This window comes from Paralichthys olivaceus, chromosome 16 (assembly GCF_024713975.1).
Source record: "Paralichthys olivaceus isolate ysfri-2021 chromosome 16, ASM2471397v2, whole genome shotgun sequence".
In the NCBI taxonomy this organism is placed as follows: domain Eukaryota; kingdom Metazoa; phylum Chordata; class Actinopteri; order Pleuronectiformes; family Paralichthyidae; genus Paralichthys; species Paralichthys olivaceus.
In genome coordinates this window covers 2821227-2943798 of record NC_091108.1, presented here as the reverse complement: position 1 = coordinate 2943798, position 122572 = coordinate 2821227, and the positions used below count along the sequence as shown (strand labels likewise).

The window sequence follows — 122572 nt, the reverse complement described above, 5'->3', positions numbered from 1 at the left end:
CAAGCACTACATTACTTTTACTCAAGTATAAGTTGATGTGGTGCTTTGTCTATATATTTGTACTTTTGAAGTTAAGTAAAACTTCTTAGTACTTCCCTCACCACTGTATATTTGTTTTTTAATACTGATACAATAGTTTAATACAACAGTGAAAGTCTTCTAGTCTAAAAAGTCGACTGGTCTGTGACGTCTGAACTAAAAGTCTGGTCGACTGAGACTTTCCTATTTGTGTCACCAGCTTTTCGACACCAACATTAGCTACTTTGAGCGGCTGCACTGACTGCAGCTCGGCAGCCCGCGTAGCTAGCCCGTTAGCTTCGTCACCAGCATGCTATCAATCCTGGAATAGACTGGTCCGAGAGGGATTTACCGGTTGCATCCTTTGCTGCTCGGGAATGGAAGGACGGATTTAAAAGAGTCTTCGAGCCTGGTCACGGGGCACCGACACCATCGGTCTTCAGATGCAGCCTCTAAAAGAAGCGGCCACTGATTTAGGATTCTGTTTGTGTCCAGCCAGACTTTTAAAACTAAAATGTGACCAACAGCCTTTCCAAAAGTCTAAAACCTGATTTCTGAATGAAAATAGCAAAAGTGGGGTTTCAGCTAACTCACCTTAGTGCGGGCACAGATTTGAGTCCTGAAGTGGGCTCAGTTCTGACCCGGTACTTTGCTGTGTTTCTTCCGTAATTCTCCGTCCCCACTTCTCACTTATCTTTAACACATATCTTTAAAAAAAGAGAAAATCTCATAATTGATTCATTCTGAAAATGGCCCACATCAATCAGGACGTAGCCACATGGAGGCTAGTTTCAGTGATGAGGTCAGCTCACACACAGACTCACGAACAGATCGTCAGACGGGTGCAGACGCTACGTAGATGTAACATGAACTCTGTGAATCAGCTGCACAAAGAAATTCAACAAACGATCTAATGACCGACTGGAGAAAATGAGTAAACTGTAAATACAGGGGAGCAGATGAAGGAAACAGGAGCAGGTGTGGATGAGGGTGTGGAAGTTCCAGTAAAAGTAAAAAGAAACCAGGTGAGCAGACGGATCAGCGGGTATAAGCTCCGGGGACATCTGTTGGACAGGTGGAGTATGACATAAACGAGACAGAAATCATGACGGACGGCCTTGTTTGTACTTAAGATAAGATTTACTGGTGTTAAAATCCAACATGTGACACCTTTAAAAGAAAAACCATCAGTTGTCAAAATGTCAAGACCTTTTGAGCAGCGAGTTCCGAGAAAGGTGAGTCCAGAAATACACGCTCGTACAAACACAGAGCGCTGTTGTGTCCTCAGCGGGGACCGAAGTTCAATGACAGTTCACTGCAGGTCAGGGGAGCGGCCTCCGCGATCCCGTCGAGCTATTCTTGTACCTGCCGACGATCAGGTTTCCAGCTCAGACGCACCAGGTGCAACAACAACCAACCAACGAGCCTCCTCTGCATATTCTGACACTGGAAGAGAGCTGGTGATGTTGAAATTAGACGGCAGAGGATTACCAGGGGGACAGAAAGCTTGAGATTATATGCATTGTTCAGAGGTGTTTCATTGTCGCCGTGCTGCGTTCACATGCCTGACACAACAGCGAGAACATAAATGAGCATGGATTGGATTATGTAGGTATTTGTGCAGGAGGGAGACACGGAGAGAAATGTTTCATTGTTGATCGCACGCTGTTAATCTGGTCGCTCCTCGGATGTTTGTGATCAGCAGAATGTTTGTATGCAGCCAAATATTTAAAACCGGGGGGGGGGTTTCTGAAGAATCGCAGGTAATCTCAAAATATAAAGTATTTTCCTGCAATTCAGATGGAAATATTTGAAAATGTCACATTTTTACCGGAGCCTTTAGCTAAATTATATCCTGCATCTGTTAGAATGACCATCAGGGATTTTTGGGGTCAGATGCAAATATAAGAGAGTCAAAAATTGCAGATCTTGTTTTCAGATGATGCGTACAAATTATTCCAAAGACGTTGTTATCAAACCGTTAAGAAGAAGAAATGTAATTGTAGCTTGATATTTTACAGATTAAACAAATAAATAAGTTAAAATAAGATAAACTAAGATAAGAGAAACTAAGATAATCCTTTCTTAGTCCCACTTTGGAGGCAATTTGCAAACACAAATACAACCAATTGAATTCAGAAACAGTCACAGGTAAGCACACATATGTTCTGCTATGTCTGTTCGCTTTAAGTAAATTATATATTATAATGTCTCTTCCATCGCTGCTGCTAGTTCAATAAAACCTATGGAATAAAATGTGCTTCTTCATTTTCCAGTCACCCACAGAATACACAAAGATTTTGTAGTTAAACTTTTGTAGATACTTTGAGGATGACGTCACAAATATTAAAACAATTTCCCACTTTTTTTTCTTTTGTTTTGCAGATTGTAAATAAATCACAGTGTTTTTTTGGTTGTTGTTGACGTTCATTCATCTTTGTGTAAAATGTGCAGCTGTCGAAATGAAAGTTGTGACTGATTGTGACAATGCCTGACCCCCTGCGACACAACAGTAATGCTTTAATTGAATCTCCTACTGACAGGATATGAAGGGCCACAGGGTCCTCTCCTCTCTGGGGCTTTAGTGCTCTGCTACATGACAACGTCTCTACAGGTGATCGTCAGTGAAAGAGGAAATGGATGCCATTATTCGATGCTAATTTGTTATTGACATGAATATTGCGGCTCAGAGGGCTTCTGGGCTTTTATTCCTCTTTTCATTTGTATTTCTGCTGGAAATCTTTCTGATGAGACTCAGCCAATGGACTGTGAGTATTGTTCTTTGAAGAGCAGCTTCACCCTCGGGCTAAATTCCTGTTTTATTCCTTCATCAGCAGTTTCCTTTGTCATGTGTGAAACAGGGGTTCTACCTTTGAGAGTGAAGCTGGATCTGACAACAGGGAATTTAACCCCTGAGCCTGTTCGACTATGAATGACACACCTACATTTAAAGTTAAACCTTGTTAACATTTGTTGATTTTCTGTTTTATATTAAACAAGATTTTTATTTCCACTACAGCGGTGTCAGGCGTACAGGTCTGCTGATACGTCTCATTTTGTGATGGTATTACAAGAAGTCTTAGCGGAGAAGATGTCGATCAAAGCTTCAGCCATGAAAAGCCAAAGCTCATTATTTATGTTCTCACACTGGACGTACCGATCAGCTCCTCCAGAACCGGTGTGGCAGCTGACAAAGAAGAAGAAGCTGTGGAAGGTTCTTTGCTTTCACAAACCGAACAAGGCAGAAACGTGGACGGACCAAAACAAGGAACATCGATATTTGAGGGCGGTGCATGTTTTTTGGCTTTCCTTTTATCCTCAGTGATTTATGAAAACGTGTTGTTTGTGTAATTTCACAATAAATCATAAATATTAGATCACAAAGAGAAAAACTGCGAGAGTCCGAAGAGGGCTGCCCAAAACGTCTCATATGTCCAACGGTCAAATAAACAGCATTTTATCAGCAGTTTGACAGTAAAGTTGTTGGGGGCAGTTTGGGATAACAGGCTCCTGTTATCACTGCGAAGTCTCCAACATTGTAGAGAAGATGTCTATTTCAATTAATTACCATTTTAACGATGTTTAAATATTTTTGTTCCTAAATATCACGGTTGTTAAATGTTGAAAACAAACCAAACCTGTGATCAGTGTGTCTTGAGACCTTCTCTTCTCTGATGTGATAATTATTTTCATTCTAATGTTCCTGTATTGGCTCTAATAGATTTGGACTTTGGAGCAGAGCCGTCCCCTCGGGCTGAACGTCTGTTGTCTCGGTTTTTTCACGCTGGTGAGCTGAAGCGTTTGAGTGAAAAGTGAGAACAAAGAATCGGAGCGACACTCTGAAATGTTGAATCATCCCAAACATGTAAGATTTCAGCCGAACAAATCAATTAACTCATAAAGGGGCTCCGTGGCCGAGAGGTGAATACTGTAATTTTGTGTCAGGATGAGTAATGAGAGTACAAATCACTTGTCTGGATGAGCGGCTGGGGAACTGGCAGTGGCAAGTCCTCAGGTTGGCTTTATAAGGCCGGAGGAGAGAGGGAGCGAATCCATCCTCTCCCTCCGTCTCCTTCTCTCCGTTAATGAAATACAGTGAAGTCTGTGAAGCTGCGTGACATTATGAACGAAGAGAAGGGCATGAACCTGGAATGAAGGAAACTCTCTGCTGGGAAATGTTTACTTCATGACAAGGTGAATTAAAGGGGTTGGTTTTGATGCCTCAGCTCAGTTTTCACCTTTAACACGTCTTTACACGAAGAGAAGATCATTCCCTGAAGTGACTCACTCATCTGTCTGCTCCTCATGTTTTTCTAAAACCTGATTATTGGGTTTCTAATCAGGTAACGCACTTTTTTTATTGATCGCACATCGATTGAGACAGTTTCAGTTGCATCCTGTCACCTGAGATAAGAGCTCGTGTGTTTGACAGGACAAAGTCTGGAGCCATGTTTTTGGCTTTAACAGGTAAAGCAAGGGTCAGTTGGCTTCTCTCGCAGGTGTGTGTGTGTGCACGTGTGTGTGTGTGTGTGTCTGTGCTCGTCTGTGTGATAACAGTCTGAACACAACAGGAAAGCAGGTAATAGGTGAAGTGATGAGGTGGACTCCAGCGTCTGATGAACAAACAAGTGGACACAAATGGTTTCTTAAATAATGATAAATAAATAAAGTTTATGATAGATTCTGAAAGATGTATTCTAGGTTACTTAAACCTGCATTAAACAATATTCTTGCATTAACATTTTTTATTTAACTGTAATATCACACACACAACCACACACACACACACACACACACAACCACCTTTACGCGTTTACACAAATGGAATTATCAAATCTAGCCTCTATGAACCCACTTTAAAAATAGTAGTAGTCATTTCATTTAGTTTAAAAATTCACATCTATGATTGACTGTAGATGCATTACATAAACCCATAAACCCTGCGTCCTCCATGTTAGCAGATGGGACAAACAAAAAAGTGCATGCCGCTAAATATTTTTGGATTTGTTCGGTTATTTGACGCTAAAAAAAAGCAAGGTGGAGCCTCATGATTGACAGCTCTGACCTGTGATATGATCCTGATGACTTCGAAAGGTCAAGATGGCAGCAGCCAGTTGGAAGAACACGTCTTTCATTTTTAGTGTCAGTGGTTGCATCTTATTTTAGTTGCTAAAAAAACATTAGGAGAGACGTGCAGACCGACGAACGTAGCCCCCCCTAGTGGCCAAAATATATGAAAGCAGCTTTAAAGACACAGAATCCCATGAACTCCCCGACACGGCTGCAGCCGCACGTCCAGTGTTCACCCTCAAAATGAATCCACACCTCACTGCGGATGAAAGCCTCACCCCCTCTTCTCTTCTCTTCACAGGACGTTCATTTCCTGCTCGGTGGTTATCATCGTCTGCCCATCACAATGGTGAGATCCAGTTCAGGTGATGTGTGCAGTGATAACCAGGCCTGCTCGCTCAGCAGCGATAATGGTCAGCGCTGTAGTGGCCGACGTAATGAGTCACATGCAGGAACAGGAGCGACTGATGTCATTTTGCATCACTTCATCTCCACTGGGACCAGACACAGTGTGTGTGTGTGTGTGTGTGTGTGTGTGTGTGTGTGTGTGTGTGTGTGTGTGTGTGTGTGTGTGTGCAGTACCACGGTGAAAGGCTTTCACATAGTGTGTGTTTTTATTGCGTGCCTGTGTGTGTGTAACGCAGCGCTCCCCCCGAGGCGCTGCCTGCTGTTCAAGACCATACCTGAGGGCTGACCTCATTTGTTGCAGCTCTGCAGCTCCGGACACATGGAAGTCACATGACGGAGCCGTCCTCACTCCATATGGAACAAAAGCCTCCTGCCACACACCCGCTGACCTTATTCCCACAGCAGCCATTTTGAGCTGCATGCTCAGGAACCCCTAACCCTAACCCTCCGAACTTCCTCTGACCCTTTTTCAAATTCAGCCTCGTACCTGTGACGTCCCAAGAGGGGGAGAATCAAATATTTAAATCAGATGTAAAATATTTAATCTGCTTTTCCACGAGAGAAAAAAAAGCAAAGATCAGGAACATTTTGGAAAACAAAGTGTGTGTTTTCTGTTACTTCAACACAGAAGTGAGAACATCAGGGAGACGTTCATGCTCCAGCTGGAATCCAGCGTCGAGCCTTTGCTTCACGTTCGTCCATTTTTCCTCTCGTCTCTTTATTGTGTGCAGTCGCATAGAGATTCAAAAAAATCTTCAAATAAGTCTTAAATCATTTCAATTCAAAAGACAGTACACCTGTTTTTCAGGATTGATGACTTCTTATTTGCCAAAACAACCTTCACTCATGTCTACAGGGTTTTCAGGTTGATCATTCGAGTGTGCGTTGTCAGCGCTGCAGATTGTAGATGTTGCAGATATTAGATGGAGGTTTAACAATCCTGTTTTCTTTTGTTTGTCAGCTGGATTAAACCAAAAAACAGATTTCCTGATAACTTGTTGGACGGATGTGACATGGACCGAAAAAAAGAATGCGTTCATTTCTGGTGCAAACTCAGAGATCCAGGATTTTTTTTTTTCCACTCTCTTCAACATTATGAGACATTTTCATTGATTTTCCATAATTCATGGACCAAGAAGAAAAACAAAACAGGCGTATTTACTGTGCTGCAGCTTCAGGAGGAGCCGGTGGTACGAGCCCCATTCCAGTTTGTGTATTTGTTTGTAAGCCACTGATCTTAAATCCCACTCCTCTTTTAATCACAGGATTGAGCTGCATAATCTGATATTGTGTTTAACTGTAGTCTCACATCCCATCAGAGATGAAGTCACCCTTGCCTCAGCCCCAGTGTATGATGGGATAGCGCTCCGTGTCTGAGTCGAGGGTAAAGTCACTGTGTTGTCGTCCCTGTGACTCATCCCGTTGACATTATTCAAGATGAAAGTCGGTCTCAGTCTTTTTACGATAACAACTGGAGAAAAAAAAGGAAATGAGTTCAAAGAAAAAACCTCGTGCTGTTTTATTAATGCTCGGAGCAGTTGATGGAATTACAGAGGATGAGAGAATGTCACATGTTTTATTCTGCACGATCACATATGTAAAAATGATGAGAGATGGTGACGACAGAAGAAATCAAGAGTGTCCTCTTCAAAACAAGAGGAGGAACCAGTTTGTCAACTTAAAGAATAAAAGGAACCCGACAAACAAGAAAAACGTCCTGATGGAACATTTATCGTTTCAAGCAAATCTTATTACTATGCTGGATTTAAGAGATTTATAATTGTTATCATGTCCAGTATCAAAACATTTATTTTTGTCCAGAGAAAAATTCAGGATTCAAGAACTTTATTGTCGTCCTCAAATCAAAATGTCTTTTGTAAACATTCAAGGAAATATACAAAAGACATTTGTCCAGAAGCAAAGTATTCAACAAGACAAGTTGAAAGTTGTGTCTTGTAGTAAAACATTTGAGTTTAAATGCAATAAAATCTGTGCTCAGACAAAGTTGTAAACATTTAAAAGACGTCTCCTTAGCATTCGCATGAATTCATAAGAATCCAGAGTTTCTGCAAAAGGTGCTTCTCATGAATCCAAGCAGTGAGGCTGATGCTTCATGATATATGCTTTTCTCTGACAAGCTTCATAAAAAAACCACAGTCTGGAAAAAGTATTCCCTGGAGTTTGCATGTTTTCTGCATCTCTACATGTCGGATCTGTGCAGGTTGGATCCCACCTGCTCGAATCAAACACACAAACGATGAAGAGCTTTGACATCAGGAGATCACACCACGGCCCTCGTCCTCCACCCGTTAGCTCTCGATACCTGTACACAAATTAACCTGCTCGTCTCCTGAGCACCATTCATCATCATCCAGGTAACATTCCCCCCCCCCCCCCCCCCAGCCTCAGCCTGTCACCGTCCTCACATCAGCAGAATCCATCCTCCCTCCGCTCCTCACTGTTTTGACACTAATTGCACTTAGTCAAGATCAAACAGCCTCGCAGTGTTTTTCTCAGCTCGCCCCAAAAATTCCCTCTGACACTCGACAGTCACTGAAGCTTCACATCTCACACACGAGACAGGTATCGAGCGTGATGATACGATAAAAGCCGGATTTAATATTCAAAAGCTCTCTTCTCCACCCCCCCTCCCTTCAACCTGCCATCTTCATCCCGGCTCTGCTCCTCTGAAACTTCAGTGACACTTTAATCTGCCGGTTTGGAAAGTTATTGTCTGTAATAGACTCTGTTGTGTGTGATAACCGATGGAGGAGAAGAGGAACCAGTTTGTCAATTAGAAAAAAGAGGGGGGAAATTTAAACAAGCAGAAAAATGCACAAGCTGCATCCTATTTGAAGAAAATCTTATAACGAGGTTGGTTTTAGGACATGTTGTGTTAAATTACATCTTTTCTGCAGATTGATTATCAATGATTGACACATTAACAAACATCTATAATATTTAGAGTTAAAAATGTTGCAGTAAAACAAACGAAACAATTGTGTTAAAGCGTTTGAATGTAAAATGTGTGTTATAATGTTGTGATCATTTCACCTGCAGATTGTGGGTTTTTTGCATCAACTTACAAAAAATGCTCTGATGACGTTTCTCAGTGGAGAGTGATGTGTTTCCCGTCAGGAGCTCCTCTGTGTTTCTGTGTTTCCAATCAAGTGTTGTTCTGCCAAACGAGCTCATTGTGTTTCATAATGCATGTAGATCCTGCAGGTAGAGCTGCTCACATCTCCTGCTCTCTCTGATCTGCTTGAGAAAAACAAGAGTGTGGAGGGAAGGACGGAGGGAGGGAGGACATGGGTTTTCTTCAGGTACTCCAGCTTCCTCCTGGTTGCTTGTCTGCAGCTGTAGCTGCTTTTCAGACATGCACTGCGTCCCAGAGAATCTGCAGAGGGAAGAGAGGCCCCGGAGTTTTTCCCGCTAACCGATGAAATAAAAACTAAGAGAATACAAATGTCTCAGGAAGGAAAAAGCGGAGCCATGTATGTGGAAGACGCAGGTGAAGGTGTGGAGGGAAGACACAAACACGTGATCTCCGCAGCAGAACCAAAAGGTTCCATCCTGTCTCTGCTGGGTTGTTGTGAACACGTCTGAGAATCTCCTACTATATTCATGTAAGAAAGCTGGACAACCTCCGGAGTTCACGTCTGAGAACGTCTTCTGTCTGTCCTCTGGTGACCTGTCCTGTCCTCCATGATGTCAGCAGCTCCCCCCCCCTGACACCTTTAAAGAGAGAGAGATAACACATGGATGAATGTTACGTCTAAATGTTTTCCTCTGTTTGACTCTGATGATAAAGCCAATGCACTTAAAGTGATGATGCAACTCACTCACTTGAAACTTCCCCACTGTAACACACTGAAACATGATGAATCAACCATAGCACTCAGACGTGTTCAGAAAACTCCCTCTTCCCTCTTCCCTCCTCTCGCTCTCTCAGTTTCGTCTCCTCCGCCCTCAGTCTTGACCCTCGTGTAAACAGCACTAAAGACGAACCACCACTTTAACTGATTATTGACCCACAGCCAGGCCAGCTGCTCGTCTCTCCGCCTGCAGGACGCCTCCTGCCTGCCTCCCTCCTCCTGCCCACCTTCACCAGGAGCGCCGGCAACACCTCCAACACGGGAAGTGCATAAAAAAAATTGAATTATAAATGGAGATCCAGCGGGGCAGAAGGAAATGGTTGTGATAATAGCATGACAGCATATTTAATTTGCAGATAATTGCACTTCGGGGGCTTTTAAGGGGCTCGTCTCACACTGGCATTTTTAATGAAATGGACACATCGTGGCTGTTGTCACCTTCACGACACTAAAGAAACTCGAGGTGGATTTTTAAAAAGGAGAAAAAGCTGAAAGAAAGGAAAGTGACTGAATTGAGTGTGTCAGCCATTTTAATGATTCAGAAGAAACCAGGTCGCACGAGAGCTTCAGCATCAGGAGAGAGATATGTCTTTATTTAAATTTCTCACACAATGGAACTTGCCAGTGACAACAACTATCACAAGAAAAATGATGTCATTTGAAATGCCTTAAAAAAACTTAATTATAGTTTTGGTAGAAATTGTTGTAAAAAGATGTTTTCACTTTGTTATTTTTAACTTTTTGAGTGAGTGTAAAAATCTGCAAAAATATTAAAAAACAAATCTACAAATCCACTCAGACAGGTTGCTGATGTGTGTGTCTCTCAACTGATTGCTGGTGTGTTCAGAGAGCCGTCCACCCTTTGAATACCTGGTGCACCTTGTTCACGTTGGAATCACTGACGGTGGGTTGGTCAGTCGTTGTGAACGTCTCTGCAGAGGAAACCGTTTCACCAGCGGTTGACATGTCCTCACTATCTCGGTCCCTGGAAATCTCTGCTCATCCCTGAGTTTGATTTTAAAAGACATCAGAGTTACTTTCTTAGATTCTGTATAAAAACATCATCTACACTTTGCGATGGTTCACAGATAAACAGCACAGTGAGTCCTGAAAATAGACGTAACACAATATTCCTGTAAGACCTCACTCAGGGATGAAACCCAACACTCAGACATTTGTGATGTCCTCCCTGACGGCTGGTCAGCTGAGCACAGACGTCTCAGGAACAAACGCACACACTCGACGCCTCACAGGCGTTTAAATGAACTGATGAGATTCTTCTTCTGCAGATTAATGAGGTAATTGGTTTGGTTTCTCATTAGCATATTGTAATGAATGGAGAGGCCTCTTTTTTTCTGCCTCAGCACCGGTGAGCAACACTGACATTTACAGGCGTGTTAATACAAAGAGACAGCCGTGACCTCCTGAAGTGTGTGTGTGTGAGTGTGTGTGAGAGTGTGTGTGTGTGTGTGTGTGTGTGTGTGTGTGTGTGTGTCGGTTCTTTCTCGGCAGAGGGAAACAAAGTTAATGACCATAGAACACAACCAATAAAAACATAGAATCATCGTTCACTCTCGTGAAGACGGACACATGTGAGCAGGAGACAATCAACCATTCACACTCACATTCACACCTTCATCAGTTCAGAGGCTCCACTTCACCTACAGCTCTTTGGCCCATACATCCAGGGGTGGATCTCCCGTAGGGGACAGGGGGGTCAGAACCCCCCATCCTGGGAGTTGTCCCCCTCATTAGCAATGCAAAGACGACAATACAGTTTTACATAGTGAAATAACTGGAAGCATGTGTGCTAATCATAAGAACATAAAGTGGTTTTAAGTTTTGAAAGATCAAACCCCCCTCTCATCTGCCTCATGGTGGTTTGGTCCACACAATGCATGCTGGTTAGAATGTTGTCCTGCTTCATCCAGCGCTGCAAAGACCCTGCTCTGATTGGCCGATTTATAACCACGAACGTGAGGTGTTAAACGCCTAACGCTATTTCTGTATCTAAAAATGTCCCAGGTCTCCCTCAGACATGGCACTTGAGAAATGTCTTTGTTATTGTCCACCCCCCCCCCCACACACACACACACACGAACAATGAGAGGAAACATTGGTCCCTGCAGACAAACCATCAACAAATAAATAAACACAGGTGAAAACTATGAACAGAGATAAAATGTAAAGTCTTAAACTCTGGCTCAGCGTCAGGATGTTAAGCTGAGTGAGAGATAAGGAGAAGATTCCTCCCTCCGGTCTGTCTGTGACTCCTCACTCGTCCAACTCATGTCCCGAACCCTCGACCAAACTCGGCCACAGCAGCTTCAGCGCCTGGACGAGGGAACATTATGTTTTACTGACATTTGAGGATGTGGATGAACGTGAAGCCGGATGATTGTCAGCAAACTGCCAGAACAAATACAGGTGAAAAAAAAACAAGAGAAGAAAAAAATAAATAAATGTGTGTTGCGTCTCAGTTGGACTCGTCTCATGTTGTCAAACGAGTCCATGAACCGAGCTGTTTCCCTTCAGCTGATCAGAACCAACGCCAGGATGCTGTGAAGAATTACAGAGCTGATGTCTGAACAGAGGAGCCGAGCACAGAGCCGGTGAGATCCTTCCATGTACCTGTCAGCCTGAAATGATGGCTGACTTCCTGTGGGCTGGAGAAACACTAATAGTCTCCAGCTGGACGGAGAGAGATCTTCACCGTGTGTGTGTGTGTGTGTGTGTGCGCACGCTTCTCACAGCAAGAAACTTTACACCTACGTGAGGTCAGAGGATGACTTAAACACATGTGAATTTCTGTGTTCACCTGATGTGGTACTTTCCCAGCAAACGGAAGATTTGACTGTTTGAGTCCGAGGATCAAACCGAGGATGATTTCGTTGAGCGCTGCTCTCTCACACGAGCTGAGAGTTCCCCTCCTCCACTCAGGTGGACGATGCTGTGGAGCGTCACTCCTTCATTTCATGTATCTTTTATAGGTCGCCTGAAAACACATGAGAGAAAAATCTTCATTTCAACCACAGACTGTAAATAAAGATGGACGACACGTCACCACTTCCTGGTTATGGACAATTCTGTCTTATGGAGCCAGAGCCAGCTGTCAATCATGACGTTTCACCCCCATGTGGCGTCAAATCGTTAATTAAAACTTATCAGCGAATCTCTCTAACAAACATGATTTGTCTTTTATCCGTCGTCTGTTCTCACTCGTGTTGTTTTACGTGACATTTACACTCGAAAACTTCAAACCTGAAATACTTTTACTGCCATAAATGTACTGCGGCAGTGAAAGCTGCTGCTGGTACTGAAGTCGCTTCACGGTTTAGTTTGTATATAATAAAAAAATATGGATTTTAATTTCAGCCGATTGAAGGAAAATGTTTTTTAAAGACATTTAGTTTTTTTTTTGTAAATATTCTGCAGCGAGAGGAGAAAAGAAGGAATCGTTGGATTGAGAGGAGGCCGTAAAATGTGACTGTCGGTTGTTAGTTTTATACGAGGGCAGTTTAATCCACGCTCAGCTGAGGTCACAGAAACAGAACAGCTTCTTAAACTGCTCAGACTGAGACATTTCACTGTGGATGAGAAAAAAGACTTTATCTGCTAATTGTTTCCTACATTATCAATTCCTTTGCTTATTTTACCGTCCAGTCTTTAAAATATATTTCTTCTCAAGCAGGAACTTCCTGTTGTTCCTGTCGTGCATGTTTCATCATCTCCGCTCTGTCGTATCTGGAATCGCAGCTTTGATCAGACAAGAAAAACAAAGATAAACGACAAACCCATCAAATATCAGATGGAAAGAAACTGCACTGTCTGAAATGTAATAAAAATAATAATACACTTTATTTGTATCGCACCTTTCATACAAGGAATGCAGCTCAGTGCTTTTACACACAACATAGACGACATTTAAAGAAAAGGACATAAAAACGAATAACAAATCAAATTTTAAAAATGCATAAAAATAGAAAAGAAAGAAAGCGATAAAAAAATATAAGAGTGTAAGATCTAGTTACAAAACACGATTTAATCCAGGTTTAAAATACTCAGAGAGAGAGAATGAAAGCGTATTGAAATCATTACCAGACCTACATGCTTTCTTCTTTACTGCTCAGCGTCTGTCAGGTGAGAACTGAAGTCGAACCGCAGCACATACTTGAGATATCTGGCTGCAGGAATGTGTGTGTGCCGAGCTGCTTCTCATCCCGAGGTGTGTTTTCACGGTCTCCAGGCTGCACGGAGGTCCCTGCTCCAGGCCCGATCCACATTAAAGCCACATGTGTCTGTTTTTCTTTCCTACAGGCCGGTCGTACCTGCAGCTCTCCGGCCGACACACGAGCGCGCCGCCGTCGCGAAGGTGAAAAACCTCCCGGCTCCAAACCCGCTGGAGAGATTTTACTCAAAATGAAAGATTAATTGGTTCATAGAGGTTTTTGGAAAATTCATGGACACACGAGACCTTTTTCTGAAACATGACTCAGAGGAGGGTTGAGGGAACCAGGAGCTGAAGGTCGGAAAAACTGAATGTACGTTTTTCATTTTCTTTCATTTCATTTTTTAGAGGAACTCAACATGAAACGCTCGCTGACAAAAATCATCACTGGTGCCGATGAAATCATTTCAAAAGCCTCTGACTGAAAACGTAAAACTCCTTCAGAGCTGAAAATACATTTAAGATATATTTCTTCTACAGTCAAGCTGTGTTAACTGATGTTTGGCCACTTGGGGGCAGCAGAAACACACACGTTAGCGAAACATGTTCGCACATTCAGCAGATACAGAGCAGCTTCTTCATTCGAGTCGTCGGATGAACATGAGTCCAGTATTCACTTTCTCTGAGCTCTGGTTTCAGTCTCCGCCATCTTGTGTTGGAAGTTTCTGTCCAAACACAAACAACGAGTTAGAAGAAGCTAAAACACGCAGCTTTTCATTTTCAGCAGGTTTATCGCAACGTTTACATTTACATGGACTCATGATAGCTCTATCAATTGCCCCCTAGTGGCTGGCTGCAGCATAGCTCATAGACCTCGCCTCCTCCATGTTATCGAACCAAACTAGTCAAAGTTCACGTCAAATAATACGTAGAGAGAGATATACAGTAATAAAAACAAATAGGTTAACATGCACTTAATGCTCGCACACGTTTATTTTTCACTGTTTCATCAAGGTACGTTTTGAACAGTCTTTATCTGCCGCACCCTGCTTTACTGCACACACACACACACACACACACACACACACTCAGCGTTGGACAGGAAGGGGTTGGGTTTCATATTTCCTGCGCTCTATTCCCCAGGCTGTTGGCTGATGTCTTGATGTGAAACGTTCCCAGTTTCCTGCAGCTCCCAGGTGAGTGTGTTGTGTTGTTACTGGGAAATCAGAAATCTCCGACTTTCACAATCTCCTTCAGTTTTTCTGCTCACAGCTTTTCTCTGACACACTCGTGGAAACAGGTTGTGAATGTTACACCGGTTCATTACAGTGAGCTATACAGGAGTTCAAACACCCGGCTCACTGTTTTCTACAGTTTGCTTTCAGTCTTTAATTTGGTTTGACTTATTCATGACGATGGGACGATAACAAAGATGAACGAATTAACAAATGTGCAGGTGAGATTACAGAAACCAATAGAGGCTCATGGAGGAATCTCACCTCAGGAAGCGTATAAATAAAGAAATCATTTTTAAATCAAGAAGCATTGTTTCGGGCTCATCACCCTGTGACCCCTCAGATGTTCTTTTGTACGACCCCGTCCCCTCGTTGCTGCTGCAGATGATCCCTCAACTCGTCTTTATCTACCAGTTAACATACACTATCTTTGAAGAGCACAGTAACACCACCGTCCTACAGATAAACCTGCACGCTGAGTTCTTGTGTATTGATTTTCTTACTGAAATGGAAACTATCATCTGCTTGAAAGGTTGAAAAACCCTCGTAAACCCTCAGACTAAATGTTTTCTGTGTCTATGGATTCAGGCCTGAAGCTACAGGAACTTTTACTGAAGAAACTTTCTGCCTCGTGAGCTGTATTCCTTCTCTCTTCTCTCCTTTCCCTCCATCTCCTCCTCTTTCTGTAACTCAGTCCTCTCCCTGGGTTTGATGCTGCTGAGGTGGAGCTGTCTGTCTTTACGACGTGCCGCTCTCGATGCCTCGGGGCCGCGGCGTCTCCGTGTTGATCCGCTCCTCCAAACAGACGCAGACCTGCTTTGATGAGCTCGAGCTTCGACGGACGAGCTGCGTTACAGTGAATGCAATTTGGTTCAAATCACACCTGTGTGCAGAATCATGCTGCAAATAAAGAGTGCTGCGGTACAGAGGGACGCTCACGTACGTGTTCGATGCCTGCAGCAGAAATACTCTGAAGATGTGAGCTGGATATTCAGCTGCTAAACTTTTTTAAAAGCTCAGTTGTAAGAAAAGACTGGTGCAGTTTAATATGATGGGTTTTTTAAAAGATTTAAAAGATTATTACGCCCTAAATTATGATTTATCATTCTCAACACAAGTATTAAACAAACAGCCTGACGTACACCAGTGTACTCTGTTTATACTCTATACTGCATTATTAATGATACTAATATTAGCAACCATAAACTGTGTATGAAGATGGAGCCGCTTCCCGAAAGGGAAGCCAAACCATCTCAATCGCCCCCTTGTGGCCGGCTGCTGTATAGGTCGTATAAAATATTTCAGCTTCATTTTTGCACATCGAGATGAAGTGGACACGTGTCGACTTTATTTACAGTCCATGGTAGAAAGTCTATCGTCAGTACTACAGTTTTCTGCTGTTACTACTTCCATTGTGATCAATACCGATATTCCAAGTAGTATAATATCATCTAGTGCTGCGTCACCAGTACAAATACATCTGACGACAACACGAATGCAGTCCAGAGCTGAATCTTTGAGCGTCTTCTCCGTTCATGTTGTCACAATCTGTTTTCAGGAGAAAGAAAGAGTCTCAGGTTAAAACACACAGAAGAAGAAGAAGAAGAAGAAGAAAAACACAACCCGCTCCGCCTGACCTGCCTGTGAATACCTCACTCAGCTAAATATAGCCAGGAGATGCATGTCCATCAGCCTCCCCTCCCCCACTCACCTCCCCTCAAGCCCTTATCTTAATTATTTCCAGACGTCACACAAACACACACACTCACACACAAACACACACTCACACACACACACACACACACTCGCCTGACTTCACCATCAGCAGGAATGCCTGTAAACACAACAATGGTATTTTTTTTTAATCAGCTGTGTGTGTGTGTGTGTGTGTGTGTGTGTGTGTGTGTGTGTGTGTGTGTGTGTGTGTGTGTGACCTCATGCACTTGGACATTGTGTTTGTTTACAACACTTTCTCTTACATAACTTCCTCTGACAATGTGGCTCAAGGTAAAAGTCATATTAGTTTATCGATTCTCGATCTGCTCTTTATTAATCACGTGAGGTGATCACACTGTCTGAGTGCTCTGGCTTCGCTGCATCATCAAAATCATTTGTGGGAATTCATTGGACGTCGCACTGGATCCCACCGGAGCCAAAGAGCTCTTACTTTACCTTTTGTTCAAATGCAGCTGTCTCAAGCAAAAAACTTTGATATGATCTAGTTCCATTTTGAAACTCCGTCTGTGCAGCCAAACATCACTGAAGCCAACACAGTTTTATTTTAGACCCGAGTGGAAATCCCAGAGTTTCCAAAGACACCGAATACAGAACGTCTGCATGGATTTCTTTGGGAAATGAGTTCAAGTGTGGCAATAATATATGTGGAGACTTTCTCTGCAACAGTTTGAAATATGTAGTTTCAGTGAAGAGAGTGTGAGTGTGTGTGTGTGTGTGTGTGTTGGTAAAGATTAGATTATGTGCATCCCTAGGCCTCTCCCCCCCCTCAGAGAGCAGTGACATGTGAGATCCACTCCACCAACCCCACTCTCCTCCAGCACCCGGGGAAACGCTCCATCGCGACCAAACCCAATGTTTCTGCACAGACGCTGAGCCTCTGACGGCCGCAGGCTCCAAAACCTCACGTCCGCAAGTAACCAGAATATCAGCAGCAGGCGTCCTCACTCAGGAGCACAATATCCTCTGATTGTCTGCTCGTACCTGTTGATTTTTGAAATTATAAAATGCACCTGAACAGCTGCCATCAGCCGCTCTCACTCTGTGGGTCTTTAATGCGGAGCAATAACACGAGATGAAAGTTTAATGATGTCACTATGGGGAAATTGGCTTTTAGCTGCAGCAGCAAATAATAAAACAACACAAAGAAAACACACAAAAAGGAGGTTTGATAAAAAAAAACAAAAAAACAAAAATGAGAAAATAAAGAGATTAAACTGAACAACACTGCAGGATTATTATATTTCCTGCTTACATGTGTCAAATCCACACAAATTCCCTCATGGCAAAGAACGTCCATCAATAATTCATCTCTTGGTTCAGTTAATTAGCTGCTCTCTCAGAAAACCCTGTAAATGTCAAACACGTTCAATTAATTGGTTTGTTTCCGTCGCAGTAATCGAACATGCGAGTGATCCTGAACCCAGAGAAGTAAAGAGATGTGGCAGGACCTCAGAGGAGATTCACCTGAACTCACTTCCTCTTGAACCAACATCCTGCTCTCTCCTGCTCCAGTGGAGCCGGGCAGTTCATGCCTTGCTCAAGGGCACAACAGCTGCAATAGGAGGTGGAAAAGAAATTTCCCTCTCAAGTGCTTTTCCCGTGCTCGGTTACTGTAAATCCTTCACCGCGTTTGTTCCCAGAATTCCACAGGTGGCGCTCAGATAACTTCTTCAAGGTGTCAGAGCGACTTTTCAAAGTCTCGCCGTCGTCCTCGTGATCCTTTTATATAATCGAGTGTTTTCCCTCTTTTCCTTTATTCTTATAGGATTCATGATATAACTGCTGTGCTCCCTCCGCCGTCTCCGAGCTATCGCAAGACCTCAGAACGAGGCCAGAGGTTCATGTGAGGTTCCAACACACACACAAACACCTTCCACCTCTATTTCAATGCACAGCTGTCACTGGCACAGAGCTCATGCTGTGCACGAGATGGAGCTGCACTTTGCTTCCATCTTTTCCTTTAAAAGTCACATTTGTGGAACTTGAGATCAAGAAGAAAAGAGGATAATAAAGGTCAATCCGAATGTCTGCTCTAACATCTACACTTCGTTCTACTGTGACTCTTTATCTGGGAACAGCCTCTTCCTCATGTTTGTATCTATGCAGCTGTGAAATCAGAACAACCAGAATTATTCCTATGATTCAAAGGTAAAGTGGACGTGGGAGCATGTCGTTGCAGCTTTGGTAACAAAATAACGTCTTTACTAAAGTTACACAGCGATCCATCATCCCTGGCACCATGTCACAAAATATCCACAACACTAAGTCTCCACTCGACTCAGCTTGTTCCGATGATTAAACCTCTTCTGCCATGTTCCTCAAAGACTCTAAAGTTTCACAGGGTGAATAATGAGTTCAGGAACTCAACCTCGATTTCAAAAGACAGAATTATGGATCATCTAAATATCGAAGATCTTAAAACTACACAACTAATGATCGTGGAACTTGATGGAAAGATGTGGTTTGTGTCTTTCTTCACTTTCTTAAACATTGTGACGTTGGACATGTTGGTCGGTTTTCTCAGAGAATAAACATCGGACGGATATTTGTGAGTAATTTGGTGCAGATCCCAATAAAAGTCCAGATCTAGTGCCATCCTAGTTTTTTTGTTTCCACTATGAAGTTCATTGGGAAAACTTATTTTGATTGACTGAGTTCTGGTCGTAAAACTTTCTTCTTCGGGCACAGAGGAGATTTTTTCTTGGACCAGAGACCAACGAGACATGGGTAGTTATGATTTCAGGAAATCTTTATCGAGATTATCTTGAGTCTTACACATTTAGTTATTGTTATTATTATTCTTAGTTACTCAGGAATCTTTTTTCGAGTCCATGTCAACCTGGACCAGTGTTTCCTGTGACGTGTTAAGGCTTTAAATGTTTAGCTGTAGTTCCACCATGAGGCCGAGCGAGGCACTGCGTGAAGAAGAGAAAGACTTTTACAATCACATGAAATAATGTTTGTGACAGAGTGACTTTACACTTGGTGAAAGACAGAAGCTTTCATGTAAAGCTGATCAAATCTACACGAACGGACCAATCGGAGGCAGAGAAATCTCACCAGTGTGTAATCTTGAATATTCTCATTATGTATTTCTGCATAAATCCATAAATCTACACGGTATTAGCAGACATGAGTCACACGACTATAAATATGCACAGTGGCATGCAGCTCTCACACATGGAAATGTGTGCAGGAGGACGCCCGTGCTGCCTCAGTGAACCTCTGCAGGTCTCTCTGGGATTGACTGAAACGACCGAACCTGTGGGACGAACGAGCAAATCCGATGCTTTTACCAGAGGCTTGTCTTTGATGGTGTGTTTTCTCGAGGCCTGGCTCCTCGTCTGTGTCTTGGCGGAGGCCTGAGCAGAGCTGCCAAACACACGGGGCCGCTGAACCGCTGGAAGACATGTTTCTTCTTGTCTCCTTGTCCAACGAATGAAAAGGCAGAGAAAAGGTTTGTTTTGGATGAATGACGCAGGGAGAGAAAAGTTTTACAATCGCTCCAGATTCTGTAAATAAAATGTTGCTGGATGGAAACAAAGAACTTTCTCCACTCGTGCACATTAATTTAGAAAATAAGAGGAGAGAACAAAAGTTGGAAAAACACAAGAGTAAAGAATTAAAGTGACAGTGAAGGTAGAAATGACTGTTCTCCAAAAGTGAAGCCAAGGCTGCAGTATAGCTCATAAACCCCACCTCCTCCATGTTAGCAGATGGGCCGAACTGAAAAGTCAAAGTACACAGATTTACATTCGTTCTTTTCACACTGATCCATGTGTTCACATTTCTGATAAGTTTGATTTTAATTCATTACTCGATGCCATGATAACGATGCTTCGGGTGTTTGACTGGAAGTTTTTTGAAGCAGGGAAAGTTTCACGACCCACATGCAAAACACAATAAACCCTGTTAAATATTCCCGACACGCACTGAAAATGAAATGATGGTTTTATCTGTGGGATCCGTCCTCAGTTAATCTTCAAGGAAACAGATGCTGGAAACCTTCTTTTTCAAAAGCAGCTGCAGAGACGCTGGAGAAAAGGAGGCTGACGTGTGTGATGCATTATTGAGCAAAGTGAGAGAGCTCCGTCTCAAGTTTCAAATATAAAAGAGCTGAAGCTTTCAAGAGTTAAAGCCTGAAGTTAAAGCACTGCAGGTTCTTCATATGTCACTAATGTGTCCCGTCTTTAGATGCTGTAACAGTCAGGGTGTGCTGGCTCACAGCAGAATCACAGCTACAAGCACAGAACTGATTCCATATCGAACACAATCATCCAAATAAATACATATATAAGAACCAGAGGTTGGACGACATGTATGGAGCCTAACTATACGATGGCCTGGTGATTTTAACCAGTTTAAATAAACAGGCCAGACCTGACTCACTGTTTTCTGCTCTGACTGAACACAGGAGAAAACTGCAGGATGAAAATGAAGAAGAAATATAAATATATCCAGCCCTTACAGTTGAATGCACCTGGGCAGAATCATGCAGCTTCCTCAGCAGAGTTTCTGCAGCTTTTAACAAGTTACATTTAAAACCTTTTCAGACCCTGATGAACGAAATTTAAAATCTAAGTACGACAGATACGGGGTTTTCAAGACAACATCCGACAGGGAGAAGAATGACAGGAGGACGGTTTGCTTGTTAAATTTTATTTTAAAAGAGAACGAGTGAGTTTTCGTTCTTAGTGGCGGCTGTTGATTAATCAGCAAACAGATTATTTCAAAAATCAAAATCTTCACAAAGAAACAGACGAGAAGAGAGAAAAACCAGACGTGTTAGAAAACTGTCACTTTAAAAACCGTGTTTCAGTGTCAGGAAGTTTGTTCTATTTGTTTCCACTTTCACCACCACTTCCTGCGCGCTGCTTCCTTTTCCTCATTAAAAATACAGCAGTTTAAACGCCGTGTACGCGAGGAGCCTGCGGCCGCAATCCCAGTTTAACACGGCGTCGTGATGGATTTCCTGTCAGACGTGGACCGCTGCGTGGTGAGACGATGTTCATTTCTGCTGCTGCGGCCGGAGTCATGATGCAGGTGCATCATTTCAAGGCACAGCCGGAACACTGGGTCGCTCTAAGTCTCCTTTAATCTTCTCCTTTGGTAAAAGATGCGATTAAACAAAGCGAGGAGATGAAAGACGTGACGCAGAGGTTCAACAGTTCACGTGTGGGCGCAAACGGAGGAAGATCATCAGAAGAAAAACGATTGAAGTCACACGGGAGTTGTGGCTGTCGGAGCGTCGTGTTAACGATCACCGCTCATCTTCGCTAACAGACGAGGAGTTGCATCAAACGAGTACAGATGGTTGTTACACAAACCATCAGCACGATCAGGCACCGGATGTTTGTTTGACGTCTTCGCATCTATAACTTGGCTTTATTCTGTGTGACACCGTCACAGCTCAGGTGGGATCTGAAGAACTCCTGGATCTTCTTCCACAGGTGAACCTCAGCGGCCGCGTGGGACCTGGACTCGCCCCCCCACGCCACCGGCTTACCCATAACCCCGTGAAAGCTGGAGGGGCAGTAAGGCCCATAAGGAGGCTCCAAGTAGTGCCCTGCCTCGGGGTAACTAACACTTTCAAAGTTGTCCTTCCCGTGACGCTTCAGTCTCTCCACCATCACGTCCAGGTAAGCCTTGCTGTCCCAGTTGAGGTCGGCCTCCGCAGCTACGAACAGGAAACGTCCCTTCGCCCGTTCGATGGGGATCAAGGTGGCCTTGTTCTCCTCTGCCCAGGGGCTGTGCATGGCGTCCTTGGTGATGCAGGCCCCCGACTCGGTGACAATGACCTTCTCGGCGTCAAACAGTAACGGAGGGTGGATCTTTTCTTTCTTGTAGTAGAGGGGTAACACTGTGTTGGCGCAGCAGCCGTTGATCCACACTGTGGCATCAACATGTGGCAGGTAAGAGGCGATGGAAAGAGCAAGATCTCCACTTTTCGAAAGGGATATTAAACCAACTCCTTTACTGCCCACCTGTGGAAAAACATTAAAAATGTAAAGCTATAAAATGAAACTGCTTTTAGCTGCAGGGCTTTCAGAGCAGCAGCAGCTGCTGAACACATAAAAGTACACAAAAGTATCAGGATCCACAGAACTCACCTTATCTTGCTTTTTTAAAAACTCAATCGCTCCTTCAAAATAATCCAGGTGAACCTCTTTGATGTTCCTCGGCTGGTCGTCGTGTCCGTACAGCGCCACGGTCAGAACCACGAATCCTCGGCTGGCCAGCAGAGACGATCTTTTCTCGGATAAACCTCCGCCGAACGTGTACAGGTCCAACACAGCGGGGAACGGACCTTCACCTGGAGAAAACACGACGTCACCTCAGTGTTTTCTCAACATGAGTAGATCAGATTACAGCTTAATAACTTTATCATATCAGAAAATAGCGGTTTATTCCGTTGATTTGCTAATAAAATAAATTCCCTGATGTAAAATATGTTTGCATTTTAAAAATATGCGGCTTCATATGAATCGAGAGAACGAGTATCTATCTATCTAGTGATTTAAAAATAAAGTATCTGAGCTTTCCTCAGTGATTGATTTGAAGTATGACAGATGCATGGACCAACCAGGTGGAGTGAACAGGTATCCACGAATGTTCCCCTCTTTGACAGGACGCCTGCCGACGCCGTCCGCCATCAGAATCCTTTCATTGGTCACTTCTACCAGCATCCTGCCCTCCCCCTCCACCTCATGCACAGAGAACTTCACCACATGGGGGTTCAGTGAATTCGTTTTCTGAAACCTTTTGTGCGCGGTGTCCGCCGCCATCGACCGCAGCAGACCCATGGGCTCGACCCCGACGTAGCTGCCGCTGAGCGAGGGGTCTCTGCCCAGGTCGATCTCCCCGCTCCCGTCGGCCCTGTAGGTGGCCGAGGAGCTGAACACCGCCCCCTTCTCGTCCGTCGACCTGGCTCTCAGGGCGACCACCTGCCGAGACCTCAGGCCGGCCACCGTCACCTGGAGGGGCTCGTCGAACAAGCACCTGGTGCCGGGCAGCAGCCTCAGTCTGACCTGCGAGGCCATCGTGCTCTGGAACGAAGATGTTTGACAGTTTAAATGAGTTACACTTAGGGTGGCAAGGGAGCGGAAACTTTCCATGGGAACTTAAGGTGGGGAATTTTGGAAATATTCCAAATTGGAAACTTTCCATGAGAATTATGGGAATTAACTGTAAATTGGGGGTAATTTAAACAAACTGGATCATATCCAAATATAAATGTAAATATCGTTGTTTTGTCATAAGCAGACATCCATGCAGAATAATACAATTTAAAAAACATTTCAACAGGTTGATTTAAGTAGAAGTTTAGTTTTATTTCTTGTGTGAACGAAAATGTTGAGTAGCCTCTTAAATGGTCAACGAATTGAAAAATAGTTTACATTTAGCTGCTATTCTTATTTAAAGTTACACATCAATACTATGATAGATCAAATATATTCACCCCATAATATTATCAGAACTGACTTGACTTTAGTCCTCGGGCTCAAATGTGTGGCTTCAATGGTCTTGAAATCAGATGTGCATGTGATGGAGGAGTGCACGTGAAGTGAATCTGGTTGTTTTAGCAAAGATTGTGCTGCAATATATTTTCCCAACTATATCTAAGTTCCCTGTCGAGGGCCAACCTCCAATTTTGTAAATTTTCAGATTTATTCCCGTTAATTCCCATAGAAAGTTTCCAACTTTGAAAATTCCCGGAATTTTGCAGCCCTAGTTACACTGAACTCACTCAGAGGTTTTAGAGTGAAAAGTTTCTTGCTGTGACCGGATGGCGAAGAGTTGACTCACTCACGTGTTGTTAAGATAAAACTTTATTGAGCCACACACACCAGTGACACTCAGAACACAAAGTACACAGTTCGTAGGATTTACTGCAAATATATTCCTGTTTCTACAACTGTCTGATACTTCCTCTCTTCACCGTGTACACTGTGCACATGTGGTTTTCAACATTTAGCCTGAGGGAGCTGACGTTGACCCAGCGAACATCCGCACTCCTCTCGTTCGAGTTTAGTTTAATAAGTTAAATAAGTTAAATAAGTTCAACTTCACCGTGCTGATCATCAGAACCCGCAGCACACGGAGGGGAACGTGGACTTAGCATTAGCACACAGACTGAAACCAAACGCTTCTCGTGTCTGTTGTTTCCTTCGGTTCAACACAGACACGTCTGTTCTCTTACCTGCTCGTGAACACAGCTGATACTGACCGCTGATCACTTCCGGGGCGAAGCAGGCTACATGCTAACAGCTACATGCTAACAGCTTCACCAGTCGATGGACAGAGAATATTCACGTGTTGACAAGAAATGAAGTATTTTACTAACAGATGTGTTATTCACATTATATATTAAGTACAAATATATCATATATATATATTTGTCATGTAGTTAATAAGTAGTTAATACATAAAAAAGTAAATAAACAAAAATTATGAGCAATTTTTTTCCATGAGAACTTAAATAACAATAACATGAAGTATAATTCATCTGTTCGTGTTGTATAAATGTCTTTCTTATTTTATATATATATATATATATATATATATATAGATAGATATAGATATATCTATTATATAATATATACAGATGTTATATTACTTCTAACATCTGCAGCATGTTTCTGGTTTGTGGGTCACTCCTTCAAAATCAAAGTGATACTTCCTCCAGCTTCCGTTTTAAACTAACGATCAACGAGTTTGTTAAAAATCTTTTGCAATAGTTTGAGTAGAATTATTCTGCTCACAGAATAAAAGCCTGTGTCTCCATCAAGTGGCCTTGGTGAATAATGCCATCCTCCTGAGTGAGGGGGCCTGACCTGTGGTGCAGGATTCAAACCCACAACCTTCATCACTGAGCCAATGGACCAATGGAGTTTCGGTGTTAATGCAGGGAAAGAGCACGTATGTGGGAAGAGACACAGAAGAGCCAGAGTTCTTGATTTGAGCCGTATTGTGATTTATTTCACTATGTCTTATATCACAAAGAAAGTCTTTAAAAATGCAGACTAGAATTTCTGTATATAAACTGTACACAAAAAGCAAGGCACTATACATTCTGATTCACCGAGCTGCTGCGTCTCCTCTCGTCAAAGTCAAACCGTTCAGTTACAACTCTGCTCTTGCTGAGTCAGAGTCACGTCACGGTCGAGAGACACAAGTTTCCTACACGGCCTGACAGCATCCGGACACTGTGGACAAAATAAAACACCTGACATGACACAATTGTTGTTTTTTTTTGTGTTTTTTTTTTTTACATAAATACAAACGCATCTAAACACACATTTACACAAATAAACAGTACGCACACTTACAAACATTATATACAGTCGCACACACACATACGTACACAATCATAGCATGGCACTCTGACACCGAGCGTCCACGAGTGGTGACTTAAGTGTTTGGAGGAGACTCCAAAGACACACCACGTATGAACCAGAGCAAGGCGTCTGCTTGTTTGTACCTTTGGTTAAACCACTTGAGTTTAGTTTTGTTACTTAACAAAGTCGAGAAGTAAAACGTGACTATAAGCAAGGCGAGTGCGTCTCCGGGCTTGTGTAGGTTTTTCCTCAGATTCAGTTTCTCTCTTCAGGACTCGGTGACGTTTTCTGTCACCAGAGTCCTCGCGGGTTCACGCTACAACTTTAAAGGTTAATGTGACACTTCCGGTTTCTCCATCTGTGCTGTCCACTCTTCCTCCGCTTCACACGCCGTCTTCAGTTAAATCTTAAAACAGTCCTTTGGCCTTCTTTAGGTTCACTTGCTTCCACCCTGGCAGACCTTCATATTCCTCTCTTCTCATTTCCAAAGCTTTCTGTGACGGAAGAGAAAAAAACAAAAGATGACGCAGTTTAAACATGTCGTGATGAAGGTATTGGTGTTTGAGTGTTTGACTGTATACTGTGGTAAAAACTCCCGACAGTGAGTTGTACCATTGTAATCAGTGTTTTCCAGCTAATCGGACCGGGACACTTTCTGGAGGCATTTGATTTTATTTGAGTAATATTTTAAAACCTTTACATCACAAAAATATTATTCTTATCAGGATAATTTAAAACATTGAGATTAAACTAAGAGGACAATTTGGAAAAGATGCTTTGAATGAAAACCTTGGGGGTTTATTTTTGCATATTTCTGTCTGTGTACTAATACACAGAAGCGTGTAATGTCAGAGCGTACAATCATCAAAACCCGAGTAAACCTCTGTGTGAGGACAGTGTAACAGTCTCATGCCTCCATTTTGTGCTGCACAGGCAGAGTGAGTCAGTCTGAGGTGACGGTGAATCACAAGTGGTGTGTGAGTGAGGTGAGAGAGGGTGAGAGAGAGAGAGAGAAAGAGAGGGAGAGAGAGAGAGCAGCAGAGAGGTGCAGGTACAGGAAGGTGCTGGAGTTGAAGGTGCTGAGTGAAGACACCTTGAGGAGAACAGAGGAACTACAGCTGCACAATCAAACATTTTAATCATCGTAACTGTGTCTTTAAACATCTAATTGAAAACCTTCGTTGTTCCTGTAAGAAACAGCTGATCGCTGAGATTATTCAATAACAATATCTGTTCAAAAAAAGATTCTAATCTTTTCATTATTCCCATAAATAGTCACTTATTTGTTTTGGCCATTAAATGAAGTAGTAAAAAAAATCCTCAGTACAACTTCCCAGAGCCCAAAGTTACTGAAGAGATACTCTGGAATAAAAAAGCTGTTCAGATAAACCCTGTGCAACAACTGAGAGGTATTTAAAATATTGCAGTTTTCTTTGTTTTAACATATTTAACAACTTAATTTGTCACTACAGAGCTTCACAATGTGACAATAAGCATCTTTGTTTGACTTTTTATTCCAGCTCTGAAAAAAATGTAGAGAATTTAAAATAACTTTTTGGTTTGTTATGTGTGACTACAATCTAATTTAACATTTTATTTATGTGTAATCTAAGTGTCAGCCCTTTTCTTTATCATGTGTTATCTGCTGTGTGAAGAAGTTGGTAACTTCTGTGACAGCAGCTGATTTAAAGGACCTGACCGACCGTCACGTCCGTCAGACTGATCGCGATGATGTTTTTAGACGTAACTGTGCAGTCGAGCGCAAAATGTTCCTCCACAACCAGCACCGCGCTTCAGAGACAGGAGAGTGACAGAGTGAATCAGAGTTTTTAAATCACGTGAGGGAGAGAGACACAGTGCGGACATGCTGGAAAGAAGAACAGGTCGCGATGTTGATAAAATCACACCGGTGGCTCCTCTTACCTGAATCCACCTACAACTTGGTCTGAAAAGTGAGAGTTAAATGGAGTTAGCATGGATGATATGAATGAGATGAGTAGATTTAGAAGAAAAAAACACCTCAGAATACTTTTAGCTTAAAATAACTTATTCTGTTTACTTGATGTTTGAAATGTTTGCTTTGCATCAGACAAACTGTGTCTCTGCTTCAACCGATCGATTATTTTTTACAGCAGCATATTGTTTGTAAGAGCTGATGACTTCTCTCAGACATGCACTGAAGTCCACACATTAAACTGTCTGGAGAACGTCCAGGGGGAGCCCATGTAACAATAACGGATCATTCGAGCGGTCTGTCAGGGTTACAGCACTGACCTCAAAGTCCTGGTCGGACAGGTAGAGCTCCAGACGGAGGGGGTCGACTCCCTCAGGGAGCGGCCGGCCCTGCAGCTGAGCCAGAGGGAAGGTGTTCTGACTGAGCCGAGCCAACACGTCCTCCACCAGGATGATCTGGTGACACACCTCTGCTTCCTGCAGCCGCAAGACGACAACATAAGAAGTATGAAGCAGATGTGAAGACAAGTGAGACTCCATGTGTTCATGTGAAATCTGTGTGTGTGTGTGTGTGTTGCTGACCCTCTCTGTGATCTCAGCCACGTCCTCTCGGTGCTCCCAGCTGGGAAACATGTTGGTGAAGGTGAGTGGCTCCAGACCGGCGTGTATCAGATACGACTTCTGAGGTTTCTTCTCGTTTCTCTCTGAGAGAAAAAAAACATCACAATATTTCTGACCTCAAACTTAAACTGTGTTGGACTTTGCCTTTGAATGTGAATGTTTATCCGTCTGTCACAAGAAATATAAATTAAATGTGATTATCTTGTGGTGTACAGTATATTACAAACAATCATGCAGCTAATTTCCGTTTCCAAACCTTTGCAGTACTGCAGCACGGTCTCCATCGCACACTTCCTGTCCGAGTCCCAGCGGATACGAGCCGAGCCGGTGTTCTCACTGTCCTGAGGCCACCAACCCTGCCACAGGTAAACTTCATGGAAGTTATCCACCAGGAACAAAGCTGCGATCGGAGGGAGGAATGAATTTTACTCTTTCCTTGTAAATTACAGAAATGTACAGAACATTCATCGGTTTCATCGACCCCACGTGATCCACAAAGTAAGAGTAAGGTTTACAGCTCATGCTGGGCATTTTTGCGTCTCACCAGGTTGTGGTGCGTTGTACAGGTCTTCCTGCAGGAAAGGCAGCGAGCTGACCAGGTCCGGAGCTCTGGACAGGTGGAAGAACTCGGTCGCCACAAACTCTCCAGATGTGCTGCTCAGCTGGAAGAGTCGCGGGGTGAAGTTGAATTTACCGGGATCTGAAAAGAAAATCAGAAAAGCAGCATGTAACGAGATACTTCATTCCTCCGACTGCTGGTCTGAAGCTGTTCATTGTTCGTCACTCAATTGAAAACTGATAGAAATGATCAGTGGATGTTTTTTGACAGGACTCTTCAGTCTGTGTCGGCAACATGGAACAAGGATGAATCAGAGGTGGCTCAAACTCAGCAGATGACACATTTTGTTTGACATGACATGTAAATAAAAGAGAGTTGACTTGTGTCTATCAGTGACACACTGAAACGGTTTCGTGCACCTTGCAGCATACAGTCGTACGCCTTCCTGTCCTTTCTGCCCAGAGCCTCCCAGAAGCCTGGAGGCTCCACCCCCTCATCACACTCATGGATGGTCACCTTACTGCTGCTATGGAGACCTGCTTCCAGAGGACACCTGAGAGCAACAGGAGGGAAAACATGAGGCGTCATGAAACCCAGCCGTCATGATCAGAGGCCAAACGTCCCTGCTTATGAAACTCACTGTTCTTTGATTTTGAGTGCAGCCGTGTTTCCCACGCCGCGAGTGTGAAGCTGCGTCTTGCAGCCGTGCCAAAGGTAGATGATGGCCTTGTTGATGTTCAGCAAGATCATGGAGGCTCTGGAGCGCAGGCTGCTGCAGTGGCACGCCACCTCCAGCAGGTGGCCTTCCACCGGAGCCTCGCCCCGGACACAGTACAGACGCCAGTCACCTAAACACAGATCAGTGAATATGAGTCACTCGGTATCACAACATAAAAACCTGTCGTCTGACTCTGCTGTGCTGAATTTCTACTTTGTTTTATTTAATTTAAACTGCTGCAGAATTGTCGGACTTCTCTTAAACACATCTAATTACAACAGATGATCCATAATAGACATTTCATTAAAATTATAATGAACTTAATCCATTAAGACATCATTTTTTTAGATTCTATTCTGTTAAAACTGGCGTCTTAAAAAATAACTAAACTGGTTCAAAATAATGAATCTGTGTATTTTACGGACTGAATCATCCTCCGCCCTGTCCCCTCTCTTGCAGATCAAAAAATTGGAGTTGAAATAATTACTCTGAGTGTTCTCCTCCTCCTCCTCCCTTTTGCCAGCATGGATGATCATCCCTCCGTTGAAGCACTGAAGGAAACACGGAGGCTCCTTCCCCTGCTGCACCTGAACCTGTAACACACGCGACATGGATTATGAAAGTTTAGATGTTCAACATCAGGTTACACTCACTCTGGTGAGAAGCCTCATCATCTTACCTGTGCTCCCCTCTCCTCATCCAGCTCCACCGTCATCAGGGCTGAGGTCCCTTTCTCGCTGACGGTGGAGTGTCGGCCCTGCCAGAAGAAATAGCAGCATTTCTCTTTCCCCGGTCCGGTGCTCCTCGCCTCGGGGTTCTGTCTGCGGCCAACTGGAACACACATGCACAACAGATATAAGATATGTGCTCGACCGAGCGCTATTCTAGTTTGCCAAAAAATAAACATTATGATCAATGACAAAATCAAAACTCAGCACTTGTTACATTTCTCTAACGTGGTAAGAATGACTTTGTTTTGATTTGAATGCAGGATCACATTATGAATCAGAGGTGGAGCGTAAATACTTTGTCACGAACCTGAGGTGCTGACCATGTGCTTCCACTTGACCACGTAGGCGTCTCCCTCGTGGAACTGACCAATGCTCTGGCGTGGGAGGCGGCTGTAGTCGAACTCCAGGATGTGCCAGACGTCCACCGACACCGTGCTGAGCTCCTGGATTCTCATGTGGTCCTCAGTCTCCACCGGACCATAACCACGGCCCACGTTTACTCCGTCCAAGATGGTGGAAATGGACGACTGGAGGACGGGTAGCATCAGGGTGGCGTCGTAGGGCCGGCACTCTCGCCCCGGGGCCTCCTGGGAATGACAACCAGGGTTAGGGTTAGTGTAGATAGGATTTATTATATTATGAATATTTATAAGTAAAAGATCTGCTGCAACAGGCAGAATGAGGGATTTTCATGTTTCTCTATGAAGCTTTGTCCAGAATTTACACAGACATGTCCTGTCTTCTTCTTTTTCCAGTTCCCGTATGAAACAAACTGTTCCTGGCCGCATGAGCTGACACTGACTGTGAGCCACAGTTTAATAAATAGTTAAGCAGATGGGTCTCTGATGTGTGTGACTTGTGTAATTAAACTGATTATTCTTGTGACACAAGCGCTGGATTTGCACCTTCTGCTCAGGTACCAGCTCGCCGCCTTCCTTTGGAGTCACCGCCTTCGTTTCCGTCCAGTCCATGAACTTCTCCTTGAACAAGATTGTCTCGTTGTGCTCTGTCAGCCTGCCAAATATCGCCCAATCAGGACGGCCCTGGCCCTTTCTGTGGTGGGTTAAACAAAAACAGACGCAAAGAAGAAGAGAAAGCATGATTTGACTTGAGTTAGTTAGGGAAGGGAATTTTAATTTTATATAACATCAACCTCAAACATGATAAAAGCCCGTGTGTGTAATCTCACCTGGGTATGAGTGTGTTGCAGCCGCCGGGGTCGAGTGGGTTGACGTCACAGCAGGTGTAATCAAACGTACCGTTCCAGAGGTGTTTGGCGAGCTGGAAGGCCACTTTCCTCTGGGCGAGAGTCACCTCCTTACCGTGCCACACGTACACCTCACTGCCAAAGTCAAACACCAACACCTGCAGCGGCAACAACAGGAAACAATTAACAAACACTGTGCGGCTGTTGCAGTTTTAAGAACGGTCACATGAGCTACATGTTAATTAAAACACAGATTTCTTCTCATTTGTAAGCAAGACTCATCTACACTACATGTTAGTACATGATTCAAATGAGCAGGATTCTAAATAAGAAAATATAGAAACAAATCACAGACAGCCTGTGATGATCCATCATTCATATGCAGAGTAGACACTGTGACATCCCTGGTCTCAGCCCCCTTACAGTTGCACAGATGGATGTAGGAGGCACTCGACAAAAAATTAAAACCTGCTCGAAGCTCAGAGCTCCTTGGAAAAAACCCACGAAAATACTCTCATGATCAGAGTCTGTTACCTTAGATACAGTCCATCACCACGTAGTCTAATTAGACAGTTTGAGGGGATACAACTGTATGAATCATGTTCAATGTTATTACATTGCAAAGTACTGAATTGCATTTGGCTCTAGTGTTGATAGAAATAATTAAAATACAGAGGACCGACTTCCTCTCAGACCAATCAAGGTGCGAGTAAAAGCAAAGCTGAAACGTGCCCCGTTATAAAAAGGTATTTTCTGTTGACATTTTTGACCTCGAGACAAACACAGTCCCACAGACCTCTTTGGACGCCAGCAGAGAGTTGTGAGGGACCTTCCCCCACTCTTCATCATCAGGAACCAGTTTGTCGTCCAGCAGCCTGAAGATACAGTTGGTTTCCACGATGGCGTTTTCAAACTGCTCATCCTCCTCTGGTGGACCCGCAGCTGCGGCACGATTAGAATATAAAAAGCCATGAAGCGACAATCAGAAAAACAGGAGGACCATAAAAATGACTATGGAGCAAAGGCTTCAAACTTACGTTGATAAGCCGACTGTCCTCCTAAGATCGTCCAGAAGTGCTGGTGGTCTGGACCCTGTGGGTTGACTCCTTCCTCGACAGTCTGCACCTGGTTTGCCCTGCAGCCCATGTCCTTCTTTGTTTGGAGAAAAGTGGCCAAATCTATCGCCTGCAGGCAAGAAATAAAGACGCAGGGAGAGGAAGCTGAAATTCGATGTTTCTTGATTGATAAAGGAACAGTGGACTGACATGTATCCTGTTTAATATTAATGCATGAATACAGAGAGAAAAATAATATTTGTTATGTATTATAGAGTGAGTGTAAGGACTTCCTTCTTAATGGAAGAACTGTGGAGGAGGAAGTTTTGATGGGCGATCACTCCTGGGCATATGTGTGTGTGTGTGTGTGTGCTTGTGTGTGTGTGTGTGCAGGGAATCATGAATGAATCATCTTTTTTTTTCAAATGCAAATATTGCGGCAGTGTGCTTCACAGACACAAATCAAAAATTCGTATTTTATCCGTCACAGTTTGTCTATGATACCAGCACAGCGCTCACCTTCGCCCTCTCGATCACATTTGAGAACTCTCCTATCCAGACGAAGCAGTGATCTGGAGTCACCAACAGGAAACAGTCTCCGCTGTTGAGCGAAGACGCTCTCGGTTCGACTAATCTGGTCTGAACGTGACGACGACCTGGAAAAGCAAATTCATCATAAATAATGTTAAGTTGTTTTTTCCATGAATAGTTTCTTTCTATGTTTAAAAACATAACATGGACGACATCTTCTTATCAGCGATTAGTCGTATCCCACGTGTAAATGTATTCGCAGTGAAAGGAGCCTCAAACGATGACAATCACAACAATTAACTGCAGCTAACGATCAACAGAGTTTGTGTGTTTACCTTTAACCTGCATCAGCATAAGGTTCTTATACGGCACAGCGCTGTTGTTAGACATCTGCTCCGAGATGTTGACGCTGCGGAGACTCACGCTGCTGAAGTTTTCTTTACTGGCCAGACCTGCCAGAGCAGCTTCAGAGTACTCTGAGGTTTTAGTCACTGCAAAGAGACAGGACAGAGTTTTACAAAATATAGTTCTGCAGCTGGAACAAAACAATTTAGAAAAATAAAATAAAAGCAATAAGATTCCTACTGTAAACACTGCTACAGTGTGAGTCAATGTATATATCAATCAAATAGATGGTTAATATCTTGTAAGATGTAAAAACATTTTTTACCACTGAGAGTTTTTATTAAAAACAAAAGATTCTAGCAGAGTTTTCAACACCGACTGTTTCTGGCTCTCTCCCCTAGACACGGACATAAACACACAGTGTCGTCCTCACACTCACTCTTCTCAGCCTTCATCCTCTTGCTCTCCAGCTGAGCCACGTTGAGTCTCTGCTCAGTGTACTCGTGTCTGATGTCCTCCCTGGCCGCCAGCATCTTCAGAGGGTTTCTGGACGACTGGACGTTCCTGGATGGACGCACAGACCGCTTGTGCTGCACCATGGCTGAAGTCAACCTGGTGAGGGTGCGGAGCAGATGGATGAGGATAATGCAAAGTGGACAAAAATGTTGCTTGCTGAGCTCATCTAAACTGATTGTTGGTTTAAAACTGGAATACGACAGATTTTTTATCAATTTGCAGATAAAATTGGCCGATAGGAGCATTTCACAGCTTTAATAATATTATCTTTTTAATTCAAGTTCTATATATTCGGTTATATTTGTACTTTAGCCTCATTAGATGATTTTCCATTTTCTTACTTGGGTCCCTGAGAGCCGAAGATGCTATCAAAGTCCTCGCTGATCTCGATCCTGGTGGGCATGCGTGGAAATTCAGCAACGCGTCTGTAGAACTTGGAGAAGATTTCGTCGTCCAGCTTCATCACTTCCTTCACCGCCTTCTCAGTCACTGTTATTGTTGTTTCCTGCAGACCTGCCACTGATCAACAGAGAATCACAAGAGAGAAACAAGATTAGACACTAATGCAATGAGAAATTCAATAAGCACAAATGAAACAGACCAGAGAATGAAAATTAATGTTAAGCTAAAACCTAATTGAATAAATAAATTAAAACTTTACAGACTCTACGCAGTTGAGGATGACATGAAAATTGTGTTTAACAGAAATATGAGCTCAAAGTAATGATCGAAGTACAAACCTTTGCTATTCAGACGTCCCAAGAAGCTCTCCAACTTGTCAAGCTTCTTATCCGATTCCATTTCAGGCCGAGCCTCAATTTCTGCAGTTAAAATAAAATTTGGTGACGTTTTAAGTTATTTTTGAAATGTTTTTTTTGGCTTTAACTAAATCTGGATAAGTACTGTGCAAGTGAAAAGCTTGAATGACAGGGGTTTTTTTTCACAGGACAAGCTAATCACTCTCACCCTCTTGTGGTTTGCTGACAGCCGGCATGTTGCTCTTGAGTTTGGTGGATACTGGTGACAGGATGGGACTGATAACCGAGGAGGAGGCTGCAAGGCCTGCAGGCGCAAAGGACAGAAATTCACAAGAGAAACAACATTCGACAAAAATATCTGAGAGATATTTACACAAAATATATATTAATAAAGTGTGTTTAAGTGAGTGTTGAAATAGAATAGAATCATTAACGTACTTTTTTTTGTGGGGGGGAGCTGTCATATTGTTCAAATTTATAAACAGTGTAGGATTTCTACAGATCATCATACCCAGTGACATTTTGAAACCCTGCTCTCTTCAGTGAGCGTCGGTAACAGCAGCTTCGTGCACTGACCTTTCTTCACCATACGTGCAGCCACCGTGTACTGGGTGGAGTCGTTGGCTGCTCCTCTGCCCTTCATCTTCCAGGCATCCTCACGAGTGGAAATCATCTGTTTCCTCTCCTCAATGGTCATCTGAGCCTCAATATCCTCTCCCATCTTCTGCAGGGACGAGAGGAAATCAGACAAATGATCAGACGATTCAGCGATTATTAACTTAAAGTGCCACGTCTTGCATGCAAAAACTCTCGGTTGGAGTTATTTGATAGGTTTAAAAACCTAAAAAGGAAAACATGGAGCTAAATCAGAAGCTTCCAAACAGCACAGCATCTACTATACAACACTAAATGAAGTACATCCCTTCTGACACAGTCACTATAACTTCATGTGACTCCTCCGTTCACTCTGAAGCAATTATTCATGTGGTAATAGCATCAAACCGAGCAGATATAAAATGAGTTGATGCATTGAAGCGTGCTGGGTACACGTCCTTCCATAATCTTCACTACTCCACAGTAAAAGTGATGGATGCACGCTGAACTCTACTCATGCTGTCGAAATCGAATCAATCTCAACAACTCAGATAGTGCCCTTCATCAGGGCAGCCGCAAACCAAGCAGGGAAAATAAAACGCCAGCACATGCAGCCCATTGGAGCGTGTCAGGCGCATGTCCTTACCTGACTGTGATGCTCAATATACTGACACTTGTGGCCAAGTGAGATAGGAGGAGAATAGGTGGAGGAGAAGACGGGTTCCTGGAGGATGCAGAGTTGGGCGAATAAGTGGAAGAGAGGAAATGGAAGAAAAAAAATATGAACATGCAGATGATGGAAGAAAGGGGATGGATGCAAAGGTGAAAAGTCTGAAGCTAGAAACTGGGAACTCGCTGTACTACTAAAGGTTTATCATTCATTTAAATAAGTTCATAGATGTGTTACTGTATCTTTAAGAAGTTACAAAAGCTTTTCAAAATAAAGAAATGCCAGCTCAAATCAAAGAAGCATAAAATTAAAGGAACCTGAAATTGTTAATAGCCACCAAGGTGCAAACTGTTAGTAATTATTTCATGCCACCTCAGATCTACACTATGTTAGGAAATAAAGTGCTGACTCTGTCTTTCAGAAATGTTCTTTGTGGTCTGTGCATCTGGAAACTGCTCTTTTAAATTTGGAGACTTTTGTGAGAAAGTAAGAAATGTGGAAAATTAGGATTAATATTCACTTTTCTTATGATTAATCTCTTATGAAACTGTATTTCTTTCTTTAACTGATGTGGAAATGTGTGGCTACAACAGGATAATGATATAGAAAGTTTGTCTCAATCATTCAGGTACAAATATCTGGAGTAAAATGATACCATATAATAGGAGAAGGGTTTCAACTGAAGATTAAGAGGCTTTACAAACCCTAACCCTTTGAGATAGAATCAGCAAAACAACTCCAATCCTGCAGCTTCAGAGAGCAGCGTCTCAGACTGGAGGCAGAGATTCACAAGAAGCAAACAGCCTCACACAGCATCCAAACAGAAGTGTGGCTGGACAACACCTGTGAAGCAGATTGGTTTAGGGTCGGTGCTCGGCTGCTAACGTTTCTTACCCAGAGCTGTTCGGACACGGACACAGCAGAGTAGTCTTGAACGACCACCTCTTCCTTCTGAGGGGTTAAAAACAGGGGAAGTACTCAGTGAGAGGGAGAAGGGGGGGAGGTAGCCATTGTTGCTTTAATGTGTTTAGGAGTGAGAGTGCCTGGAGGATTACCATCCAGGCTTTAAACAGGCAGTGTCGCCCTGCAGAATACTAATGTGAGGTAAATGAGCTGCGGGAAACAAAGACACCAAAATCCTCAAATCAAACGTTCTCTAAGTTTATAGATTTCACTCAAAACTAAGACTGATGGAAATAAACACAGGAAAGAGTTCCTGGAATAATTTATCTCAGTGAAATGTGCTTTCAAAGTTATCACTTCCTGATGTTCATGTAAAAGATAATTTATCTATTTATTCCTAAACAACTTAGAATTCTACAAGTCAACTGTCCCTTATGTTTTAGTGTTTACAGTCTAAAGGTGCTGCACTGGGCTCAAACAACACAGGGACTAAAAGGGGAATGAAAGGAGCACTTTGCTAAAAGAGCATAAGACTGGAGCTGGCCTGGCAAACGTGGAGGATGGGGGTTGAAATGTGGCGCTGGTGTTCAGGGCACTTTTATTCAGGGATGTACAACACAAGCCCCACAAAAACATGCGTGTGTGTGTGTGTGACTATATAAACTTGTGGGAGCACATGAATTTGATTAAAAGGTGTCCTTTATTGACAATGCAGTTTGTGGAGACTGACCGTCTTATCGCAGGTCTGCTCCGTCTCCCACACCTGAGCCGGCTGCTCATCAGATGCCACTTTCACCGTTTCCTGCTTCTTATTGATCCTGTTCTTCCAGTCCTCCTCACCGCTCTTCTTCAGCAGAGCCACTCTGACAGAAGACAGAAAGAAGAATACAAGCCTATTACAATCCCTGTTGACCTACACTTGATTTGATTATTTTAATGTCTGCACCCTGATCATGCTTTTGTTTACAAGGTGGAGATTTATTCTTCTGCATAAACACTTAGCTCAGCTGATATCATAGCCATGTAAATCTAGAGAATACCCAAAGTATGAAGAACACACTGATCAAGAAATATCTGTACGTAAAAGGATTCCTTTTTTTAATTTTATTTATTTAAATCTATTTAATATAAAATTTCACAATGTTTGCAAGTTATGATATTTAAAACCAGTAAGGAAAAATAAATTGTTTATTGTGCCACAAAAGTGTTTTTATGTAATTGGTTTGAAAACCACTGACAGGCTCAGTGATATTTGTTTGAATGTGATTGTTATTTCAAATTTCATATAAAAATGGCTGAATCTGACTTCGGTCGTTACTCCATTAACATTTCCATTAAGGGAAAAAAAAAAACCTTCATGGCTGAAAAACCAGGTCAGATTTTTGCTCTGCAGTGAACATGACTGTTAAAAAAGGCGTCCAGACAGCATGAAGAGAACTGATGGCTGAGGGGTAAAAGAAAGTATGTCATCATCTCTGCTGCTTCAGTGTGGAGACTGTGGACAGGGCAGAAATGAGGACATTAAGACGCAGCCACTAAATCACAGAGGATTTCTCCGGTCTGTGCAGGTCTGTTCCGGCAGTGATGCTAAAAATGAATCTCTCTCACCTCCAGAAAGAAATTGGTGGATCCAGGATTTCCATATATTTTTCAGGGAATAATGTACATATCTTTATTTTCCATGGTTTAGCACTATAATGACAAATTAAACATTTAAGATATTAAACCACTTCCTTTCTTTTTTTCTCACTTTTATAATTCACCCAGAACTCAACAATCATATGCAGGATTTTCTGGCCTTGGCGGAGGTATGAGCTCTACTGAGCGCTGCACTAGTTACTCATTTGTTTTTTTAAACCGGATCGATGCACCAGATTTTACTTGAGAATCGTACAGTACAATACAGCTTCCATCACCACTCACCTCTCCTTGATGGACATCTGTTTGGAGGACATGCCGTCAGACAGTTGATCTCCGGAGTCTGTGGGGGACAGTAAATCTCCAGAATGGACACTGTGTCTGTCGTCGCTGTGGTCTAGGGGCAGGGACTGGGACTTAACCAGGGCCTTGGGGAAGGACTGGGGCTTGGGTGGTGTCTGTGGAGGAACCTGAGGTTTGGGCAGAGGCTGGGGGACTGTCTGTGGGTATGGCTTAGGAAGAGGCTGGACGAATCCTTGAGGTTTGGGCTGAGTTTGAGGGGACTGGGTGAAAGGTTTCGGATATGTTGGTGGGGGCTGGGAGTGCTGGGAGTACGGTTGGGGCTGGATGATCGACGCTGGTTTGGGCTGGGTTGCAAGAGGCTGCTGTGTGAAGGGTTTCGGGAGAGTCTGAGGAGGCTGGTTTATGGTTTGCTGCTGCTGCTGGCTGCTTGACACGTGAGACACTGTCCTGGATGATACTTTAGCTACCACTGGCCTCAGTGGTGCAGAATGATCTGAAAGAAAATGATGCACTATTCTCAAAATTTAAACATAACATTGATTTTGATTGTTCCATCGCATCCATTTTAAACTTTTGACAGAAATTCTCCAAAGTTGCAGCATCTTTAATGTTTTTTATGTATTGTATAAATAAAAAATATGCAAAATCTTTGATATCATTTTGGATCCAAACATGCGGACAAAGGCATCTCAGACATGTCCATGATTATATAGTATGGATGTCTGGAGACATTAACTTACATGTGCACATTTACCAATGTACACAGATCGATATCAGATTACTGAAATCCCCTGTGCAACCAGTATACCTTAAACACATGCATACACATGCCTAGTAGGAAAACTGTAATTAAAGCCGTACAGTGCCAGCTGCTAAGGTGTCTGTGTATGTGTCTGTATTACAGTGTGCATGTGGACATAAATCTGACCAAATCAAGGGACTCTTCTATTATGAAAAAAGTAAAACCTTCTCATCGTCATCTAAGTTGTTAGTCTTTTGCTAACGTCAGGGTAAGGGTTGGTGTTAGGCCTGCAGTGATGAGTGACAGGGAATCTGTGTAAATCAGTGCAAGTCCTCCCAACCTCATGATGCCATAGTGTAATGGACCAAACTTTGGTTAAAATCTACCCATGCAGGAGTAAATAGAGAACAGCCTGCAGACAAGGCTTCCATTGTGTCCTTTCTGTCCTCTACCTGCTTCATATAAGTGCCAGCCAATTGTTCTGGACTCTCTCACTGAGTGCTTTCATCTCTGTGTACTATTTGTGTGCATGCATGGGAAAAGACCACCCCTGGACACATTCTGCATTAGCACATAAAAACAGGTCAGGCCTATTATACTGTACTATGAGCACGAGCGTGATCTGGTGCAAGTGGACCGCAGCCCCTTTTGCCATGACAGTCACAGTTCAGTGGAGAGATCTTTGCTGTGTGTCCACTGACCATCAGCACGTCAGGAAACAGCTTCCTGGAGCTTCCTCCAGACAAAGGGAGCCACGAGGCAAATGCATGGAAAAATATGCTAATTAGATGCAGACTGAGACGTCTCTCTCTCTCTCCTTCATACACACACACCCTCTCTGTCTGTGTGAGCCAAATCAAATACCCCCAGCTGGGAAAAGTCTGTGTGTGTGTATGAGTGTGTATGTGTGTGTGCAGAAAGCAATCATGCGTGGGAGCATGCTGCATAAGACAATGAGGATAATGAAAGCTGCCCCTTCCCTAGACATTGCCTTTCTCTATTTTGACACTCCCTCTCTGTCTCTTCTTTTTTGTCCTCTCTGTTTTAACCATCACACACCTCTCTGTGGCCTCAGCTGTAGCTTTCATTCCATTATCTGTTCTCCTTTTCTCCATCTCTTGTCTGTCTAAGTTATCAGAGCATCCTCTTACCTGAGACGGCTGCCTGGCTCCTCTCCTGCTCCCGTGTGGAGGAGCTGTGAACGGCTGCAGCCTCTCTCAGGTAGCTTCCTCTTCCTCCTCCCTCTGGATCTCTGTCTGCAGCTCTCCAGCTGGACAGAGGCTCTGACTCGCCCCTCCACAAAGAGGGCTCGGCAGGGTGCTGATGCTGGGGATGCTGCTGCTGCCTGCCGTCCCAGTCCTTGTCGGGGGAGTGCAGCCTCTCCTTAATGTTGCCGCCTTGGCTGTCTTCTGAAGCTCCTCCCTGCCGTCTCCCCCTAACCTCCTCCTCTTGCTGCTGCCTCCAGCCCTCCTCCACAGTCTCCCTCTGCTGCCTGTGACCAGCAGTGGAGATGGGAGCAGGAGGAGCCCCCACTCTCTCGTGGCTCTCAGGGAGGAGAGGGGAGGAGGTGAGCTCAGGCTCAGGGTGGCCAGGGTCCCCGCTCTGGGTCATGGAGAAATACCTTAGCGCTCTCTCCTGGTGGCTGCTGGTGTTGCTGGAAGCCTGTTGTTGGGCAGGGATATAGGGGATGGCGGTGGACTTCCCTGGACGGAGGCCGTCATCGTCACCAACACTGCTGCTGCCTGGCTTAATGGTTACCGTGGAGACAGCCGCTTGGGAGGTGACTGCTGCCACAGATCGAACCAGGGACGCTGACAAAGGCTCCACTTTGATCTCGCCTCCGTTCTTCAGCTGTAGGAACAGCAGGAGACGTGTCAGAAAAGTCAGGATGGATAGAATCACAACAGAGGCGCAAAAGGGATGAAGTCGCATTTCTTTAGCAACTCTGTCATCCACAAAATGGCAGCAAGAAGCACAGACACTTGTAAATATGTAAGATGTATCACTCATAAACCATTTTAATCACAAAAGCAGGGATTCCTGAATAAGTTATTAACATGAATAAATAAGTAACATTCACTTTAACATATACTGTTGCTGTATCCCTGTGCAAGGAACAGTAGCTACATTTAAAATTGGAACTGTATGTTATCACACAATACTAATGCACTTATAATGTGATATATTGTCAATATTCAATAAGTATGAATAATAATGAGATCTCTAAGACAAAGGCAGACAACACTATTGTCTTTATATAAGCTTTCATATTATTTTACTGTATAATGATATGTGAATCTTCTCCAATAGTTACTGTATGCAGCAGAGTTGTAGTTTTCTTCAATGTTCAGTGCAACAACGCAGCCATTTGTAAGATGCTCAAACTCCACACCAGACTATCAACTGATTTTGGTTGCAATTCTAGGCCAGGTCCACCCACACTCATTCCCTGGATAAGCATTTTTTTGCTAGTTTATTCAGGTTGAGAGGAGGCCTGAATAAAGTAGCCTGCACCATTTCCCTTTAAATATCCCATGCTTGTTATGCAACAAACAAGCATGTCACAGAAAAGTATGCAACAGAAAATAAGCAAAGAAACTTGAACTTCATATCAATGCCAAATAACATCTACTTCAAAAACTTAATTTCAGCCTTAATGCACACACTTGATTGTATTCATGAACATTATCAAACAATCGATGAAACCAATCAGAAGCTGTGCGGGCAGCAGAGGTCTTACATGGTCTCCCTGATTGGCCTTTAAGTCGTCGTTGGCCGCTGCAGAGGTTACAGGTGGCTCAGCTTCCTGCGTGGACACCAGTGATTGACTATGGCTCTGACTATAATTATGCTGAGATTATGGTGGAGGTGAGATCCACCCACTCTGCAGTATCTGATATTGTGTCTGAGGACAATGCGAGGACAATGTGCTGGAGTGGCGACATATCGGGGGAACTTTTAACCATGTAGATGGAAACATAAAATCAGCAGGAAACAAATTGAGGGCAAAGACCATCTTGCAGGTTGAAAGAGGGATGATTAATCGTGATTCAACAAACACCACTCTACACTGTATTTGTGACAATCCTCTGTTCATCTCATCATATCTAGAGCAAAGAGACTAGTATCATCCACAAAGCATCAAAGGGAAACTGAAACACTGCAAAACACTGATCTTCAGCATTGTCTTCATTTCTTTTAAATGAAATGTTCTTACCTGCATCACTTCTCCTTGAGTGATAGGTTGGGTCTGAAAGCGAGCATTGGCCCTGCGCTGGCGGGTGTCCCCATGGGCACCTTCACTGGGCTTGTCTGTAGCCCTAGCAAGGCGGTTGAAGAGGGCCATCTTCTCAGCCAAGGTGAGGCTGGACAGGTCGGGCTCATCTGAGACAAGTTCCTGGCCATCGCCTTCTGCCCCAACACTTGGAGCTTTGGCTGGTTTCTGGTGCTCCTCCACATCCTTCTCCTGTACCGCTGAGTCCGGCTGGGAGGAGGCCTGAACGCTGAGGAGGTCACAGGGTTAAAATATTATTTTTGCAAGTGATAAAATATCTTACCTATCCATTCAAATGAAGATAGACTAAATAGGATATAGACTAAAACCAGGATTCATCTTCAGAGTCTTTATGGATTATTTAATCAAATGTTTTATTTAGAAAACTATAACCTGTGTCTCTTCAAACACAAACATGAATTATTACATTAAGTTTGTACTAAAGGTCTTGTCTTAAGGTTTTAAACGCTAATATATTTCTCCCCTAACTATTAAACAGTTGAACATGCAGATACCAGGTAAATAACTGAGAGGTGTGTTAGATTATAATCACAGCAACAAAGACAGTAGATCAGTGCACATATGCCAGATAATCATATAATGCACTCATATGTTTGCAGGGGGTTATGATGATCTCCCTGCAGTGTGCTGAGTTAAACCTGGGTTGGTAAACAAACTGCAAGATATTTGAACCCCTGACATGCAGAGGGCTTTAAAGGCTCAACCACTGACCTTTCCATAAGACGTGGAACCTATATCTCTTCACTGACATTTGTGACGTGCATGTGGGAATCACTGCAAGAGGAATGCATGGAAACCGTGCATGGAAAATATTGAATGAGTTATTGTGTAAACACCGGCTTCCTTCCCATATAAGGTGCACCCAGCTCAGGAGCACCACATTAAAAGGGGGCAGAAATAACAAGGTGGAGGGAACTGGATGAAGAGATCTCCACTGCAACCAGGAGAGGGAGATGGAGAGTAATGTGTATCTGTAGCACATTGTTCAGAATCAGTACAATTCATCATGGAGACTTGGTTCAGAGATGGTTTTCATGCATTAGACCCATTCTGTAGTTTAAATTATAACAGAACCACACGTTATTTAAGTAAGTAGATAACACTGGCAACACATACACAGATACAAAGCAGCTCAGTTCAACTGTACCTGATGTTTGTCACACTTGTGTTGACAACAGTGGAGCTGGGAATGCGAGCTACAGCTGTGTGAGTGTCCAAAGTTTGTGGCAATGTGGCAGCATCACTTTAAAATGAAGAAAGGGTGAAAGAAATGGAAAAAGTTAAATATAGATAATTTCTGTGTAAAATCTGTGAAAACTGTGAAAGATGATGACAGGGTTCTGTGAAGAGTCAACAAAAAGGCATTTGATTGAAAAGATGAGGCAGGGAATATAAGGCAAGGAATAAAAAATAAGATGAAGAAAAGAAAACATACATTTTCAATTATATGATACAAACTACAGCTATATGAACAATATATAGGACCTACCTTGAAGCATTGACCACCTCCTTGTTGGTGACAGGTTGTGTGTGTGATCGGTCTTGAACTCTTCTTAGACGTCGTTCTACAGCAGCATTTCGAGAACGTGGTTTGGGAACACTCCCATCTGATGTCCTCTCCAAGTCCTGAAGGAACATGTTGAGAAAACATGAGGACTGTTTGGTACAGCTGAGATCGAGGAGATACTGAATAAATTCATTACAAAGGAGATGTACCCTGAAGAGAGACCTCTTGGCAGCCACGCTCATTTTGGCTCTGTCGTCAAGCTTCTCTTCATCTACTGAAAGAAATTAAGTTAGGTGGCATGTACTTTACTTAAATATCTCACAGAAAATCACATCCATACACAAACACACAAACTGTTATATATGCAATACACTGAACGTACCGTCAGGATCCTGTAGCTTTGATGGGCTTAGACGTGACCTGCAGAAAACAAATGTATTGCATCAGTATTTTGACTTGATTTTGTTATTTCAGGAACCACTGGATATGATCATGATCTGCATGCCAAACTAGAACCATGCCCTGCCACTCGATGTAGTGTTTTGTTCATTGTAAATAAAATTATCTGCAGATCAGAGAGCTTCTCCTGTACCTATCAGACTCCAAACGCTCTGCAGATGTGATGGGCTGGGTCCTAAACCTCTCCGACAAGCGACTGTCTCCTGGAGTGATGTAGCGACGAGGCCTCCGAGCACCCCTGTCTTGATCACTGCCACTAGCTGGATCTACCTCCATTGCTGACAGATCTACTTTAATGGTCTCACTTTTGGAGTTGTAGGTCAATGAAGATGGACGGACAAAGACAACCAAAAAGGGACAAAAAAAATGTTACAGATGGTTGGTTTTGTTTTAGAAGACTAACAGTGTACCAGAAACTCCACACAAATTAGAAGAACAGGGCCTCACACATTTATATAGCTGCACACACATAACTGCAACTCAACTGTGACCAATGACCCAATGTTAACATGCAGAAAAGTCAACTGCCAAAGGATAACTTGCAAGACCTGATGCAAACTTGCACAAGTAAGTTAAGCTAAATTGAGCATAAGATTTCATGCCTCATATCCTATCTGCTTTATTTCCCTGAATCACCATTGGATTATTTGTCTGCAACAGCTCAATAATGCAGAGTTAGACAGTTATTTAGCAATGCCACACAGTGCCCATGCTGTTGGACGTACAACTCAGGTTTCCGGTTGGCATTCTCCAGATAGGAGTGTCGCAGCTGTGCTACTGACACCCTTGTGTCCAGGGCGCCCATCTCCCCGTTAGCCACCCCTGAAGGTGGAATGGCTCTGGATGCGTCCCGGCTGGCTGCTGCCCTCTCCATACGATACATAGCAGAATGCTCGCTTATACCTATATCAGACATGGAGCGTGTTCGAATCTTGGGTTTGGGCCCCCCACTAAGCTCCATATTTCTACTTTTGACCTGAGGCAAAGAAGATCCCTTCTGGAGGTGGACGGCTGAGTCAAACCTCCGTTTCTCTGATGGATTCTGCTGCTGCTCAAACTCTTTGATTAGTTGTGGATCTGTTTTTTTCTCAAGGTCTCGTTGCTGAATTGGAGGTTCTTGTTTTTGGAGTTTGTACTCCTGCTTTATTTGAAAGGGTTGCTGTCTTTGAGGCTCTAGTGGCTGTGTCAAGTGGTCATGCTGGCGCTGCCTTTGTGGGTCTGGCTGCTGAATTTGAGAACCATGTTGCCTCTTCCTGGGTTCATACTGTTGCATTGGGGGCTCTTGATATGGAATTTGGGGCTCTTGATGGAACATAGTCTCTGATGATTGGTGCTGCCTGGGCTGCTGCTGTACAGATGAGTGGGAAGGCTGCATTGATTTAAATATTCTCTCTTCTTGGCTGTCAAGATTGTGTCTCCCCCTTTCCCTCATCCTCTCGACATTTCTTTCTCTCCCCCTCTCCCTCATTTTGTCCCAATCCCAGTCTTCCTCGCCTTGACTCATCCTCCTCTGTTCTGGGCTGTAGTTCTGCCAGTCCATATCTTCATGCCAGCCTCTTTGAGGGTCATCGACACTTTTTTCTCTCCGGCGGATCTCTGAAGGCAACACAGCTTTCCTGCTCTTAAGCAGGCCCTCTGTGTGGGCCTCTTCCTTCAGGGCCTGCCTGGCCTCCAATCTTGCCTCCTTGTGAGCTGCATGGATTTGGTCAGCACTCACTCTCCGTCGTGGTTGTACCTCAGGAGGTCCAGGAAGTTTGGCAGTAGCCACTGGGGTAGGCATACCCAAATAGGGCTGTGAATCCACTGCAGAACCATAATGTTGGTACTCCAGAGGAGTGGAAGGGTAGGCTGTTTGCCCATGAGAAGGGTGGTGGCCAGGGCTGGGCTGAGGCTGGTGAACAGTCCTTTGCTGGGTGGATTCTGCGTGCTGTGGCATATACTGAGCAGTGTTCCTTTGAGTACGGTGTCTGTTAACCTGATTCATGTCTGGACTCCAGTCAGGGGGCCTCTGGGCAGTTTCATCCCTGGACAGTCGTTCCCTTACTCGGATTCTTGGGGAAAGGAATGAATAAGGGACACTGAGATTCCAGCTCAAGTAAAAAGCTATGAAACTCTCCAAACTCAAACAAGAGGTGATCTAAAAGACATATGCCAAATGTTATTTTCCTCCATGGGACACAAAGACAAGTAACTGATAAAATGGCCACAATTTTACTATCTAATGAGATATTTTAGAAGATTGATGTACCAAATTAATAACTGAGTAGATGCCTTAAATTCTGGTAGGACAGACAAACAAAAAAGGTTAACATTTTTTAAATATTTGACTGATTTTAATTTTAACTCAATTCAATTCATGCAGTTCTGGCATTACACAAATCTCATCTGTGATTTGTTCTTGTGAAAAAAAGTTTATGACCTGAGACTATCATGGGACCAACTTGAGTTTCTAAATCCTACAATAGCATTGCAACAAGGTCAAGAAGCAGCATGCTCTGGGTTTAGATTTTAGACTTAAAACCAACTCCCTCTCTCTCTCTCCCTCTCTCTCTCTCTCTCATGTCTCTGTGCCAAAAAGTAAGCCAAACTATTTTCATCTACAACCTTTTGACCTCTGGTAGCCAAAGGTTGCTCTAATCTCATTGTAGACCACTAAGCCAGACATAATTGATGGGCCTCTGGTTTATCTGACATGGCATGAAGGACTTAAACTGTGCTTGTGGTACACGAGTACACACTAATACTAGCTAGCATAAGCAGCTGATAAGGTCACAAAGGCAGCCAGTGGAATACAATAGACATGAAAATAATAAAAACTGATCTGAATATCCTCATTTGAGATACAATAGCTGTTAAAAACAAATAGAATACATAAAGAGTGTTGGATTTGATTTCTTTGGAATAAACTTAAGTTTTCAAAGAAAAACTAATCCTTATGTGCACCAATGAAACCACTCAAGCTTTACTAACACCCTAGACTAAGAAATCCTTGCCTTTATGAATTCCACCTGTCCATATAGCTCAAAGGCCATGGACCTTCATCCTTTCTACAAGCCCATTGTCCTGTAACCAAGGACCTAAAATTGTGACTGCAGATCTTCCAGGAATACACAGATAATTCAATCAAAGATTATTAGTAATCTATTTCTCTCTACGATCTACAAACCTGCACAAAGCTATGAGTAAAATGCATGTAAAATCCATACATGCAGTGAGCTCCCCTGCAGTTCTCAAGGGGAGAAGCATGTTGTAGGCCATGACATTATCAAAATCACTAACAGGGTTCAAGACTCAGATGTAATTTCAATAGGCCAGAGTTTGCGGAGACGTGAATACAGCCTCTCCTCACAAGTGCTGATGTCTGCGACTGACTGAGTCAGGGTCTGAAGCTGACAAATGTTGTCACCCCATCAACTCTGGTTCACTAACACCACTCATGTGCTGATGAAACCCAGGCCACACACAGTCACACTAATTTAACAAGAATATAGCTGCTAGGGATGATGGGCAAAGGTTCAGTTTTACAGAGTTCTGGGTATGGTCACATGTCATGAAGTTGTTCATCTGTTTCCTCAAACTGTGCTCTTGTGAGCTTGTGAGCCAAGGTTATGTTTTCACCCCTATACATTTGTTTGTTGGTTTGTTTGTGAGCAAGATTACACACTTGAACAGATTTCCATGAAACTTGATGGAAGTATGTGGTATGGATCACTGTTTTCCCAGTGAATAATAAAAACATCTATGAGTGTGTAAATTTGGTGTAGCTTGATTGAACTTAAAGTGACTGTTGGGCCTTCTTGTAGCTGACTGCAATTCAAATAGTTTTACATGTGACAAATACTTATTGTCACATTTCTACATCTTTTAATTGTAGATGGATATGATTACCCTGTCAAAAACAGATGAGTGTAAGAAAAAAAGTACATAAAATACCATATGAGCCTCTCACTTCCGTGCTTCACTGAGTGTCTGAGTGCTGCCAGCTTAAAACACATGTATCCAGCGGATGTTGTTGAGTGGACAGTTCCTCGAAGACAAGCTAAAGACTGTCAGAGTGTCATTTTTATTTGTCGCAGCTCGATGTGGGTGATGTCACTTCAACGTTCAGAAATATGAACAACATTATTTATCGTCTTAAGCTCATCGTCTAATTCATCACTTGTCTCTGCCTTAATGCCATAAAGTCTAATTCATTTACTTCATTTACTGTTACTTAAGAACCATTACTATTCTCATTCCTTTTCTGGTAGCATATTCAAGTTTATAATAGAAAGTGAGATGTAGCACTAAGTTAATTAACCTAGCTGCTGTTAGATCAGCGTTACCTCTTGGGACAAGTTGTGAAATCATATCCCCTCCAAAAACATATCCTGCCATTTTCCTCCTCACCTTTCCCTGATGAGCTCCCCAGAGCCTCTATCTATGTGAAACTGGAGCAGGACAAGCATGACACAGCTAGAAAGATACGGTCTGCTGGTAAAAGTAGTAAGCTAGCTAGCTCAGCAGCCAGTCTACTTCTCAAGCTGCATGAAGTTTGCGCTTTGTTCTATTCTATTCTCGACTATAGTCTGACATTTAAGATGTGTTCTATTAAACTAACCTGTATTGTTCTAGATGTCCTATGGTATCTAAAGTTGTATCCTCTGAAACATAAGCATAAATTCAATGACACTATTTAGATGTAATGAGGTTTGCTAAGTAGAAGTTCTTTATTTTATATTTTTTTGGATTGAAATACTTTGTCAGATACCTGCACTCTATTACGTATAAAAGACTTGATGACCATACAACCATGATGTGTTTTGTGAACGTGGATGTTTTGATAAACTCACCCCTGTCTGTTTAGGATGCTCTGGGCCTGCTGCTCTATGAATAAATCCCCAGGTGATATGCCGTAGCGAGTGGAGGGCAGGGATGCCCGGCGGGCGGTGCGAGGAGAATTGGGCACTGCTGCAATGCTGTAATCCCTTGTGGAGGCGGGGCTTGGCTCTTGGTGGGCAGCGTCTTGGTGGTGTGGGGGGTTTTGCTGTTGTTGGGGCTGGGCCGGATGCAGTTCCTGGGTTCTGGATCTTGATGTGGTTCTTCGCTCTTGGGTTCGTCCACGCCGGCAGTTCTCCATGTTCATCGCTCTTTCCCGCTCAGAATATCTGCTCTGTCTTTCCTGTGTGGGGGGAGGAGCTGGGGTTGTGTGGGCGGGGTTTGATGTGTTAACAGGTGCAGGATCTGGATGAGTCCTCATGTAAACCCTGCCCACTCCAGAGCGGTATGGCACCTTGGGGTCCCCTCCCAGTTCTTCTGATTCCTGTCTGTCTTGGTCTCGCCTGGCAGTTGTCCGTCTACTAGAGGTCTCAGGCTCTCGGCGGGACCTGTAGCATGGTGTGTAGTCGATGTCCGCCTCCTGATCTAAGAGGATGCCGTAACGCTCCGACAGCTGGCGACGGCGCTCTGCTTTGTAGCGGGCTATGCGTTCAGCCTTGGAACTGAGGCTGGAGGGGTCTGTGGGGCCAGATGTGGGTGTAGAGGAGGTGGATAATGTTACTGGGTCAACATACACCAACATTGGCTCTGGACGTCCACTGCCAACTCCACCTTTGAGCTGAGGTGATCTGTCTGAAGATGCCATCTTCTTCTGGGGTGCATCAACATCCTCTCGACTGTAGCGCCTCACTGTGGTAAAAATGGAAAATATTCAATATTTGTCAACATTTTTTTTGGCAATCAAGAATTGTGTCACATGGGAGTTACTGTAATAACCACTTTCTTATATCATTCACACCAACCTCCATTAGAAGGTAAGCAGACAAATATGGCATTAATCTAACAAAATGCATCACAGACATTAATGTCAATGAGTTAGTCCATCTTACAACAACATGCTAAAACTGTCAGATTTGTTTGTGCTTTATTTTCACTGTCACAAATATGTTACAACAGTGAAAGGAGTTTGGCAAACAATTCAATCTATGGGTTATAAAAACCAACTAACAAACAATTTACTGGTTCTTTTTAAAATATGATGAGATGTATTTAAGGAAAGTCCATCCAATTCCACAAAATGCATCATCATATTTTTTTGCAGTGCGGCGTGCCATGCTTACCCATCACACAAGGCTCACAGGGGTCTGAGGCGCGGGTGTACCGCGGAGGATCTTCCTCCAACATTCTGTTGGCTACCAAACCACCGGGTACCAGAGCAGGAGGAGCATCACTTTCCATCCCCTCCAGACGCCGAGCTATTCTCTCCTTCCTGTCAGAGACAAAAAGTAGAGGGAAAAGGTTACCAGCTGTGAAGTTATAGAAATAGAAGTGTGAAAATTCAGTGTAATGAACCCTGAGTATACCTGTTCATCTCCAAATCCTTTGTGACAGGTGTCTCAAAGTGTTTCTTCAACTCTGAAACTGATTGTTTGATCAGAAAATAGAAAGTTATTACAAAAATGTCAAAAGTAAGTATTTTTGATGTAATTATGGTAAAAACAATGCACACCCTTGGGAAGGACGACCAGAAGTTTGGCATCTGTATCTGAAACACTCTTGACCAAGGCGGTCTTGTCACCCAAGGAGAAGTCACTCTGAAAACTGAAAGAGACGTCACAAACATGTAACTTGTTTCATTCTGGATTCCGTATGAAAGCAAAATAAATATCTGCGATTGAGGTAGCAATAATTCATCAATAGGTACATCATTTAAATTTAAAAAAAGGCCTGACGCCTCACTGACGTCTGTGGGAGAGGCAACCACAAGAAATTCCCCACTATCTTGAGAAAAAGTGAGTGAAAGTAGTAGCAGTAAGATGCTTTCTGAAACCTTTAACTGTAACATATACTTTCTTTTAAAGTGGAAAAGCCAGCAAATTCTTCCTCTTATTTATTGGTGGTTGACAGACAATGCTTTAGTGCATTACCACCAACTAGTGTGGACGACGTAATATTTGGTTCTAAAACTCCTAACAAGGCAGACGTCATTTGTTGGACTCTTATCTGAGTCTTGACTGCAACTCTAAGTGACTTGACTTTAAGAGGTGAAGGCAGGTAAAGGTGAAGCTCAGCCGCTGTTACTTCCATCAGGATCCAGATTACCAACCAGGTCATCAAGTCCTGACACTCCTCCAAGTGGAAAGAGACAATCATGGCTTTACGTCTCAGCAACAGCAGGTCACACAAATGCGCGCACATGCACACACACCCACACACACATACACACACACACACACACACAAACTACATTCACCCGATATTATAAAAATCTGATACTGAACTACCAGAGGAACTTATTAAAGCAAAAAGAGGCTCGGTGTAAAGGGTTCCCGAAAGAGGTATTATGGCTCTAATACCATGTGAAGAAAAAAGGGTCTTAGGATAAGCTGTTCCAGGCATCTTCAGCTTTTAATGCCTATTGTGCATGATAAGCTAAAGCACTAGTAAACTTACATCCTTACATATCCCTATCTTGATGACCAAGCAAATGAGAGGAATGGCAAATGCTCTTAGAAAAGGGTGCTTGTCATCTCTGTCGTTCCACTCTGTCATTTCACCCATGTCTATGTGTGAGAATTTTAGAAAATAGACTATTTTCCTCCTCACCTTAAGGCTTCTGATGGAAACGAGGCAGAGCTGCAGAGTTTGGCAGGAGCTTTGGACCCAAATCCTACAGAGAAAAAACGAGACTCAGTCAAGAACTTGAATGAAAGAAATCCGCTCTTTAGGTTCTGCACCTGTGTGCAAGTTGTGAAAGCAAAATTTACATTTCAGGGGAAACTGTGGCATTTGGAAGTACAACAGACCTACAGTACAGTAGATCATGTTATTAGAACCACGAGTTGCTACATTAAGTCCTGATGGGCTTTAGCAGACAAAAAGAAAAAGCAGGGATATTGCAAGTTTTGCCGCAACCCAGCATAACAACTAATATGGCGCTAAGTTGGTAAGCCTAATATCACATATATACAGAGTATTATAAAAAGTATAGAATAAAAAGTTGAAGATGGTGCCTCACTAATGGCAGCTTGTTGCTCTCACTCACTTTTGAGCTTTTTCTTTTCTACCTATTTTTACATTTCTCTTGTGTTCCCATCGAGGCCACCACTACAAAAATAACGTACAAGCTATTGATGCTGCATATCCACAAAACAACAGGTGTGACAGGCGAGACTAAACGTAAGCCCATTCACAACTCTAATGAGACGCTACACGTGGGGTAGCAAGTATAGCTCATAAAAATGTGATTATCAAAATAATTTTAATGACTAATGCTATTTTTGTCATTAGCTCTACACATAATGACTATCATCAATCTGCCGCAACCACAGTATGTAGATTTGTACTGTAATAAAATCCAAGTAAGTAAGATGCGAGTACAAAACAGCACTGTGCCGTCTCAGCTCACTGTGAGTCAGTTGACAAAAAAAGGTTACTCAGAAAGTTCACTTCCAGTTTCTTGCTGATCTTTGACCCTCTTACTCTCAGGTCACAGCAGCGTGCTGTAAAGTTGGATTCAAGTATAGGAGACAGATCATGTTGCTTCTCCAGACGCCTCCAGAACACCTCTGACTTATTTTGGCCACTAAAGACGATGTGGCAACAGTGCAGAACTACCCACATGAAGTGTGGATGAGCGAAGTGATGTCAAGTCCCAGTGATAACCAAGACATCAAGGTCAAGGGCTGCAGTGACTGACCCAATGAAACTGAAGGACATGTTTTGACCTAGGTCAAGTCAGAATTAGACATCGGAGAGGCCAGAAATCTGAGTTAGAATTCTCTGCAGCATGGGTGCAGTTCCCCATCACATGTTTGTCTTAAGTTTGTAAAGATCATATCCTAGAAGAAGACATGGCAAGGATAATTTTAGCACTCTCTTTTCATACTCAAAATCAATAAATGCCATAACCTTTAAAGCAGCATCTCTTTTCAAATCCACAAAGAAGGTTTTTAAAGTCAATGTGACTGTGGAGGTGTGTGTTTATGTATCTGTCTGTTTATGACTTCACAAGTCTGATTCCTCCGATGGAAAGCCCCTTGTGTAGAAGTCAACCCGGCTTTCCTAGGAAACGCCTGCAGGTTGTCAACAAAACAAGCAGCACCAGGCTCACGGTGGGCAGTGCCAGAGGTCCCAAGTGAGCGAAGGGAGGAGAAGGATTTTCTATAAATATTCAAGAGGTGCAAAATAGATGCCCTGAGTCAACAGGGCCTTCTCTTGCACACAATCTGTGCAGAAAGGTTGTTGGGGGAACGTGACCAGCCATCTTCCACCTAAAGACACACCAAAGATAAACCTCGTGGTGTTTGTAAAGGAGAATTTCACGCACACAAAACATTGTCAAGGTAAAACAGCTCAGAGGAGGCAACAGGAAGAAGCACACAGTAGCATCCACCTGTTAGAAATACAGTACCAGATGACTGTATCTATCACTACTAACACGGAGACTACATTCATTCCAAGCAGCCTCTATGTTAACATTCAAATCAAATAAACAAAAATACAATCAAACCTTCTCTGCCAACTCATTTAAATGCAAAATCCTTATCTGAATTAGAAATGTTTCTTACAATTAAAAAATGAATCAACCAAGAAACTTCACAGCCTCTTGAAGTTGGTTAGTCTCCCTTTGCTATATGACGGACATCCACCAAAATCTGTCTTTTAACTCAGTAATGAGCTAAACAGCATTCAACCAGGGAGTCTATAGATTTAAGGGCATCCAAGTGAGATAAGAAAGCCATCCTGTAACAGAGCCTTCCCCTTCTAGAGGCCTTACCTTGGCCACAGGGCTGCACATGGTTCACATGGTAACTAGAGATCCATGGGTTTCGAAACATGTTTAAGGAGGTGAACAGCAGACAGCCTCTCTGCTAGACTCCCCTCCGATGTCACAGTGGTCGTGACGATGTTGCAGCAGGAGTTGCAGCAGCAGAGGCGAGGGCTGCTACCGGCAAGCAGACAGGCTGGAGGAAAGTGGTGACACGACCACACACACACACATCAAACACACACAAGTACACAGCCACAGCCCAGTGACTGTCCTGGCTACACAGCAAGCTACAGCCTGCACAGACTGGCTGTCAGACAGTGTGTGTGTGTGTGTGTGTGTGTGTGTCAGTGGAGGGGAGAGGGAGAGAGACAGCACAGCAGGGTGCTAAAGCAGCTCAGAGCCCTAATCAGATTACAGGCAGAAATTAGCCTTGATGATAAAAACTCTGGAACAGGATTGGAGGAGGGTGCCAGCAGGGCAGCAGGGCTGGTATGGGGTCCGGGGATACTGGGAGTCAGATGGTATCCTTAAAGCACACAATACATCAGGTGTGCTTCAGTCAAGAAGACTGGGTGCAATATAATGTCCAAAAACTGTATTAAATATAAAATTACAATAGTTTGGCTGCAAAATCTTCCTTCTTCTGTTTGTAAATGTGTCCATCCATCAGTCCATTATCTTTACTGCCTATCATTTGAGGGTTGTGGTGGGCTGGAGCCAAACCTAGCTGACATTGAGCAAGAGGCCAGGTACATCCTGGACAGGCAACCAGCGCATCACAAGGCCAAACAGCCAATCACTTTTATACCTAAAGTCAATCTATATTCTCCAATCAACCTAATCCCTATATGTTTTTGGACTGTGGGGGGAAGCCTGAGTAACCAGAGAAAACCTATGCAGACACGGGGAGAAGATCGGAAGTATGAAGAAGATTGTAAAATTCAGTTTTCCACTGGGAACATGATTCTTTATGGTTGTAAGAATTTTACTGACATCCTTGTCTTGATCATGAAATACAGCGGGACACCATTCATAATGTCTTCTCATATTCTGTTCAACTGTTAAATCAGTTTATGCTCCACATCTTACACTCTGAGCAGATAAAAATGATAAAATCATCAATTCTGGCAAATAATATTTCTTTTTATACATTTTTGACTCAAAATGCAAAAGGAAAAAAAGTCGTCTTCAACTATAAAATGGAGATACAACCCAAAATTTTAAATTACCTTAAATCACAAAGACACTGCAGGTCAAGATATTTACAGTAACATAACCTACTCTTCTGTTCATGACAGCCTCAATGAAACTGAGTGCACACACACACACACACACAGAGAGACTGACAACAAAATGAGTCCAGAATGTAAGAGAACAGGTTATATTTCTAAATATAATATGATAATATGCATGGAGATGCAACGTGTGTGGGCATTTTGTTGCACTACATCAGGATAAAGTATTTTATGAACTGAATTGCAGAGGTAACTTGGTAATAAAACCCCGGCTCTTGACTCTTGTTACACACTTTTGGAGTGTCTTGCTTGCTAACTCACCTCCTCAGTGTGATGCTTTTTCTCCCTTTCTCCCCCACCTTCCCCGGTCTGCCCACGCTGCCTGTAGACGCCCCTAATAAGGCAACATGTGTTGTGAGTGGCTGCCTCAGGGAGAGAGGTCACCCTGTCAGCCCGCCGGCCCGTGTTTACCAGGGGACCGTCTCCACGTCTGCACGCTGCTCTGCCTTGTTTTCTTTCTCACTCCCTCTCCCTTTGCTTCACCAGATTTGTCACGCTTACCATCCATCTTGTTCTTTCTCCTCTGACCCTTCCTGCTCTTTACGATCACTCCTCCTCAGTCCTCAACTCCTTCTTACTTTCTCTTTTTGCTTGTTTTTATTGATCTCCATGTTTCCTCTTCTCTTATTGACAAATCAACAACAACAACTGATGATACATCCTCACTCACTTGCTCTCCATCTGATCGGTCACATGCAAATTTGAATTGTCAAAACAAGTCATGTCGCCATAGAGCTTTTCTTAGTTGTAAACTTTACTGGCATCACATATAACACTTCCAAGTAACTGAGGTGGACTCTTAACACAGAGTTGTTAGCAACATGAGTTGTTTTACTATATACTTTATATGATATCTTTGAAGATACAGAAACATATCTTGATAAAACTAAAGACATGTATAGAATGTATAGGATAAATATTTTTCAATCAAATAAATAATAGTTTTCTTATCCAATCTAGAAGTGCTGCCAATAGCTTATCTGTTCATAAACCATGCCTGCAGCCTTGTTTCATCTCCTAAACCGATTCAATGTCACTGGGAAAGGATGAACTGGTTTTCTGATTTGAGGTGAGAGAGAGGTGATTTATAGAAATGTGAAACTCAACTCAACAATATTATCTTGCAACACAGTCAGTGTACAAACCAGTCTACAGAACTCAACACCGAGGAAAACATGTAAACACCACGAGATGAGGCCTCAATAAATCGCTGGGTGACTCAGCATCAATGCATCTCTCAGCAAATTTTTAAGATATGACGGTCAGCACCACACTTTTCTGGGCACGACATGTTTCAGTCTGTCGTTTATACATACTGAGATTTATTGGGTTTGGTACAAATGACTGAAGTTGAGCCGCAAATGTCTGTTTAAATCTCACGGCGACACAGCCATGATTTTAACTCACAAAAACTCCAGCAACCATTCTTGGTGCTGAAAATGTTTACAATATGCCAAACAACAGATTTGTCTTAGTGATCGAAGAGCCACAGACACACATGCACTGATGTCAACACATGCAAAAGAAGTGCATGATTCAAACTGTGTCTCTCTCTCACACACACAAACACAAACACAGATGCATGGGTCAAGTGAGCGCATGAGGCCTAAGACCAGGAACCTCACTTAAACATTTACTCTGGCATTCCATCTTTAAATCCAGATCTGCATTCCTCTCTGTTGCCTTGCATCAACTCTGCCGGACACTCAGCACAGAAATCTGCCTGCTCTGCTCTTATATGGATATCGATGAGCACAGAGCCGGGTGCCGAGGGAAGACACTGAAGGAGTTCTGCAACTCTTCGGCAGAGACAGGGAGGAAAAGGGGATGAGGATTTGGCTGCACTTTCTTAAAAGGTACATCTTCCAGGAACATCTTCACAATATGTAACTGGACGAGGTAACTTATGGTCACTCAAGACCAGACAAAAGTATAAGTATGATGTGTCACAGTGCAGCAGAGGTCATTTCTAAACTTTCTCTGCTATGGCAGAGAACAGTTTTTCCAAATAATTTTACCACACCATGCATTTTCTTTACATTTCTTATCATGTGTGTGCTTGTGATATTATCACCATTATATCTCAGCTCCTGCAACCACATCACTTCATCGTGTGCTATACATGTACAATGTTTACAGTTGTTTGGGATGCAACTTAGCTATTTTTAATTTCTACTGAAATATCAAAACAACACCCAGAAACAGTGCCAATGACTATATACTACCAACATGCTATGAAGCAAATGTTGATTGCAAAAGTAATGGCTACTTGAAAATGCCCCCATCTGCTTTAAGATTGGTTCCCTACAAGCATCGTTTCCACAATAGAATTCTATCTGACAACGGGCATTAAACTAAGCATTTGTTGAAAAAAAAAGAAGGCTCCATTTAGTCCCCAAAGGAAATGCGTCTGCCACTGTGCAACCAAAAGAGAAAAGATCCATGGATCCACTGGCCCACTGATGCGGAGGCCTATTAAGACTGTCCCAATGGTCCTGTTGTCCAGTGAGAGTGAGATTTCAAAACAAGCCTTCCTTGGCTTTATTACCTCGTCCAAGAAGGTTATGTTTGTAGGTTAGTTCAAAGGATTGCGCAAAATATGACTCAACCAATTTTTCTTTCACTCTCTTTAACACGGCAAACTAGGGTGTTCATCTTTGCTGAGTTATATAGATTTATGATATACTTAGTAACTGTGAACATTCTAGACCTCAGGGCCAATCTGTGAGTATATAGATAGTGACTATCATCAGTGATTCATGCCACATATAATCCAAGCAGCAATCATATATTGAAAAAGAAGGCAGCATGTTTGCAGGCCAGTGGGAGCCTGAGCCAGCTCTCTGCCTTCTGACGTACAAGGTGCTGACTGAAACAGATGGTGGAGACAATAAAAGATGGTGCTTGAGGAAACATGCTACAGGAATAACAAGTGCATGAAACATCCACAAGTCACTTTGCTGTTCCGAGAACTAAATCTTGGCCCCTCCATCTCAAGAGTAGTACTCTGTGTTTCAGTGTTGGCTACAGTTAAAAATGCACTGGTTTTCTACAAGGGAATCAAATTTAAAACTGCTTTGTATGTTGTCAGACCCAAACCCCAACAATGAGGCCGGTAAACCTGTCTGTTCATATTGATGAGTGCAGCAGGTGCCGGACACCAAGCAACTGCCGCACATGTTCACACACAGACCCTGTCTCTCCCTCACACACAGACACACACACACACGCACACACACACACACACACTCTGTGAAAACAAAACTATGGAGAAACGACGCCTGTCCCGAGTTGAAACAACACACCAGATCAGCTGCACACACATACCAACATACAGCCATAATCTGGAGCTTGGAATGCTAATACCCATGTGGTTACTTGAGACAGCACAGAACATAAAGAGGGGGGCTCAGCTGGGACGTTACTTTCAGTGAAGTAGTGCTGAGTTTTAACATTTGCCTCCTCTACCAGGAAGTTTGCCAAAGATGATAACAATGAGTGACTTCCTCAAATTTAAAGACACCTCAGAGGGTGCGATGTTTAAACTGCCAGACTGTAAAATCCAGCAGGAGAAAATACCTGTCTGAGATTCTGCAGCAAGGGTCATGGCAATTGTGTTTCAAGAACAGACTATGCAATGGTTTTAATTGGCATCTGTCAGATTTTTAACTTTAACATGACATTTTTTGAGCTTTTTAATGTTTAACAGCAAAAGCAAACCAGTTTGTAAGGGAACTTCTGGGCTATTAAATCCCTGATTATATTTGCATTGTGGCAGATAGCAAATTATATCATATTGTGTGTGTAAGGTCTATGGAAGTTGCCATTATGGCCAAACATCTCTTAGTTTACCATATACCTGATCATTTATACTTTGCCACTCACGATAAAACTCCATCATAAATGATTCTCAATTAAGTAAGAATCAACTTGTTGCTGAGATAATATATATATCATAGCATGAATGAGATTACTCTAGGAAAAATAATACTTACAATTCTTTAACTCCAATAACACAGGACTGAGAGAGGTGCTTTGCAGGTGAAGTCCATGTTTCCTTTTGTGAGAGCTCAGGTAAATGAAACCAAACAAAAGGTTTCACCGGTACCTCGTTCAGAGCAAAAGTGCTGAGGAGGCAGGAGGAGCAGGGGTTATTAGGTAAAACCCAACAAATGATCCAAAGTCTACCACCATGAACCAGGTCCAACCTCAGCCGCCGACAAATATAGCCTGGTGCTTTCCCACTAGCTCTACTGCAGCAGGCCAAATAAATTAGTCCAAGAACAGCCAAGTAAAGAAGAAAGAGAAGCAGAGAGAGGGAGAGAGAGAGAGAGAGAGAGAGAGAGAGAGGGAGAGAGAGAGAGAGAGAGAGACTGAGGTGAAACTGGGGTGAAAGAAAGAAAAAAGAGGTGTGCTCTAATACCCCTACAGCAAATGCTTCTTCAAACTATTCCATGAGTCAAGACTGTGGTTCCCAAAATGTCCATTCTTGTGAAAGAGGTTTGGGACCCTTGTCTGATAGAGTTTAGACTGACGGTGAGAGGCGACACAACACTGCTTCCAAATGGTTTGGGGAGTGTGGGCCAAAACCGGCGTGGTAACCTCATCCCACAACAACCATGTATGGGCTGAAGAGAGCAGCCTCAATAGAGGGGCATCAGCCATAAATAGACAGGAAGCGTCAGGCTCCCAGCGCAGAGGGATCGAATCAGCTGTTAAAACTACAATCCACCAGCGTGGTGTGATCCAGGTGCTGCAGGTGCTCCTACAACAATGGGTCTGACAGCTCAGAGCGGGACCAAATTTAATCTAGAAGTTTTAGTAATGAAGCATGCTTCCTTAAAACAGCAATGTCATATATGTTTCATTTGCATCTACATAAATCCATACATTTAAAGTTGAGCATCATCAGAGTATCACGCTGCATGGTTCTAAAGGCCACAAGTAACAGGTGCGTCATTGAATCTAAAATTAAAGACAAAGCGTGGATCCTCCATCTAACATATCACCACTCGTGATTTAATGCCACATGACCATGATTGTCGCCAAAGTACTTTTGACAGGACATCTGTGAGTTGCACACAACATGGTCTCTTCTGCACTGCACTCAGGGATTTGTACACCTTCACAAATACACATGCAAGGCAAAGTGTTAATATTTATCAAACGTGATGCAGCTGTTGTCTTCATCAAATAAGGTAAGAGAGAGCAGCATGCAAACTACTTGTTTGTTAATTTGTCACCAGGATTACACAAAAACCACTGAATTGATTTCCAAAGTTCCTTTAACGTAGTACGACGACTACGACAACAACGGCATTGCAGTCGGTGTAAAATCAGTTTTGCACTTTCATGGGAGCATATCCATAACAAGCACATATCAGGTTACTGGATATTTGCTTTATTTGTTATAATAAACAGGTCAAAGGTTTCACTCTCCTCAGGTCCTCCACTGAAAGAGAAGGAACAGGGTATCGGTTCCTATTTCTGTTTATCTGTTGTTTGTCTCCATCTTGTGGACTTGGATAGCTACAGCGGGACACGACGTGCCAAATTCTACTCGAGTTCAATGTGCTGAGTAAAGACGACAGAGAGAGGAAAAGGGAAAGAGAGAGAGAGAGAGAGAAGGAGTTGGGTAAACAGGAAAGAGACTGGGGTGAAACTGGGGTAAAAGAAAGAAAAAATTTGACAAGAGGGGTGCTACTGTAGGCTGAGATTCAGTGGGGACAGGGGCGTTAGCTGCTGTAATGTGGCTAAAATCCTCGTAATAAAAGAAATAAATTATCTAATCAAGCATCTCATTCTGGTAGTTCTTCTGACCACATTCATGCACAACTATCACCTGCTGTTTGAACAAATCCCAGTGTTTCCATTCTTGTGCTGAACCTACCTGTTTGCTGCAGGAGCACATTCGCAGTTGGACCATCTCCATCCCGTCTGGGGTGTGGTACAGTGGAGAATGTGTGAGGACTGGAGGAGAAGGAGGACAACTGTCACTGTGACATTAATGGACTCACTTCTTTCCCCCGAGCAGCAGCTTGCCTGACAGGCGCACAGTAATGACAGACATGTATTTTACTCCCTCCGACACTGAGGCAGCTGCGGTGGAGGGACAGCTGGAGGGATGGATGCCAGTGAGGTCCCACAGAACAGTGGCATACTGTTTCCTTTGCATGTGCACGATGAAGGTGATATATGATGTGATATTTAGAAAACAAAGACATACACGTCTCCTCATATGTGATAAGACCACATGAAAAAGGTCCGTGCAGGTGTAACTGTGGTACATAAGTACTTATACCACAATGTAATAAAACTACAATACAAGTATGGCTATGTGTTCAAAATATTACAGAAGTCAAAGTTTGTAAGATTCAAGACAATAAGCTTGAAGTATCTTGATGTAACTTGAAGTATAAGTACGTGTTGAAAATATTACAAAAGTAAAAGTTTGGAATATTCAAGAAAATTTGCTTAAAAGTACCTTGATGTATAATAAAATATTTACTTGTTGTATTATATATTGTATGGAAATTATTATTAACTGCGATAAGAAGATTATTTCACTTGTTTGTTAAAAAGTAAAAATTAAACACGTCTACACGTGAGGAAGTTGGTTACCAAGGTTACCAGCAGACATGTCGGAAGTTAAAACTTTAACCGGTAGCATGAGCTGACGTGTAGCTCCCATTTAGGTTTAGCAGCAAAGCTGGAACTTGAAGTACAAACTTCCAGGTTAAGGAAACAGAATGCTGTGGATAGTGTTGAGGTCAGACAACAACAGACCAGAGCGAAACATTCAGGAGAAGTCCACAAATCAGTGTCCCAGCGTTAGCATGACTAGCTTAACTAGCTAGTTAAGATGGCGGCGGCGGCGGCGGCAGAACTGTGGTAAGCGTGTGACGTAAAACTCACCTTGTAATGTTTTTAAAACACGTGGTTCACTGGGGCTGCAGGTCTGACGGGCCTACAACTGACGGAGTGTTAAAAATAAGTGAATGCTAGAGGCTATCAGGTAGCTAACACCTGCGGGCTAGCTAACACCTGTAAGCTAGCTAACACCTGCGGGCTAGCTAACACCTGCAGGCTAGCTAACAGGTGCTGAGGAATCAAAACACCTGAGTGGAAATTCTGAGTAAATGCACGTTTTGTATTTGATATTAGTTCAGTTAAATAGTAATAATCATGAGTAAATCATCAGTTAGACTTAATCTACTGAGAAATAACCTGTGATTGTCTTAAAGCAGCATTATTAAAAGTTACACAGACAAGATGAACATCTTTATTTATTCTCTCAATGTATGTGTGTGTTTTGTGGTCTTTACTTCTCCAACACTAAATTAATTACTATTATCCTGTGCATAAATCTAAATCGACAGAAGAATGATGTTGCCTTTTTGTGAATTCATCATACATTTATCTGCTATGTACATCTGTTATGTACATAATATCTGCAGGGTCTTGAAAAGTCTTAAAAAGCACAATTCAGTTCAAAGGCTGTTACGGTCAAATGATTATTCATTTGGATGTAAGTTTTGGCTTTGGAGGATCTTTTAATAACATTATCTTGAGGGAATACATTTTTGTTTTCATTCACTACTATTCTGCTTGCATCTTGAAAAGTCATCACCTCATTATGAGCAGGTCTCAAAAAAAGGTACATTATTTAGTTAAATTAAATGAATCTTCATTTAATATATTGATGCTGGATTAAATAATTGTAATGTACTTAGTAATAATAATTCTTTTTTGCATTGTCCGACCAGTATTTCCAGGAAACAGGTTTCAAATTAAATCCTTGTGGTATTAAAAATCATAATAATGTATTATTTGATGAACACTGCAGAAACACTGATCTAAATTTTTAAAATACTGCTTGAATATGTTCACCAGCACTGACAAATGTTTTGTGAACATAATTTCTAGTTCTAGATTGTTATCCCACTTTTCTTTGTCGGCGCACAAAACAATGGGATGAAAGTGAAATCAGGGCATACTGTAATAAATAAAGTATCACATAAAAGGAAGCACTAATCAGACTTTTCACTTTCCTTTTAGAAAGCGCAGTGTCTGAGGATGGATGCCCTCCAAGTCCCAGAGAGCGTGCTGAGAGGTTTTTACAAGGTCCAGTTTAAGTATAGTCTTTGCCAAAGCTTTAATCCAGCAAGTGGAGCTCAGTGTGACAGTCTGGCAGGGTAATTGGGCTGAAAATGCTAGTATACAAATCTACATGTGTGGAAAGACACACGCGCTTTTGGACATACACTTCCCTTCTTTTTCTATTGCCTTAATTTTAGTTTAAGAAAAGAAGTCAGCTTTTTCAGAAATTAAATATCGGTGATTTGAATAAATATGAGACCTGTTATGACAGCTCTCTTTTGACTACCATTTATGTTTGTATTTCTTCCTTGTGCTGTTCCCGTATAATAATATACAATTTAGATAAAAAGGAAGTTATATGTCTAGGTATTACTTTCTCCAGTGGATATGTGATGTTTGTAGGACGTGAAACAATTCCTGTAGATATCGATTCATGTAGATGTCCCTTTAAAGCAATTGATCACAAACAACGTTCATGCAAAGAGTTTATTTATGAATCAGACTGCAGTATCATACAACAGTAGCACAATCATATGACTATGGATTATGCTCATATTTATAGATACAAAGATAAAGGCATGTGTTAAAGGAAAGAAAATGAATGAGTTCTTTTTTGATTTACTCTAAAAATAGCTTCTAAATACTTGGCATAGTTTTGTAAATTAAATTATGAAACGTAATGTTTTGCCCACTGGTTTTTACTGTTGGAGTACCAAATGTAAATATACTTTATGAAAAACTTTTTTTTCCTCCTCTCTCTTGCATTTCATGCAAGGAAGAAAAAAAGATGTCAGTGAGTACAAAAAGCACTTAAATCTCATATGAAAATATAAAATATTACAAGTGTGCATAATTACTTCATGTTGCACATAACCTGCCGTACAAAGAGTCTAATGACACTATGTTCAAGTGTACCTGACATGCCAATTATTGGGGAGGGGGGGCATATGTACTGAAATAGCTATTTAAATGTTGTAAGGGGCAGTTTACACACAAGACAGAGGCAAGGCCTTTCAGTCTTCAAAATGAATTAAAAATGAGATGTTAGTAATTATGGGCATGTCAGCTTGTCCTCCCTGTGATGCTGACAATGGGCTTGTCTTGAAACACTGAATCTCATCCTGTACTTTTTATGATTATGCTTTTTTGTCTTATTTGAAGTTCACAGCTTTGATTCAATGTTCCTACAGATAAACAGCATGAAGAGCAGAAACTATCCACAATGCTACTGTACCTCTCCAGCTAGAGGGATGGCAGAACAGCAAGTTGTTTGTAAAAACCTAAGGTATGAAACAGTGCTTCGCACATTAATATTTGGCATTGCCTGGAGTATAATGTAATGCACACATAATAAGGCGACATGATCCAGATTTACAAGAAATGTTTGAAATACTAGGACAAAGTTCTGAGTTGATAAAATGCTACAACTGTAAAATGCTACATAACAATTAAGTGATACTTGATGAATGATTAAACAGTGATGGTTTCCTACAGATCTGTTGTTGATACATTACACCAATGCAACACTGCTGGCGTGGAAAAACCATGTGAGAGCAAAATTGTTTATATCAATTTTTTTTTCCATTATTTAGATTTTCAGGTTTGATTTAAAATGTATCAAAAACTCCTGTATTCAAAAAACAATTGTCGTACTTTTTGCAAATACATGGTTTTAAGCCAAGCAGAGCAGACCACATTGTATCCTTTAGTGCAATAAATGTTAGTGACAGCAGAACAATTTACACAAAATGAACACGCTGTTGAATGAGAGAAACAGATTAAGAAAAGAGGGAATTAGGTGGAGGAGAGAAAGACAGAAGGAAGGAAAAGAAAAAACATCCCACTTTTATTTCTAAACATATTTCGAACAACCAATAACAGAACAATACATAATCTGAACTGGAAGACATACAAAGAAAAAAACAAGACACAGTTCAACATCGGAAACAAAATGGAGATGGGTATATGTATCAAACATCACAAGGAGCGTCCAACATTGACTCTGTTAGCGTATGAAAAAGCACTATCAAATAGGAAATCATGGCACAATCAAAAAGTTTCCCTCATGTCAGATGAACCCTGTCGCTCACTGAAACCGAATCGTGTGATCAAGGCACACCACAGGGTCATCCCTTCCTATATCACTCTGGTTTAAAGCACTAGAAAATTATGTGTACTCTAAATATGATACTATACAGACATATGATACTTTCAACTTGATATAAGCGTGGAGAAATAACATTTTCATGGTTGAATACAAAATATCTCTTAAAATATTTAAAATATACTTTATTTTGTACATTATGCAAACTCATTAACAATTTGATGATAAAAAAAATAAATATTCCGTGAAATGTCGTCTTGCTTTCCAGATGTATGAACATAGATATACTATATATCATGAAGTAACACCCACCCCCTGTTAATCGCCCATATACCCTGACACAATTCCATATCCCTGTAGTATAATTTGAATGACACGTTCACATTAAAACTCCTGACCATGGTTCCTACACATAGCTCCACTGCACCACTGAGCCGTTAGTACAACAGTATTGCTCCATGGACCTTGTTTTTGTTCTTTTTCCCTATATCCCTATATCTTTAATGCTTTTCAATGTTGCTGACCACCATTTTATCTCAATCTGTGCCTTTATTGCTTCCTGAAATTACCTGGAAATGGGAGTTATACATCAGGTCAGGCCAGATTGACCAGGCAAATAACCAGAGACTTCACCTGATCCAACAAGGAAATACTCATCTGGTAAAAGAAGGCAACTCTCCCTCTCCAGTGTAGAACCAGTGTATCATATAATAGGTCACTGATCTATCATGTCATGTGGTATAGACTCACTCTTCATTGAAGAGCTCTTTGTGTTATGGTTATGGTTGTAGTGTGTACAAAAGCAATGAAAAAGGGTTCAATGGCAATGAAATTCTAAAAACCGAAGGCTGATTTATCTCATCTGAAAATCAAAACAGTTCTTGAGCCAGAGACAGTGATGTCCAGTTCTAAAACAGCTGTTTTCATCAGCACAACAATCAGATGAGCAGTTTATTTTGGTGTAAATGCAACAGAACAGGTTTGTGACAGTAACCCTTCTATGTCTACATTAGGTTAAACATAAATGCTTACATTCATATCCTTAACGACTCGCCTGTAAACAAACAGAATTGTTCAGAATGCGAAAAATGTCTCAACTGTATTCACTATGGACATTTTAGAAGTTGTAGTATGTGCGACAGAATTGCATAATGTCTGCCAATGAGAAAAGCGTAGGGAGGATAGAATAGAAAGGACAAGCCGCTACAAGAAGACTAACTAGTAGAAACCCTATAAGAGGATGGGCTTGGGGATGGAGGATAGATGGGGTAGTGGGAAGTTAATTTGGGAAGGCTGGGGAGGGATACTGGGGTAGAAGTTGCCCCTAATGTTAAGGGGGCACCTCCCTTTGGCAGTGGAACAGCACTCAGAAGTCAACGCAGCGCCGAGGGTGAGGGTGTACACAATGCTCTTGTCGGACAAGAAGGCCATTTCAGTGTCAAAATGAGATGAAGGCATTCTAGTAGGCAGCCAGGTCACAGTGTTGGAGCTAATAACCTCAGATGGACATGATGGTCGTAGTCTCTCTACAATGTCTCCACTCGGCTGGGATCATGGGGTTCTAAGATATAAAGAAGAGAAATATGAATTTAGAAAATGTGTATTTTTATTTTTTTATCAATTTTATCTATATTGTATGATTTTTCTACTAAATTATCTAAAGTAAGGTCCACTGACAGTTTCTTCAACTTTGATAACTTGAGATAAATCAAATAATCAATATGATTTATCTTCAGTCCTCCAAACTTGACAAACACAAAGACCCTTATTTCTCTCTCACTGTTTTTATCTTACCTGAGAGAGATGACTCCTCCTGGTTTTGTAACACTGTCTCGTCAGAGACCTGCTGTAAATGGGTGACCTCTTGGTCATTCTCCTTATTTCTCTGAGGCAAAGGGGGGGCTTCCTCAACTTGTTCCTCCTTTGCCTCCCCCTCCCCCTCTGCCTCCCCTTCCCCAGAGTCAGTGCTCCTGATGCTCAGGCGCCTCATACGATACATAACGTCCACATCCCTCATCCGGGCCAGACGCTCAACTGCCACCCGTCCTGGAGAAATAGCCAGCTTGTTCTGCAAGGCTTCCATTCTGTGAGATGGTCCCTTGCTCCTCCTCTCCCCCTCCAAGCTAAGAGACAGCCTGCGGTCTAGATTAGGGGGAACTGAAAGGGGCAGTCTATCTGGTGGAAACTCAGGTAACCCTGGATGATCTCGACCCAAATGAGTCCGTAGAACTACTCTATGCTCTGGGACAGCAAAAGGATTCTTCTCTTGCTCCTGCTTGTCGTCAGGCATCGTACTGTCTTGTACCTCATTCTCAAATTTCACTTCAGCTGACTGTTTGTCTGCACTGCCTTCAGCTATTTCTCCTATTCTGGCTACCTTCTCTTCCACTTCCTTAGCTATTGTTTCACAAGCTCTCTGTTCCTCTGTGACTTGGGGGTCTGCAGGCACATCATTTGCTAATATTATGGATGCGCCCTCTTTTGTAGCTTCATTCATTGGTATGCTCTCAGCAGGATTAACTGCACCCATATCGTCCAAGTTTTCTGCTTGAGCATTGTCTGTTGTTTCATCCCCTCCCACATTCCCCTGTGTCAAAGAATGCTGTTCCCTTGCTCCACCACACGGATCAGACCCGGACTGTTTCAAACTTGAGTCATTTGTCTCCTCCGTTAAAGCATCTTCTGCTGGACTATCTAAGGCAGCACATTGTGGTGGACTGCCATTTTGATTGGCTGAGCTGTCCGAGCTGTTCTCCTCATGAAGTGGAGGCAATGGACCCTGTCTCATCTGATTCTCAAGCTCTCTTTTACAAATAGGGCAGTCTTCCTCTGATTCACCACTGAGACCTTGAAGAGTCTCAGTGTCATTAGGGTTTGAATTGCCTGTAGATGCTTTATTGGCATCCGATGGGTCTTTAGACTGACGCAAAGTCTGGCATATGTCCTCATAATCAGGAGGACTAGTGAGTGTAGAGGCATCCTGCATGGGCTGTCTATCTGCCCAGGGTACTTCAGCTGATGTGGTGTGCGTTGTTGGACTGAAGTCACAAAGTGGTGTCTCAATGGGCTCATCTGGCAGATCTAGTTTTACTGTCCTGCCGTCATTGCTCCGTCTGCGCGAAAGGTGCGAAACAACCCTGTATTCTCTGAAGCCTGTCTCCCTAGGGGGGACGGGCAGTTCCTCCCGAAGCTGCTTGCTGAAAGTCACTGATTTTGTTGCAGGCCTGGAGAAGGCGCTCTTGACTTCCCTGTATTCTGGGTCAACAGACCAGCTTACTGCACTACGCCTAAGGCTGCTGGGCTTGTTGAGAGGTTCTGATGTCAATCGGATTTTGATACGCTCAGGGATTTGTACAGAACCATTTGGGACTTTATTGCTGGCAGTGCCTAGCTCCAAGATGTCTTTGTAAGCCTCGTTGAGGTCCTCTATGCACTTGTCAACGCTGGGCTGTTTGCTGTTCTGCTGCTGCTGTTGATCCTGGACCTCTTTTTTGATGGTCTCCAGCTCTTTGACAGCGTCCCATGGCCGCTGGCTAGTCGGTTTCAGTATCAACTGTTGCAATGCCTCTGGCCCAGTGTTTGCTGCTGGTTGGTTCTCCTCCACATTTCCTGAGGGTGGTACTGCTGGCTGCTGAGCTGTGCTCTTGTTCAGCTGGTTGGAGAAAGTGGCTGTCAGGGAGAAGGCGCTGTTGCTTGACAGTTTCAGGCTCTTCACTCCCTTTATAGGAAAAGTGAAGGCAGTGCCCGCTACACCACTGCTGTCAGGAGGGTCATCAGTGTCTGGAGGGACAGGTTCTTGTTGTGCTTCCTTGTTTTCAGGGGCAGGTTTTTGAGCCTCTGGACTAGTTTGTGTCTCCTGGTCTCGATACTGGTTTGAAGGCCAGGATCCAGACAGTTTCAGCTCCTTGTAATGGTTTATTTTAGGGGGTCTACAGGGTACTCTTTTAAACATTTTGCTGCTTGCTCTACTGCTTGTTTTGCTGCTTGCTATGCTACCAGTTAGTGCTTGCAGCTCAGCTTCAGCTGAAGATGTGCTTTGGAGACTTTGGTTTGTTAAGTGGCCAGTTTTATTATCACTTGGACTGTCTGCTGGGTCTGGTGACTTCTCATTGTTGTTATTCTGATCACGGATTGTCCCACTGAGTTGTGGAGTAACAGGGACGGACACCAAACAAAAAATTGTCTCACTAAGTCTCTTTTTTAGATTCTTGTTTTTGTCTTTTTCTGGCGGATCAGCTACTTCCACCTTTTTTACCTCTGCCACAGTTTCAGAGACACCCTGATCAACCGGCTTGCATGGGGGAGGAGGTGGTTTACCCAGAATAGATGAAGGAAAAAACTGACTACGGTTTTGTTCAGGAGCTACACTGTCAGTTTTTTTGTTTATTCCCCTGTTAGACCACCGATTACTGCTGTCATTTTCTATGAGAGCTGTTTTGCGGCCGTCAGTATTAAGAGCTGGCCCCTGTTGGGGAGGAAAGGCACTATCATGTGTAGATTGTCCTAAAATCTTGGGTGGAATCGCAGGTGGAATCTCTTTGTTGATGTTACGGATCTTGTCTGAGTCAGTGAGGGAATTTCCCCCAGGCCCTCCTAAGATTTGCTTCACTCTTGGGTCTTCAGTCGGTAATTGACGGGCAGGACCTAGTTGTTCTTCATGTCCAGAATGCACCTGTTTTCGATAGGATGCACCACGATCTCCATAATACTCCAGCCATGAACTACCTGCCTGTCTGGAAAACCATCTTCCAGGATCTGAACTATGCATCTGCAGAGCTTCCGCCCTCCATCTTAGGTTTGCCATTTCATTGCGGTTGATTGAAACTGCTCTTGGGAGTGGGGGTCTTTTATAAGATGGGGGTGGGATGTAGCCAGGGGGCTCCATTCCAGTGATGGCAGAGTGTTGTGCGAAATAGTCTTGCCTGAGCTCCCCACCCCTTGGAAAATAGAGAGACCTATCTTTTTGTTTGGCACCCTGGTCTATAGCAAGCATTTCTGCGCTACCCCTAGTCTGCTGGTGAATCTCATATGATGGCGGCTTTAAAGGCCTGCTGAACCTGGGCTTTGGTAAAAGTGCAACATGGCTGCTTGGCCCAGCATTCCTACCCCAACGCTCCCTGCCGAGAGCACCACTATAGATGTACCTACTATAGGGCCCAGAGAAGACAGTGCTGTTTATCCTCTGTCTATCAGGTAGGCTAGGTCTGGATGGAATTAGCTCTCTGCCATCAATTCTTTCAGGTGACAAAACTCTTGGGAGAGATTGAGACTTTGCTTTAGTTCTAGGGTGAAAAAACCCCTCAGGTGTCCTCAAACGATAGTGGTCCTGAGCCCATCTGTCCCCATCACCATCTGACAGCTGCCTTCCCAGGCCCACAGCAGGCCTCCACTCTTCTGTACCGAGGCTCTGGCATTTCCTTTCCCCAGTCACCCTTAGCTGACAAGGGGCTGCATCTGGATCCCTTAGCCAGGAAATATCCTCCCATAGCTGCTGCGCTCGCCTCTCTGCCCTGTGCTCCTCAGCTGCGAGCAGGGCCTGTGGCCTCCATGCTCCAGCAGAGGCCCTCAGCTCCCTGCCATCAGCATAGTCCAAGAGGATGCTGAAGTCCTGGCCTCGCCTCCGCCAGTAGGAAACATCCCTTTCGTCATGACTCAGTGGCTCTGAATAAGTCAAACTAGGAACATCGTAGAACCTACAAAAACAAAAAAGGTTCAGTGTTACTCAGTCAGCCACAGTGTTACAGACAGGTAGTGAGGTGACTTTGAATTTAGGTTGACAGTTGCAAACATTAAATTTGAGATTTAATGATTACTAAATATTAGAAGTCAGATGTCCATTCATGTGTTTGGCTTTGTCAGTACTTTCAAGTGCAACTCAATCAAGGAGAGCCAGCACCTACACTAGACAAAAATGCTTGAGTCAGCGACTCTCTAGTCCCTAGAAGACACCATGAAATGGTGATGCTTTTGCAATATGATCTGTATATTAAATTGTGCTGACCTTTTCTAAGAAGCTTGTCACGTTGGAGAGTAACTGTGGCCCATTACCTGATCTGACAGAAAAGTACCTTTTCTCCTCCGTGCAATTGATGACATAACTCAATAAGTGATATCAAACTACCTTTTTAGGAAATACACCATACAACTTTCATGGCAGGCCAATCAACAACAAACATAGGGGAAAAGAAGAAGTGGGTCTTTTTTATTGTTCATATACATCACAAGCATTATTCATTATGAACCATAGAATGGCGACTGTGTGACAAGTGACGGTTGGCAGGTTCACTGCTGTGGTTCCGCTGTGCTGCCTGGATACAATTTTAGTCACAGATCCATATTTACCTAAGTGCAGGCTATAGCTGTACTGCATGCTGCACTGCTGAAACAATTATCTCTGAAATAGCATACTATATCATAACAGATTAGGTCAAAAAATCTGAGCTTCACTTCTTTGTGTTAAATAAGGTCATTTGTTAAAATACACTGTAATTTCTAATTTCCTCAAGCAGTTGTTGTGATTTTCTTGCTGTCATAGAGCAGAACTGCTGAACGAAGCAAAGGAAACACTGAGATCCATTCATATATCCAGGTCATCAGTCACATCTGTGCATGTTTGCCATTTATAAGGAACGAGAGAGTTTAGATTTGAAATTCTTGTTGAAATTCAAATATAACCATCCAATGTTTCAAATGAAATAAATCAATAATTGTATAATTCCTCAGGGTAGTTTATTAAATAGCTACATACAACCATGATTTGCAGTTAGCAGTTCCTTAAAAAAATGAAAGAAATATAACCATAAATCTATATAATATATACGTATTACAGTGTATGTTTGAAAAATATCAAGTCTAATGAATAAAAACAATAAGTCAAAAAATGGATGAATAACAATTTGCCTTTTAAGAGCTCCATCTCATATCTGCACTGCACTAAATCAAAGTGCTCACTGTACTCATACATTTAAGCAGCAGAGTCAATGGATAGTCCTCAGCAGCATATGCTACTGTATGGCTGAGGGGAGCCACGCTGTGCACACTTGCCCAGCAACATGCTTACATCACAAAGCACGTGCTGGGCGTGATTCAGTGTGCCAGTGTTTACAGTGGAGTGATTACGCGCCTGTCTTGAGGCATGTTCAGTCCTTCTCAGTTTGTTCGCTGTCTGGTGCTGCTATTTACATCTGCCTGCCTTGTCGAGGCTGTGTAGAAGATACCAGTGCAGGATTGGGCTCCACAGAGACACAAGTCACCTCTCTGCGCAGGCATGTAAACAACTCAGAGCGCAAAGGCACCTTTCATAATTCCTTATATCTATATGTCAGTGGTGCTGCTGCAGCCACACTGTTCTGCAGATCTGGAAGGAGGGGAAAGGGAAGAGGAGAAAAAAAAAAAACCCTGCGCAGTGCAGACTCAGTTTTGCATGCAATACCGAAGGGCCCCAGTAAGAGGGGGGAGAGGGAAAAAGGGTGTGGGGGATTGCAAAAGAGAGGGGAAAAAAACACTCACCCGCTATCCGTGGCGAGAGAATCACCCAAGGGCTGAGCGTCACCTAGGATACCGATGCCGGCTTCTTTTCTCCTTTGGATCCGCTCCCCGCTCTCGTTGTCTGTGGCGGGGTAGCACTTCACCAGTGCCTGCCTACTGGCGTAGATGCCTGTGATAGATGCCCCCCGGTCCGCCTCATACCCGTTCAGTGTCCCCCGGCCAGCCCTGTTGTCCACAAGTTCACGCTGGCAATCAGCAGGACGCTTGTCATAAGGCGTGGCAGAAGGAGGGCCGCTCTTGGGCAATTTATATCCGTGCGAAATGAGAAGGTCCTCCACACTGTACATGGTGGTGTCTCACTTCTGGGTAGGAGGGCAAAGGTGGGTGTGTTGCCTTATGCGCAGTGCTGCTGGTGGAAGCTGGAGCACGTTTGCTCAGCAGAGGCCATCACTGAGGAGAGGACAGGATAGTGAAGAAGTGTCATGTGAACAGATTATTTCTGTGTGCACCTGAAACGAGGATGTGTCATTTTCTTTTCTTTTTCACCACGCGCTGTGTGTGTGCTAACAATCAGCGAGTGCTGTCCCAAATTAAATACACATGTGCTAAACCTAACTCAGCTTTTTGTGCACACATTAATGTCTCCAAAGGCAACTTTGAAATGTATAAATAAGGACTTAATGGTGCACACAGACACATTTAACATCATGTTTTTTTTATTCTTGCTCTGCAAGGTTCACTTCAACAGTTTCTAAGTCTCTCCCAAAAAGAAAAACAGAACATGTAACCATACCCTTCGTTCCTCCTACAGACATAAGTGTCTTAAACATATATATAACATAAGAAATTATATTGCTGCCTAAATACTGAGTTCTCTACACATTGTTTGGGATCAATACAGTGACGAATGTGATTTCTTCTTCAAGTTCTATAGGAACATTTGTCATCAGTCAATACAATCACCTTTGTTGTTCTCCAGAACCTCAGAGCAGCATCTGGACAGCGCCCCTATTCTATGTATGCAGATATTAAATGCTGTACTTTCAATACACAAAAATAACTGCGCATGCTAAAAGACACTGCAAGGAAACATTACATCAACATTACTACATTAAGTAAAAAGATAAGAGATTAAATACCTCCCCATACTATCAATCTGTGTCAGACTCCCCTATGCCCATATACAGGGAATTGAATATGTAATATAAATCACTAACTATAATGTATACTGCCCTTTGTCTCTGTGCTGTGTCAGCATGTGTGGTGAAAGTTGGTAAGTTGCCAATATTTTTTGTGTCTTAACAGCATCAAGAAAAATATGGTTCATTTATTACATGTAATTAAAGTGACTGAGCGCCTGATTCATATAAACCAGTTCACAGTTCAAACAAAAACCTAAAATTTCAAACAAAATGAATGTGTAAGTTAATATAGCTACAACAAATTGTTCATTTGACATAAAGCTTATTTCTTTTCATGAAAAACATGTTTTTGAACCTCTGTAAAAGCACAGAATGATGGGTGCGTCATATTATATGAACTGTATTTCCTCATTTACTCTATGACAAAAACTTTTTCAACCAAACCAAAACTTTGTAGACCACCACAAAAATTGCTTCCACAACAAAACACCAACAAAGGTGTACAGCTAAAACTCAACAGATTCATTCACAGATCACATTTACTGTCTGTGTTTGGCAAAAACTGCCAACATTGGATTTGTTAAATATAATTGACTATTCCTATTGGCAATTAATTTGCAGATTACTGTCTCCAGCAATTGATTGCTTTGCTTTGCTTAAGTCAGACAGTGATTAAAAAAGAGAACAATTTCTAAAACCCAAGCAGATGTCATTAAAATTACTTGTTTTGTTCAACCAACTGTCAAAAAGGTTACTCTGGTGTTCCTGACATGTGACAAAGGAAATCATCACATATAAAGATCGAAGGAATGTTGAAATGCTAACGATATCAAAATAGTAACTGATTAATTTTCTGATCTTTCAATCAACTGTTAATTTCAGGTGTAAACAAAAGGCAACAAATATATTGTGTAAAAAAGAATAAATCATTAACATTTCAGCTAATCGTACTTCGGCTAAACGTGGCTCTCTATTTTACTATCCGCTACGAAAGTGTCACCTTAAGGACAAGTCCAGAACATGAGCGTTGGAGTTGACTTAGATACCACTCCTCACTTGAAATTTGGGAACATACTTTGCTAAAATACAACAACAATACTCCACCTCTGTTTTAAATGGACATTATGTGTCACGTGATCATCCAAACATATGGAAACCCATCCTGTAAGACAACAGAGTGAGCACATCCACTTCTCCAGAAGTTTCCAGGAAGTTTCCAACATTTGCTGTTGTCGCAGTGTGTGTACAAAATACACAGGTTTTATATTGAACAACAATCTGTGTATACATATAAATACATTTAATAATGTTCATGATGGGCTATGGCTCTTTTTTTTCAGTGTAGTACATTATCAATTCCTTATGATAGGTCAATACAATCTATTAAAATTATAACTACTTTCCAAAGATTTTAAATTTAAATGATTTTCATTATACATAATACTTAAAACAGAAAGCCTTAAATCATTCTGAAACCTGTTAATACAAAAAGTTTTACAATTACCTTAATAGGACATGCTATCAGTTAATCTGTTTTTTATCGATTTATGAATTAATCATTTAGTAAGTAAAATGTCTTGTGTGTGTGTTTTGTTCAAGCAATAATCACATAATCATATGACAAAAACCAGTAGAAAAAAACACTGTATATGAAAAGATGGAACCAGGAAATATTTGGCTTAAACAATATTATCAAATTAGTTAATTATTCATTCTTCTTTCAGTTGACTAATCAATTCATTGAAAAATCACTGCAGCTTTACAACGGGCAGCAAGAAAATTGTTGTGAAAAACTTACCTAAACTGATATTTATTCTGTTTTACAAATAACTTAATTTTCTTATTGTTTAATAAATTAAAAATATTTGTTTTATAAAATATAATTTCATTTAAATGGTTTTAAAAAATCCCATTCCCTGCTCTTGACCTTAAGGTGACCTTAACATTTCTCACTTCACAACTTTGTGCCCTTTGCAGCGTGGGGTCGTCTCTGTCCCGGGAGCTCATTTCAAACCGTGTGATTGGCTGTAACACCTCGGATCAGTCTATAGCCTGGAGATAATTAATACTATCCAGATGTATGAGGGCTCAGCTGAACATCTCCACCTCAGGACCACACATACTTTCAAGGACAACACACGTGAAAATGGATCAGCCAACACATGACTGTCATTGTAACTTTACTGACAAGAGACGCTGCAGAAGAGCCTAAAATAACATGAAACAAATCAGAGCGTCTGATGTGAGTCCTCCAAGTATCCCTGTGCTCCTCAGTTGGGGTGAATGAATATCGTGGTAAATGCAGCAAACAAATCAATTCTGGGGCTTCCTGAATGAGCCAGATCCAGGAGTATAGTAATGACCGGTGGCGATGGACTTGTATAGAAAAAGTAGCTTCCTTTAAAAGAGTGAGAAAGAGAACCAGAGTGACCCCGACACTCAGTGGCCTTTTTTGACAAGGTCACAGCTTCAAGTGATTGCAGTGGAAATGTGGCACATGAGCCCTTTTTTGCATAGCAACAACAAATCTACCGTCCATTATTGCAACACACACATATTTTACATGCACATTATTGATATGTAATGGGATGTGATAATGTGTGCTGTTGAAAAGTTGCAGTTGGTGTTATTCATTAACAATGACGGCTTTTATTTTGACATATCGGTTATTGTACAAGGAGCTGTGGCTGACGTGTTTCCCGTGCAGCCCTAAGAAACCCAACTTTATTTTGAAGGTTGAGTCTAAATTTACTTCAGATTGAGTTTTGCTGACCACCACCCAACCAGGAGCTGAGGGAGGGAGACCCTCAATGTACAGCCAGGCCTCTATAGCAGACTTCATGCACAGGTAGTGGCCACTGTAACACATCAGCAGTGGCAGGCAGCACCACCCTAACTGCTGAGGGAGTGTACCTACATCTTACCTAGTGATAGGGAAAACAAGAGCAGCAGAGATCAGGCTAATCATGACAAAAACTGCGTATATGCAAACTCATTTCCAGCACAAGTTCAGCACGTTGATCATCAAGAACACTTTGTTTTAACTCAGATTCTGTTCAATCCCCATCATTTCCCCCTGAATGATAACTCTCTGTATGAATGAATAATGATGTGAAATAGATCCCTTGTATCATAACACACATCCATCAATAATAAATCACAGTTGAAGGAATATCTGTGCATGCATGGATACAGTATGACCTACTATAGCCTGCTGCAGTGTTATATGGCTCAGCCTACATGGAATTCACTGCTATGAAATGATTTTTCAAAATCAGCTCCCAGTACCTGCTTCGCCCTGTGCCGCAAGTACCAGGAGAGAGAGAAAAAACCCTCCCTACCTGCACGCACCCTAAGTTGAAGATGTAGTCAGCGGTTGTGTTTTGACGAAAAGACGCTTCACCAAAATCAGGATCTCTGCAAATTTTTCCCCGAGAAATGCACGCAGCCCGGCGGCAGGCGCACCGTCCCCGCCTCGCTCCCAGCGGCGGCGGCAGCAGCAGCGGCGGCCGCTCGTCGAAGGGCGAACATTTTGAGGTGTGTGCAAGTTGACGCGCGGTTAACGAGCAGGTTTTTGCAGATGCGTCTTCGCTGACTGAGTGTTTACCAAGATCCGCTGCCCCTGCGCTACCGTGCAGGCTACGTGAGCCGTACCCAAGAAAAAAAAAACACACACACAGCAACCCCTCCCTGGAAATAAGCCAGAGTCTACAACCAGCATGCAGCATTAAGGATGCCATAGCATTGCAAAGAAAATCAGGGCGTATGGCGACATGGAGACTCATACCTGGGAAGATGCTTGGCGCGGCCGTCGCAGTTCCCCTGCGCCCAGCTTCAGCTGCTGAGACTGAGCACTGCTGCACAGAGCCGAGTCTGCCCATTGGTAGGCAGAGACGCGCTGGTTGCTGCCTGGACTGGGCTCTCCTCACTACAGCTGAGGTGGGGTGGGCTCCTCACATGCAGGCAGCTACAGAGAGGGATGTCAAAATGGTTTCTTCCAAACTGTTTCTCCTAACTTTGCTTTTTTTTCATAGCAACAGCCCCCCCCCCCCTTCAATCTGACATATTGACTTGAATGATAAATACGGTTGTGAGGAGCAGTGAGGTCTCTGTATCTCTTAGTGTTTTAATCTCTGTCACATGTTTGGTAGATAAGAACCAGACAGGAGCAGAGAGCGTATGCATTTCCACAGCAAAGGTCAGACACTGTTTGTGCTCCTGCTTCACTGCTGCCTCAAAATACAAAAAGCTTTCATGTCCCAGATACAAATTTCCCATCCTCCTAAGTTTTTGATGTGCATTGTGTGTATGGTTGTGAGCAGAGCCGCACCCTTGGTGATGTTGATGAATCGTCACTGTGTGTGTCCCCCCCTCCCATCCAATGCCAAGACAGCTTGGCTAATTAAATGTGCCGGGCTCAGGCCTTCCTGTGCCAACTGTGACATGCTGCACTCTGAGGGATGCCTCGTTCAGAGGAGTGACTGGTAACATGCACTTCACAGAGATCCACTTATTGAGGAGGAAGCGTTGTGTCGGCTGAACTCCTCGGAGGGGGGCCACCATACAATCGTCTCACTGTTTTCACTAACGCAGAAAAGGAGGATTCATTGACCTGCAGCCATGTCTGAAAGCTGCCCAGTACAACCAGCGCCATGTGGTCTGTGGGTCAACAAGTTTAAGATGGTGTCCATCATGGATTTATGAATAGTTGCTCGAACCATGGGATTTATTAACATCAAATAACACATACAATGTTAGAGTCCCAGGCTGAGGCAGAACCAGCAGTCCCCACATGAGAAGCCACCTCAGTTCACTGGCCAGGTGCTCCTCATTGATGAATGATTGGTTAATCAGGGTGGAGCTGGAGGAGAGATGAGACAAACAGGACACAGGACATAGAACACATACAGCTGTAACATTAACTCTTTCACGCTTGTACTTTCTGATCAATAAAGGTAAAAATGACCCAAAAATATTTCAAGAAAAGAAAAGCCCTGACTGAATTGTGATTCAAACTAACAACCATCTTGCTGTGAGGCGAGAGTGCTAACCCTTGCTCTATCATACCACCTAATCATAGGCCTTATTCTAGGACACCTTGTCACACTGATGATAAATGATGCACCTGGTTGACACATGGCCTGAAGCTATAACCCGACTGCAGCCAACTGCACCTGATTTGTCCAAGTCCACGTCTTCAGTGCGAAGCTAAATGAGCAAACCAATACTCGAGACAAATCTGCTGACCACGCCGAAGACACTGCACATCATTAACATGCATCAAACTCAGCAGTGTACATTATGTTCAGCTCACTATACGGTGTCTTCTCCGTAGTTTGATGATCCCCAACTATAAACTGCAGCTGATATTGACCTCACTCTGACAGTGGAGTTGTCTGTCCTCCTGTCATGCGATAAGTAATGATTGTGTTTTATTTCATGAGCTGGGGATATTGGTTGGTAACCGCCTTTTTGTCATTTCTGCAAATAGACCGTGCTTGTGTGATACATGAGGTTCATTTACAAGCTTTTTCAGGCTATTTTTAGCAAAACAAATTGATGATGATGAACATGAGTTGTGAGTGGAAGCTCAGAAAATTGTGTAATGATGGATCTTGAGCTGAGGTAATTCCAAGAATTGTCAAGAAGTAATGCTCAATCTACATTTTTAGAGTCAAGGAATTCTTCCAAAATCAAGATCTGATGTGGACAGTGTTACTCACTCAGCAGCACTTATATATTTTAAAATGTTCTAAACTTGATTTAAGTGAAGGTATTTTAAATACCTTTGCAGTCTGAGAGCCTGTAACACACAAAGTGCTGAGATGTCTTCACGCGTCAGCTGTTTTCATGGATTTGTGGTTTTTCTCATAGACGCTAAGACTCTTTCAGTTCCTCAAGTAGAAGATCACAGGTTCACACCCTGAAAACACCAATTTCTTTCCTGAGCAGAGCCACGGTGCTTTTACAGTTATTAGTTCTGTTTCAGCGGCAGGTTCTCACCTTTCATTAGATTCCTACTGTCTGTTTTCCCTTAAACTCATACTGTGCAATGCCCATTTTATTTTTAAAGGACAATACATTTATATAAGGTTTGGATATGGAAGAAAAGTGTTTCTACCTGTATCAGCTCTTCTCCTGCTGCCTGTCATCCTGTCGAGACGTCACCATAACCATCTCAACATGGTAACTCATGCTATTTGGTGAAAGCTCATAAGTCTCAGTACTTGAGCACATGCTGACTTTAGAGAAAAGCTGCACAAAGGGAGGTGGAGGCCAGACTGAGTCACTACAGGTATGTTTTACCTGAGACCTTTTAAACTTTGACGACTAATAGGCGATGGACTCCAGGCGGGTTGGGTTGTGATTGGATGAAAACAGAGCTGCTGTAGGGATTGTGCACGTGACTTGAGAGGCAAATTTCTGGTGGCATGTAACTTCTTGTACTTTTTGCTGTTATAAAGAACTCTATGACATCTTAAGGCTCATTTATGCTGCTTTTACACATGAAAAGAGATTCGTCCGATATCTAACATTGAGCATGAATGAGCTTTTTAACTGTTCTGTCTAGTTTTCTAAGCAGTATGAGAATTGAAAGATTGAAAACTGCTGAACTAAATTAAGTTTAAAGTGAGATTGTTTTGCCAAGATCTGTGTCTTTAAAACTTGCTCTAGAGTAGAACTATAACTTGCTCACCTCCAGTCAGGACTTGATCTCGATCACCTCAGACAGGATGTGGTCTTGAGATTTACTTAGTAATCACCTGTGGTTTATATCTGCCCGCTGTGGCAGCGTGATAAAGGATCATGCCATTTGGCAGATGGAAAATTACTTGGCCATTTCTGTAGCCCTTCTCAAAGCCTGCTGCGTGTTACAGTGGGTGGTGTAACACCTTTATCAGCTCTGCTCGACTTCACATGGCAGGCTGACTTTCACTTTTAAATTAGAGGCCTCAGCTTCTAATTTACTGCTTTTAAAGATCGACTAAGGAGCTTGTGACAGGACGACAGCAGTGGATGTGAGACTTCTCCTAGTACCAAATGGAAACGTTGATTAAATACTGTCCTGCTTACACCTATTCATAAAAATAAGGTTTTAAGATTTTGTCAACCAAGGACTTCACGATGAACCATCTATACATTGACTGAATGTTGTGCATCAATTGTGCTTATTCTCGGAGCAGCTGTTACCCAGAGGTGACTATCTCACATTAGATTGAACCCATTACACGTACAAGAGGTGTTGCTGCATGTTTTTCACATCAGCAGTACAGCAGGAGGAAAGATCTGACGTTACCTTGTTTGAGGCTGGATGAAGGTCAGTGGCTTTTGAGCTGGAGCATTGTGGAAAGGGTCATGAACATGGAGCAGGAGGGAAACTAATCTGTCAAGCACTGCTGTGGGACAACAGACATCACCGTTGCATTAAGTAGTTTCTATAAATTCTATAAAACATTTCTCAAAGTTAATTTTAACCTGGCAGTTCCAGATGTGGGTTTCACTGCATCAGGGGATATTTGCCAGTCAGAGACATGCACAGATCTGCTGTATTGTTTAAGAAAAATCAATGTCTGTGGTTGACTATAAGCTTTCTCGCCATTTTCTTTGTTTCCATATCAGGCTGTTCTGCTCATATTCTTAACAGAATGCTAAACAGTATTCCACAACCACAGGAGTCTTTGAGACGCACTGAACATAGATAAATATTGTGTGTCTGCAGTTGTTTGTTTGGCGGTTAGTACTGGACATATTACCATAAAACTTGATGGGTGGACTTTTTTATTTTTCACTTTCTTTAACATTAAGAACAGAGGACATTTTTCAACATTTTGGTAGATTTCTCAGAGAATAAATGATAAATTTGACAGTTTAGAGGACTGATATTAATTTTATCCTTTTCTTATAATAATAATAATGTTGATTAATGCAACTGTAACTAACAATGTTTTGCACCAACAACTGTAAAGCACATGACCGTAAAGGCTCTCGATTAGTTTAACACTTGATCTACTCAAGTGAAGTAACATTGACTCTAGCATCACTACAACGATCACTATTGATCCAATATTTTTCTAAACTGCCAGTGCCATCAGTTTTGCTTTTTGCTGTATATGGTGCACTTTCTTCTTTATTTCTTCCATTAGGGTTCAATCATTCTCTCCTTTTGCCACCTGCCTCCTAGACTGAAACTAAACTGTCATGACTTCCTTCCATCAAGAGAAGCATTGATTTCGACTCAGCGGGGATCATGCAAAAACAGCCTCTCATTAAAATCATAATTAGAACTTGGAAATGGCACATGGGGTTCAACTCTGTGGCAAACTGAAAAATCGCCGGAAACTCCCAAACAAAACGTGACATCTCATACATCGTGAGTCTGCTCTAGTTAACTCTAGAAATACACTTCTATTCTTCTGGCCTTGTCTCATTTCATCCTTTTTATTAACTGAAACATAATTTATTATATAGTAGATCTCTGTGATATTTGGGGCAGTTTTATTGTGACGGGTAAAAACAAAACGAAAATGTCAGTATCCTGTGCGACTTGTGTTTCAGTGTCAAGGGCATTCGTCCTTCTCCAGCTGCACCGCTGTGCATCACCAGCGTCATCTGCTCTCACACAAATATCAACCTCAAATGTCTCTCTCTGACAATCCTCATAAACTCCCCCATCAGTCGTGAAAGTCCAGTTCAAACACACATTAACACACATGCATGCACACACATCAACACACACTCTGCCCTCTCCCTGTCCCCAGTCCTGGTTGCCTAGGAGACAGATGAGCCGGGGACCCCATCTCATTACACACCAATAGGGCCGTGTGACTGGCTGGAGGGAGTGTGGGATCTTTATCGCCATCTAGCAGCCAAAACAGAGAAAGACGTTTAGTTTTTTCGAAAGCCAAGATTCTGCCTAGTAACCCAATATGCTGACTTCTGCTGGTGCCGAGATCCGGCCATGAATTTATAATGAGACGCATGGTGCTGTGAGGCTTTACATCAGACCTAGTGTACATTAAAAGTTTTATATGGGCTGTAAGTCAAACAGTGAGCTTACATGTATAGTTAGTGATTGATTACAGTACATGTAAAGGGAAAGTGTGTGTTTTCAAATGCAGTAAAGCCAATTAAGATAGTGCCCGGGCAAATTATAACAGGTAAAAGAGAGAAAGAGATTGATGGAGTTCACACATTGCCACTGGTGCACAGTCAGTAAGAACGTTTGCTCCAGAACAGTCAATAATGAGATAGTTCTAGATGATACTTTAAACTAAAACTTTTCAGGAAAAAATCAACTTCTTACTTGATATAAAGTTACTTTTCATTTTTAGATTTTGTATGTAAATGATATGATCATTATAAAGCTACATAAAAGCTGGACGCTATATACAATAGTTAAAGGTATTCCAACAACATTAAAATTTGACTTATATGTAAGTACAGCTATAATCCAATCGTGTAATTACATAAAACTGACATGGCCATTCTTCATTAGTACTTATATACATTTCTTACTTTTATTTACATTGCATTCCTTATTTTTACATGTTTACTTATTTATGACTTTTTAACTGATGTTTTTGCTGCTGTAACACGGCAAAGTTCCCCATTGTGGGACTATAATGTTCACACAGTCTGTTGTCAGTACCTCTGTAGTTCTGTTTCAAGAGTATTTATACTTGGGTACATGATCTGAATATTTAATTGGTGTCGGTTGTCCCATAAAAAGGAAAACCCCAGGGTTCCCTATCTGCTCAACTACAGGCTATAAAACTTTTATATCATACCCATCACATGGCGTCAGAGGTATGAGAGGTATGAGACACTGAACAACAGAGACGGGTTTGGTGATATTTGGAACAGATTCGAGATGAGTACTTTCATTTCCACAAGTTGTTCTTATAAATTGTAGCGGTGAGTACCCCACTGTACATATAACATGTATAAACATGGTTTTCTTCATGCAGCCCTCCCTCAGAACACCACAGAATCTGAGACAGTTGCTCTGGAATATATTATAGTTTATTAATTCTAATCAATGTATTATATTTAATATTAAAAACATCAAGTAAAAATGGCCACATGTATATATACACAGCAGCAGAAGCAGGCGTTTGAGCAGGACACTGTTGTGCTTTTAATTTCTACTTGGCTGGGGACAAAAGATAGATAATCCTTGTGCTACACACATCTTACGTGAGACAAAGCCACAGACACACTCGAATGTTACAACCTGTCTCTATGTTAAAGGTTTTAGATCCTACTCACCATAATGTGCTGAGTGCAGTGAGGAGTGTCAGCAAATCTATATTAGTGTTATTAACAAACATAATACTCTGTGTCTCCTGATGATCACACGTGTTTATACTCCGGGCAGGGAACCGGCTTTGTTGTCCACAGGCCGCAATTCACTGGATTCTCTTTCCAAATATTTCTATTCAACGTTTTAAATGGTTTGTGGCTCAATTAAGATTCTCGCAGAGTTGACAGTTTTGGCTAGTGTTCGTTCCCCACCCTGTTAACGTCGGATTAATGTAGAATAAATCATACACTGTATATAAACATGGACAACATGACAGCTCAGCGAAAGTGAAGCCAAGTGTTCTTGATTGCCCCCTGGTGGCTGGCTGCAGTATAGGTCATAAACCCAGCCTCTTCCATGTTAGTGGATGGGACATGGACCAAACTTATACGTCATTTTAGTTTTCACAGTTAGTTAATTATGCTAATAAAACACAGTGGAACACCATGATTGACAGCTGAGGGAATCTCAGTTGGTCGAGTGCATGTTTGCTGTATCAGAAATATTATTTTATATTTTGGATTTTAGGCTATAAAAACTGGGTGATGATGATTGACAGCTGAGACTGACTCACAACTTGTCGACCTCATGTATCGGCTGACAACTCTGGCTCCAAATGACGTAAATAGCGCACAATGGCGGCACTTGTATACAAGATATTTTTGGCTTAATTTCTGTGACACATCGTCCATCTTTATATACAATCTATGGAATAAAACTATGAACAACGTTTGCATCTAAACAAAGCTGAGGTCTCTACAATTTCACTTTATATCTCAATACTATCTAGTGATATTTGTGCTTAGGTGAAAATAATGTGTACCTATTTTAAATATTATATTTAAACAATCCGTACATTTAATTCTGCACATGTGAACCTTTTGATCCAACAAGACAAATGACGTCTGTCTGTTAAAAACATTCTGCTCCTCTGGATATACTATTGTTGACCCCACCTGAAGCATAGTATTGTCATTTAAATGTAGATATAGGCAAGGGTGATTTTAGCTAACACAACATATTGAGAAGAGCACACATACAATACAATTGTAACAAAGATCAACATAGAAATAAAAGACAAAAGTATCAAGAAATAAAATTGTGGTAACATAAGATATGGCGTATACTGCAGAACTGAGTCTAAACTACTCATTTTGCCTTGAAATAAAAGATCTGCAAACACTAACTGTGGTGTGGTGGTGATATACTGAAGGTCTTTGTAAACATTCTCTGTTCTAGGCTTCTGATTCTGATTGGTCAGTGGCGACGCTGCCATTTAGCTCGCCCAGTCCTGATTGCTCCTGAATGTCAGTCATCTCCCCGACAATGAAGGTGGGCTCCCCTCCTTTGCCGTTGGCCGAGCCGCTGTCCGGCTGCTTGGCCTCCTCGTTGGCCAGAGTGGGCTCCTCATCCAGCCTGCTGGAGATGGACCAGTAGAGATGAGCGTCAAGTCTGGCCGCAGCCATTGAGAGCTCTTGCGCTGAGCAGGAGGGCGTGTTCACCTTGGGGGAGGGGAAACATCGGAGTGGGTAAAATCCCAGAAACATAATTTTAGATGTTGTGACTGTGAAAGAAGAACGACATTACAGCTGTCCATAAGCACAGCCCAATTATCTTGAATGCTCTCTGGTGGCTGGCTGCAGTATATGTCATACATCCTGCCTACTCCATGTTAGCCGATGGGACATGGACGAAACTAAGTAAACTAGTTATTTGATGAGTCATACCTGACATTTGTATTGACGTTTAAAAAATGTTTACTCATTCTTCCAACCTAACTTGAACACGCTGCTGTTATCTGAAATTATTTTGAAGTGACCTTGAAAGTCAAGACACACTGCCAACAAAATACTGTTCACAGCAAAGAGTTTCCTTTAAAACTAAGTTCATAAAACAATTAAATTCTACATACACAAACTCAACCCTTGCTTTATAAGGTAGAAATACTAAAGAAGATTCAAATAAGTCTGAATATACTTTATTGTTATATATTAAATATTGGTTTAGACTTTACCTCAAACGTGTGATGAAAAGCTCCATAGTCGACATCAAAGAAACCCTCAGCCAGAGACATCATCGGGCTGAACCTGTGACCCCACAACACCTCCTCCGCCAGGTAGGAGCTCCTCGCCTGGCACGTCATCCCTGCACACACAAGGGTTCCCAAAGTAATCCTCAAAAATTCTCTAGAAATACGTGAGATTGTCTGTATTAACTTTGATGTCTGTTTGATGTTTTTAGTCACAATTTCATTGACAAGCTGTCTTTAAATGAATATTCTCTGCAGCAGAGTTACGTCTGTCAGCTTTTTCTTTGTAACTCTCCGCAGCACTGAAGGAATCAATATTCGGAGTAGGTGAAGAGGCCACCTTTACCTCATGGAGACGCATCATGATGAGCTCTGATTAACTGACTTCTTGCCAAACACTGAGGAGCAGGTGAGTGAATTATCCTCTCAGAATAAATTTGGCACAAGGAAATATGAGAGGGAGGGTAGGAGAAGACGAAATCCACAAAATTTCATGAGGTTTGGAGACGCTTTCTCACATTTTTAGAGAATTGTGAACTTCCCATTGCATCTGTAAATAACCTTTGTCTACTATACAAAGATGTTGTCTAATAATAATAAATAGAATAAATAAAGCCACACATAATTCTCTGAGAAACCAAGAAAAATGTTGAAACCCTAATGAAAAGAAAATTTCTGAATCTTCCTTATTTTATGTTTATTTTATGCCTTGATGACAACATCCTAATGCTCTAACGCAGAGGAGACGCTCTAAAACACAAAACTGCAGCTTTAAACATCCTAAAAGGAATTTCATTTTCTAATGGACAGTTTTAAATGACTGCACTTACCAAAAAACTGTGATGGTTCTACTTCAATCTGTGAAGATACATGCATCTGCAGGATTAATTCCCTAATGCTCATTTCTACATGTTGCAGTAAAACATGCATTCAAAAATAAAGAGGCCATTGTAACTTCACAGTTAAATTAAATTGCAAGGTATTACTTCTCATACAATAGAATGCTTAAGCTGTTATATTTATATTATTTTACATGATATTGAATCCAAAAAAATAGATAAATCCCTCACATAATAAAAATTTCTTTTATGGTATTATTTTTGTAGCCTGTAAAATGTAATCATGGTGAGCTCAACATTTATTTTCATCAGTGAGTAACCATGTTCATTTACTTCAGAGGGAGTTTTAGTTGCAAGAGTTTTAAATGGTTTGTGTCAAACCCATTCCTCACCTGTGGCCTCCACCATCCCCTCCAGGATGACCACAATCTCAAAGTCCTCCTTCTCCAGCTGGGCCTGAGACATGTCCCAGAAAGGCGAATGTGTGTCGATCTCATGTGAGATCACCAGCGGAGAGACGAGGAAGAGGCGGTCATCACCTGTCTCGAAGCCCACGCTGATGTCTGTCTGGTCCAGAGGGATGAACTCACCTGAAGGTCACGGTGAAATTGGAGGTGAGGAAAGGGAAAAGACATCAAAATGTTTTTGGACAGATTAAAACAACAACCAAATCAAGTTGCAGTGGTAGTTGCTCGTCACCATAGTCGTGTCATCATTAGATTTAGATAAAAGACAAATTCTCTCCTATAGAATTTCCTGACAGCCAAGGCCACGTTTGTCCCCAAACATTTGGCCCGTGGACACAGGCAGCTGGTGCTGAAACATTGGCCCTGCAAGACCCAAGATGGTTTGAAACACTAGGTGGCGTTCATCAAAGAACAGCCATATATGTGCAGTATTGGGCATTCTCACCTTCCTGAGTCTGTTTGGACTTGATGAGCTTGGCCCTCATGTTGGCTCCGACGATGTGGGAGCTGCGCAGGTCGCCAACTCTGAACATCAGACAGAGCTTGTCGTCCCTCAGAGAGATGACGGCGTGCTTGGAGAACACCAGCGTCTCGGCTCGTTTGTTTGGCTGCGAGATCTTCACAAACATGCAGCCCACCTGGACAGAAGGGGGGCGGGGCAAAATGAAACCGAGGCTCTGCTGAAAACTCTAGAGATTCTCACACCAGCAGAGGGTTTTATGAAAAATGAATGACATCTCTTGTTTTTCAGAATTCATGATTAAAACATTAGATAAACAACTGAATAATCCTAAAGTATGAAAAACAGCTGGAACATGTTCACTGTGAATACTGAATACAGGCTAAACTAAACATTTCTATTTATGGTTTCCGGGATCATCCCTCAGTTTTCTACCAACCCCAGCGCTCACCATGAAGGCGTTGACCATTGATCCCAGTATGGCTTGCAGCAGCAGCAGCATGGTGCCCACCGGGCACTGGTCAGTGATGACCCGGTGGCCGTAGCCAATGGTGGTCTCTGTCTCGATGGAGAAGAGGAAGGCCGAGATGAAGCCGTTGACATTGTTGACGCACGGTGTCCACGTCTCATCCTCCAGATGGTCCAGATCACCCCTTGGGAAGAAAAGGAGAATGTGAGAGAAAGGGGAAGGAGGGAGGGCGACAAAGTGGGTGTTAAGTGAGATAGAAAGAGTGAGAAGATTTATATTTTTAGAATGAAGGTGGAGAAGTTTACTGTGTGTATGATGACTCATCTCTCCGTTTATATTTATCGTTTCCTCTCAGCTAATTCTTGTAATGAACAAGATGTAATCCGATTCATCACATTTCAGCATGATGGTTAACATTACTTTTAAGCTGTCACTTCTTCTCGGTGCAGTATAACTCTACATTTTCCATTATATATCATCACATGCAATATCTCGACTTTATCTGCTGGTTGTTAAGTCCTGTTCCACTTAGAGCCTGCAGAACTAATGTTCCAGTTTAACACTGCTCCATCCAGGCAGGGAGGGCTAATTAATGAAAGTGGTGTTAAGTATTTTATATAATCTATAACTTTTATTGACCTGTGTTGGTGACCAAGGAAATGCGGCAACAGCGTCAGCTCTCTGGCACCACTTTAGGTGGCTTGTAATTGATATGAAAAGGTCAGGATTTTACGAGACAAATATGTTAGCTAATTAGAGTGTGGATCGAGCAGACACATCATCAAGTGAAGAGGTAGCACATCGTTATAAAATACACCGTAATATTAATACTGCTTTGTCATCTGCCTGTCCGACTAACGAATGGGGCGTTTTTTTAGCCTTTGTTGCAGAAATGTCTCGCAGTGCTCGTGAACAGCATCATCTCCCGTCTGAGTTGCGAAACTAAGGTAAGAAGGAAAACTCCTCCACTAGCAAGGGGAATATCGTTTATACCCGCTAAGTGGAAAAGAGGTATTAGTACACATGATTTTTCTTCATTAGGATCTTTGCATTAAAAAAACGTGCTATGTTAAAAAAAAGAATCTTACCTGCAATAGGCTATGAGGTACCAGATGGCCCCGAAGAAGAGCCATGTGACGGCATAGGCCATGACGAAGACGAAGAGTGAGCAGCGCCAGTTGAGGTCCACCAGCGTGGTGAAGATGTCCGTCAGGTAGCGGTAAGTCTCCCGCATGTTACCGTGCTGCACGTTGCATCGACCATTTTTCTCCACGTAACGCTGCCTCTTGCGCCGAGTCCGTGCTGGTAAGATGACCGGGGGGGTGGGGGATGAAATGAAGGAGGGATAAGATTGAGTTAGAAATACAGAAACATGTAAGGCGGAGGCTTATGATGATGTGCTGCTCTTGTGGGAAACACCTGCAGCACGAGCTTTGGTACTTTTATTCTCAAACCACGGTCGAAGACAAATCTTCATCGGTCTCAGTTTCATAACCCGAGGTTTCAGAGAATCCTTTGAAAACCCCGCTACGAAAAGTTCAAAAACACACACAAGGCCGCACAACTACACTTCTGCAAAGTTTTACTCTTTGAAGCTGCAACTCCAACGGCAGTCAGAGGATGCGAGTTGAATGAAGGCACACAGAGAGATGAGAGGATAAACACAGGGAGGTGCCAGGGGACAAAACTACTTAAGAGAGACGCAGAGTGGCTCAGAGGGAGAAGAAGAAGAAGGGACAGAAGAAATGAAAAGAGACAGGTGAGGAAAAGAGAGCAGATGAAGTGCGACAGGACATCCTCAAACACTCGGAGAAAATCTACAACATTGGACTTAAGTTATTGTTCAACCCTGAGGGAAATTCGTGATGATATATTTTCTTAGAGGAATCTTTGATTTTGTGGCTGCACCCAGAAAATAAACAAAAACATTCTGGTGTTTTGTCTCTTACGTTGACGAAGCAGCAGGTTCAGCCCTTAATGTCCCTGTTTGTCGTTTCCATGAAATATATCTTGCTATTTTGATTCAAACTGAAATCTCAAAAAATCATTGTCTCACATCAGGCACTGTTCTTTTACTGCTCTTTGAGACATGGACACTAAAACTTAATGTTTTCAAAGATGTTGTGGATTGTTGCAGAGCAGAGGAAACATCTGGAGCTGAATTATGATGCCTTTCGTGTTTGAGGGAAAATCCTACATTTCTCTTTGTCTTTTTGTTTATGCTTGATTTGTTCGCCCCTTTAGAAAGAGGTTTGAAAAAGAGGAGAGAAACTGGAGAAGCCAAATGATAAAAAAAAAGGATGTGCAAGGCTGGTGAAAGAGTGAAACACTGCAGCCTGGTTCAAGTCAAAGGAGATTCACCTCTGTTGCAAGTGAGACGGGGAAGAGAAACGATTTCAAGAAATGTCAATCTACACTCCAGAGTCCATCAATAGCTCCTGGTCTCTAGAGAGGAGATACCAATAATGATGCATGCGGAACATTCATTGCCATTTAATAGGTTCACTGTTCATCGTCCAGGACAGGAAGTCACTCACCCCACCCGAATCGTCCCCTCTCCTTCTCCGCCCCCTGCGTCTTCTTCCTGGGCTCATTGGCTTTCGCCTCCCGCTCGGCCAGCTTGGCCTGGAACGACCTGTTGACCTTTACTGAGGGCGGAGGGGACGCCGCAGTCTCTGTGGTGACGACGTGGCCCAGCTCCTCCGATAGGTTGAAGACTTCCGTGGAGGCGGTGGCCTCCGTGGCCACCTCCACCTCTTCCCCTTCCCCCTTCTCCTCCACGGGTAGCGAGAGGGATTCTGGGCGGGAGGGGAAGACAGAGTTCTCCAGCGCCATGGCCCGTGTGTGTGTGTGTGTGTGTGTGTGTGTCAAGTGTATCAGTGGGTTTTTCGTATCCTCCCTACGGCAGTCTCAGTCCAGTGGCTATTGATTGAACCATTTGTTTGTTTGAACGAAGCCTGGAATAGAGAAGAACACAAGGACAGAACACATTCATGAAATGGATCAGCTGTTTTGACGTCACCAAACTTCTCTGACGCACACGTTTTGAAGAGTAACACAAAATACACCTGCATCTAATTCAGTAACCAAGGGAGAAGTTCACCGTATTTTCTATGGTTCTCTTTTTGCTGTATGTTCATATTTAAGTTCACACTTCATGATTTTGGAGAAAAAGATGGATGTCATTGTTCTTTTACTGCTCTTTGAAACAGCGACAACAAAATATGATGACAAAGATATTTTAAAACGTGTAGACATCCTTTATTAGCCAAAGGGTCACATTCAAGCCTGGAGGTTGCTTGCCTTGCAGATTTGACTTCCTGTCTCTGCCTGTTTCACCCCCGTTAGAAACTGAGTACGTCATGAAAGAGAAAATCAGAATTTAATCTTACGTAGTTGTGTATCTATTTATATATCTGTGATTTATCTTTGAGCGAAAGCCTAACCCTGCAGCACTGTGTGCACATTACAGTCACGTTCACTGTTTGGCATGATCAAATGCCCGACCAGGGGGGAGAACACTCTTGATCACTGCTACAGCACCATCACCAAGGCGTATCATGCAGTTACCCGCGCTGCTCTGGGCCTGTCCGACCACGCTCTTATTCACCTGATCCCAGCCTACAGGCAGAAACTCAAACTTTCTAAACCTGCTGTGCTGAGATCCAAGAACTGGAGCAACAGAGAAGCTGTGGAGGAGCTGCGTGATTGCCTGGATAACACTGACTGGGACATTTTTAGAACTGCTTCCAACAGCCTCGATGAATACACAGATGCAGTGACGTCATACATCAGCTTCTGTGAAGACAGATGTATCCCAACACGCACCAGGGTGAGCTATAACAACGACAAGCCCTGGTTCACTGCAAAACTCAAACAGCTTCGTTTGGAGAAGGAGGCGGCCTTCAAGAGTGGGGACATGGATAGTTTCAGACTGGCAAAATACTCGTTTGGCAAGGAGATTAAGGAGGCCAAACGACAGTACTCAAAGAAGCTGGAACAACAGTTTGCAGCCAACGACTCCTCGTCAGTCTGGAAGGGGCTGCGAGTGATCACCGGCTGCAAAACCAAATCCCCCCACTCTGTGGAAGACCTGAAACTTGCAAACGAACTGAATGACTTTTACTGTAGATTTGAAAGACAATGGACCAGTTCTAACCCAGACTCCCAGCCCCCCCACACAGCTATTACACCTCTTCACCCCAGCCTGGACAAAGACTCAACCCCCCCCCCCCCCCATCACACCTCTCTCTATTCAGGAGAGAGATGTAAACAAGCTCCTGAAGAAGTTGAACCCCCGCAAGGCACCTGGACCCGACGCTGTCTCCCCCTCCACACTGAGGCACTGTGCAGACCAGCTTTCGCCAGTGTTCACGAACATTTTTAACACCTCACTGGCTGAATGTGCTGTACCCGCCTGTCTTAAAACATCCACCATCATCCCCGTTCCCAAGAAGCAGAGGATCACAGGCCTTAATGACTACAGACCTGTCGCCCTGACCTCTGTAGTAATGAAGACCTTTGAGCGCCTCGTGCTGACCCACCTCAAGACAATAACCAACCACCTCCTCGACCCACTGCAGTTTGCCTACAGAGCCAACAGGTCCGTAGACGACGCAGTCAACATGGGACTCCACTTCATCCTCCAGCACCTCGACTCCCCCAGCACCTACGCCAGGATCCTGTTTGTGGACTTCAGCTCCGCATTCAACACCATCGCCCCAGCTCTTCTCCGTGACAAGCTGACACAGCTGAGCGTGCCTGAGCCCACCTGTAGGTGGATCTCTAACTTCCTGACTGACAGGAAGCAGCGCGTGAGGCTGGGCAAGCTTGTCTCTGAGTCCCGGACCATCAGCACTGGAGCCCCACAAGGTTGTGTGCTCTCCCCTCTACTGTTCTCCCTCTACACCAACAACTGCACCTCCAGCCATCCCTCTGTCAAACTCCTGAAGTTTGCAGACGACACGACCCTCATCGGATTAATCACCAATGGGGACGAAGCCGCCTACAGAGAGGAAGTTAACAGCCTGGCTTCCTGGTGCAGCCAGAACCACCTGGAGCTGAACGCTTTGAAAACTGTAGAGATGGTAGTAGACTTCAGGAGGAGCCCAGCCCAAACTGCCCCCCTCAGCCTGTGCAACTCCCCAGTTAAAACAGTGGAGTCCTTCAGATTCCTGGGGACCATCATTGCACAGGACTTGAGGTGGGCGGAGAACATCACCTCCGTCACCAAGAAGGCCCAGCAGAGGATGTTCTTCCTGCGGCAACTGAGGAAATTCAACATGCCGCAGAAAGTGATGGTTGAATTCTACACAGCCATCATTGAGTCCATCCTCACCTCATCAATCACCGTCTGGTTCGCTGCCTCCACTGCCAAGGACAAGGGCAGACTGCAGCGGATCATAAGGTCAGCTGAGAAGGTCATCGGCTGTGACCTGCCGGCCCTCCTAGACCTGTTCCACTCCAGGACCAGTAGGAGAGCAGGCAAGATCATTGCTGATCCTTCACATCCCGGTCACCACCTGTTCCAGAGACTTCCCTCCGGTAAAAGGTTTCGGGCCATCAGGACTAAAACCTCTCGCCATCTGAACAGTTTTTTCCCCGTGGCAGTGGGGCTCACAAACAAGCCCCCTGCATCACACTGACTCTGCACCGCACTGACTCTACCCCACCACACCCCACCACCTGCACATAATTTATAATTTATTACTTATATACTACTGGCACTATCACCAATCTCTGCACCTTCGCACAGCACGTGCCCATAACCCTGTGAATCTGTTAATGTATATATGTATATTCTTTATTTTATTTTATTTTATTTTATTTTATTTTATTCTATTTTATTTTATTTTATTCAATTTCTTACATATTGTTGTTTTTTATATTGTTGTTTTATGTACATAAGTAGTGCACCAATGACACCAAGGCAATTTCCTGTATGTGCAAACATACTTGGCAAATAAAAGAATTCTGATTCTGATTCTGATTCTGATTCATTAGAGGCCTTGGGGCAGGTGTTTGTGGTCCATGATGTGTGTGTGTGTGTGTGTGTGTGTGTGTTGTGTAAGTGCTCTAACTGCTGTACTGAGTGTAGTGGATTTATACTACAGGCCTGCTGAGGTTTCTTACATAAGTCCCACACAAGTCTGAGAAGCTGGGTTAAATATGTGCTGTATGTGGGCAGTGAGACAGGCTGTGTGAAATGTTTGCACAGTAAAATGGAGTCCTGGAGCTTTGTAGCCCGGGATGATGTGCGTCCATTTGGACAAGTGGAAGGGGAGACTGATAGGGACAATCAAGATGACGCACAGATGGATGGATCACAAATAGCCTCCATCAGGAGCAGCAGCCAATAAGCTCCAGGAGTGTGGATTAATGTCAGGCAGCTGAGAAAGAAGCAAATCTTACCTGCGCACTGATGCGACTTGTAGACGCATAAAACCAGATGTTGTATCATGAGGAAAACGAGAATCTGGTCCATGAACGACCCGGGGTGTGCAGCCTTGGTTCGATGACACCCATGTCTTGTGTTTACCAGCAGCGACGCAGCGTCAGTCCACTCCAGCTCCCTGCTTCTTCTCCGGGAAAAAAAAACAAAGACCACCTCGATCCGACCACTCGGCTCTCAGGCGCTGTGAATAAAAACCCGCTCCGGTGCGAGATGGAGCATCACGACGGTTCAAGCGCAGAAGGACCGCGGCGTTTGAGGATCATGTGCCGGGCGCTGGACGTGCGAAATGGTGGCGGCAAGAGGAAGAGCCGGCGGCGGCGCGGAGAGCTCCATCATCATCGGTCAGGTGTGAAGCCACCGAGCGGCGGAGGATGCTGCTGTCATCAGCCCAGCCCCTAACAGCCCCTACCGGCCCTGCCTCCTCTCACACTCCCCTCAGCTCCACCACAGAGGGGACCCTCCTCTTCCTCCTCTTCCTCCTGCAGCTGCACACAGGTCAAGCAAGAGGAAATGGGCCCTGTGATGCACTCACAACAAGATGACTGATAATTATTTAATCTGTGCTCAAAGTGTGTGAAAATATGATATGAGCCTCAATTATTGGTTTTGTTGTTAAATGGTTTTCATTGAATGTACATCATCATACGTCATAGTTATGAGTTTAAGTTAGACATTTATATTTGTATGTTTTTTCTCTTTTTGGGGCTTTTGTGTTGTATTTTAATCTATGTTGTGTTGTATTTTATCTGGAGCCTGAATAATAAATGTCAATCTCTCATGTGTTTCTTCCATAGGGAAGATATTTATATTTAAATATAAAGGACCGATTCTAGGGTAAAAACAACGATTCATACAATTAAGATGATTAGTGAAGTTAGTGAAATCACCACGAGGATTATTTTATATTACATTTCTGATTTACTCACTGGACCTTTAAAAAGAAAAAGAAAATCGCCCTCCGGCCACTAGGGGTGGTATATGTGATCGCTGAAGCCGGTGTGTCTTCCCCCTTTTCCAAGATGTCGGTGTACGGGCCAGTGGTGAAAATTCACCCCGTCGTCCTCGCTTCTATCTGCGACTCTTACGAGCGGAGAAATGAGGGAGCGAGCCGTGTGATCGGGACCCTGCTGGGTAAGCGGAGAGTTTAAACTTCTACCCCCCCCCCGGTGGATCGACCTGCCGCGGTCAGGGCAGGTGATGCGCCGCTAGCATGTTTAGCTCGTCTGCTAACGCACGCTGGCCTTCGCGTTAGCCGCTCACAGCTAACCAAACAGCTAGCAGCAGCACCACCCGCTAACAGCTGGATGTGTGTGTTCTCTCCTCACATGGTTAAATTAGAACTAGCTGAGTTTATTAAGTGTGTTTGTATCAGTCACGTGCTGTTGTTAACCGTTAGTGATGGTTCGTCGTGATGTGAGTCTGTTGCCTAGCTAGGAAGCTAACAGAGCCAAGGTGACTAAATAAAAACCGCAGTCGTGCTCATGTGTGTTTCCTCTGCTCCTCAGGTTCTGTTGACAAACACTCGATCGAAGTGACCAACTGCTTCTCTGTTCCCCACAATGAGTCCGAGGACGAGGTGCGTTGTTCGGTTAACTCACTCACCATAACTCATTCATAACTCAAACAACATAACTCATCCATAACTCTTAACAACATGAATCATTCATAACTCAAACAACATAACTCATTCATAACTCCAACAACATAACTCATCCATAACTCTTAACAACATGAATCATTTGTTTTGAGCTTCACATTCATTAAAGCTTTTCTGACCCTGTATTTACGCTGGAGCCCTCTGATAGTATTCTGCACATGGTCTGAACAGTAAATGTCTTGCATTGTTACAGAGGTAAACACAGATCCCAGCAAATGTTAGAGGCACTAAAAATAAAAAGTGAACAACCACACACATTATTTACAGATCACCTGGCTCCTGAAGGAATCTGGGACTAAACAGACCCCTCTTTGATTATATTCTAGAATATATGAACATCTAAAAGCGACTTTACACACAGTGCTGTATGACTTGTTAGACAGTGGATTTTATCATCGGACAAATCAAAGTGTCATGGATGATCCTGAGTCGTTGACATTTTGTATTGATTCCACAATAACTGTATAATTACCCGGGGTCTCTTTCCAAACATTTTCTTATTTTACTTTTTAAAGAAGTTGTAGCTATAATATATGAAGTAAAGAAGAACAGACAATATTGTTAAAATTTTATCCAGATGAGTTGTTAGGACAATGAATGTTGTTGAGCTTGTTACATGTTCAGACCTAACAAGCTGCCTCATATCGAGATGACATGTTTGCCAGTAATGGAATCCTCTTTGACAACAGGTGGCTGTGGACATGGAGTTCGCCAAGAACATGTACGAGCTCCACAAGAGGGTTTCACCCTCTGAGGTCATCATCGGCTGGTGCGTCACTAACTCATATTTGGAATTTGAAAGACGATGTTAAGGGGAAAAAACACCTTTTTCTAACAGAGACATCTTTCCTCAGGTACGCCACAGGCTTTGACATCACAGAACACTCAGTGCTCATCCACGAATATTACAGCCGTGAGGCCACCAACCCCATTCACCTGACCGTGGACACCGCACTGCAGAGCGGCAAGATGAACATCCGCGCTTATGTCAGGTGGGCTGAGCTTCCTGTCAGTGGCTCTTTGTTTGCATGACCAACTACATTTACCACTGATGGTGAGTCTGACTGTCTTTCTTCCACGTACAGCGCGCAGATGGGTGTGCCAGGAAAGACAGTTGGTGTGATGTTCACCCCCCTTTCTGTCAAGTATAACCAATACGACACTGAGAGGATAGGCGGTAAGAATACACAGCATCAATTAGAATCACAGTTTGAAAACAAATTCCTTCCTGGTCAAATATCTGGAGATGATTACTTGTCCAATGTGTCATGAGGTTAAATGTGTTTGCTTTTTCTTTGCTCTCAGTAGCTCTCAAGTCTTAACAGTCCTTCTCTGTTGCAGTGGACCTTCTCCAGAGGACTCGTGTGACTCCCACTCGCACCAAGGGGCTGACCTCCGATCTGTCCCAGGTCGCTGGATCTGCCGCACGGGTGCAGGACATGCTAACCACCATGCTTGCGTACATCGAGGATGTGCTGGTGAGCATTAAAGTTACTGTAGTGTCAGTAAGATAGCACACGAACACCCCCAAAGATGAGACATTGCACGCTGCTGTTGGTTTTCCTGGTTGTACTCCTGCTGTTTAATTATTTAGTAATCATAGTCTCTGTAGAGATCTGTGTGAAGAGCTCGAGTTTAACACTAACTGAGGCTTTTAATGTTGTTCGATCTTTCTCAGTCTGGCAAGGTGACGGCAGATAACAGTGTCGGCCGTTTCCTGATGGACCTGGTCAACAAGGTTCCCACCATCCCAGCTGAGGACTTTGAGAACATGCTCAACTCCAACATCAACGTAAGTTCTTTTCATCAGCCAGAAATGTGCGGTTGTATTTCCTCATTGGGTTTAGTGATTCTCCTTCAGCCTCCAGTTCCTCTTTCATTGCTGCACTCAGGCTTGTTCTTTGTACAGTGGCACACTCCCACTGATTGCAGGAAGTATTTAATCAGGAAGCAGATTGGTTGTCAGTGCTCTCCTGGCGCTCGGGTTCTCAAACCACTTTACCCATCAAATTTATTAGAATAGCAGGAGCAGTTGTTTTTAAAGCTGTCGTAAGAACACTTCTTTGACTTTTATTTCCTTGCAATGCTGTTGGGAGATTTTACTCTCTTACCCATTTTACTTCATAATAACAAAATGTCAATGCTCTGTTTTGTCTTTGTAGGACCTGTTGATGGTGACCTACCTGTCAAATCTGACCCAAGCACAGATTGCCCTGAACGAGAAGCTGGTGCTGCTCTGAGGGGATTTCTTTATTTAATTTTGTACACTTTTTTTTTTTCTTTTTGACTGAGATGAAGAATAAAGATGTTAAACAGTCATAACGTTCTAATTCCCTTTGCGTTCCAGGTATTTTCTTTAATAATAATTTAATTACAAATAACACAGTTTGGTCTCCACAAATGGCTAATGAACTTTACAGGAAGGGATATATTGCTAATTTAATCTGGCTTGTTAAATTAATGTTACTGAGCCATATGTGAGACAGCTCATATCTACCACTGCTAACTCCTCGTACTGTCGTCTCTGTGGTCGGTCAGCCTGTAGTTTGCTGTGTTGATAAATAATTTGCACTGTAAAACATAAAAAGCAAGAGGTGTTGACAAATAGACTGATTCTTTTGCGTAGTTCAAAGATACTCTGTTTAATTCAGCTGCAAGTGTTCAGTGTTAACAAGCTGGAACCATGACGTGTCTTCAGTTAAGCAAGAAATGTTGAATGATTGACAAAATATATTTTTAAAAACAAGTAATTTCAGAATTAGTGCAGATATAGTTGATTGACATTAATCTTAATTGATGTAACTTTTGACAGAATTAAGTCCAGCAACATTTTATTGTAGGACTGGTTGACTTTATTTGTTCTCTACATAAATATACATTCATATCAGGGGCAGAAGTTTATCATTGTATTGCAAACCCCCTGTGACGGGCCTGAGATCCGTTAGGAGCTTAGTGCAAAGAGTGGGCTAGAGTCACACAGTTTAGAGCCGGTCTGAGGAGCTGCTGTCGGGCTTCTTAGTGCTGAGGAGCTGCTGGATCTTCCTGCGCTCATCGGGGTTTCGTTTCTGAGTCTGCGGCCTTTTCAGCTTTGTTCTGCGGGTTCAGCATCTTCTCCACGGCCGCGTACCCCTGCACGGCTCGGTCATACACCGAGTCTCCGGCGGACTTCGCGATGGCGGCCGCTCGCTCCGGGTAGTAGAGGGAGGCGCTCACGGTCACCAGGCCGGCCGGGTACAGGAGCCTCTTAATCCTGGAGCGTCTGGCGAGCAGCAGCCCCAGGACACCGGTGATCCCGATGACTACCGCCCGGGGGTAGAAGTCCTTCGGAGGGTTCTTCAAGTAGGCGTAAGTGTCGTGTCCACACTGGAGCACGCCGTGAACCGCGGGTTTGATTCTGTCGTACGTGGCCTGGCACCAGGCGGACTGCGGCTCCAGCTGCTTCCTGAGGGAGGCCACACTCCGCTCCAGCTGACCCGCTTCAGGCTCCTCATACGCGGGTCTCTGCGGAGGAGCCGAGTACAGAGACAGCTCGTCCCGGTTCAACACGGAGCTCGCCGCCTCTTTGTCTCCGTCACCGGCGGCGGCACATACGGTGACCGGTAACAGAGTGAGAGTCCCCGGCATGACACCGTCACCTATCACCTTCAACATGAACCCGGAGGGCCATGCGTGCACTACGGTGTCCGAGGAGAGACGCCAATCACCAGTCCGCCTTTCAGCTGAGAGCACGTCACACAAAGGTTTTCATTTTACCTGCGGAATATTAATAATAATAAATAATAATATTAATAATATATCAATCGTCCATTCAGCCTGGGCTCGTTATTTTACTAATTCTTACTTTAAGGCCCAATTACAATCCATTTCAAAGGACTTAATTAAGACATAATTATTAAGGATTATCACGGATATTTAGCTCTAAAAATTCTATTTAGTCACATTATTCATGTGGAAGTGTATGAGTTTTAGCAATCTTATTTATTTTTTTATTTATTTACGTTCTAAATTATTCATTTATTTTTGTTTTCCACTTCACTGCCTTTATCTCAGACATAATTATTCATCCTCTAAAATATCATCTGTCGTTGTTTAATGAAGAATAGTCCACGTTAGTCCGCTTTGTGTTTTTATTTTATTTTATTTCAACACGTGCACATTCTTCGGCAGGCATTTCCTTTTCGTCTGTGACGTCACTGGTTCCCGTGACAACCCGCCAGCCTGTTCGTCTCCATGGAAACGGAGAGCGTCAACAGCAGCGTGCAGTGTTTTCACTCGTGACGCGTTTCTACGTCTTTTTATTATTATCTCTGGTAATAAGTCAGTTTTGTGAATGGAGGGTTTTGTTACCTCCGCTCAGAGTCTACAGGCTCTGTCTGCTCTGTTATCGACTCAGCAGGAGGAAGAGGAGGAAGAGGAGGAGGAGAGCAAAGTAAGTTCAGAGGAGGAAGAGGAAGTTGAACTTGCTCACAGTTGTTAGTTGACGACAACATCTGTTCTTCTCCACAGAAGGTGACAGCCCTCGCACGGCTGGGCCCTGGACACATTGGTCACCCGTCCAAGAAAGATACAGAAGGTAATGAATCTAATATTAAATTGTTGACACAGACTCATGTTACATGTGTTCATGCATGTTTGTGCTTATTCAGTGACCACTGCGTCTGTGAAGAGGAACAGTAAAGATATCTGGAGCGAGGAGGAGGTCGCTGACGGCTCCCAGTTCGATGATCTGACTGACCTGCGGCCACAGCCAGAGTAAGACCTTATCTGCTCAGATCTCGAGGGATTCTGATGACGTGGGTTCTGAACTGATTGAGTGTTTTCTTCTATCTTTGGTCTCCAGGTATGAAATAATCCTGAAGCAGAGCGTGGGGACAGAGGATCTCTTCTTGGGCTTGAGTAGAAAGGATCCATCGTCCATGTGCTGTGAAGCCATGCTGGTACTTCAGACCAAACAAAACTCTGATATTTTTGCATATACTACGAAATGTACTTGTTTGACGATGAAATGAACAAAAACATCAACAGCAGGAATATGAGCAGGAATCAGTGAATTAAACTATGGGAAATAAAAGTAATGAGCAGTTTGAAAATGTTAGGGAGACAAAAAACAACTTTAACAGCCTGAAGTAGGTAAATAGAGAAGGGGTAATCAAAATCAGATTAAGTAAAGAATAAAAACGTGTCCCTATAGTTTTCATCCATAACTGTTTTTTACTCAGACCTTGTACTAGAATAGATTAAGAGAATTGGGAGAAAATGACATTGCTTGGATATGAATCCCTAGTAAAAATGTCATACTCCTTCAGTATTAGTCTGCGCTGTGTGAAATATTAAAGAGGCTGACTTTTTCCTCCTCGTAGGTGAAAATCAAACTGCCAGACACTAAAGCAGCAGATGTGGTCCTGGATGTAAAAGAGAAGTTCCTTGATCTGCGGACACCAAAGCAGTAAGGGACGCTTTGAAAATATTCTCTTTAATTTTTAATCCCCCAGAGACGAGGCAGCAGCAGCTCAGACCAAACGCACCAATTTCCAGACATTTCCTTTTAATCAGAGCTTCGCATCCCGATCAGAGCTTTGATTGCTGCTTTGCACGTCTCTGAACATCTCTCTCTCTCAGACACTACAGACGCACTCTCTCCTCCTCTTTAACCTGCATGTCTTTTTTTCCATCCTCTCTCTCTCTCTCTCTCTCTCTCCAGCAAACTGGGCCTCCATCTCCCAGATGCTGTCCACAGCCAAGAGGGCAGAGCTCAGTTCTTCAGCGAGCGAGAGGAGCTGGAGGTGACACTGTTTCTGAAAAGGCCCATGGATTTTATCAACATGCAATAAGACAGAATGAGAATGTCTCCATGGGTATTCAGAGGACACAGAAGTGATGGGGACAAATATATAAATACATATATATATAAAGAAAGGAAATGAGAAATGTTTCTGGAAATTCTCACATGTAAATGTAAAGTTCCTGCTGTTATATGATGCTTTTCCAATAAATATTAAAAATGCTCCCTCTGTTTCTGAGTGTGTTTTCTAAGACTTCACTCCACAGTCCAAAGACAGATTGACGTTATATTAAGTGGAGACTCTAAACTGGTTGTTTGTCTCTGTGTGTCTGTTTTTTAAACCCTGCTATACGCTGGCTGCGTCAGCTGTTATGATGGATCCACTGGAGCCTTTAAAAGGCAAAGTAGCTTGCAATTCCAGTTTTTTAAATGAATAGTGAAATGAAAGTTTGCATAATTTTACCTCGAAATGTATTTAAATTTCAGAATGAAACCGAATTGTGGTAACTTTCATTAAACATCAGCAAACTCTGAATGCAAATGTCCTGCAGTCAAACAAGGATGTTAAAGTGAAGAGGCCGGTTTCTCACGATTCAACCTCAAACTACCTGAACGTCACTTAACTTATCTTACAAGCTCCTGAAGACTGTCTCTGTGAGTCTGTGCTGCAAGACATCTTGTGTGGACATCAGCATCTCAACAGGACGAGACTGGACAGACCCAATATCAGTCTCAGTATCATATCACGTGCAATACTGCTATGGGGATGATGTTTAGATTTCTTTATTCTTTATTTCCCTTTGCTGCTGTGACATAAACGTCCATATAGTGGGACTCATAAAGGAATATCTTATCTTAGATTATCTTAAATCTGTGAGTGGATCTTAAACATGCACAATTCCATAATTATCTTTATTTCCCACCTATTGTGAGTTCTTTCTTTCACTTTAAACTCTTTTTAAATATGTACTGTTACACAGACTCCTCCTCAGCTCACAGACACGATAACACTCTGCAGTCGGTGACTTTGTTAAATGAACTCGAACACATTTAATTTGCACGAACACACGTTAAGTTTCATCATCACCGGGGAGAGCCGCACCCCCGGAGCTCCGTTACCGCAGCAGCTGCAGCGGCGGCAGCAGCAGCGGTGGTGTGATCACGTGACGCCTGCATTTCCGACACAACAATACAAACACAGTGTCGGTCCGCGTCCACGCTCCCACTCTCTCTCTCTCTCGCGCGCTCTCTCTCCCCCTCCCCAGCGCCTCGCTCTCGGTATGGCGGACGGCGAGCGGTCCCCGTTACTATCAGACCTGGGAGATGGAGCTCTTGGCAGCGGCAACGGCGGAGTGTCTCCCGGCGCGGCGCCCTACGGTGTGCCCAACAAACCCCAGAGTGAGTATCCCCGGTGCCCGGCTCTCCGCCCGGCTCCCAGCCGGAGCTCACCTAGCCGGAGTTAGCCTAGCCTAGCCTAGCCTAGCACTGACTGGGCATTCTGGGAGCCCTGCTAGCTCAGCTGTGACAGCGACAGAGACTCGCCCGGTCGTGTCTGTGTTCGTGCAGGATGTGATGTGAGCTGCCCGGTTGTTTAGCGAACAACTCCACGTGGGTCAAATCAGCAGTTTTTATACATTAATGCCGCAGAGGATGAAGGGAACCAGCGTTGGGCTAACAAGCTAGCTAGACTGCAACCGCTGTTAGCTAGTAGCTTGACAGCTAGCTGCACTCAGCTCAGTATTCTCATCTCCTCGCCGATTTTCATTTGCACATTTTAATTTGCACGTCCTTCCGGCCGCTGCGCCCTTAAGCTAGCTCCGGTGCACCGCTCCTGTTAGCTTAGCGTCCGAGAAGCACCTGACGTGATTGACAGGGATGAGAGCCATGATGGAGGCTGCTGATGGAGGCTGCAAGACGCAGCTGCGACCAATGGCCGCGGACCGAGGGAGGGACCGTGTCTGAGGACGTTAATGGATCGAGCATGAGATGTGACTCTTCATTATGTTGTGACTCTTCATTATGTTTTGCTGCTCTGAGCTCTGCTCTTCCTCTGCTGGCCCGGTGGGTCCTGTGTGTACACATTATACTCTGTGTTGCATCAGACAGAAGAGTGACCTGTTCACTTTCTCTGACAAACACTGAGACTCCTATTTGGTGGGACTAACGCGGCTCAGCATTCCTGGAGTGTTTTCCTTCCAAAGCTCCTTTCAGTTGAACTCGAGGTGAAATCTTATTACCCAGTTAATCGTAACGTAAGAAGTTACTTGTCGTGGGAGTTGAGGCAACTCTTGTGACTGTTTTTTTCCTTCCCAACAATCCTTCATTTGTTACTCACCGCTCCTGCTGTTGTTTTATCAACCACTCTTTTCCTCCCTTGTCCCCCGTCCCATCCAGGCTTTCCTCCGTTCCCCAGCCCAACTCAGCCCTCGGTGCTCCTAGGGGAGGATCCTCCACCCTACTCCCCGCTCACCTCCCCGGAGAGCGGCAGTGCCCCTGTTATCAACTGCAGGGTGTGTCAGAGCCTGATCTCCGTGGAGGGCAAGATCCACCAACACGTGGTGAAGTGTGGGGTCTGCAATGAAGCTACGGTACGTTTTTTAAAAAGGAATATGTCAAACACACACAGCCTGCTTCCTACTTCTGTTTCTCACAGATCTGTAGTGGTTTTCCAGCCGCACAGGGTGTGTTAGGTTAATCCTCCCGAGATTTCCGTCTCCATCTTGTCACAAATGATGCTATAAATGACTCAAAGTAATGGAGACGGATGTTTTAAAAAAAAATCCAACAGAATCAGTATCAACATTACTTCCACAGAGATCACAGTGAGGTCACTAATGGTCTCTGTAATCCCCGTGAAATAATGTTCATGAGAAGTTCTTCCATTAAAACAGTTCTCATTAACCAACGCTTTGAATAAACTGCATAGTGTTTAAACATGGGGTTTCCATGCAGCCCAACTCGTAATATTAGTTTTCACTCCCACCTTAAACGTTGCTTAGCCAGCGACCAGCGATCTCGGTCTGATCTGGTTCATAAGAGTTTACTGATGCAGGGGAGCGAACCATCATCACCATCACACAGACAGCGGTCTTATCTAAGGCCCAGAGGAAGGTGAGACGTGATTTGTATAATGTTAAAACACGGATTCAAGTTTCCGCTCTCTCAGAGAACAGTGGACTCTACAAATGACTTTGGCCTGCAGTATTATGTGAGGTAATGAGGTGACACAAAGGAAGTGGCCCCAACAGTTGTAAACGACAAATACCTTGTAAAGAATATAATTGTGAAATTGAACATAAAGTGTAGCAGCTGTTTGGAGCCATTATGAAACTCATGTAGTGAATTTTAAATTCAATTCAAAAACGGCAACAGCAATTTTTCAAATGTACAAGTTTCTCTCATTTTTGAAGCCGTTGTCTCTATTTTGCTCTGTATTGTTACTTTAAAGTGATAAGTTGTGCTAAACAAGCCTGTGGCTCTGCAGCAGTTTTCTAACGGGCATTTAACCAAAATCTGTGGAACTGATAACCAATCGTCTCCAAACGCGCTGGTTAGAATTTATCTTGCTCAAAAAAACTATGGATACCAACTGTCTCTGTCTGTAGTTTGAGAGGTACTGTTGCATTTTCAGGGTTATTCTCTGCTCGGCTTCTACAACTATAGGAAGGTGTAAGTCCATCCATCCATTATGGTCTTGAAAAGTCTGAAATTTACCTTGTAGAAACCTCCAGAATCCCCCTGTACCTCTTTCTTTTTACCTCATCTCCTGCCATTACTCAGGAGGAGCTGTTTAATTGTCTTCTAGGTCACTTGTGGAGTAACAAGCAGCAACTTAGGTATCCTTGTGCTGTACTCCCATCCCATGTCTCCTTATCCACAACTGCAGTACTGCTGCTTCTCTGAGGCTCACATTCTCCCTCACGTAGTATCGGATAATTCTGGTCCATCAAGAATAATTGGGTTGTTATTTACCCTTCTTTTTTATTTGTCGTTTCACCTCTACCTTGTGTGTCTCTGACTCCCTCTGCAGCCCATTAAGAACGCCCCAGCAGGGAAGAAGTACGTTCGCTGCCCTTGCAACTGTCTGCTCATCTGCAAAGTCACTTCCCAGAGGATCGCCTGTCCCCGACCATACTGGTGGGAAATACATACTCAACCTGTACTGTGTACTCTGTGTGTGTACACTGTGTATTAGTGTGTCTGTGAGAGAGAGAGAGAGAGAGAGAGAGACGTGAAGCGAGGAAACCAGGTGCAGTGGGAGTAACAGTACCTCAATTAAGACTCTGCTCCCGGCGCAGTTTACATGCAGTGCTCAGTGAGCCGGACGAGGAAATAACAGCCTCATTAGAACAGCTGCATCATGGGTTTCACTTCTGCATGTCGTTCATATTATGAGAGGTGTAGCTCTAGGGGTCATACACTGCATGTGTAGTGTCTGTCTGTGTTTCACTCACATATTTTATTCACAAATGGGAATTATGTTAAGATTTAATTTACAACCCTTGCTCCTCAACAGCTAGAAGAAAAAACACAAAAGTAAAAGGGCTCTCAGAAGAGTGCGCACCTCTGCCATGGCCCAACGGTTTCCTTATGAGGCCACATTTAACGTGTTAAGACCTAAGGCACCAAATAAAAACCTACTGTCAAACCTGAGCACTGTTTGAATGCTACCACCTAAAACCTGAGCTGTCAGAGTTGCCAACGTTCACAAAACTTTAATTTGTCAGCCTCTGAAGCAGACAGACACATGAAATTGAAAATGTGCCACCTTCCTCTTCCTCCTCCTCAAACACCTCTTTTACTGACTGAGCTTTGTGTCTGGTCTAGAGGGTTTTAATTCACTACATGTGGATTTTTATTTGGTTCTCCAAATTGCACACACTCATAGATATCAGTCCCCAGGGAAAAATGTTAAATCACCCTGACCCATAATGAAGTAAGTGCGGGGGGGGGGAGGGGGATATCCTGTATTTGATCTCAAATTTAACGGATTCTTCCCTTGGTCATGCCCCACCCCTCCACAAAATTCCGTGGAAATCGGTCGTGTAGATTTTGTGTAATCCTGCTGATAAACAAACAAAAACATAACCTCCTTAGCGGAGGTAATTAATTCAGTATCTATCTGCGTTAATTAAACTCTAAACTCCTGCTGAGCAGCTACCAGCCATATGCACATTTAGCAAATTCGTTCATATTATCACATCAGAGGGCAGAACGAGCACAAAAGCCACAAACGGATGACAGTAAACTAGGAAAGTTCCAAAGTCGTTCTTGCGTAGCATTCTTTGTTTTCCTGGGCATAAAGAAAACATTACACGGCTGCTGACAGTTCACACACACCTCGAGAAAGAAGAGAACGGTTTCTGTTTCTGTCTTCTGTCAGGAAACTTGCAACACAACAATCCTTCCAGGTCAAAGAGATGCCAAAGTGTTGGGATTTTTATCATCACAAACACACGGCGGATGTCACAGAGAAACGTACGGCTCTGGCAGCTCATCTGAACGTCATGCTGCTGCAGCCGGGTGTAATTGCTCAGAAAGATAAGATTCCTTGTTTATGCTCGAGGCATAAAATGAGCAAGAGCAACATTTTTAGCCATCTTTTTTTTTTTTTTGCTTAATCTTCTGCTGCTATGTAAATGTGCAAAACTGTATGTTTTAAATATCTGAAATCTATAACTTATCTGTCAGCTTCAGTGCTGATCACAGGGTTGGACTCAAGGCTAATTAGGGTCTGCATGTTAATCAGTCGCAAAACATAATTTCACAAAATGTCCCATCTCAAACAAAAAATATTACATTTACTTTTAAACTAATGATTTCTTAGATGTTATTGTACATTTTATGCCCTTCAAACAAAGTGGGGAATCTGGCTCTTATCACTTTTTTCAGTTTTATCTTTCTTTTAAATCACTGTGTCTAACAAACAAAATTGTACTTTCATAGCTGAGTAGTGGGATTTTTGCACAGGTTGTCCGTTTTATTAAAGACGTCCTAAAAAGCTGCAAATATTCCCCAAAGGCCACATTTCCTGAATATAACTGCTCTGTAGAATCTTCAGTCTCACTGTTTTGTATTCAGTCCAGTCAGACTAAACCAGACACATCGACGAGCTGCGGTCTGATCAGTGATTCTGAGCTGTTGGTTGTAGAAAAGCAGCGTTAGTGGAACTGACGAGGATTGGCTGCCGTGATGTGTTGCCGCTGCCTTTCCTCACCAGCAGAGTGAGGCGACTGCTCACGTCAAACACTGAATAATATCTTGAGTCATTGTGTGGATGCTGACTTACTGTGGCTCTGTCTCTTCACAGTAAGAGGATAATAAATCTGGGTCCAGTTCATCCTGGGCCTGCCAGTCCTGATCCCCAGCCAGCCGGGGCCCGCGTCTCCTGTGGACACTGCAGCAACACCTTCCTGGTAACAGCCGCTCAACGTTTTCTTTGTTTTTTTTATATTTTCAGACTTAAAACAAATTCCCACATGATTTGGAATCAACACAGTCATAAATAAATTAGTTTCAGAGGTAAAACCAAACCAAATCCGTCTTGACCTCTAAGTACAGCACATGTACCAAAATCCTTTGAGCTCAAAGGTCCAATTCTGAGCTTTTCTTAATTTTTGCACCTTTTTGCTTTACAAGTTAAAGACTTGAGACTTTAGCAAGAAGGAAAGTGAAACAAACGTGCTCACTGATGAAGTGCAGACTTTCCCAGTGGCCACTCGTCAGCTGACTGAGTCCCTGAGTCACTCTCATTCCTCTCGCACAATTAGTCTCTCTGACAGTCAACATCTTTCAGGCTGTGACAGCTGGAATTCTCGGCTGTTTGATGAATTTTCTACGTTTCATTTCTGCAGTAGAGATGTTGAGAACTTGTTTTCACTTTTCTGGGGCAGCAGAACTTCAACCTTCAAGATATGAGGCGTAAGATGAGACCTAAAATATATTGCTAATGTGCAGAAGAGCAAATGAGCATAAAAACGATTGACTCTAATTATTAACTACAGCATTTGTAGTGTTGCTTTTCTTTAAATAGACAGTAATGGATTACAGTTATCAACCTCTATGGCATCAGCAGGAAATTCTGCATCAGTTCAACCTCTGTGTCTCTGGCACAAGTCCCCACCTCCTCTGTCTCAATGACATTAACCTGTAAAAGCACATTCACTGTAGGAGGCCAAAATCAAATCAAAGTGTTCTTGAAGAGATGACTCATTGTTGTGCAAAGGAGCTGAATAATAAAAATTGCTTTGGCATTGGCAATTTTGGCTTCCATCAGCTGCTAAAATATCTTGTGACAGTTTCAGGAGGTCTGTTGTTAAGTGTTTCGCTGCCCAACCAAAGAAAAGTGAATTACTGAAAAGCCAACCCCCTGTTGCACCAGGCCAAGTAAATAAATGTTGAGTTATTGGTTGAGATCAATAATCCTATAAACTCTCAGCTGATATACTCTGGCCATTTTGTGCTAAAGGGAAAGTTTAAGTCTTAACTTACTCCTCTTTAACAATGTGTAGGACAGATAAAGATGGTTTGGATATACGGTGAAAGGAAGGAAGGAAGGAAGGAAGGCATGGCCAGAGAAAGGGAAGAGAAGAGGTGTAAACAGATGTGAGATAGATGGTACAGGGTGTTTAGCATTCAGCTGGACCTTCCCCTCCTGCTAAGAGATACGGCGGCTGAATGAAAATACAAATCTGTGCCCTGGGTGGCGTCGCAGTGAACCTTTTGTCACAGATTTAGTGATTACGTTCTCCGTGCTCCTCGCGCAGTGTCTCCATCAGAAGAAGAAGAAGAAGAATGTACAGCACGCAGAGTGTATTTTGTTCTCATAAACACACCTGAGCATCAGGGAGGGAACAAATGTCTACACCCTGAGAGAAAGCAATTTTTCTTTATCATTTTTTTGTATGGTAAGCAGCACCTGTTGGCAAGAACTGGGATAGTTGTATTAAATTTCCCAAAATGTGTCATCAATCCAAGTGCAGCTGCGGGGCGGATTTAAATAAGGTAAATAAGATTTGTATTGGCTGCACATGATGCGTACGTGCATTCAAGGTATTAGACACGTCGGTGCAGATTTGCCTGGAACTGGCGTGAAGCTGAGACCAATTCTTGATCTATTGATTATTAGTCACTTATCAGAAAAACATCAACAAGTATTTTTTGGTTCAAGCTTCTCAAACGTGACGGTTGTTGCTTTTTCCTCTTTAAAAAAATAAAAATAAAAAAAATTTGTTTTGTGAATCGATGAGTGAGGTGTATGCTGCAGCAGAAACACTGGTATTGAAATTGAATTGAATTGAATTTAATGTAATACTGAGAGTTACACACCCACATCTTTTCTCTTTGTCATTTCCAGTGGACAGAGTTCACAGACCGGACGCTGGCCAGGTGCCCACACTGCAGGAAAGTGTAAGTAGCCATAAGAAATTAATCCATTACACCACATCATGCTCACTGTACTCAAATAAACTGGAGTTTTGTCTTCAAGCTTTTTAGATAGAAAAACCTAAGAGTGAGTAGGTAAAGTCTTCAGGGGCGTTCTCTCTCAAGGACAGGACACACTGTTTTTGTGAATGAAATGTGGCATCCTGTGCATGTCTTTGTCTCTAACCTCCACTGGTGCAACACACGTTTCCCACCGGCCTCGTTCTGTTTACATGTGTCTGCTTTCAGACATTCACCGAAGTGGAGGCGTTTCCCTAAAATTATCCAGAGTGGTTGATTGTGACAATGCGAATGTCCAAGTCAGGACCTTTTCCAAAACACTCCCTGTCGGCCCCCTATAGCTGAAACATGTGTGAGTGAGAATAAAGCAGGAAAATTCAGAGAAAGTGATAAAATAAAAAGATTACAAATATCTCAGGATGAGAAAGACGCGGCGTACACATAGAAGATGCCAATGACGACGTCAATTTGGAAAGACGAGGAGATTCAAGAGCTTTTGGAGAGAAGGACCGATACCGGTGTCAACGTGCTGTTAACGAAAACATTGAGCTTTTCACAGAATGTTCTGGTCTGACCTAACCCGCTGCGTTCTGTACATATGAAAGGCAAACTTCCAGTCATTGAACTTACTACTGTTAATCACATTCCTGAATCACCGGCTCCATAAGCTTCTTAACATCACGAGCGAATGGCTGAAAAGTGAAATGTGCCAGTGTGTTAGTTGTATCGCTGCAACAAGGTGACCTTAAGCAGTTTTTGTAAAACGGCTTTAGTCAGGAGATTTCGGTTCGTCACATCCAAAATAGCTCCAGGATGGATTGAGCCCGGACAGGTGCTGCTTGAATTTGAATTTCTGCAGGTGCGCTTCCTTTGGCTGCCACAGATATAGAATCACAACATATATAAAGTTGCTGGTCCTGGAGAAACTTTTGTGCCAGAGGAAAGGAAATGAGGAAATGTCCACTATTCAGACATTTTGCCGTGTCACAGCTAGAAAATCAAAGATGTAAATAATAGAGTTTCAGAGTGCTCGCTCTGTTTCATGTGTTACTGGGACAGTTCATAGTTTAGAAAGACACTGGGTCATATCATTGAGCTGCATTTAATTTCCTCTCCTAATAAAGTCCTCTTCTCTCTTGGTCCTGCAGCTCCTCCATTGGTCAGAGGTACCCCCGGAGGCGGAGCTTGTGGTGTTTTCTACTCTGCTTGCTATTTAGCATTTCCACCGCCGGGCTGATGGTGAGTGAACACACTGACATCTGAGAGATTAAGACCTGTTCGGCATTTAAAAGATATTCACTGTGCAGAGCGGACAGAGGAAAATACAACTATTATCTGTTTCTCTCAATCTGTCCTGTTTTCACTTCTTCAGTTTTGCCATCTCTCTCTCTCTCTCTCTCTCTCTCTATCTCTTCTCGTACTCTCCACTTTCATGTGCACACAACCTGTCAGTGCATTGAATATTTGATGTTATAGTTGTTGCTCTTATTTAAGTTACAGTAGATTTGGTTTTATATACCAGAAGGAGTAAATGAGGAGTGCAAGAGTCTAAAAGTACATTTTGACCAGCAGAGGGTGCAAGATGAGCAGCAAACAACGTAAATCAGTGACGACAGTGTGTGTGTCTGCATGCAAAGAGAACAGTGACCTTTTACTGTGCAGACAATAAATCTGCCTCTGTTGACAACGTTGCATAATGATGGTGTGGCGGGAACAAAAAAATATCTCAACCTGGCATGTAAAGGTTTCAATTACACGAATGGTTCAAGAGCAGGTGTTTGACAGTTTAATCCTCAGAGATTTACATTCCAACAATGCGAGACAAGAAACCGGTGAAACTTCATCCCCACACTGAATTTAATCAGGAATACGAAAGCAGTGGTTTCAAATGAAGGTGGATAAAATAGAAGGGGTTGAACTAAACAATCAAAATTCATAAAATCAATAAAACTGAACCGTTGGAGACGGTCCAGCTTTTCTCTCACTGTAGAACTGAAAATACTGCTTTTGTGACAACGATGCTTTGAATTTACTGTGAAACGAAAAGCGGCTCCATCTTTGTTCAACAATGAGGAAAACATGAACGAATCCAAGTCCTGAAAACAGGTCAGCTGGACCTTGTTGATTCCTCTTGACCTGTTTTCAGCACGTGGATTTATCATGACCTGGATCTCCACGGACGAAAAACAAAAAACTACATATCAGAAAAGAATGAATCAGAAATCAAGAGAGTGGGTTCGTTAGATGAATAAATGGATTGAATGTAAAACACTGAATAACCAAAGAATTTGACCGTCTCAACCTTGAGAGCAGGAAACAGACTCGGCCTTCAAGAGAAACTGTTGTTTCAAGGTCACATTGACGAAATAATCATTAACACAGAATGTGGTCGCTCAGCTCATTCATTCAGTTTCACCAACAGTGTGGCTAGCATTGTTTATTACCGTGTGTGTGTGTGTGTGTGTCGTCTTGTCTATGTTAGGACCAGATTGAGTGTTGGACCTTGTGGAGGGAGGACATCTTAGCTGCACGTCTGAAATTCAAAGAGTTGTTAGAGAGTTAAGACTTTGTTGTTATGATTGGGTTAGGTCAATGCAAAGTCCCTGTAAGGATAGCCGTGCAAACCTGTGTTGGTGTGACGCCAATTCCAAAGTGTCCGAAACCTGTGTATTCTCTCAAATGACCAGCAGAGGGCGACTCCACGGGTTGAGGAAACTCCTATTTCTCACTTGATTTATAAAGTAAAATATATTTGTATATATAATACTTTTCTGTCCTTTACCTTAAAGCAAACATCCAACACACACAAAACCTTTCCTGCCTCTTGTCCTCTTGTCCCCTTGTCCTCTTGTCCTGTCTTCTCCTAATCTGGTGTTTGTCAACACAGGACAATGTAAATTCAGTATATGAGCAGAGCAACAATATGTGGAAACCAACAAGGTTCATTAGCTTCTGCTGATGTTTGATATCCGTATTAGCTTTGCTCCAGCGCTGTGACTTTCAGTCCGTTGCCACTCATATTTCCATATTGTCAGATAATCCCTGTGGGTTCTCTCAAAGTCATTCTCGCCATCTTCATTAAATAATTTTCTTTCTGAGCAGCTGCACACTTAATACTTGATGGGAGAGACGTTTTCTCTCTTACCCACTCACTGTTAAGTGTTGAAGATGAGCTCTTGCATGAAAAATGTGCTTTTGAAACGTAGAACTCGCTGTCGTCACATCAGTCTGCTGCAGGTGGATTCATCTCTCTCTGTCATATGTGGAAGTAAATGTCTTTTAAAGGGATGTTCCTGTGAGGAGTTGTAACAAAAATATTTTGCAGATCAACTAATAATCATTTTAAGGAATATTCAATGAAGGCTTGATATTTTAGAGTTTAACCATAAACCTCGTCATAAATAACTATAAATAAAATCTAAAACATTTTTTTAAAGTTGATCGTAAACATGAGGGCATCGTTTCTTTTTAAATCTTCACCATATTCCAGTGATTGTGGAAAATATATGTTCACATAATGAAAAGAAAAGATGCATTTATGTTTATACCTTTTTTTACAATTTAACCATAAACTTACTCATAAATGTTGTATATCTTTTTTCTGCATCGTCTTTATTCTGTAAAATAAAAGTTTTCATATTTGCTGGGACATGGTGCAGTTGAAATCATGATTAATGGCTTGTTAGCTTCCTAGCAAATCATAACCTGTAATAAAGGCTGTCATCTGAATATCTAACAGAAATCACTCTGTGTGTTTTTCCTCAGGCTGGAACGTGGGTGAAGGCTCAGACCTACCAGGGGATCTACGCCTCGTGGGCCGTGCTGCTGCTCCTGGTTCTCGTCACCTTAGCTCGGGCCTTTTACTGGGCCTGCATGAGGGTCAGTCAGCCCCTCCAGAACTTCACATAGAGCCCCCTCCGACTCTGTGGCTGACCTCGTCTCAACCCGCCAGGCAGGAGGAAAGATGGCTTTAAAAAAAATCAAAAACACAAAAAACAGAATATTTATTTAAATCCAACTCGGGAAAGAAAATGATCTTCTCCTCCTGCTCCCTTCCTTTTAGTCAAATGTGTTTCTAAAACTGGATGGCGGTGGCTGCGGCCGCTGTATATCTATCGGTAATTATGATGACGCGTATAGCCTAATGTACTGTCGATCTATTCTAATCTCGTGGCCAGTGGGGTTCATTTTAGCATTTTTAACACTTTTCTTCCCCAGCGCTCTTTATTCAGTTTGGCTTCAGTCTGTGGCACATCTGTTGCACTCCTGCAACCTCTAAGACAAGGGCTTCAAGTCTTAGACGTGAATATCGCTCGTTTTCTTCTTTTTTTTCCGAGGGGGGACTTTTGATTTCCGGTCCTGATTTGACATTTGGTTTAGTATCTTCAGCATTTATCAATTTTTTAAACAAAGCAAAAAAAAATATTTTGAGAAAGTGGCAAAGTCAGATGAAGCTGGAAAAAAAAAAGAAAAAAGAAATAACGCCAGCAGCAGACGACTGGAGTAATTGACGGGACATCAGCCTCCTATTGTGAATCAAAAGATCAAGTAGGTGTTGAAATGTGTCTGAAAAATTGAATTCAGCAGTTTGTGAAGGTAGACTCTGATGTGTCTGAACTCAGTGTTTATGCTGAATTATCCCCTGGGACTGACTTTGATCCAAAGCAGCTTGAAAGCCTTAAACGGAGGTGTGATGGAAAGATTCAACACGCTCACACACACACAGACACACACACACACAGACACATGAATGCATATGGTGCACATCAAAAAGACGAAGCTGTTTTAGAGTTGCAACAGCTCCGGAACCAGTTTGTAGAAGACATCCCAGCCTCCGTCTTCAAAGACAAACCAGTGAACAGATTTTCTCCGTGTTGTTGCGTCCCCGTCTTCAGTAAAAGGCAAAAGTGACTCGACGCCACTTTTCATTCTGGTCCTGTTTGAGTACAACAAAATCTACAGCTGCTTTTCTTTGATCCGAAGCGAACCCAACAAGTTCACTTTTTAAAAAAAACTTTCAGATTTCTTTTTTGTATTTTATAATTCTTCGTCTCTCACATCTTAAATTAACACATAAGAGACAAGTGTTTCATTCTGAGTAAAACACGAAGAGCTATTGGGTTTGAGACGTCGACATCTGCCTCCACGTGCTATTGTCGTTGAAGATGGAGGCTGGTCCTGAGGTTTCTGATTTGTTGGGTGCAGACGCTCAAAGCTCGATGTCAGCGAGAATAGGTCAGTAACATGAAAACAAACACTACACGTCACATTCTCACACTGCAAATCTCCCACGATGACTCGTCTGTAGTTCTGAATGTGGTGACTTTTCTTTTCTTCTGGATTCTGTATTTTTTTTTTTTGTTTTGATTGTAAATATACTTGTTGTTTATGTACAATGGAAGTGACTAAGCGAATTACGTTGCACTCCGAGCTTAACACTACTGCTGCGATCGCTGCCGACGTTTTTGTTGTTTTTAAGAAGGTTATTTTTGCAGCTCTTCACGTATTTAACGATCTGACAAACTACTAACCTAATAAGCCTCTGGACGCCCGGTCGTGTCCACATCATTAAAACACATGAACATAACTGCAGAATCACATTCCCACGCGATGACATTTCTATCTCGCGCACACAAACACACCCAGCACCTTATACAGTAGAGAGGAACACTGCATACACCGAGAGAGGAAGTACCCCTGCTGGACTGGACTGAGGCCGCAGACAGTTCATGTGTCATGTTATTTATTATATACGCTGCAAAAAAGGAACACTTCAACAGTTGTGCCGTTTCCCCAAAATCTTATTTACTGTGGGTGAAGTCTGCTTGAGTGAGATTATTTCACTTTTTTCCAGACCGGTCCGAGGGCATTTTCTTTTTCCTCATTGAAAACGATTCACCAGTTTAGTGCGTTCATTTTTAAGATGTGGGGGGAAAAAGTAAAAATCAAGGTGACGCATATTGTTGAAGACCTTTTTTTGCAGTGATCATGTTTTATCCATAACTGCAAAAAAAAAAAAAAAAAAGAACCCATCATGTTAATGCCAATAATCAAGACCCTGGCTGATTCTCTTTTCAGAGTTTGTTTACACACAAATAAAGACATGATGATGTGCAGACATGAGTTTGGTTTTTACCGCCACGACCTCTGTCGTTACAAATAACAAGAAATAAAACTGGCTGATCTCGAGAAAAGATGCGTTATCGTCAAATCACGACATGCACGATCTCAAGACCCTTCACAGATGAACCTCGAGGCCGTTCAATATGAGAGAGAGAGAGAGAAACCCAACCGCTCTGCCTGTAGGACAGCGGAGAGGCGAAGGATGAATCCTCCGACAGAACCAGTCTGGGAGTCGCCGTCTTCAGCAAAGAAATGTCGGAGACAGAGACCTGCCTGGTTTTGTTGGTGGATCCCAAATATAAGTTTTAATCAAGGAGGAAAGTTTTAAGCCTAATTTAAAGAGTCAAGGAATCTGCCTGAACAAATGTCTGACAGATCTTTAAGGTCAACACAAATCATAGATGTTCTGGAAGTCTCCAAACTTCACTGTCCACCGTTCCTGTGAAGCTGAACCAAACCGAGTCTCACGTCCACTCACATGGTCCTCACATCTTTTCCGTGTGACGTGGACCCACAGCGTTATCGGAGAATTTGCTCTTGTAATGTGATTGAAGTTGTCTCTTTAATAACCGGGACGGGACAACGTGAACATTAGCAGCTAACAGACTCATGTTGTTTTTAACCTACTCTCGTCTACTTATTAAGTTTATCCAGCTTAATTATTATAAATACAGTCAATTTAATTATGACCCCTTGAACAATTTGTCGTTGTTCTCTTGACTAACTCAACACCTCAGATATTACTTACTGATTTATTTATCTGTCCATGACTTGAGTCGTCTGATAAGAATGTGACAACACGAACTTCTAAACCAGAATTCCTTGAATCGCTCTGTAAAGACTTTGTGTTGTGATGACTGTGCGTCGTGTACGACTCCTGTCTGTGATGGTTCTCAGGTATATTCTCTTGATTTGAATACAGAAAATGAAACTGTCTAAAGAGCAGGTTTATTATAATGTGAGTAACTGAACCCTGTGATTAACGCATCCGTTCTCTGAACTGGGGTAATTCCTAATTATTAGAATGAGAGAAATCAAGCCGTTCCTGTTTTTTTTTTTGCTGAACCTGGAAGACTCCAATCACAGACCCACTAATTTAAAGCTTTGTGCTGTTCTTTGAAAAGAAGCCAAATGAGCTTCTGTCTCCATTCTTTTTAATGAGCACCTCTACTTTCTATTTTTATTATTCCAATAAAACGCAGGAAAGAAGCTCATCTCTTTTCTCTCTCACACGACTCGGCCCCAGTCGGCCTCTTGAGTTTCATGCGGATGTATTTTTTTTCCTGGACACAAAGAGATGGAGGGATTAAGGACACTGAGAAACCTTTCAGAAACCACAGCTCCCCGGAGAGCAGCGTGGACCAGGGAGGACGAGAGACCAGAGACTGAGGGAGGTGAAGAAGACAATGTGTCTCACAACCTCCTGATTTTAAGTGAGGCAGCATTAGCCTCCTTTCATTGTGTTACACAACACACGGACACAGAAACCTACTCCAAGTGCTCCGGGTCCATTGTTTTGTCATTTTATTGAGTCGATTTTTCATTCATGATATTATTCTGCTCTGCCTCCTCGGGGAGCGTCTCTGTCTCTGCTCTCTTTTTGTTCTTTCTCTGCCGTCTTCACAGTTTTCCCTGGTGAGACGCTGCGGTGACAGTTCGGCTGATGTGGGACTCAGACGACTGTAGAAGGCGGGAAAATCTCCTACACTGTAAATCTTTGTCTTTCTTCTTTTTCGTGGATCACGACAGTCGGTCACAACTACATTCATTCAGATTTTTTATTAGTGGAGGATGATGCTTTGTGCAAATCACTTCACAGTTAACAGAATCATTTCGCTCCTTTCCATTCGACTAATCCGGTCATTAGGAAACATGTTCTCTTTTTTGATGATGATTATTTTCCTATCAGCTCGACTTGAAGATGCAGCAGCACAATAAACACATTACGTGGAAACGGCTTCAGTACGACAGACGTTTGACAAAGCTGCTTTCATTTTGGATGCAATGAATCATTTTCAGGCCAAATTTGGATTAAGTGAAGACAAAATGCTGCTTAATACGTTAAGTGAGGTTGAATTAGAGCTTCTCAATATGATTCATATTAAATCACAATATTAATCATTTTTATTTTTTAACCCTTAATTCTTTCCACCAAACTTTTTATAAGTGTCCCTTTTTATTCTCTCTCTGTTTCCTCCTTTCATCATGAATCAGTTTATCAAATCAATGTTCAGAGCAAAGAACGAGGTTCAAACTTTTTTTTTTAAACTTTAAATCAGTAATTTAACCCTAATCTGAGATGAAACGTCATCATGATACGATTCCAGTTCATTGGATTATCTCAAATCTCCATGTTAATAAATGATGATATTAGAATTCATAATTTTTAAATTAGGGCTCGATAGGCTCTGAGATTTTAAATGACATTTAACATAAGGTGCCTTTATATGACAAATCTTTCAATAGCATGAGATAGATTCGTTCATTCGAATGTTTATTGTGACGTCATGTTTACATGTTTACACACATGTGACTCGTGACGTCAGTTCTCATGGTGGGATGTGATTTGTTACCGTCAGTCACTAGTTTGAGAGAAGATGTGAAAAGTTCGACTTTCAGACTTGGAGACTGATCTGTGAACAGCTGGTGCGGCTCTGCTCAGGTCTTCAATCTTCTTTGACGATGTTTGTTCTCATGATTACACTGAACGGAAAGTTTAAATCCTCCAGTTTTCTGCTGATGAAATGCGACAGTGCCAGAGAAGCGGCCCAACAGTGGGTCACACGGGACAAATCAAGATGGACGACACGACAGAGCGCCCCAGAGCTGAAACCGGAACATCTGGATGGCCCCCTGGTGGCTGGCTGCGGTGCAGGTCGTGAACCCCGCCTCCTCCATGTTGGCAGCGCATGTATAAGATCAGATTAACCGCTGAGAGTCGATGGGTTTTTTAATGCAACATTAGTTGTTCAGCGGAGTCGAAGCCTCGTGCTATCGTTTGAAAGCGTAAACATCTGCCCCTGAACCGAGTCGGCTCCAGATGACGTCACTAACGCAACATGGCGACGCCTGTTTCTGGGAATATAATTGGCTTCATTTTTTTGGACAGCGGGAGGAAGCGGAGCTGCGACGTCCACCTTCGGAAAACAAACTCATGTTGTTCCTGAAAACATGAAGTTGAGAGCATTCCTGGCGTTTCCTTGGAAACCAAATGTAGAATATTTAATTTCTCTCAAAAACAACGTGCGGAGCTGCAACAGGAACATTCAGAAGTAAACACTTCGTCTGACCGAGGAACAAAGTCATTTACACATCAAGGGTAAAGTGGGCGGGTCGCTCGTCAGCACGTTATGTTGAGAAGTGATTTCTTTTTTTTACTGGTTATTCTTTTATCGGACCTGCGAGTGAGTTCAACCCAGTCTAACTGAGCAGGTTGAAGTTATTCCACAGCGACACACACACACACACACTCGCACACACACACACACACACACACACACACACACACACACACACACACACAGCTCCTCTTGCACACTGTCAGTACATATTGCAGCAATAAAAAAAAAGGCAGCGCCTCTCTAAAGCCTTGATCCCTCTTACTTCTAACAGGATTTGACCCTTAAGACCTGGAGCATGACCCTCATCTGCTGCAATTCCATCATCCTGTTTAACATACACTCTCACTATTGTTCTCCTGTCTCACACTCACACACACACACACACACACACACACACACACACACACACACACACACACACACACACACACACACACACAGACACATTTCAGGGCCTGAAACCTCCATCCTCCCACACACACACACACACACATGCACTCACTGTACTGGATGATGTAACACTGCTTAATTTTACGCATAACACACAACCTGGTGGATCCAGTTAAATGTAAATTGCGCACAACCGCTCCCGGCATTACCAAAAAAAAAAAAAGAGAGAGAGAGGAGAGAAGTAAGGAGATGACAAGGGATGGAGGATGGAGAGAGAGAGAGAGAGAGAGAGGGAGGAGGAGGAGGATGGAGAGGTGGTGGTGGGCTTAGCTCGCTCTGAGTGGATGATACGATTGAGTGAGTGAGAAAGAGAGATGAAGGAGAGAGGCAGGGACGATGAGAGGATGCAGGGAGACGGAGGAGAGGAGAGATTGAGCGGGCGGCTAAGCACCAGATTAAACTCCGGGGTCGTCAGCTGTAAAACAAACAGTCCTTTTAGCGGGGATCAAATCCAGACTTAACCCCCCCCCTGCCTCCTCATCCTCCTCCTCCTCCTCCTCCTCATCCTCTTCCACCACCACCACTCCCTCCTCATCCTCCTCATCCTCCTCATGCATGCACAGTTTGTCACAGAGGAGATAATGCCACTTGCTGAAGGAGACGAGGAAAAAAAAAAAAAAAAGAATAAGAGGATGACAATCTCGGTGGAAAGCAAATTCCCGTCTCAGGGCCTGTTTTTTTTTTTTTTTTTTTATGCCGCTACCTAAATTGCCCCTCGGGGAATGTGAAGTCTTATTATACCCAGACAGAAGTCCTTCATTATGTTTGTCTTCTCTCCTCCCTGCTCTGCTTCTCTTGGTGATAGACTGGGCTAATATCTGGCACAGAAACACTGAGGAGTAAATAAGGCCGGGGGAGCGAGGGGAGGGCTCTTCCTCTCACACTTCTGTGTTTATATTACATCTTTACTGTAATATTC

The 122572-nt window shown here is 42.9% G+C and overlaps 8 protein-coding genes and 2 long non-coding RNA genes across 26 annotated transcripts; 5 read left to right on the top strand and 5 right to left on the bottom strand.

Annotated features, from left to right (window-relative positions):
- Positions 1 to 21154: 21154 nt before the first annotated feature.
- LOC109646770 (acyl-coenzyme A thioesterase 1-like) lies at positions 21155 to 24823 on the bottom strand. Of its 3 annotated transcripts, none has more exons than XM_020112554.2 (4): positions 24712 to 24823; positions 23095 to 23557; positions 22622 to 22824; positions 21155 to 22495 (listed from the first exon to the last, which is right to left on the bottom strand). In XM_020112554.2, exons 2-4 carry the CDS (start codon positions 23549 to 23551, stop codon positions 21884 to 21886), a joined length of 1272 nt encoding a protein of 423 aa, XP_019968113.2. In that variant the 5' UTR covers positions 23552 to 23557; positions 24712 to 24823; the 3' UTR covers positions 21155 to 21883. The 3 variants fall into 3 exon arrangements, with proteins under 3 accessions (XP_019968113.2, XP_019968105.2, XP_019968098.2); XM_020112546.2 differs by having other exon boundaries at positions 24259 to 24719; XM_020112539.2 differs by having other exon boundaries at positions 24582 to 24717.
- A 638-nt stretch (positions 24824 to 25461) lies between these two features.
- LOC109639124 (supervillin-like) lies at positions 25462 to 60521 on the bottom strand. 15 transcript variants are annotated; one of them, XM_069511194.1, is made up of 41 exons: positions 54712 to 54988; positions 52539 to 52602; positions 51442 to 51533; positions 51296 to 51353; positions 51053 to 51201; positions 49787 to 50621; positions 45680 to 47005; positions 45088 to 45258; positions 44878 to 44915; positions 44705 to 44769; positions 44478 to 44614; positions 44136 to 44231; positions 42911 to 43196; positions 42434 to 42499; positions 40845 to 41544; positions 38934 to 39444; positions 37741 to 37873; positions 37002 to 37058; positions 36084 to 36161; positions 35420 to 35567; positions 35052 to 35147; positions 34826 to 34906; positions 34427 to 34604; positions 34003 to 34181; positions 33560 to 33715; positions 33213 to 33349; positions 32676 to 32823; positions 32435 to 32580; positions 31621 to 31796; positions 31337 to 31484; positions 30739 to 31018; positions 30380 to 30531; positions 30188 to 30293; positions 29623 to 29830; positions 29402 to 29535; positions 28968 to 29123; positions 28680 to 28823; positions 28385 to 28506; positions 28124 to 28279; positions 27773 to 27794; positions 25462 to 26343 (listed from the first exon to the last, which is right to left on the bottom strand). In XM_069511194.1, the coding sequence occupies exons 1-40, from the start codon at positions 54770 to 54772 to the stop codon at positions 27783 to 27785; spliced, it is 7986 nt and encodes a 2661-aa protein (XP_069367295.1). In that variant the 5' UTR covers positions 54773 to 54988; the 3' UTR covers positions 25462 to 26343; positions 27773 to 27782. The 15 variants fall into 15 exon arrangements, with proteins under 15 accessions (XP_069367295.1, XP_069367300.1, XP_069367290.1 ...); XM_069511199.1 differs by lacking the exons at positions 27773 to 27794; positions 54712 to 54988 and adding an exon at positions 59996 to 60521; XM_069511189.1 differs by lacking the exon at positions 27773 to 27794.
- Positions 60522 to 62592: 2071 nt separating this feature from the next.
- LOC138405079 (uncharacterized) lies at positions 62593 to 78623 on the top strand. The gene is made up of 4 exons (XR_011238763.1): positions 62593 to 62891; positions 64059 to 64124; positions 65291 to 65385; positions 76812 to 78623. It is a non-coding gene; the product is annotated as an uncharacterized lncRNA (long non-coding RNA).
- Positions 64580 to 78761, bottom strand: LOC109638148 (junctional cadherin 5-associated protein). Its single transcript, XM_069511205.1, has 4 exons — positions 78622 to 78761; positions 73714 to 74142; positions 67999 to 71897; positions 64580 to 67765 (listed from the first exon to the last, which is right to left on the bottom strand). Exons 2-4 carry the CDS (start codon positions 74037 to 74039, stop codon positions 67731 to 67733), a joined length of 4260 nt encoding a protein of 1419 aa, XP_069367306.1. The 5' UTR covers positions 74040 to 74142; positions 78622 to 78761; the 3' UTR covers positions 64580 to 67730.
- A 6078-nt stretch (positions 78762 to 84839) lies between these two features.
- kcnj9 (potassium inwardly rectifying channel subfamily J member 9) lies at positions 84840 to 96361 on the bottom strand. Its single transcript, XM_020111958.2, has 8 exons — positions 95813 to 96361; positions 91939 to 92358; positions 90490 to 90703; positions 89384 to 89585; positions 88918 to 89110; positions 88398 to 88595; positions 87152 to 87282; positions 84840 to 86639 (listed from the first exon to the last, which is right to left on the bottom strand). Exons 2-8 carry the CDS (start codon positions 92234 to 92236, stop codon positions 86373 to 86375), a joined length of 1503 nt encoding a protein of 500 aa, XP_019967517.1. The 5' UTR covers positions 92237 to 92358; positions 95813 to 96361; the 3' UTR covers positions 84840 to 86372.
- Positions 87165 to 90583, top strand: LOC138405078 (uncharacterized). The gene is made up of 6 exons (XR_011238762.1): positions 87165 to 87305; positions 87467 to 87575; positions 88423 to 88619; positions 89360 to 89605; positions 90280 to 90348; positions 90443 to 90583. It is a non-coding gene; the product is annotated as an uncharacterized lncRNA (long non-coding RNA).
- Positions 96362 to 96823: 462 nt separating the features above from the next.
- Positions 96824 to 99831, top strand: eif3f (eukaryotic translation initiation factor 3, subunit F). The gene is made up of 8 exons (XM_020112725.2): positions 96824 to 96986; positions 97361 to 97431; positions 98202 to 98281; positions 98367 to 98504; positions 98598 to 98689; positions 98854 to 98990; positions 99191 to 99304; positions 99675 to 99831. Exons 1-8 carry the CDS (start codon positions 96875 to 96877, stop codon positions 99750 to 99752), a joined length of 822 nt encoding a protein of 273 aa, XP_019968284.1. The 5' UTR covers positions 96824 to 96874; the 3' UTR covers positions 99753 to 99831.
- A 297-nt stretch (positions 99832 to 100128) lies between these two features.
- Positions 100129 to 101261, bottom strand: LOC109646961 (MICOS complex subunit MIC26-like). Its single transcript, XM_020112735.2, has one exon. The coding sequence runs from the start codon at positions 101161 to 101163 to the stop codon at positions 100561 to 100563; it is 603 nt and encodes a 200-aa protein (XP_019968294.2). The 5' UTR covers positions 101164 to 101261; the 3' UTR covers positions 100129 to 100560.
- dnaaf6 (dynein axonemal assembly factor 6) lies at positions 101121 to 103519 on the top strand. Its single transcript, XM_020112744.2, has 7 exons — positions 101121 to 101252; positions 101680 to 101941; positions 102019 to 102085; positions 102159 to 102264; positions 102353 to 102449; positions 102873 to 102958; positions 103214 to 103519. Exons 2-7 carry the CDS (start codon positions 101843 to 101845, stop codon positions 103341 to 103343), a joined length of 585 nt encoding a protein of 194 aa, XP_019968303.1. The 5' UTR covers positions 101121 to 101252; positions 101680 to 101842; the 3' UTR covers positions 103344 to 103519.
- Positions 103520 to 104413: 894 nt separating this feature from the next.
- pip4p1a (phosphatidylinositol-4,5-bisphosphate 4-phosphatase 1a) lies at positions 104414 to 117855 on the top strand. The gene is made up of 7 exons (XM_020111689.2): positions 104414 to 104692; positions 105689 to 105882; positions 107325 to 107431; positions 109605 to 109710; positions 111651 to 111703; positions 112888 to 112978; positions 115505 to 117855. Exons 1-7 carry the CDS (start codon positions 104575 to 104577, stop codon positions 115646 to 115648), a joined length of 813 nt encoding a protein of 270 aa, XP_019967248.1. The 5' UTR covers positions 104414 to 104574; the 3' UTR covers positions 115649 to 117855.
- Positions 117856 to 122572: the final 4717 nt, after the last annotated feature.

Excerpts from the sequence above, each read along its gene's own strand:
- kcnj9 (XM_020111958.2), bottom strand. The coding sequence starts at position 92,236 with ATGGCGCTGGAGAACTCTGTCTTCCCCTCCCGCCCAGAATCCCTCTCG. Across the intron at positions 89,586-90,489 it reads TACCTCATAGCCTATTGCAG|GGGTGATCTGGACCATCTGG; the intron begins GTAAGATTCTTT and ends TTTCTTCCCAAG. Across the intron at positions 87,283-88,397 it reads GGGGATGGTGGAGGCCACAG|GGATGACGTGCCAGGCGAGG; the intron begins GTGAGGAATGGG and ends TTGTGTGTGCAG.
- eif3f (XM_020112725.2), top strand. The coding sequence starts at position 96,875 with ATGTCGGTGTACGGGCCAGTGGTGAAAATTCACCCCGTCGTCCTCGCT. Across the intron at positions 97,432-98,201 it reads ACAATGAGTCCGAGGACGAG|GTGGCTGTGGACATGGAGTT; the intron begins GTGCGTTGTTCG and ends CTTTGACAACAG. Across the intron at positions 99,305-99,674 it reads TGCTCAACTCCAACATCAAC|GACCTGTTGATGGTGACCTA; the intron begins GTAAGTTCTTTT and ends TTGTCTTTGTAG.
- dnaaf6 (XM_020112744.2), top strand. The coding sequence starts at position 101,843 with ATGGAGGGTTTTGTTACCTCCGCTCAGAGTCTACAGGCTCTGTCTGCT. Across the intron at positions 101,942-102,018 it reads AAGAGGAGGAGGAGAGCAAA|AAGGTGACAGCCCTCGCACG; the intron begins GTAAGTTCAGAG and ends TCTTCTCCACAG. Across the intron at positions 102,086-102,158 it reads GTCCAAGAAAGATACAGAAG|TGACCACTGCGTCTGTGAAG; the intron begins GTAATGAATCTA and ends GTGCTTATTCAG.
- LOC109638148 (XM_069511205.1), bottom strand. The coding sequence starts at position 74,039 with ATGTACAGTGTGGAGGACCTTCTCATTTCGCACGGATATAAATTGCCC. Across the intron at positions 71,898-73,713 it reads TCTCTCGCCACGGATAGCGG|GTTCTACGATGTTCCTAGTT; the intron begins GTGAGTGTTTTT and ends TTGTTTTTGTAG. Across the intron at positions 67,766-67,998 it reads GGAGGAGTCATCTCTCTCAG|AACCCCATGATCCCAGCCGA; the intron begins GTAAGATAAAAA and ends TTTATATCTTAG.
- pip4p1a (XM_020111689.2), top strand. The coding sequence starts at position 104,575 with ATGGCGGACGGCGAGCGGTCCCCGTTACTATCAGACCTGGGAGATGGA. Across the intron at positions 107,432-109,604 it reads GCCTGTCCCCGACCATACTG|TAAGAGGATAATAAATCTGG; the intron begins GTGGGAAATACA and ends GTCTCTTCACAG. Across the intron at positions 112,979-115,504 it reads TTTCCACCGCCGGGCTGATG|GCTGGAACGTGGGTGAAGGC; the intron begins GTGAGTGAACAC and ends GTTTTTCCTCAG.
- LOC109639124 (XM_069511189.1), bottom strand. The coding sequence starts at position 54,772 with ATGTTTCGAAACCCATGGATCTCTAGTTACCATGTGAACCATGTGCAG. Across the intron at positions 45,259-45,679 it reads GCCAACCGGAAACCTGAGTT|TGAGACCATTAAAGTAGATC; the intron begins GTACGTCCAACA and ends CAACTCCAAAAG. Across the intron at positions 31,797-32,434 it reads CTCTGCTGGCGTCCAAAGAG|GTGTTGGTGTTTGACTTTGG; the intron begins GTCTGTGGGACT and ends TTGCCGCTGCAG.
- LOC109646770 (XM_020112539.2), bottom strand. Across the intron at positions 22,825-23,094 it reads ATACCTGTTCACTCCACCTG|GTGAAGGTCCGTTCCCCGCT; the intron begins GTTGGTCCATGC and ends TGTTTTCTCCAG. Across the intron at positions 22,496-22,621 it reads TTTTAAAAAAGCAAGATAAG|GTGGGCAGTAAAGGAGTTGG; the intron begins GTGAGTTCTGTG and ends GTTTTTCCACAG.
- LOC109646961 (XM_020112735.2), bottom strand. The coding sequence starts at position 101,163 with ATGTTGAAGGTGATAGGTGACGGTGTCATGCCGGGGACTCTCACTCTG.